The 143,614-nt window shown below is 39.2% G+C and overlaps 7 protein-coding genes and 1 long non-coding RNA gene across 8 annotated transcripts in view; 5 read left to right on the forward strand and 3 right to left on the reverse strand.

Moving 5' to 3' along the window:
* Window positions 1-391: 391 nt before the first annotated feature.
* SLC7A13 (solute carrier family 7 member 13) lies at window positions 392-7,000 on the reverse strand. The gene is made up of 4 exons (XM_008506403.1): window positions 6,277-7,000; window positions 3,423-3,554; window positions 1,359-1,723; window positions 392-637 (listed from the first exon to the last, which is right to left on the reverse strand). Exons 1-4 carry the CDS (start codon window positions 6,998-7,000, stop codon window positions 392-394), a joined length of 1,467 nt encoding a protein of 488 aa, XP_008504625.1.
* A 5,357-nt stretch (window positions 7,001-12,357) lies between these two features.
* On the forward strand, window positions 12,358-31,635 carry LRRCC1 (leucine rich repeat and coiled-coil centrosomal protein 1). Its single transcript, XM_008506404.2, has 19 exons — window positions 12,358-12,454; window positions 12,596-12,801; window positions 13,129-13,194; window positions 13,872-14,039; window positions 15,636-15,805; window positions 15,906-16,115; window positions 16,909-17,108; window positions 18,060-18,246; window positions 18,566-18,714; window positions 19,851-20,055; window positions 22,616-22,755; window positions 24,067-24,268; window positions 25,248-25,433; window positions 26,344-26,518; window positions 27,305-27,468; window positions 28,335-28,543; window positions 28,729-28,866; window positions 30,707-30,842; window positions 31,430-31,635. The coding sequence occupies exons 1-19, from the start codon at window positions 12,396-12,398 to the stop codon at window positions 31,550-31,552; spliced, it is 3,093 nt and encodes a 1,030-aa protein (XP_008504626.2). The 5' UTR covers window positions 12,358-12,395; the 3' UTR covers window positions 31,553-31,635.
* Window positions 31,636-34,458: 2,823 nt separating this feature from the next.
* Window positions 34,459-49,212, forward strand: E2F5 (E2F transcription factor 5). Its single transcript, XM_030445181.1, has 9 exons — window positions 34,459-34,710; window positions 39,834-39,943; window positions 40,600-40,761; window positions 42,638-42,681; window positions 44,039-44,103; window positions 45,545-45,812; window positions 46,518-46,718; window positions 47,112-47,156; window positions 48,471-49,212. The coding sequence occupies exons 1-9, from the start codon at window positions 34,558-34,560 to the stop codon at window positions 48,578-48,580; spliced, it is 1,158 nt and encodes a 385-aa protein (XP_030301041.1). The 5' UTR covers window positions 34,459-34,557; the 3' UTR covers window positions 48,581-49,212.
* Window positions 49,169-53,954, reverse strand: RBIS (ribosomal biogenesis factor). Its single transcript, XM_030445182.1, has 3 exons — window positions 53,769-53,954; window positions 50,592-50,707; window positions 49,169-49,335 (listed from the first exon to the last, which is right to left on the reverse strand). Exons 1-3 carry the CDS (start codon window positions 53,890-53,892, stop codon window positions 49,267-49,269), a joined length of 309 nt encoding a protein of 102 aa, XP_030301042.1. The 5' UTR covers window positions 53,893-53,954; the 3' UTR covers window positions 49,169-49,266.
* Window positions 53,955-54,848: 894 nt separating this feature from the next.
* On the forward strand, window positions 54,849-71,562 carry LOC115597781 (carbonic anhydrase 13-like). Its single transcript, XM_030445067.1, has 7 exons — window positions 54,849-54,989; window positions 59,928-60,125; window positions 63,511-63,629; window positions 66,964-67,059; window positions 68,135-68,197; window positions 69,066-69,221; window positions 71,422-71,562. Exons 1-7 carry the CDS (start codon window positions 54,959-54,961, stop codon window positions 71,533-71,535), a joined length of 777 nt encoding a protein of 258 aa, XP_030300927.1. The 5' UTR covers window positions 54,849-54,958; the 3' UTR covers window positions 71,536-71,562.
* Window positions 66,968-71,474, reverse strand: LOC115597854. The gene is made up of 3 exons (XR_003987197.1): window positions 71,400-71,474; window positions 71,214-71,309; window positions 66,968-67,053 (listed from the first exon to the last, which is right to left on the reverse strand). It is a non-coding gene; the product is annotated as an uncharacterized LOC115597854 (long non-coding RNA).
* A 43,058-nt stretch (window positions 71,563-114,620) lies between the features above and the next one.
* Window positions 114,621-124,943, forward strand: LOC103539866 (carbonic anhydrase 3). The gene is made up of 7 exons (XM_030445528.1): window positions 114,621-114,657; window positions 114,733-114,930; window positions 116,895-117,013; window positions 118,960-119,052; window positions 120,998-121,063; window positions 123,447-123,602; window positions 124,824-124,943. Exons 1-7 carry the CDS (start codon window positions 114,621-114,623, stop codon window positions 124,941-124,943), a joined length of 789 nt encoding a protein of 262 aa, XP_030301388.1.
* Window positions 124,944-141,855: 16,912 nt separating this feature from the next.
* LOC103539875 (carbonic anhydrase 3) overlaps window positions 141,856-143,614 on the forward strand; it is a 13,093-nt gene continuing 11,334 nt past the window's right edge. The window contains exons 1-2 of the mRNA XM_030445576.1: window positions 141,856-141,901; window positions 142,370-142,567. Of these exons, the coding sequence (XP_030301436.1) occupies window positions 141,856-141,901; window positions 142,370-142,567 (244 nt within the window). The remainder of the gene's footprint in view (window positions 141,902-142,369; window positions 142,568-143,614) is intronic.

Genomic DNA, 143,614 nt, shown 5'->3' on the forward strand with positions numbered 1-143,614 from the left:
GTTAGTTTTATTTCCATTATTTCAAGTGTATATGCAACTTCGTGTCCTCAGGAGCAAGAGGGATCATTTTAGAGATTTTATCAGTTTAAGAGAGATTCTTTGAACTATTAAATATGCATACATATACATCTAACTATATGTACACACTGACCCAGGCAAACAAAAATATATACATTAACCCATGAAGCTACTGTCCATACATACATACATGCACACATGTATATATGCAATATATGTATATTCACCTATATCTGTATATACATTATGCACACACACATGCACATGCAGGCATGCTTGTACATCCCACCTAACATCTAACTCCTGCCTTCAATAACCTCAGTTAAAGAAAATCCTGTTGACTGTCAGTAGTACTGGGATTAAGCATTTGACATTATTCACATTTGCTCTCAGCAGATCCATCAGCAGGGGAAACTTCCAACAGGAGCTGTAAGTGGCAAGTAATTTTATCAAGAAAGGCAAAATGCAATTTAAAATGTACAAAAGGCAGGTAAACAATAAGACTTCCCAGCATAAAGAGGAAACCATAAACATAATGCAGGTTTGTAGACCAGACTATAGGAGCTAAAACTAGGTAGGAAGACATTGCCACCATCACAAATGGAATTGGTAAAAACACCTGCAAGAGAACGAAAAAAATTTTAGGAGATAAACTTACCAACTGTGATTTCATGATCATTTTTAAAATAAATAATGTATTCTTTGCCACACTAGAGTACCAGTTCTCATGTTGCTTCAATCTAACCCAGGATGAGATTCACCTGACCTCAAATTCCCTATAAGACAGGCAACTTTTCTAAAATATTTTCTCAGACCCCTTCAGACCCTTTCTAAAGAAAAAAGGCAGGCCCTGAAAACTATGCATCCACATATGATATTACGGGGTCCTAAAAGAAACTCAAGATTGGATGCCTACAAGTCTTGACAATAAGCATACTCTTCCAATTTATGCTTCTGACTGCTCGACTGAGAATAAATTAAACCTTTCCTTAATATCTGCGGTTGTTCCAGGAAAGATGAGAATAGATCAAGGTCTAATTAAATGTGAATGGCCAGTTCACTGTTCTGGTTACTGTTCCTCCCCAGTATGGTTTCCCATTTCATTTGCACATCTCACCCATTTTGCATATATCTATCCCTTGTTTTGAAGAGCAAGCTCTCTGTTAGAGACCATCTGAGGTCTACAGTGTGAAGTTGTTGAATAAGGCTCTAAACATTGTGACTACAATTTCTTTTTGTAGTGACTATCCACTTCTGTCTTTCACTTGTTACATAACTTTTGCATGTTGCTAAAAAAGAATAAAAACCTGAGAATATATTTACAATTTATTTCCATTTACCTTGTAGGGTCGATGTAGGTGAGGTTCCCGATATCGAAGTACAATCAGGCTTGCACAAGTCATTCCAATCATAAGCCAGGCAGAAAATCCAAAGTAATTTGTCAACATAATAAGGTCAGAGGGGATTATAAAAATGGATGCAATGATAGTTGAAAAAATCATGGCTGGTGCTGGAGTACAGGAGTGGACATTAAGCATGGATATTAAAACAGGTAAATGTCCTGACTGACTTCCAGCATAGCTTAATCGACCCAGTGTGAACATGCTGCTGTTGAGGGCACCAAATATTGAGACAGCAACAGAGAAAGGAATGATCCAGGCAACAGAGGGGATCACTCGATCAGCCCAAGTGACTGCCACAGCAACTGCAAGAAAGCAAAGCATTAGCGTGGTGTAGGTACCATGTTCTGACTTAGATTGAACAGAAATGAAACTTTAAAAACATGACATCTCCCTTATTCACCAGCAATGTCTGCTTTTTGTTGCAGTAGTCAAACATGACTGATCTAATCCTGGAGTTATTTAATTCAGGAGCTAAAAAGCCAAAAATTTCATGGGGGGAGGGGGGATGTTGGGAAGGGGGTAGTGATGACAGCAAGAAGTAGTGCTGCCTGCCAGAGCAAGCTGAGTAAACCTGCTGGGGCCAATAGCAGGGTAATGGACTGCCCAGCAGGACTGGGCTGCATCTCCCTGCCATGAATCACACACATTCCTGCACAGGGGAGGCCATGCAGGGAAAGAAAATGAATGCATTTGTTCCCAGCGTGACCACAGTGGTGACATGAGCTACTGCTATGAGAAAAGTGCCAACTTGAGAGCATGTGCAAGCAGAGGTAGGTCAGCAAGTGTGTTATTAATGAGGGTTTGCTTTGGGTGGAATGGGGAAGTGAGAAAGATTCTTTCTGAACAAGAGATATTCAATATTTCTTGGAAATTCCAGCCCACGTTGCAGTGAGGACTATTTCCTCAACTGCCATGAGGAATATGGGTCTTGCAGTGATCTGCACAGCACAGAAGTTACCAGAGTAGGGGAAAACAGTCCCCAAAAAACATAGCGAACTAACAAGAACTGCAGCAAATGCACAGCGAAGTTTGAAACAAGAGCTATAATTTTAAGGCTGTCTCCTCTGCTGACACAGATGAGCACAGCTCTGTTGGTATGTTTGGAGGTGCCCATGCCAGCTGGGCAGCTGCCATTCAGGGACACTCTGGTATTTGCTGCCCCTTTCTCTGTCAGACGGATCTGCAAATGTATGTCTCTCTCCCAGCTGACTGCCTGATAATGGCTGAGCAATAACACCAGGATACTGAGTGACAGCTACATCACTCCCATTTATGTTATGTTTTCACAAAAAAAAAAAAAAAAAAGATTCATCCAAATCAGGTATGTATTCTATCACTCCTGGAGTCAAGGTCTGACTGCTCGGTCTCATTAGGGTGGTATTTAAAAGGTGCTGTCTGGACAGTAAAGGAGAAATACAGCTCCTCTTGGACCTCTTTATGGATAGCTTATTGCTGCAGGATCTGAAAGAGGCTTCACATACACTTGACCTTCGTACCTTTCTTCTAAGGAATCACAATATTTATCATGAGTATCACACACAGACACATACAAAATGGCTCCATTTTTCTGTCCACAGTTTTTTCTATAATACTTAGGGTGGACTTGACCACCTCCTAAACAATAATGGCTTTAGCCTGAGAGACCAAATTTCCATGAAGTATGGAAGGAAGGAGGAGATATTAAATCTACAGGAAAACACAGATCTTCTCTATACTCAACAGAGATCTGATGTTCACTTGCTTTTTCAGGTTTTAATACAGTTCTGATCTCTTAGACAGTGCAGGTATAAGCCAACATTTTCAAGTCCTAGTAACATCTGTCTGCATTCTCTCCAATTTGTGTCATACAGAAAAATTAAGCAAGAATTCTCTGTTTACACTTAGAATTAAATCCAAATCTCCTGACTGTAAAGTTAGATGAACAGCAAATTGCCATCAGATGTGTATGCTAATGAACACAGTTTTTTTATAAAATAAAATTAAAAAAACACAAATGCATACCTGAAGAGACAATTTCCTTTGGTGTAAGGACAGTCAGATATGAGATGTTCACCAGCAAATAAAAAACAATTACTGCAGGAACAGCAGTCATCACAGTTAAGGGGATATTTCTGCTAGGGTTTTTCATCTCCTCTGGAAAATACAATTAAAAAATCAAATAAAACAAGCAACAAAGTTTCTGCAAGTGTGTTCCAATAGCAAACCTGTGTAGAGCTTGACAAGACTGGCACCAAAGCTCTACCCTGACTCTGAATCATGGCTCCTAAACTACATTGCTTGGGAGGTCCTGCAGTTATTCTCACATCATTATCAAAGAAGACTAAACAAAATAGTTTTCATTTTTTCAAATATTTTACTTCCGTAGCTATTTTTTACTATCTTGGCCAGGAGGGACAGCAAGTGGCCTGGTAGACTAATTTTAAAAAATGACAAGAGGGATGATTATTAGTTATTAGGAAGAAATTCTTTATTGTGAGGGTGGTGAGACACTGAAACAGTTTACACATATAAGTTGGATGCCCAATCCCTGGAAGTGTTCAAGGCCAGGTTGGATAGGGCTTTGAGCAACTTAGTCTAGTGGGAGGTATCCCTGCCCATGCAGGGGATTAGGAACTTGATGATCTTTAGGATCCCTTCCAACCCAAACCACTCTATGAGACCTTTTTTTCTGATTTAATAAATGTTTGAATTAGAAAAAATTTTTGACAAGGACTTTTCAAGTAGCCATACTTTTAAATAACAAAATTGAATGCCAGACTCTAAGGTCAGCTTACTTATTCTTACAGCACCTCATGAGTCCTGATCTGACACTTTGTGAGTGTACTTCCCTATTCCTGCACAAAACCTTCCTTTTCACTTTTATATCAAGTACAGAAAATGTAGGCAAAAGAGATTGAAGGTGTTGACAGTAATGTAGTGGCTTTAAAATGGGGCCTGGATGGATTCTGCTGTTGATTACCATTTCCAGGGCAAAGCTCCTGGAGGAAAACCATTTAATGCTAAGCCTGGTTCTTGGCTTAAAACTAATCTTAACAAACAAGACTCCAAACTTTGCAGATGAACAACCAAGTCACTGGCAAACATTCCCAATCACAAGATAGTTGCAGTAAAATATTGAGATGTTTTCCAGAATCCAAACAATTTATCCTCATCTCAATCAAAAAGGGTCTTTCTCCTCTCTTTCCTCCATCCCTTTGCTCTCACTCCCTCTCCCCTCCTCATTTCTCTCAGCATAAACAAAAGACCTCCTGAGTATTACCAACCAATAAATCACATGGGGAAGAAGTGAAACATCAAATGTGCTCTTTTTAGGACACAGAAATACCTTTCCTCCCTCAAATATAATTTGTCTCCTGCTCAGAACATCAGCTTCGACCTTGCCACAGCACCAGCTGTAGTGCACAGAGCCAGAGGAACTAAATGAGAACAGTGAAATTCAGATACAGAATACCAAAGAATTTGGGATTTATTTCAAATATAGGAGATACACTTGGTAATTTTGAGCCCAGAAGGGGACAATCACCAAAAGTGCCAATTTAAATTTGTCTTTCCATTTGTTTTGTTGCTCATTACAATCCTGCTGTCCAGCTGGCACCTGATGCTTTAGCTGAAGCTCATGGGAATGAAGTTACTGCTGAAGAACAGGCAATTCCATTCAGAAGAGGACTATTGCATAGGTTGCATCTGTCTAAACAGCTGTGCTGCCCAATGCATGGTACTTACTGCTCCTGCTAACTGATCAGAAAATAAATTAGCATTTTAAAAACAATTTTGCATTTTCTCAGGCTTACAAAGCTAAATGTTTGCTTTTAAGGAAATCCCAAAATTTTAAAGTTATACTTGGCTAATTCACATCACCTTTTTTATTGGAGCATATTGTTAACACTGGAATAGCTGAATAATACCGGTGATTTTTTTAAATATTAACCCAATTTTCACACTGCTCTCACCACTGAACTTTGTTTTATCCATTTTGACACATTCAGTTTATTTAACATTTTACATGTGATAGATGTCAATGGATAAACAGTTAGACATGTAAAAGCAACATCCATTTACATTAATTCTGATGACATCAAAACCCATTATTCACTTAGCTTGCAATGTACTGAACTAACATTATAAACATTATGAACTTTATCTCCGCAGCTTTCATGAAAAACTGGTATATTTATTATTACCACAGGTGTCATCAGATACTGAATAGGATAATTAAATGGATAATAAATAAGGTTTTGAATGTTTAAAATTGAATACTAGTTTTATGAAAGAATTTATGCCGCTTTCCTTAGATTCTTCCTCAGCTTCTGTGCAAAACTGTTTTCCCAAGGAAATGGCTACTGACCATCCTGTATATCCCATAAATTTACTACACTGTAATGCAAATCAGATCTAATTAGTCCATCTACAAACCAGCTGCATAACCTCAGGGAAAGTACAGATATTCAAATAGAAATTAATCAGTTGTTGTTTTCTTTTTTTTTTAATTTGATCCTTACTATGCACTTAGTTTAGCATGAATATCTAAGAAGTCCTTTTCTGAATATTCACTGACACTGAAAAAATGCAATTTTTTAAGTTATGAAAAAATCTGTTTCTGCATGAGATTTTAAATTAACTATTTTTATTCCTTTTGTACTCCTTCAGAAATGTCAGGCTAATTCTGGAGACTACACAAGAAGCAAGATATCTCCCCAGAGAGGAACAGCACCTCTTCTACCAGCCCCAACAAACACAGGACTTGAAGAAAAAGTGAGAGACCCTATGATCCTGGAGAAAAGTTCTACCAAGATAAGTGGAAGAATGCTAAGAAGGGTGACTGCAGAACAAAATCTAAAGAAAAGGAGTGAGATACCTGCCAAATAATTGAGGGACCACCAACCACCATATGCATACAGTCCTTGGAAGAAAGCTTCAGCCACCTGTGAGGCATTGGGGATCTCTGAGCTGAACACATCCTCAAACCTGGCCAGAGTCTCCTTTCTCCCACCAACAAGGAGAACTATGCCACCAACAGCGATCACAGACAAGGCCACCACCTTCAGCAGAGTGAAAACCGTCTGCACCCAGGCAGCCATTTTGACACTGCGGCCATTGAGAATCCCCAGGGACCAGAGAACAGCCAAGGCCAAGCATTTCTTCAGCACTTCTGGGGCAGGGCAAATGCCGTAGAAGGGTTGGGCGGCGTATTCAGCAAACAGCAGGGCTCGAGCAGCGTTTGATGCTGGCTTGGTAAATGTTGACGTCCAGATAAAGACAAAGGCAGGGAGGGATCCAAGGCCTCTTTTAATGTGGTCGTATTCTCCTCCGGAGAAGGGCAGAGCAGCTCCCAGCTCTGCGTAGCAGAGGGAACCCATAAGAGAAACCAGTCCAGACGCAGTCCAGATCACTAGTGCAATGCCAACGTTGAGCAAGGAATGCTTCAGCACCCCTGTGGGAGACACAAAGATCCCTGCCCCAACAATTGATCCTATAATAAAACTTACCCCATCAAAATAACCTATATTTCTTTTGAGTTCAATCTTGGTGTGTTCTTTTCTTTTCAGGTCTCTGGGATCATTGCTCTTTCCTTTTCCCATTTTTTTCAGGGATTTTTGTTTGGTTTTTTTTTTTTCCCCCACGGCAGACTATATAACTTCAGAGGCTGGACTACATGTGTTTCCCTCTTGTTTTTTTGTTGGAAGACTGTCAAAGCCCTACTTGCCAGTGAAATGTTATGGGGAGTTTGGCTTAATAATTCAGAAAGAAGAGCATACTTTGGGTTTCAATGTCTTGTGTGTGAAGATTATTAACCAGCTACTTTGAGAAACACTAGCAAATCATGTACATGTTGGTTTAATATGTACCTTTGCAATTATTAAGGTCTGGGGATATATTTAAAGAAAACAGAGTAACAAATAATGGGCAATAAATTCTTGTTTCTCAGCTGATTTTCATCAACTAACTTCAGGTTTTTTACACCTATCTTCAGAGACAAGAGAATGGGGTAGCTAGATGTGACCTCTGCATCAGACCTGAGGAAAGAGGGAAGGTAAAAGGTATGGCAGCATGAAAAAAGAAATCAGCTATTATATTACTGACAGTCACACAGGCATTAGACAAACAGCCTGATACTAGATACTGTTTTTCTGCCACCAGTACAAAAAATGGACAGGAATCACCAGTGAACAGAAGCACATTTTGCCAAATCCCCACAAGTAACTGGATATAGCGAAGCTTGTTTATCCTTCACTCATTAAACACTGACCTAGAAAGAAAATTATCAGTTTATTGCTGTTTTCCCAAATACTTATGTTCTACATTAGTACCCAAACACTTCCTAAGCAGTTATTTATCTTCAGATACTGCTGCAAGGGGAAGGGGATGTATCATAGTTTCTATTGTCTGCATGGGAGGCTGTGGAACACAGAGACAGCTGAAAGTTCTCACCAGTTTGGTGTGTGCCCTTTAAGTTGCAATCACTGATTCCTCTACTTATTTGACAATATACCTACTGTATGTTCTCTTCAATCAGATATTGATATACCATATCAATGTGGTGGATATACCATAGCCACAGACATCTGGCCCAAGAAAAATGTATTATTTCTTTTTAAGAGATGTAAAAGAAATGGGCAGAAAGCATGAAACTAAAAAAGGAGATCAGCATATAACTCAAGGGTTGTTAAGCACCTAAAGCAGCAGCTGTAAAGTTCTTCCTTTTTGCAGAATCAGGTCTGTCCCAAAGGTCAAAGCTCAGTAATGCAGCAAACAAAACTGAAGGGTTTTTACAGCACTCACTGCCCTGAAAGATACAGTGGTTCAAAAACATCTGAACAGCTGGTGTTTCACTCCAGAAAAAAATGAATCTTTAAAACTAGGTTTATGCAATGTGCTATCATGTAAAAGACCTGTAGTAAAGCTAGACATGTGCAGAGACCACCATTTTTCCACTTTTTCAATGACTTGATTAAATGGGGTGTCCATCACTACACAGAAACTATGCAGCACAGTGAGTGACAAAACCCACAGCTCCAGGAGAGCACTGAATCATAAAACAATTCTTCCATCTTTGGCAAATCACTGTAGCACTCACTGTATGTCTTTGCCTCCAAAAAAACATCAAGTCCTACAGACTACAAAAATTTTATACACAAAACACACCTCTATTTATAAATTTTTGTATGCATTTTAAATTGCATTTATTCGCTTTAGAAATTGGAATATGTATTTAAATTCTAGTGTGCACTTACCATTTATTATGAATAATGCATAATAATTCAAAATATTTATTCACCAGTATTCGTGAATTGGAAATTAAGTGTGACAAATGTTCTAAATGGCAAAATATGTAATTTGCTGTAGTATTTCAGGGCTTTTTCTGTGTGTCCTTCTCTGTGAATGCATACACATTTTTTTGATACATAGCAATCTTCCAATCTTTTGGATATTCTGCCATGCGCAGCTGGATTTGGATTATTATTTTAAAAGCAAATAAATAGTACATGAAACAGAAGCTTTAAGTACAGATGCAACTGATTCTGTTTCACTATTCATCCTAAAGAATGTTAATTTCTAGTATGAGGCATTTCCAAAATCTCCCAAGCAGCAGATTATTAAGGATTTTTTACTTCTCACAAAACCACCAGAATTCAGAAAACCCTACTGAGATTATTGCTTTCTTGCATGTGCTTTCTGCCTACCTCAGATAAATGTTTCGACTTCCAGTGAATTGCTTGGGAGATCCATGCAAAGTATGCTTTTCATTTTGGCATGCTGTTGCCAGAGTAGGAGGAGGTAAACAAGAGCAGACAATAACAATATTCCCACAAATCCAACCAAAACTGTCATTTTGAAAACAGTAGGCTAGCATGAGCATTACCAGGGCAGAGATCAGTAAAATACCACTGGGTACACAGCAGCAGGTAGTTTTCAGTCAAGCTGCTTTCTTTTTCAACACTTAAGGGCACGGTCTTCTGAAGCACATAATAAATATTCACTTCTCAGGTTTACTGTAAGATGCCCAAATCCTCCCTCTGGCTAAGAGGATAAATTGCCAGTTTATATGATTATCTCAAGGTCTCACCTGTCAGTGTCCCCTGCCTTAAACCCAACTTTGTACTCAATACCTCATCACATTCCCTTTGCTGACATTATCCAGAGACTCAAGTGCTGAATATAGGGCAAAGATAAATGAATAAAATAACTTAAGACACATTTGTAAGGCAAGCCTAAGATTGCCCTGATATGAGCTGTAGACTGAAAGGTCATATAGTCATGAAAATAAAATGCCAAAGTGCTGCAATTTTTATAGTCAACGGTGAAAGGCGACATTTCTTTTGAATGTCAACCGAGTTCTCTTTGACAGTAAAATGAGGTCAGGAGAGTGCTCTGGCAGAGCAGTAATTGCAAGCTGAAACTTCACTTGATCATTTCTAGTGCTCCTAGTGTTTAGGATTTTCCTTTTAATTTTCTTTCAAAATTTCTTTAGCCTGTAAAATCAGGTTTCTCATTATCAACTATCTAATGCTTATCATGACTGATACGATCAGCCACTGCAGTTTCTCTAGATTTGAGAAACCAATACAGAAAAGTAATAGAAGAATGTTTGTTTCCTAAAATAGACATTTATTATATTTTAATTGTAATAAACTGAATTTCAGTGTACTTAGAGAAGAAATCTTCATTGCAGTCTTGTGAAGAATTTTCTGTGTGTAGTCAATAGGTCTTTCCTAAGATCTAATCACTGTTTTGTTGGACCAGAAAGAAGCCCATCTGCCTAAAAAAAAAATGAGATTTTTAAAATAACTACTTAGTTCCTTTCTAATTAGCTACATAGTGCTTTAAGCATGGTTTTGACTTCTCCCTGCATCAGCCCAAATCCTTTGGGGGGAGAATATGTAGCAAAAATTAGAGCCTTGCAAAGTTTCAATGAAGTCTTCTGTGTGGCCTCTAAAGGAACTTGTGGCTACTGACATTCAGCAAGGATAAAAAAGCAGAGGAGCAAAGGAAGAACCTGAAGAGACTTTCTAGGAAAAAAATAGTCATAGTTAATCTTCCCAGGCATACTGTATTTGACTGGCAAATTTTTATTTTTTTTTCTCTCCTTTTTCTGTCTTGTGCACTGTGTTCTTGTGCTCACTGTGTTCTCTCTGTCTTGTCTTCTGAAAGGAGCTCAATAGATATTCAGGGATTTCTGTTAAGTCCCATTAGATAGAAACAGTTTGCCACCTGTCTCACTGGACCCTGTTATGCATTCACAGACTTCTAAAGAGCCTGCAGATAGAGGCATGTGAAAATCTACTGCTTTGGCAATATCCTTTTCCCTGCTATTCCACCAAACTTGTTATACATCTCCATTTTACTGGTTTTAAGGATCTATTTGTTTTCCTGGCAGACACATCATTCTACTTTTACTACTGATAAGAAAGCAGCCCCACACAATATTAACAATAATGACAAACACACAAACAAACAAAAAAAACCATGAGGAAAGCCACTGTTTTGTGACACACTGTGATGTTTGTATTTGCATCCCATACAGCTGTTCATACTAGCTATAGATTTTGCTTAAATATTTCTCTTTGATAAATACTGATGTGTTTGCATGAGCTGCTGCATGCACTCTCTGGTGGGCTGTAAAGTGTAAAGAAAGGCAGGATGGGTCTTCTGCAGTAACATATTAAGAACAGCACCTGGTGAGCACAGCTACTGATAGCACTCATCTGTGTCAATACAGACACTTAAAATTTAGGTGTCTGCTACATTAGGTTTCCCCTGTAGTAAACAGGAAGAGATGGGCTGAGATACATCAAATCCCAGTGCTGGCTGTTAACAGCTGCCCACTGAAAATTATCCCCACTCTAGTTTTAAATGAGTAAATGAAATCTAACCCACCCCACACCACGTGGGGACAGGTTTGCATTTTCTGCAAGGGATACTCAGGATTGTACTTCAAGCTTATGTAGTGGCACTGTAATGCCCTGAAGAATAAAAACATTCCTGAAGTCAGTAATGTTAAGAGCTATTACAGTAGTACTTATATTAAAGTACAGTGCCTAGACCAAATAGGAATTCTATTAGAATATTCACTCCAGCTTCACTGATCTTTAACCAAAATTTACCTTCAACACTGTTCTCTCTGAACTCCTCCTCTACTATACAGTGCCTTGTCACTGCCTCTGGTGACTCAAGAGGTTCACCCTGCTGTGCTGGCAGGCCATGGTGAGGAATATCACTGAATCACGGAATTGTCATGGATGAAAAAGACCTCAAAGATCACCACGTCCAACTGTCAGCATCTCCCCCAATAAAGTAAGTAAAATGTATTTATCTATCTATAGCAGCATGCCCATTAGAGCATGTCCTGAAGAGCCTCATTTAGTTTTCAAATACTTCCAGGGATGGTGATTCCACCACCTCCATAGGCAGTCTATTCCAGTGCCTAACTCAATAAAGAGACTCTTCCTAGTATCTAGCCTAAACCTCCTCGTTTTAAACTTGGATTTACCATTTTTCACTTGAGAAAAGAGGCAAATAATGAGGCCACAAAGATCCCCCAGCTGCAGCTGGCAGAAACTCCTCAGCAGCCATGCAGAGTTCTGGGGTCTCTGTGCTCATGGGGATCTGTCTGAGGGTCACACAAGGGGTGGGAGCCTCAGATTTCAGCATCATGGCCATGAATAGACAGGTACATGAGCAAGTACAGCTGAAGCCCAACTTGCCAGGCTTTCAGTGCACCAGAAAACCCCTCTTTCTACAAAGCGAAAATTAAAAATAAGTCCCAAAGCACGTCCCTGAGCAGAACTCAAGCCAGCCCATGAGCCCAAGCCCCGTCCCCGCGCTAGCTCCCAGACGGAGAGGGGCGGGAAGGAAAGCGCAGAAGCGGCGCTGTGCGACACTGCGTTGCGTCTCTGCCGTAAAGCGCGGAGCGTCGCCGTTGGGCGGCGAGGGAAGTTTGAAGTGAGGCGGTGAGCGGGACCGGGGCCCAGCGGGATGGCGGGGGGCTGCGATGTCCCCCGGGAGCTCAGCCTCATGGATAAAGGCGTTAAGAGGTGAAGAGGGGCAGGCGGCTTTGGGTTTGCGGGGAGGCCGTGGCGGGGCCGGGGACGCACTGGGTAGAGCGGCCCGGGCATGAAGGCACCCGGGGGCTGAAGGTGCCGTGCTGATGGCGGGTGCCTTTCCTTCCTTCTCAGCTTGTTGGAGGTGTCCCTGAGCTCGGACCTGCACACTCTCAACCTGCACTGTAACCGCATCGCCAGAATCGAAGGGCTCAGCCACCTCCGGAGACTGCAGCACCTGGATCTGTCATCGAACCAAATCCGCCGGATCGAGGGGCTGAGTTCCCTGGCTAATCTGCGCAGCCTAAGCTTGTCCTGTAACCTCATCACGAAAGTAGAGGGTCTGCAGGATTTCTCTTCATGTAGTGACTTAGGAAGCTTTCCTAAGATGGGTTTTAAAGCTTGCTTCTGGAAGCTATGCATGTAATCAAGACTATACAAAGTTAATATGAGATACTAGCCACATTATAATGGAAATTTTTAAAAGAGCATGTGGCCTCTAAGCTTTATCATAGTAAAATGATAATTTAGAACTGGTTTTATATTACAGCTTTTGTCATAATTTTAGGTTCTGATTTTGAATTACTTACTTTTCAAGCTTTGATTTGATGAAAGCAGATCAGTCTTCTGAAAATCTTAGTGTTTCCTTTGTTTCTTTTTTTTTTTAGGACTGGAGAAGCTCTTTAATTTAACAATACTGAATTTGTCATATAATCGAATACATGATCTTTCTGGTAAGTGACTTTGGCACATACAGTGCAATAAAAATCCTTTGCCTCACTTTACCTTTGAAAAACGTGGCCAAATGTATTTTTAGAAGTTTCTGGTAGTTCAGCCAACTCACTGAGTAATGCTGCTAGAAGTGGTAATTGCTGCTGCTCTCAGCTTTCAGTTTGTTCTGGTGTTGTTCTGAACTGGAATTTATTCTCATATGTTTTTCAAGGCTGAGCTGGTTCACAGAGCACTACCATGAATATTTCAAAGTTATTCCCCAAGTGGAAACTGCAGTAGTCTCAGAAGGTATTTCTACAGAAATACATTCTACAGAACCAAACTAGAGAATCAAGATAGTTTGTAATAGGAAATAAATAAGATAGGTAAGAATTTTTTTAATGAGCTGAATTTAAAAAGGGAACTTTAAGTAGAATGTTTATTTTTACATACTTCTTTAAATAAATGTTAGGTTTTAACTGTTGCCTCTTGTAACTAGCTTAAGTATTGTACAGAGTGGTAGTGTACAACAGATAATAATATACATAGACAAGGATATAGACCAGAAGTTGCTACATAATTTCCAGCTATGACGTATGATTTACTGAATATTTTTCAGCAAGATGCCATTTCATCTAAACCTGATAGTCTAAGATCATAGCAAAAATTAGTTTGCTTTTTTTTTTCCTCAAACTTTCAGGACTGCAATGCCTTCATGGAACCAGACATAAGATCAGCCACATTGACCTTCACAGCAATTGTGTAAATGATATTAATCATTTACTTAAGTGCACAAAGGGGCTGCACTGCTTAACAAGTCTGACACTGGAAAAAAATGGAAAAGCCAATCCAGTTTGTCACACAGCAGGTATGGAGCTCTTGTTGGGTAGACACTTAGTGCTTTGTAGGTCAGAGGTTTCCCTTAAGCTGTCAGACAGGGAAAATAATGCTTGCAAAATGCTTGTAGGGTCAGTCATAAACTGACCAGCCTGCAAAAGTCTAAATTCTGTCAAAATTATTTTTTTTCCATCACCCCCTCACCCACCACCCCCAGCATATGCTCAAAATTGTAACTCCTATGTTTTCATAAGGCTCAAGTTTTCACATGCTATTTTAGGCTAAGGCAGGGAGATGGACCAGTAGTGATAAGAAAGCATTTCAGAAATGGGGGTAAGGAAGTGTTACTATTAGAAGGTTGGAGATTTTGAAGAATGTACATGAAGATCCTGTGCATGAAGATCCTGTACATGAAGACCAGTGGAGATCTTCCACTGGTAGGGACCATAGGAAGATAAGTAATAAGCACTATTAGCCCTTGCTCCTTTTCCCACAGCTTCAGATACCAGTGGCAGACTGCAAGATGGTCTTCAGTGTTTTCCTCAAAATAGTAGTCAGAGTCTTCATTAGGCAGCATGCAGACAAGTTGGAGGAATGTGTGTGGGTAAATCACTTTCAGTTGTGTTGCCCTGAGCTTCTGGCTTGGGGGTAGATTTTTTTGTGTGTGATTTAAACCTTACAACCTGTGTTTAAACTTTTGGTGCAGATATTGTTTTATTTGTTTGTAAGAAGGGAAATCTCTTACAGGAATGTAGATGTGGAAGATTGATACACTTGGGACAACTCAAAGATAATTTTGGGAGTCTTTAAATGTCAGTCTGTGACTCCTTATGCTTCCTAAAACACTTAAAATTTCATTTCCAGCCACAAAGAGTAGAGCAGTAGGAATTACATTAATAAAAAATATCAACTATATCATAAGGCTGTAACTGGTACAGGTGTAATACATGTGGAGTTCATGGAAATAAACTCTGAAATAATAGAGGGAAGTCGATTAATGCCTTAGGTAATGTTAGCAGAAGTACCTGTGAACAAGTTTTACAAATGCATGAGGCAACACAAAAGCAGGAACAGGACCAGTAAAGCTATCTGGTAACTGAGAAAATTCCACTGGTGTTTTTCTCCATGTGTTTACATACCTCATCAGATCTACTATGGTGGCACTTCTAAAACTAACTGCAGTGTTTAGGAGCTCAAATTCTATTAATTCAAATAAGTCTATTGTCAGGACCTTACAGTTTCAAATGCCTTATTTCACTCTCTTTTCCAACTGTGACAACTCTGTGAGTCACTATAAAAGAATGAAGCTATCTAAGTCTCTCAGAACTTGCTTTTCCATTATGTTTCCCTACCCTTACACTCGATACAACTGTTTGGCTGCAGTGGGCTGATGCTAAAAGGTTGTGCAACAGCAATGAGCTGATGATGGTTGGAAAACCTGTGTAGACCAGCAAGCAGCTTCTCTGTTTATTTGCCATATTGTCTGTTGAAAACCTTATGCGTGGGGACAGGTGAGACACTTGAACTTGCCAAAAATGCATTTCAAATGAAATGACAGGGTATGTAAAATACACTAGATATGTCTTTCAAATATTGATTTCAGTTAAAATGTGTTCTTTTTCCCAAGGTTACAGGGAAACTCTTCTTCAGGCCTTGCCCCAGCTAACAGCTCTAGATGGAAGAAATACTACTGGTGAACCAGTGGAACTGGCAGAAAAAAACAGTTCAGATTTACAGTGTTTAGAAGACATTCTGGGCTGTTTGGTTTCATCCAGGTGTCCCTCATCCAGAGATCAGGTGCACTAGTTTTTGTGTACTGATTTTTAAACCCAACACTTTTTTTTTTATATTGCAAACAGCTCATTAATGTTTAAAAGTTTGTCTTTCCTATTAATAGAACTGTGCTACCTTACCAGTGGTGACACCACATATTGACCAGGTGTTAGCCCATTTTCATCAGCGTACAAGAATGCCAGCTCAGAGTGCCATCAGCTCCTCTACAGAGCTTGTGTCATCCTCAGAAACAGAGAAGCCTGAACTTGATAAAATATTCAGTGAAATAAGAATTAAAAAAATAGAAGATCAAATTTCACAGATACTGCAAAAGGTATTTTTTTTCCCCCTGTGATTGTGCAGCAAGTTTTGTTTGTAAAATGAGGTGTCCCTCTTGATAATGCAAGAGTTTGCTGGGAGGCACTGGGTTATTTCTACTGGTATGAATGTGCTGGCTTCATACTAATGCATATTTAAGCATTTTGAGAAACTGGGAATAAAATAAAAGTGAGTCTTTAAATCAGAAGATTGCACTTTGAATCACAAAAACTCTTGTACTATATAAAAAACATAGTCCTAGTTTCTTATATTATTATCTGACCATATTATATTTGATAGAAAATTTTTTTGATTTGTACCCTGAAGTCATCAATATATGTAACTGTACCTGAGTAAAATATGGAAAGGAGTAAAAAATCTGGATTACGGAGTTGGTGAAAATTAATTTTTCTAGTTGATAGTTTCTAGTGGTTGATCTGTTTGTTGTGTGTGGTTTTGTAACAGTTTGTGGTGTATCTTGCATGTTTGTAGGGCTTTTTTGGTTTTAAGTGCTGTATTTGTTTTACATTTTGCACCAAGCTTCCATGCCTAAGGAGTTTAACCAAACTTCAGATATTTCAGAAACACACCACTATGTGTTCTCAATCATACTGTTACATTTGGTTCATTTTTTCTTTAAAATAACAAAATGTTTTAGCAGGGAGGGAAGGAGTAGATTGGAAGCAATCATTTACTTCTCTAAGTTGATTTTAAGCATTATCTTTTTAAAAATAACACCTGAATAAGTGTTGGAAAGTAGCTAACTAGAAATTGTAAAATGTTTATGTAAAAATTCTATGTGTTCTTAGGTATCTGATACCTCAAGACAGGAAGCTCCTCCAAATGTTCTTAAAGCTAAGAGGGACATAGATCCAACTTCTGAGAGTGAAAATGACAGTGGGAAAGAGAACAGAAAGGTGGTGAAAAGAAGCAAGATCCCTACTTACCGCAGAACTACCTTATCTACAAGGTGTCAGGCAACTCATCTTAAGAACAAAATAACTGACAGGTATCCCAAGGTTTGCCATATGAAACCAAAATGAATTCAGCTGAATATTGTGAGAGTGACCATAGTTTGACTTGAAACATTTTGCTGAAAGGAATAGGTTGGGTAAATTTGCTCTGTTAGTAATGCTCTAAAAATTATTATCACTGAGGCTTCATAACAAATCTATTGATTAGAAAAACAATTTTCTTAAATTTTAGAGATGTTCCTTCCCAGAACAGAGGTATTTGTCATTTGGATCTGCTTATTAGTGTTTAATATACAGGTCCTTTTTTTCTTAATATAACTTGTATATATTATGTATATATGTGTATATAACCTTTCTGCACTCTAGTTTTTCTATATTTGTCTTTTATGTAGTTAGATATTATTTGAAACATTTTGAAGCTCACACTTCACTCAGTCGTTCCCCTGTACGAGCATTTTCTGTCTTCAGGTGAAAAGCAAATTGAACTTAAGTTTCAAAAATAAACGTATCCATATTTCTGATAACTTGAATATTCATTTTTCTTTTAAATTGTGGAGACAGGAGAATTCTCCACAAGCAAGAGATCTCAGTAAAATTACAAAATAAAAGATTCATGGTGTCAGAACAGTGATCAACAATAGAACTGTCCGTAGCTTGTGATGAAACTGAGGGTGCCATACTAATCTGTTTTATATAGTAAATAGATTTGTAGATTATTCCAATTTGAATATATTAGTTTCTTCAGTCACTGCAGCTCTACAGCTACTCTGCTTTTCTAAATTTTTTCGTATCTGTGTGATCAAAATATGTTCTTCATATAGCATCTACATTTTATTGAACTCTGTACAATTTAGCTTCTCAACAGAACTGTAAACTTTTGTCTAAAATTTTACGGTTTTGTAAAAACCTGTAGAAGTATTTGAATCCCCTGTTACTGATTAGACACTGCATATTCTCAAATATACCATGGTGACTTGCTTTTGTAGGGAACAGAAGAAGAGTCCATCAAAGTGTCCACAGTCCAGACAGAAAGACTCTCATCTTGATTCATCAGCAGATTCTCAAGACTTGGACATAGTAGGAAAAAAAATTGAAATAGTGACTGGAAGACAGAGCAATGCAGAAAAAGTAGAAGAAATTACTTCAGGTGCTACAGAGGAATCAACATACCGAGTATGTTTTATATCATCTCAAATTAAATATGAATATCTTCACCTGAATATGTCTCCTGCTGATACTTTAAAATTGAAGGTGCAAAACAGTTGTGTGTAGGTAGTGTAAAAAAATAGTGGAGTTCTGGTAGTGTCAGCTGGAACAGTTTTTATTTTATTCCACTGTTATGGGAGGTTTTGGCCTGATTGCTTGCACTTTCCTGTGTCATCCATGAATTTCAGAAAGAAAAAAAAGGTTCTATAATTATGAATGCCATTTGTAATATTTTACTACATTTGAATGTTTCCTAATAAGTTCATGCTTACACATTCTTGCTAAGGCACTGATTCAGGAGCTGGATCAGGAGAAGGAGAGGAGGTGGAAAGCAGAGCAAGCAGAGAAGAAATTAGTAGAGCAAGTACAAGAGCTACAGAGACATGCAAAAGAAGAAAAGAATATTCAGACTATGGCTGTATACACCACAAGCAGGTAGGAACACAGTGCTAGTGTAAGAGTTTTGGTTTTTCTACATTTAAGACAAGTCAATTTGTAGTCTTCAAAAGGTGAGAACAGCTTTAAACAATGTATTTGGAAAATAATGCATCAAGAAGTATTGATAGTTTCTCTAGTATTACCTAATACCTTTCTGCAGCTCTAGTTTTCTTCCTATTCTTACCTCAGAGCAGTATCAGTATGTCACTTACCTCAATTTCTAGCCATGACTTTTCAAGCAATCTGTATCATAATTGTATTTTCTCTTTCAGCACAAGCTCTACTTGCTGTCTCATACTGTACTTTAAGTTTCCAAGTCCAATCTCCCTTTCCACCTATACAGACAGGTGTCTTTTTGTTCTGGTTTTTTCCTAGGCAGTGCACTTGAACAAGGATGTTTCTGACAGGCCAGAGTTGGTCAGTAGACAATATGTTGTGCAGGTCAGGTCTAGCATGTCTTCATCTAGACCCTCGTCCTTCTGAGTGCTGAAATTTTTAAAAAGTTGTCACTTCTAACAAAGCATTGTTTGTCGTCTGTGACTGATGATGTCTGCTCTGCTTGCTTTTTCTTCATTGTATTTCTCAAAGATGTATTTTCTTTCTTGTAAGGAAGAAACAAGCCACGTGCTTCCTAAGTTACCATCCATGACTGATAATATCCCTTCTCCCCTTTTTTTTTTCCTTTGTTTGTTTGCTTTTGTTTTAGGTTCACTTCCCACCTTTATTTGTCACCACATTGAATAAAATGCTTACCGTGTTTCTCTCGTTTGAGATAGACTCTATATAAAAAAAAAATTCTGAAGAAAATTATTAAATTACAAATTGATACTGTGTTTTTTACTTTTATATAAAGCAAAATTATACAGAAATATAATTTCCTCAAGGACCTATCTATGAGGCCGTCTTCAGATTAGTTTCTCGTAAAATGAACCTCCATATAGTAATGCTACAGATGACTTCAGTAATATTTTACATATTTTTAAAACAATTTTACGTGACAGTGGTGTAAATACTAAAACTCAGGAAATAACAAGATGTGGTGCTACAACACTTACTAACTTTTTTGCAATGTCTTTGGCATAAAACTCAACACTAAAATGTTTGTAGTACAACTTTATTGCATTTTTTCTCAGGTTAAAAGAACTGATACTGAAGGAGAGAGATGCTAAAGCAAGACTGCAAGCAGATGTCCACCAGTTGAAAAGTGAAACTGAAAGACTGACTAATGAGTTAAATCAGGCAAAAAATAAAGAGGCAGAACATCAGAAGGCCATGCAAACTTTAGAAGAAACACTGTCCAAGATGGAGACACAGAGGTTGCAGCAAAGAACAATAGAGGTAAATATTTTTCAAAAGTAAATAATGTGATGACAACAGAATGGCTACTGTAGTCCTATACACTAAGAAACACTAGATTTTACAAGCCATAAGTGTTGAGTTTTCCACAATAGAAGCTGGTGCTTTTTTCTTATATGTCAGTAGTTAATAAGAAGTATGCATGTCAATTGTCAATTAATGTTTTTTTATAAATGAGAGTATGTCTTGTGATGTAGTCTCAAGATAAAGGAAAACAAGTCCTATGTAATTAACACTGAGAGTTAATATGTTCTGAAAACATAAAGTAACAAAGACATTTTTTTTAATTGTTGCTGGAATCAACAAAGATCTGATTAACTGGATAGAAATCTGGTGGTTGTTTTACTACCTAAAAAATTAGATGCTTTTAATTGCAACCAGAGCAAAACAGTAATTGCTGAAAGCTTATTTTAAAGATCCTGGTTGTTTGGGGATTTTTCATTTGTTTGTCTGGCATTTCTTTGTTTTGTTTTTAGAACTGGAGATGTTCTTGGTTTTAGAGGTACTTTATACTGAGCAAAGATACATAAGAGCAAAATGCTGGGCCAGATACTGTCACTCTTTCTGACTTAATTAATTGGTGAATTTTTTAATGGCTGTCCTCCAGTATCTACTCCTACTGTTTGATTATATTCCAGTATCAGCCCATTCTTGTGTCACTAAATACACCTACTTAGAGAAACTGAATCCTAATAGATCTACCCTAAAAAGTTTGTGTTGCTAGTGTGGTGCTCTTGGACATGCTGTGGCTTAGATACCCTGAAAGAAAACTGAATGGGGGAGTGTGCTGACAGCGCAACTGGAAGTGCTATTCAAGCTATAGATCAGCTCCCTTCCACTTCAGGTTCCTGTTCCTACCTGAGTGGGTCTTCCATTTTTTTCCTTACCTGCAAATAGCCTGGAGCTATTATGGATCAGTTTAGATCACTTACACACTTGTCTCTGAAACATATTAAGTGATTTACAGAAGAGAACACTGGTATTTTTTTTTCCTTTTTCCTGTAAAAAATAAAATACCTTCCTGGTGTATAAGATTTTTATTTTTCCTTTGAGTTAGTGGAAATAAATAATCTCTTCTGTTAGTAGTAGCATTTACTATTAGTAGCATTAACTGTTAAACTTGAAGGGGGAGTCTTTGTTCCTGTCTTTAAGATTCTTTGGCAAAATCCTCATTAATAATCATGCTTCAAAAAATAGTCATGATGCTCTAGAAAGTAGGTTCTCTCTTTTGAACGTTGATATTTAATATATCTTTGGCCTATTTTATCAACTGTGAGATTAATGAATTCTAGAATATTTTCCTGAGCTTCCTCATAGTACACATTGGCAGAAAACTTCAGTGGTAAATTAGGGTTACACTACATAGTTACTATTTAAGGATTTCAGTCAACATTACTAGGTTTTTTCTTTAAGGGATTCAAGGTAAATAAGATACTATGCATCTAAATGTGAACTCTCTTTTCTAGCAGTCTCTAAATGTGCATGTGTTTCACTTGAAACTTTTAAGTCCTTTAATTTAGGAGAGAATTGTGTCACTTTATCTACAAAACAGGAGTACAGTGAGGTGTGTCTAAATGTTATCCATGAAGAGGCTTAACATGTAAAATATGAAGACTTGGCTTCACACTCAAGCCTCACAATTTTCATACTACTGAAGTTACTGTATGAACTTTAGGTACCTCTGGAATTCTCAATTTGGAACTTGTAACATGGAGCACCACCTAGGAATCTTAAGGGATGTTATAGGACAAGATAAACATTGCAAACAGTGTTTTACTTGTCAGTGCAGGATATTCCATGCAGCTGTTCCTTTAATTTTTTATTTTTCATTTTTATTGATCAAAAAGTTAGAAAAGACAGCTTTGTATGTAAAAAAACTTCACATTATAAAATAAACAGTTTGCATCAAGTGGAAAAATTGACTTATGACACTGTTTATACTGATTCTCTGTTTTTCTTAAAATTATTAGAAAACAGCTCTGTTCAACAACTTTACACTGTAAAACTTAAAGATACAGATTTTTGTAACTGGAGTACTTAAAAAAAATTATGTTGAAGTAATCTGAAAAATTATTGCTTGAAACTAATGCACATATTACAATGCAAGAGTCTGCAACTGTGGAAATAATTCTTTCAATATGCCTGACCCAACTCTGATCGATGCAAGTTCTTTATTAAGTATTTTTGTTTCTTTATGAAAGTTGCATTTTTTCTTGTTATAAGTTAAGCTGAGACTTAATGTAAAACATCCAGTCTTACATTTCTGCAAGTGTGGCAAAATATATTAAGTTTAAAGAAAAATAAAAAATTAACCAAAAAAACCCAAACTAAAACAAAAAAACACCACCACAATGTCCTTCACTTGGGCTGGCTAACATAACAAAATTCAGTAAAATATTGTGAATATATTGTGAAAAATACTGACAGTTGTGGAGCATTGTAATAAAATAATGACCAGAAATATGTAAAACTATAATAAAATATAAGACATGAAGATTACACTCTTAAGAGAATCTTGTTGCTCTCTCTGAATTCTACTCAGATGAAGCAGGTGCAGGAAGCAGAGCTTAAAGCATCAGCAAATGAAAGAGAAGTGCAGTTACTTCGTATATCCTTTCGACAACAGAAGGAGAAGGTAAAACAACTACATGAGCTTCTTGTATTAAGAGAGCAAGAGCAAAGGTATGGGGTCTTCTGTTTTCTTTTCACCAGTTAATAGAGATGCTAGTGCTGAATATGTGCATTCTGCCAAGTGTGGCTGTGGCTTTTTTTGAGGGTTTTTTAATGAGAGAGGTGGTATCTTTAAAAACGTAGATGTCTTCCTGCCATGGTCCTGCTCATTTAAGAATGTCTTCATATCTAGTAATATGTGTCTTCTAGTGTCTTCTGACTCACAAGTCCATGTAGGCAGCACATTTCATATGTGTTAGGTTCTTGTCTTATGTTGCTGAACTTTTTTATTTTAAATACTAGATCTTTAATCCAGGAAATAATCAGATAAAATAAAGTCTCATTCAAATTATTCACTGAAGTTCTACATATATTATAGTAACACAATGTTCAAAAAAAAGTCAGCTTCTACAATATTGTGCTTTAGATTGGGTGAATGGCTTTGTTGGCTATTTTACTATTTTCTCTCAAAATTTACTTTTTTTGTGTGGTGAATGCTCACATTGAAGTTACATGTGAATGCTCACATGTAAGTCTCTGCTGTTTACCTAATACAATCAAATATGCCTATAAACTAAAGCAAGGAGTAGTGTGTATTGTACTAGCATATGAGGGAGGTTATAAATAAAATATGCTGATTTCACTTGCTGAATTTTATAACGATAAATGTATTCAAATACCAAGATAACTGCACGTTTAGATGGGAAAAATCTGGTAGCTATGTTTTGAAAGCTTCATTTATTATCTCCTAAATCCCCAAAAGATGTATTTGAAGGACAGTACATATGTTTTGTGTTTGTGCTTTAAAGCAGGTGAACAGAATAGACTTCAAGTACAGGGTAATTCTGTTTCAACATTCTCATCCAGGGATATTCCCAGACAGGAAGGAGTTTTGTCCTGGAACCCTTTAGATACCCATTGCTGCTGCTTTTAATGTTTTGAGTCTTAAGAAGCAACAGTTGTTTGGTGAGGGTGAAAAGAATGACTGTAAAAAAGGCTATCTGGCTGCACTTTTCCCAGTTCCTGTATCTTCCAGATCTTTAACAGCAAATCAAACAAAAGCTCCCTAATAGGCAAAAAGCAACTAAACATTTTTTACCAATTCAAAACATTTTTTACCAATTCAAAAGTAAGGTTATTGCTTTGGATGTGTTAACCATAGTCAATACTCTTCCATCCCAGGGCCATTGTCACAGAAGAAAATCTGTTTATGAAACTAAGAAATGTATCCCCATTTATTTTAAGAAATACTGAGGTAATCAGTTGAAATAGCACTGTGAGATACTGCAGCTTTTGTTTCAAAGATATGTTTGGCAACTTTAGGAAAGAACGTGAAAACCGAGTTGCTTTAAATGGACCTGAATTTCAAGATGCCTTGTCAAAAGAAGTGGCTAAAGAGCAACAGAGGCATGAACAGCATGTTAGAGAATTTCAGGAGAAAATTAAGATGTTAAAGCAGAAGTATACAGAGTTAGAAGATGAATTTCATTTAGCTTTAACTATTGAAGCAAAAAGATTTAAAGAGGTAAGAGACCACTTCATTGCAGACTAGGTGGAGGTGTAGTTCTTATGAATGTTTTGGGGGAGGGAGGTTGATCATTTCTGTTGTTTGTGGGTTGGTGGCTTTTCATGATACTTGAGGTTTCTGTTGCAAGGATTCATCTGCAAATATTGGTAGTAAGATCTGAAATGTCAATTTTACAAAAAAACTAAATGCCAAGTCACCACTCAAAAAACCCGGCGTTTTAGTTCATAACTAAAAGCTTATTAAAATAAATTAGAAAAGTTTCTATCTGGTGGTATCTATTTCTCTTAAAAGATGTTGACCTTCTATGAGAAAATATTCAGTTACTGTAAAAACTTGAGATGTTTTGATAAGGTGTCACAGTTGTGGCTACATATGCAGGAGTGTATTTAGTAATGAAGTTCCCTGTCATTTAACTTCTCAATGTTGAATTTTGGATATGCACTTCAAATAGAAATTCAGAACTTGCTTACTAAATTCCCTAGATAACCTATAATGCCATAGAATTAAAGTGAAATAAAATTTTAAATGCTTCTCTTTCACTTAACCTTTTTTTTTCTTCATCTTAAAGCACTTCTATACCTGGGAGAAGAGGGCAAAGAAAAGACTGGGTTTTCTCATGCTTCAGATCTTTTGCTTGCAAGGAAAAAAAAATTATGTTCTTCTTTTCAGATTTTAAAGTTAATCTTAACAGTGAGATTAAAAGAAGGTATTGTTTTCATGTACTAAGCTATAGTTTTTCCTGTTTGCCATGAAAACAAATATCTACTAATTTGTAGCTGAGAAGAACCAGTTTATTGGTTGAAGTATTAGCAACAGACTGGTAGAAAAATAGTTGCAGATGTTTGCTAATTACACATACTTTTGATTAACTTTAATTTATTCCTTTAGTTGAAATTTAAATGTCACTTGTGTGTATGTAGACACTTTTTCCAAATATTAGCAATTTTTCAAGTCATCTTGTCTTACAAAACTTCAGGTAAAAGAGGATTTTGAAAATGTTGCAGCTGATCTAGCTGAACATAAACAAGCTCTGCATGAGTTTGAACAAAGGGAAAAAGAGATGACAAGCCTGATCCAAGACCTGACAAGCATAGTGGAAGAACAGAAAGCAAAGATTGCAGAATTAACAAAATCAAATGAAGAAGCAACAGCAAACCTGAAGGTACCTGTTTCAAAACATTTCAACTACATACGATATATATGGCATGAAGAAAAAAGGAATTTGCACAAATAATCAAGTGTACAGTTATTGGCAGCTTAGAGTTGCATAAAATTAGTAATATTAGTCATTCTCTACTGATTGTCTAGTTTTATGTGGGCACAGTTGCTTTATCTTCCACTAATGAATACTGTATTCATTAGTGGAAGATACTAATATGGAATATACCATATTACTATGTTGTCCATTAATAACTTCTAAAAATCCTAGGAATATAACTCGTTTGTGGTGTGATACAATCAATGTATATATATATATATATAGTCCATTACTATGTTAAGACTTCTGTGCAGCACAAGCCCTGCACAGCTCATTCTAACCTCTTCCCTACATGTTGCTGTTTGGGTGTCCAAACACTGTGTTACTGTACAGACCAGGATTCTGCCAGTGATGTTGCTAAAAACAAAATTTTAAAATGGCTGTAGTAAACAGCTGTAACCTGTAAAACAAAAAGACAACTGAAGATAGCCTTTTATCATGGGTAGTGGAAGTTCATTCTAGCTTTTGTATGTTTGATTTGGTTTTAATCTCTCAACTTGACTTTGGTTTTTTGTGGGTTTTTTTTACTTGTGATTTATAATCCTAAACAAGTTTTTACAGTGGCATTGATCATTTAAGGTGAAATCAGTTTATAGTTTTCTGGGACTGAAGTATGTCTATTTGAAGCAAAAAATTGCGTTTCATTACTGGGAAGAGATGCAGATAAAAGCTCTGTATGCAAACAGAATATTTCTCAGTTAACTTAATTCACTGTTTATCAGTATTATATTCCTAGCTGCTTAGTATTGATTTGATATCCTGAATACTTGTTTTAAAGGATCTCACTGTCTTTTTCCAATGTTCTTTCATGCAGTGTAAAACAGAGGAACTTGAAACTGTGACTGAGGAGGACAAGAAGAAGGCTGTTCAACTTGAACTTCTGAAAAAGGAAAATGCAAAACTCATTTCTCAGTTGACAGCCCAGGAGTCTGTGATTGATGGGTTAAAAATGGAAAGAAAAATATGGGGGCAAGAGTTGGCACAACAAGGTAATCTTTTTTTCTTTTGCAGAAAAAAACATGGAGTTCAAAGTCCTATCTTTCAAATAAACACTCCAATATAGTTGTAATCATGGCAGGGTCTCTGGGTACTTTGTTGATTTTAGCTAGTTGTAAAGATAGTGTGCAAAAATAAAGCCAGGATGTGAAGGCCGTTATAGGAACTTCAGCAGTTGTGGGAGTTAGTACAGTTTTGTCTCTTTTAGCAAAATGTCAAAATACTATAATGTTAAACAAAGACATTTTAAATCTGAAACTAGCAAAACAAGGATTTGTAAGTAGTGTTACATAGTGCTGCTTCTCTGTCAGTTATGTCTAATATGAAAATTTCAGTATGTATCTTAAAAAAAAAAAAAAAAAGAAAAAGTTGTGCAAAATACCTGGTGGTATAAGCTTAGGCTTTTTTAATTTTCCCCTGATTCATTTGACTTGGCACCACCTTGTGGGCTCTTTGAGACTGATTCAGTCTGTAAGAATTACTATTGACGTTTATCAGAGAAGTTTGTAAGGAATTTTTATTCAGAAATATATATAAATATTTTTATATATATATACACACACACATATATATACACAGAAATACCAACCTTAAGTCCTACATTTCCTGTTAAGTGTTACTTACCTGCAGAGGAAACCCTTACAGCGTTTCTGGAGGGTGAAACAGTCATGTTTGTTTTTTAAGGTGGTTCTTCCCTCCCACTCCCCAACCCCCTGGCGTTATACATCTTGAAGTCATCTGTAAAATATGCTGTATTCTGAATATCCTGTTTTATCTAGGAGCTCATCTTGCTCAAGATCGGGGAAAACTGGAGGCAAAAATTGAAGTTTTAACAAATGAGATTGAGATGTTAAAAAAGCAAAAGGAGCAGGACAGTGATACTATAAAAATTAAAAACAAAATAGTGGACGATCAGACAGAAACAATTAGGAGATTAAAAGAAGTAAGTGCCATGTCTGAAAATTTTTGTCCTTAGCTAAAATGTAAGACTTGCAATGAAAGTTATTGTAAAAGCAGAAATGAAAGCTGGCTTTGCACTCCCTAGTTTTACCAACTCAGAAAACACAATCTGTATGTTAGTGGAAATACATTTTCTTGAGAGGAAGAGTGCCTTGTGGTAATCTGATGTGCACAGATACTACTTTGAATCTGTCATTGAACTATATTTATGTGAAGACTTTCTTCTCTTTGCTTTGTTTCAAGTTATCCTTGATAATGATTTTCAGAGAGGAAAAAATATGCTATAAGCATAATTCCTCCTGTGTGATCAAAAGAAAAGGAAAAAAAAATAGTTTGTTTCAAGTTCATTTTACAATATAGTCTGTTGTTCCTGTACATCAATATTTTATTTTAATAGAGTTACTATGTTTTGTTCTATTAATTTCATTCATCTCATTCAGAGACCTAAGACTTTAGCTTATTAATCAGAGCAAAATTTTATGGTATATTAAGTCAGTCAGGGTTAGATACATTACTTGTTAAACTACGTAGCCACTTAAAAACATGAGTTCAGTGATTTCTGTAGGTAGAGTATGTTGTTGTATTAGAGTTCCAAATAAGGTCTTTATTGTTTTCTATTTCAGATTTGTTTTGATTGTTTATTTTACTTAATTCTAACTTCAGGTAAAAGTCATCTAACTGCTTGTCACCTTACAAGTATCTTTCATAAAATAATGCATTTAGAAGAGTAAACTTGCACATGTTCTGTTCTACTTTATTCCATCATAGACTAAACAAATACTCTTTAAGAGTAACAATAATGTTAAAATGAAGGGAGTCTCTGTGTTCTAAAATATTTATCTTCTAAAGGGCTTACAAGAAAAAGATAAACAAATGAGAAAACAGCAGGAAGAAAATCTGGAAGCTCAGAAATTTTGTCAAGTACAATTGGATGAAAAAGCTGCTGAATTTGAAGAGCTAATGGAAAAATTAGAAAGGGAAAACAAAAGAAAAAGGGAATTAAAACAGCTGTTAGAAGAGAAAGAAGTAGAACTTGATGACATTAAGAATGCACACAGGTAATACAAAGGGGCAATAATTCTTTGGGGTAACCATAGTATGCCACACTGCTATAAAGTTGTTTTGTGTTTAGAGAGTACTTGCCTGCCATCAGAACCCAGGGAAACCTGGAAAAATTGAAACTTTTTCTGCCCTCCTAAGGAGTGATATTGACTATGTTGATTGTAAATATGTGTGTTTTCAGTGCACTAAAAAAGAAGTGGCAAGGTAAAGGAGAGCTGTTAAGCCAGCTGGAGGTGCAAGTTAAACGAATGAAGGAGAACTTTGATATGAAAGAGAAGAAGCTGATTGAAGATAGAAATAAAAGTCTTCAAACTCAGAGGTGAAAACCTTAATAGTTTATATTGTGGCTGCTCAGTTACTATAGAGTTTCACTGTAAATAGGTATACAAAAATGTTTGATTATATAGTGAAAGATTGTGTAATACTTTTTTAAGTACTTGGTGAGGCTGGTTGCTGCAAACTCTGTGTGCAAAGAAGTAATTCTTGCTATATGAGTGACTTCTTGGAACTAGCATTCAGATATAGCATTTATCTTTTAAACTTCTTAGCTTTAGTTGCCATTTTCTTTGAAAATAACTGGAGCCTACGTTCATTCAGCCCTAGTAAGCCCATTTCCCCAGAGTGCTTTTGGTGTCCCTCTGTGAGAAGCCTACACATAACCCTGATGTGATAGGGACACTGGATACAGTGACTTCATGTGCTGGCTGGACTCATCCAGTGAAGAGCTTTGTGTACTGAGGCACAGTCTTGTAGGATATGGCAGTTTCCTTGAGCATGAACCTGTAAACCTTCTAGCTTGTGACCAGGACAAATTGGTTGCAAATCACAGGTCAGGCCAAGCAATGATGGCTCACGTTTGGGCTTATTGGAGTGGTCACAGTGCTTCACTAAGGTCTGTTCAGGATGATGAAAATAGCTTGTGTGCAACATAGGAAGTTGAGGTCCTCAGTAGTTATCACAACCTAGGACCAAACATTAATAGTAATAAATATTTCATTGTGTGACAGACAAGACTGTTCATGAGTTATCTGTCATTCTCTTCCCATATAAGTAGCAATAGCTTTCTAATTTCTTTTTATTGTTCCTCCTGTACTGTCAGTAGTTTTAGCAGTTAATAGTAACTATCAGATAATACAGAAACAAATACTTATAAAACCAGGAAGTGGTCAGGGACTTAAATGATCCCCAGTTATTTCATATGCATCTGGCATTGTGTAGAAGTATGGTGGAGCTTAGATTGTTACTATGATTTTTACTTTATGCTTTGGCCTCTTTACTTGCTTCCTCCCAATTATTCTTAAGAAAACATTACCTAGTTAATAAGATTGCATATTTATCTAGGAGGGATAACCACATTTACTGAAAGAATAAGCTAGTGTGACTAAGGGTTTTCTTACATTTTAAATTAAGTGCTTTGATTAATTATACTGGCACTATACTTTTGAAGAAGCTCATCTGATTAATAAAATACCTTGATGGTTATGGCTGGTATAAGGAAATAAAAACTCAAACAAGCAAAAATCCCAAACAAACAAACCAACCCAACCCCCTCAAACAATAAGTAGTGCTAGGTTTTGGAACTGTTGGAAGAACAGTAATGAAATTGAAATTCTGTCCCAAATAGTTCTTTTGTTTGAAAATTTTGGTGTGATTTAATTGTATAGTGAAATAAATTGCCTTGCTTTATGTTGCTACATACTTTAGAATTATCCCCTACAAGTAAAAGGTGCTTGGAGTCAAGAAAATACTTCACTGCTGTGACACAGACACTGTTCTGTTTGTGTGACACAGGCTTATACAGGATATTCACAGGATCTTACAGTTCAGTCATTGACTTTTCAGAAAGCAAAAGCATGATAAGTAGATGGTTGAAAACAGGTGGAGTTCTTACCCATGTTGACAGCGGCAAGCCCTAATCTTCATATTCTTTGCTAGTGATTAAATGCTTCTGCTAAGTGGAATGTCAGAGCTCTAAACACAGTGCATGAAACTAGAACACGTAGTTGAGAAAACAGAACATTTTCCAAAGCTAGATATTGAAATCACTGTCTTTGTGTCTGTTGTTAAAAACTTATCAAAGGCAGAACTGGGCAAAGCAAAATGTCTCTGTTGTTTGCAGGAGTGTGATTTTTTTTTTCCTTGTATTTGTAATTTTTTAGAATTGCAGTGGAAAAGCTTAATGAAATGGAAGATGCTTTTAGAAAACAACTGGATTCAATGTTAGCAGCTCATCAGGATGAACTATTGCAGCTGGCAAGTGAAAAGGAAAAACAAATTGAAGCAGCAAATGAAAAGGTAATTTTAATACTAAATTTATATTTTAATTGTATTTGCATTTCTACTCTACAGCAACTACAGCAACTACAGCAGTAGTGCTTAGCATACACTATTTATATCTAGCTGGCCCATCTCTGCATAGAAGCAACCCTGGTTTAGTACTCAGTCTTTGCACAGCAAGAAAATCTCTAGAACTATACTATCATGAGGTTCTGTATGCAAACAAAGTAAAGTTCCATGCTACGTAGCTGTTACAAGTTGATAACTAAACATCCCTTACCTATACAGCCAAGAATAATTATTATTTTGGCAGATAATCCATTGAACTCACTTGTGCCAATGTTAAAAGTTACTGTCATCCACTGCATGCTGCCTTGGTGTGTTTTTCTGCTTTGTAGGGATTTTGGTTCTGATACACTACCTGTTATCTCCTAGCAAATCAATGCCTTTTTTAAAAGAAAATTCTTATCTTGTCAGGGGCTTATTTAAGCATAAATATATAGCATGTGCATTGCTTATCAGCATTAAGAATTGCCAGAATTATATGGGTTTAGGCATGCTGAGGAAAAGGAAAAATTCTGTTTGATCTCTTTGTGCTCTTTCAGGTTTACTATGTTGAGGAGGAAATGCGGCAGCTTTTGGAAGAAACAGCACACAGCAAAAAGGCCCTGGAAAATAAAATAAGGAGACTTACACATGCACTGAATGATATTCAGCAAGATCTTTGATTACTGTCTACAGTGATAAGTGTATCATACACACTTAAGCAAATACACTACAGTGCACTTTTTGTTTTCTAGAAAATTTTGTGATATCCTTTTATGGTTCAGGAATCAGATGTAAATATTTATACAATGATTTCATAATAAAGTTATTTATAATTCCTGGGTTTTTTTAACCGTTTTGTCAAAATGGGACGAAACACATCTGTAGATGCAAAGAGTGATAAGAGTGCTTAATAGGAGGGAAGAGTTTGAAGCTTTCCTTCACAGGGGTAAAGATTATTGTAATGAAAGGTCCAAGAATTAACCTGAACATAGAATCATAGAATGCCAGGTAGGAAAGGGACCTCAATGATTATCTGATCCAATCTTTCTAGGCTTGAACATGGTTTAGGTAAGACACTGCTGTTAACTTGAGTCTTACAGATGTCCAGTGTTGAGGAGTCTACTTCCCTGGGGATATTATTCAAGTGTCTGACTGTTGTCATAGTGAAAAATTGTCTTCTGGTTTCCAAAAGGTATCTCCCCAGAAGTAATTTGCACCCATTACCCCTCATCTTTTCCGTGTGACTCCTTGTAAAAAGGACATGCCCGTTTTCTTGGCAGCCACCCTGTAGGTACTGGAACATGGTAATAATATCTCCCCTGAGCTTTCTTCAAGCCCAGTTTTCTCAGCCTTTCCTCAATGGCTTCCCAGTACTTAGAGCATGATTAAGTAAGAGCTTCTTATGGAAACTAATAGTAAACCTTTTGTCAATATCCTTGTTCCACCAGAAGATCCTAAACTCTTATTGTGCTACAGCATACTCTGAAGTGTTCAATGCTGCAGTTTTCCTAAGTGGTGAGATCAGTTATGTGTTGGTACTCCAGGTGGAGCTATTGCCTTGCACCTCGCAGGAGCTGAAGCAGAGCCCGGTTGCTCCAATGAGGATAGAAGCCACGGAGCTTGTTCAGATTGATTTGTTCTGACTGGGTTTGCAAAGGCTTTTGGGCCTTTGGCTAACGGTGCTAGGCTTGTTATCATCTTAAGAAAACTTGGTGTGAAGTGGAGCTTGATAAGAGCTCCTTCTTGTTATAAAGTGCACCTTCAGTGTGGTAAGTAACACAGACCTTGAAAACACAGGCACAAGCTGAAAGTCAGTGACTGCTCTTTGAAAGAAAGCAACCTCGGAAGCTGGGAACAGACTGGTTTTTGCTTAGGAAGCAGCAGAGAAAAAAATAATAAAACCAAACGCACATACACACACACAAAAAAAAAATCGAAAATAACCCCAAACCAGCCCAACAACTTAAAAAAAGGCACCTGCAGAAGCCTAGGAAAACAATACCTCCACCCTGCTTCACAAACTAAGGTTGCTACACCTTCAGGTGAAGTAAATGCATACTTGGAATGCACCAGGAAGGTAAGAGGAACAACTTAAACTTACTTGAATTCAATTTATTAATATTGGCTCAGAGTTTTTTGTTTAAAATTTCACTTTGGAAACTATTTTCTGATTTCATCATAGGGAGTTATTACTATTTTTAACTGAATTTCTTCTCTGCTCTTGGTTCAGAATATTGTACTACAGTACTTGGGTACATACATGTGTTAGCTATGTTTGGATTGTTTCTCATGCTGCTAATTCTTTGGCTTCATTTCCCTCTTTATGCTTGTATGACTTCCTTAGAACTTCTAGATACATAAATGATTTCTACCTTGGGCAAGGGCCTTATGATAAAACAGTGGAAAAAATGGTGTATGTCAAGGCAACACCTCTTTAGACAGGGATAAATTTCAGCCTAAGATTACTGAAAAGTATAAAATGAATAAAATTGAAATAGAAATTGTGAACTCTGACCGTGTCAGATGAAAGGCATGTTCTCCTGCATTAATCATGAGAATTCAAAGTTCATTCAATTATGAGATTTTGCTTTTATTTCCAGGAAAGAGATCTATTTAAATCGGTACCAACTACGTAATCAGGAAAATCCGGTGTTACCTGAGAGCAGGAGGAATGTGATTCAAGTTCAGCGAGTGCACTCCTCCTTCTTATACAGACATATATGGACCTGAATCTGAAGGTACAGGTCCTTCGTAGCATGGAACACTGAGTGCAATGTCCCTCTATAACATGCTCCCTGGCCTGATGTGATGGGATGTCTGAGTCTTTTCCCCACCAGGTCTGTCTTTAAGTGCATGGCTTTAATTCTTCCCCTTTGTAGACTTTAAAGCTTCTCTACATTTATCTGATGCTAACTGAAAGGTAAAGAAGTACCTGAATAAAGGCTGAGGCCAAGTACATTTGGACACCAGTACAAGGGACTGGGTGAGCACCCAAACATGTCTCGGTACCTCCTATTAGGCCATCAGCGCGTTCTCTATCTTGCCGCGGGAGTTGCGCGAACCTCTGTTCCTTAACCTTTTTGTATCAAATGCAAACGCTGAAACGCGCCCTTTGTACTACAGCGTAGCAGCCGGGCAGGCTGGCAGGGGTACGTCTGACACTGATCGGTGCCCGACTCCCTGGCCCTCGCCTCCTCAGGCCTGCGCCACCCACGGGCCACCTCGGGCCGGACCCGGGAGAGGGGCGACTCCCCGACCTTCACCGGGCCACCGGCACCGCAGCTGGGCCCGATCGTAGCCGTGCCCACCCCGCAGAAGCCAGAGCGAAAGCCCGGCTCGGCCCGTGTCAGCCAAGCGTGATTCTTTTCCCGCATGCCGCAGGGCTTCCCCGTCCCGCTCCCGGACGGGGCGGCAGGGAGACGAGCACCGTTCCGACAGCCTCCTCCGGGAGGGCCCCGGACCACCTGTCCCCCGCCAGACACCCGCGGGGCGGGCCCGGCCCGTTCCCCCCGGCAGCCCCTCGCCCCCCGCGGCTGAAACATGCCGGTGTCCAGGCAACAGCGGCGGCGTCACTTCCTCTGGCACCGCCCCTCCCGCCGCAGCCTTCGGGCCGGGGCTCCGTTCCGGGCTCGGGCCGTTGCAGCGGTCTCGACACGTGGCGCGGCGGGGCGGCCCCGCTGGCGGCATGGCCGCGGCGGCCGAGGCGGCGGGCGGTGGTGGAGGAGGAGGCGGCGGTAGCAGCAGCAGCAGCCGCCACGAGAAGAGCCTGGGGCTGCTGACCACCAAGTTCGTGTCGCTGCTGCAGGAGGCCAAGGACGGCGTGCTGGACCTCAAAGCGGTGCGAGGGCGGGGCGGGGCGGCGGCGCCATGGTGGTGGCCTGCCCGCGGCGGGGGGAACGGCTCCCGCGGCACCGCTGGGCCTCGCCAGCGCGCACGGACCCGCAGCGCTGCTGGGAGGGCGGTGCAGATCGGGGCTGGGCAGGCCTGGCCGCCCGCTCCCTCCCTCCCTTCCTCCCTCCCTCTCTCCATGCCCGAAAGGCGGGGGGGGTGCCCCGGCCACTGACGGCTGCGGCTGCACGGTGATGGCTGACAGCCGCCGCGGCCGGCTGAAAGACGCGTTCCAGTTCTTTTGAAAAAGAGAGTAAAATGGTTACTGTGCATAAAAGGTAGCTCAGGAGGTTTGTTTGCTATTTATTTTTTGCTCTTCTGTGTAGATGTCTGCACTGACTTGGTGCACGGGCCGTTATTTAAACCTCTTCCTTGCCCGTCCTGAGTCCTTTTGGCAAGGCAAAACGATGTTGAAAAACAGACCATTGCCCTTTGAATACATATATAAAATCATTGCGGGGGCTTGCAGATTATATCAGAATCACAAGAATAATTCGGGTTGGAAGGGACCTCTAAAGGTCATCCAGTCCAACCCCCTGCAGTAAGCAGGGACACCCTCAGATCAGGTTGCTCAGAGCCTCCTCAAGCCTCACCTTGAATATCTCCAGGGATGAGACCTCAACTCCCTCCTTAGGCAACTTGTTTCATTTTTCCACTACCCTCATGATGAAGAACTTTTTCCTAAGATCCAGTATACTACTACTAAAAATACGTAATCTTCCCTCACTTCTGCCACCTCCGAAGTGTGAAGGTGTTGGATGGGGCCATGCAGGGACTTCCCTGTGAGCTTTTGAACAAACCCTCTTTACACCCTTGGTGCCATATCCCCCCTGCTGGTTCTCTGGACCGTGCAGCCGCCCACGTTGGCCCGGGAGCTGGATGGTTTTTCTTGTGTTTTTTCTTGTTGGTTAAAGTCTTTCTTGGGTGTTTTTTGTCTTGGGTGTTTTTTCTTGTTGGTTAAAGTCCTCAATGAACTTCTCTGAGAAGTTAAGCAGAGTGCATCAAGAAGCTAGCTTGGCACTTTGAATACTTGAGGACCTTTCTGACCTTGCTTGTTGGTTATTCTTGGAGGGCTACAGGAGGTGAGCATTTTTCTTGGACCTTTTTTTGTTTATCTCTGTTCAGAGATCAAGCACTTGAGTGTTCCAGCAGCTAGTGAAACTTCAGGGTGAACTAGGAAGGACACTGGATAGGTTTTTTACTTCTTTGATTATGTTCCTGTCTGTACACTTCTTTGTATTTAACTGCCTCTTTCTTTACTAAAACAGAACTAAGCTGTCCTCATCTCAGGGATTCTTGCACAGTTTACTTATTATCTGTTATGCAATGCAACATCTTCCAGATCAGTTTGAGAAGTAAAACATACTCAGTTTGTAAGACAACAAGCCAATAAGCTTGGATTAAAGAGCCAGAGGGAATGGATTTGAACAAGTTGGGCTGTGTAGAGAGATGGGACAGTGTTTCTTATTCCCTTTTGTGAGAAAGGTAACTACCCAGAGGGAATGGAGGGGTTGATAGCCAGGGAAAAATGGGCATTGCAGAAAGTTATAGACATTTCTGCTTAGGACCTTTATTGGACGCTGATCTCTGAATTCCTGGATACCATTTGTTGGAGGTAAATACTAACCAAAGTGAATAAATCATTGGTACTCTCATAAACAATGAGAAGGTACGTTTCTGTAACCCATTCCACAGAAGAGTATCTGATAAATTTTGCATTAGCTTAACCTTTATGCATACAGTGATAATCACATACAGGTTCCAAATGACACTGTTCAGTGTTAAACTCCCAGAGCTGTTGACAGTCCTCTTGGGGAGATGATGCTATATATCATCTGCTCCAGGGACAGGCTGGAAGATGCAGAACCTGTTTCATTTGACATATGTAGAGGCAATAGGCATTGCTGACCCTTCTGCTTTGTTGAGCTTTTCAGTTAGGATTCTTCTGTGGTGCCCTTATACATTTCTCTCTTCTTCAGTGCTAATGCAGCGAATGCACATCTGATAATACCCACTGCCTTTTGTCAGCTCCCAGGAAGCAAAGAAGTTGTGTGGGAATGCACCCAGCCTCTTGGTTATCCTTTCTCTCATGGATTTGTTGTTTGTTGGGTTTGTGTGGGTTTTTTTTATTTCTGGGCAGGAGTTCGTGTGTGCATGCCTGTGCTGAATGGCTTGTATTCTGTTTTCCAGAAGTTTGTGCAGTCTGAATGCACACAGAACCAAAGCACCGTGCTTAGGTGTTTTTCTTCCAGCTCAGAATCTGTCTGTGAGACACTAATATAGTGCTTATCATGAGTATATATGTACTTGAAGTATCAGGAGATACTAGAAGGAATGACTGGAGTGCAGCAGCTTTATATTAAAAAAAAAATCATGAAGGAACTCCAAATACAAATGACTGAGAAGAAGGAATGCAAACACTATATTCAACCATCTTAACAGGGTCATTGTGCAAGATGCCCCTTTCTTGTGCTGCCTGGATCTGCTTCAGCCATTTGACATAGGCTGAGAAATGCTGAGTTCTGAAAGTAGTTTTGACAACAGGGGTTTTGTTAAAAGTCTCAGGAGGCACTTTTAATTATTGAGATCATTAGTCCGTGGTTTGTGTGGAGGAACTGAATGCCTGAACATTGGTAACTGCTAGAGTGCTGGGGAGGAACTTTCAGATTAGATTTTAAAATATCTGTGAAACACCATAAAATTCTGAGAAGATAATCAGGTTGTAAGACTAGCACCAGAAATTTAGTGAATGCTTAAATTAAACTTTCCAGACTGGCCCCACTTTGATTTCATTGTTGAAATTCTTGTAAATAGTTTGACTTCATAGCTGTGATTGAATTGTAAATGCTGGTCAAGCCAAATACGTATGTAACTGTGTCCTTCATTTTTTCAGTCCCTAACCTGGGGTTCTGGACTTTGGTTTGCAGCAACAGTGAATTTCCTCTGATGGTGTTAATGGGAGCTCTGCTTTGCACATAAGAAATGAAAGAGTATTTAGGTACTGTGGCCACTTCAACTTTGGAACATCTGAAATTGGGCACTCAAAATTAGTGGTTTTTTAATATATTAAGATTAGTAAAGCATTTATATATTGGACAGATGGGAATTTTAGAAAATCTCATGAGATCATGAAATCTGCGTGCAGAGCAGTTTCTTCATCATTCAGACCATGAACACTCACATTGAGCAGCTGAAAAAAAAGCAGAATGTCATTAATGAGAACAGCAGCTGATTAAGTGTGTGCTGTCCATCCCTGGCACTGAATAATGTAGAGAGCTTGTGGAAATTGTGCTTCTGAAGGTTCTGAGATACACAGGGTGTTGATTAAATGTTGAGCAGCCTGCATCAGTTTTGCCACTTCTGAGATTTTGGTGGCTTCCCTTGCAGTCGTAAGTAATGTATATGCATCAGTGAAAGTAGCACATGAAGACAGTAAGAAAGCAGGTGCATACCTGATAATAGAAGTGGCAGAAGAGCCTGTTTCCTTTGGAGAGAGGTAGTCTGCTTTATTTATATGTATTTTGTTCTGTTACATAGAAAAAGATTTTAACACACCACTACGTAAGACCATACGAAAGATAAATGTTGATAGCAGCATCAGTAGAAATAGTGTTCAGTAGGTACATCACTGCCAAGAAAGAGCAGTGATGAGTATTTCATAGCTAAAAAGAGTATTTTTTTAAAATCACCATTTTTCTTCCATTTTTCCTTTAATTTTACTTGACTAGTTAAACATTCATCAGTATAAATTGAGCTAAGTCCTGCTACTTAACTTTCTAATAGAAAACTGATGTTTCTTTGGAAGATTAGTGAGTTTATTTATGGTTGAAGAAACACTGTGAAAGGAGTTACGTGGACTTTGCTATAAAATACATTTAGCTTTCCTTCCTATTTGTGATTGTCTCAGGTTGTATTCTTGATATAGACTACTTTGCCTGAAGTACTAATTTAATTGTTGGACAAACTGAAACAAATCATTGTGTGCCTGTAGTGGAAATTGCTTCGCTTACACATTAGTTGAGATTTGGGATGCAGAGGTACTTTCTAGCTATCCTTTTTGTTTCTCTTACTTTTTTTCTTCTAATCTGTTTAATCCCTTGTAATTATTGTATTTAAGTGTCCTGAGTAATGACAGAGCCAGATTCCTCTTTTCCTTCTCTCTTTTTGGTTAGTATTCTTTGAACTTGAGCTGCTTTACAGCATCAAATAAATGAGGCACTGGAAGGAACAACTAACTCAAGTTTGCTTATATTATGTTAAGTCTTTGTATGAGGCACATAAAACTCACCATGGAGAGAATTATGACATGAAGCAGACTGTTTCCTCTGCCTGACACTCTGCTTTACTCTGAGTGACAGGTCAGCTGTGACAGCACGCAGACACATGGCCTAGGTAGCTATGTCCCAGAAGCGACAGTGTGGCAGCAGTGAGCATCCCTGCAGGCAGTACCCGAGGGTTCTGTTGGCTGTGAAATGCCTTTTGGTACTCGATGTGACAGACAGAGCAAGCCCAGGTACACCAAGTGGTGGATTTGTGCAGTGAAATGTTATAGGACAGTGCTGGCTTGAAGTATTTTAGCTCTCCTTCAGCCACTTTCTGAAATTAAAGCCCTGTCACTTCATATCCTGGCACAGTTTCTACAGACAAGAACTGCAATACCTCAAGTGTCAGTGGAACGAATTATGAACTTAATACATCTTTGGCTTCAGAAGCTTGCTCCGCTGCAGGGAGTTGCTGTCTGGCTTTCCTGCTTTTTCCTGTCTTCCAGCATTGCATGCTGCTTCATGCAGTTAAGTAGCACATGCTCCAGTTACCAGAGGTGGTCTTTGCAATACTTGTGAACTCTCCTTTCTGATGAGGGTAGACGTGGTGGCCTCCAAAGAAAGGGCTCCTCTCAGCATGCTTTGTAGCACTACAGATAGGTGCTGAACAATTCATGATTGAGCATCTTTCAAAAAGGTGAGTCTTCTCCCTTCAGAATAACATTATTTGGCGTTTTTCCAAGGGGATGGCCTAGCTGCCTTTTGGCCTCAGCATGCAAGTTGCTGATACTCATTTTTCTTCTCCTGACAGGCTGCTGATACCCTTGCTGTAAGGCAGAAGAGAAGGATCTATGATATCACCAATGTTTTGGAGGGGATTGATCTCATTGAGAAGAAGTCTAAAAACAGCATTCAGTGGAAGTAAGCTCTGTCAATTTTGGGTATTTTCATGTGCTCAAAAAGCAACGCAAATTGCCACCTTCCCCTTCTCCTGACTACATATAACACCATAAAATTAATGTTACTCTTGTCACTGAGCAATATGACATTTTAGAATTGCAGTAAAATTTCAAATTAACTTTATTTGTCTTCTCTTTTAACTTGTGTCTTTGATGCATAACATCAAGTTTAAAGCATACAGTAGAGAAACTTTTAAAAAACTTGTAGTCCTGCATAATAACTAGCCCTTGTAAAATCTACTCTAGATGAATTTGGAAAGGGTATTGGGACACACTGTCTCCACCTACCTGCCCACTTGAAGTCTATGCCAATTTTCCCTTAGGTTGCTGAAGGTGAAAATTCAAGCTAGGAACTAGAGGGAAAGGATAAAGGATCTGCAAGCCATATCCAACACAGAAAAAGCTACATTGCAAAATAAAATAAATTTTGGGAGGGAGTAATTCTAAATTTGATCTGAATTTTAAGTATTTTTCAGGACTGCTGGAAGAGTGAACACTCATTTCCTTCATATTGAATATTAGTAGATTTTCAAAATGTTGGAAGTAGTCTTAAGAAATTATCTTTGCATGTTTACTTCAGACTTCTTATGGTTTCATGAACCCCTCTACCTTTTTAAGAGGAGTAGGTGCTGGCTGCAATACAAAAGAAGTTATAGACAGGCTGAGGTATCTGGAAGCTGAAATTGAAGATCTAGAGCTAAAAGAAAAAGAACTGGATCAGCAGAAATTGTGGCTTCAGCAAAGTATCAAGAATGTCATGGATGATTCTACAAACCATCAATATCCTTTTAAATTAATTGTGTGCATCTTGGAACTAGAAGTAAATCGACACTTTAAGTGTAGCTAATGGATAAAGCATAGTGTAGTCCATTTTATCCAGAAATCAGGAAAGGCAAATGTTTTTTAAGTTTCGGTTCAAAAAGAAGGAAAATATAAATCTTATTCATGTGTTTACATGACTTTTTAACTTCTTTGACTATATAATTGGTAATTATACATGCTGAAAATAATTCAGCATGCACACGCACAGAGTAATTTTTATGTCCATGTTATTGCTTTCCAGGACTTGAATTTATACTTTCTTAGCAGTTCTTTTACATTAATCTTGTTTTGTGTTGCTTCTCTTTCCTTGAAAAGATTAAAGTATCACCCAAAGATAAATTGACTTAACAAGGTTCTGAAGCTTGTCAGGCTTGGAATAGAAAAACTATCCTGTCTGTAAATACTTCTATGAGCAGATAATTCCTTCTACATTACTTCTAACCAGGTATTTACAGAATCATGCAGGTTGGAAAGTACCTCTGAGTCCAACCCTTAATCCACTACCACTGTGGTTACCAGACCATGGGGCCACATTCAGTCTCTTTTTAGAAATGTCCAGGGATGGAGAATCCACCAGCTCCCTGGCCAGCCCATTCCAAAGCCTGATCACCCTCTCTGTAAAGAACTTTTTCCTAATACGTAACCTAAACCTACCCTGGCAGAGCTTAAGTCCATGGGCTCTTGTCTTACTGAGAGATGCCTGGGAGAAGAGACTGTTCCTGATACAGGCCAGGATGCCATTGGCCGCCTTGGCCACCTGGGCACACTGCTGGCTCATATTCAGCTTCCTGTCAATCCAGACTCCCAGGTCCCTTTCTGCCTGGCTGCTCTCAGCCACTCTGTGCCAATCCTGGAGCTCCCCCTGGGGTTGTTGTGGCCAAAGTGCCGGACCCGGCACTTGGCCTTGTTGAACCTCATCCCGTTGGAATCAGCCCAACTCTCCAGTCTGCCCAGGTCCCTCTGCAGAGCCCTCCTGCCTTCCAGCTGATCCACACTCCCCCCCAACTTGGTGTCCTCTGTGAATTTGCTAATGGTGGACTCAGTCCCCTCATCTAAATCATTGGTGAAGATATTAAACAGAACTGGGCCCAGCACTGATCCCTGGGGACACCACTGGTGAGCAGCCACAAAAAAAAATTAGCTCTCTTGCGAGATACTGAGCAAAATAGATGCCTGTGATCTGGAGCAGAAAAGTGCCCTTCTTATCTATAGTGCCAGTGAAAAGCATTTAAAAAATTCTTGCAGTTTCTCTACAGAAACTGTTACTGTAAAAATGGATTTTGTAGAAAGGCAATTGAAGTTAGATATTAGGAGAAACTTGACTTTGGCAGAGCTAGTGCTGGAATTGAACCTCCAGGGAGACGTTGAATATCCATCACTGGAAGTTTTCCAGAGGAGTGGAGGAAAATGTCTGTCTGTAATGTCTTGACATTTCATACTACCTTGAGGCTGGGGAACAAGAATGCAGGTGAACTCTGAAATCCCCTCTGGCAGTTTTTTTGTTTGATTCTGGGAAGTCCTGATGTATACTTGAGTTCTGTAGTGTCAGGTTTGTGAGGTAAATGGTTTTCTTCAAAACAAGATTTTACATGTTCTCTTTTTTTAGAAGAATGTCTTCTTATTCAGGCTATACAGCTTTTTCCTTTTTGTGTTTTCTTCACAGATATTTTTTTTTCTTAGAACTCTACTATTTTTAACTAGCCATACTGAAAGCCAAAACCCATGCCTTGATTACAGCATTAAGTTTGCAGTTTAAACCAAATTTGGACAAACTTATTTCAAAGGGCAACAAATAGCATGATGCTCTAAGAAACTGTTCCTTGACTTAAATTACATTTTCATATGTAACCCATGAAGATATCTGTAACTGCTTCAATGGTAAGTTACTGCTAGGCTGCATTTCTTAAAGTGAGGGCTATCCTGATCTTCCTCTTGAAAACTAACTTACTAACTAACCTGCTTTTTTCCTGCATGTATTTTCAGTTGAGAGTATTCAGTAGTGATCTGTAGTACGTACCTGTCTCACATTATTGTTTATGACCAGGAAGTTCTGGCATTTTCTAGGTTTAGCCACAGGCAGTATGGAGTGGAAGCTCAGCTCATTTTAGAGTACTGTTTTCAGGTGCATTTTTCTATATACTTCATACTGCAGTTTGCCTTAGGTTGTTAATGCAACCAGGGACAGGAAATTTTGGTCCAACCCATCAGAAAGACCAGGCAAACCCAAGTTTCATAACGTTTTGTGGTAGCATCTGTGGCCAGAGGGGAGCTCCTTATGATGCTACGGAAGTGGAGCCAGCTGAAGGCTAAAGATGAGGCATTGCTACTAAATCAAAGAGATACCTTCTGTACAGGATTTTTACAGATGCTGGCAATAATTTCTGGCTGAAATTACTTACCTTGGGATTCTGTCCTGATCCTGCATTATTCAAGGGAAGATTGTGGTTCAGCCTCAAGCTAGGCGCAGAACCATCCCTTCTTTGCCACAAGGAATTCTGAGATTGGTAATGGACAAAACTGCAAGATTAAACAACTGTAGAGCTTAGCAAAATCAGCTGTTACTGAAACCAGTTAATCATTACAAAATGTGGAGGCACCTAGTATGCCAGTCACATAATATTTCATATAAAGGACTCTTAGGAAGCAGAAGAAGAAAAGCATTATTCCCAGTTATGGACAAAGGGGAATTGATGTCCAGGTACATGTGTGACCTGCTTGGGCACTGGGAAAAGCTGGCACTGATCATCATCATTTAAGACCTAAGGCATTCCATATAACCTAAGCTATTCTATGATTTTATGACCTTTTCTTTCTTCTCCTGTGAAACTTCTCTGTGCTACCACCGTTCTTCAAGCTCCCGCCATGAGCTGTACCAGAGAGCTATTCTAGGTGAAAAAGAAACTAGTTAAGTAAATACTTCATCTTGCAATACATTTCAAACTAGGGGGCCCAGGGAGAGTAACAGACAGGTAAAGGAAGTGCTGAATATTGCATTGCTACAAGAAAAGTTCTTGCAACTGGGGTCCAAGTATTGAGATTCTGTGATTTACATAATGCAATATACTTGGATCATACAAGGACTATGGAAGTCCCACCAGAAGTTTATTTGTGCTAGAATTCTGCAGTATTTTAAGTGACCTTAGTGAATTACTATGTCTCATTTGAGTGGGTGCCATGCAAAACTTAAGAAAAATATGCACATTTAACACTTTCTTAAAAACTGCTTTTTAACCAGGAGACACACTTCTAGCAATTCAAGCACCTTGTGGTACACAGTTAGAAGTACCTATACCCGAAATGGTATGTACTGCTTTCTTGCTTACCTAAGTATTCTAGAGGGCCAGTGGGAAAAAAGCATCTACTTTAAAGCAGAAGATTTATCTCTAGCTACATGTGAGGAGGGAAAAATTGGAAAATTGAGGTGGTGTCAGGCAAAAATGGATAGGACAGGTGGGAAAAAGTGTTGGGATCCCTTGACAGAGTCATGGTGAAAGCCTTCTATTTTTTTAAATAAGATGCAGTAGTGGGTTTGTTCTCTCCTCTCTTGCTTTTAAATGTTTCAGCTTTCTGGATTAAGTGCATTTGTCATTAATTCCCTTGAGAACATGCTAGCAGCAACTTTTATGTGTCAAATTTCTCTTTATTAAGAAGTTTAGAAGCTGTTTCTAGTGAGGCTAAGCATAGTCTTATTATCATAAGAGTGCACAAAACTAGAACCATAAAGCTGATTCCAGTGAAACTATCTTTGTCCCTGCTGAAATGAGTCGAGGCAATGGTAAGGTACTCTGTGGAACCAAAGTCAGCTGCTGTGCTGTTGAGTTTATTTTGATTCCCGTGGAGGACCTAAACAATTGATATTAGGCTTCATCACCAACTTCTAATTTGATGGAGGTTTTTTTTGTTCCGTTCCCCTAAGACTTTTCCCACTTTTCTCATACTCATTTTTTCTAAAACATACTTCCTGAAAACCTGTCTGCTGAATTGGCTGCTCAGGGTCCCTGAGACTGTAGTGTAGGAAGCTGGTCCCAGCTGTACTGCCTAAACAACTTGACAAAAGAAGGCCTGGCAAATCAGCTAAGATGTTTCTCCTGACTCATGACCCTGTGTTTACTCAGTCTTTGTGTGATATCCAGCTGGTTTAGGATGTTTGATCCCAACCAGGATCATTTAAAGGAATAAATTTAAATGTACAGAAATCATTACTTACCATTGCTGTTATTGATAAGATGTAGCCCTGCTGTGTTTCCTGTAGCTTGAATTCAACACATAGTTAAGCACTTCAAAGAACTGCAGATCTCTGTCTGCTGTAACTTTGTATTGGTCAGGTAAATATATTACAGCCATTGTAGCTTTGTAATCTCTTTGTGTTTTGGTTTGTATTTTGTTTGTGGTTTGGTTTTGTTTGGGGTTTTTTGTTTGGTTTTGTTTGGGGTTTGTTTTGTTTTGTTTTTTTTTTGGTTGGTTGGCTGGTTGGTTGGTTTTTTAATAATTAGATCACATGTATTAGTTTTAGGTACTATTTTTTTCCTGAGTATGATAAGTAAGTTTGTGCCAGTTTTCAGCTCTTCCTATTGATCTAACGAGAAGAACACTGTTACTTATCTTCTGCATCAGTTTGAGAATTTTCTTCAAATATCTTCATTACTTTCTGTGGGAAATAACTCCATGCAGTTATTGTTGTATTTTGTGAAGTTCCAAATTCTCAAGGAATGATAACTATCTTAATACACCACTTCTACAGGGACAGAATGGACAGAAGAAATACCAGATCAATCTTAAAAGTAGTTCAGGACCTATCCATGTGCTGCTTATAAATAAAGAATCAAGTTCCTCCAAGCCCATGGTGTTTCCAGTTCCTCCACCAGATGACCTTGCACAGCCCCCGTCTCAACCTGCAGCTCCAGTGACTCCCCTTAAACCTGCTACAGCTTCTCAAGATCCAGCAGAACAACAAGCTCCTAGCCAAGGACAAGACTTGACACAGACATCGGTTGCAGACACGCCACCGGGTGTGTTGAGAGTTTTTCCTACCTCAGATGGGTGGGGGAGGAAGGAGATGTTAAGGGAAGGAAGAAACTGTTAGAAAAGGTGATATATAAAGGGAAGATAAGAATTTGCATAGTCCAACAGTTGGTCTGTTAAGAGACTACCCCAAGGGTTTACTGACATATCTCAGGAGGTTACAGAGAAGCCTCTTTCTCTTTGTCTTGGGTCTGGTAAATCAGATTCTTCCCTTGTAGCTTATCGTCTTATACCAAACAGGTTTTGGATGTGATCTTGTTAATTATTCTGAGGTGCCTCTCCAGAATGGAGTATGGAAAGGAGTTGCCAACCTCTGATGGAGTGTACGATTTGAAAATGTGCCTTTTAATGAGACAGTTAATACAGGCACCAGTTCCAGCTTTTGTGCCGCAAGGTCATGTATCTTCTTCCACATAGCCACAGTGAAAGACTGCCTGAATATCAGGTATTTTTTTTATATATCATTAGTAGGATAATGCGAAAAGACTTAAGAAAATGGTATCAGTGTTACAGACTGCATTTTTAAAGTCTTGATCATATTGTGCTTGTGACTTTTGAAAGGGGAGGCTGCTGTCATCTCATCCCAGGCACTGAGCATGTTCTCCTCAAAAGAAAAGCTGACTGCGACTGCAGCTCTTTGGTTTTCCCTTTGTCTGTACCAGACTTTACAACGTGCCTTTCTGTCTTTGTAGCCGGCAGTGTGGAGCAGAGCAGTTCGACCGCAGCAGCTCCTTACTCCAGTCTCCCAGAGTCGGTGTTGTACCCCAGCCTTTCAGGAGATGGCGCCCAAGCTATAGCAAACTCGGGTGACTACCAGGGCTTGCTGCCCCTGGATGTTAACTGTATTCTCAAGCCAAACACATTCGACATGGCCAAGATGGAGGAGCCCGCAGGTAGGGAGAAGCAGTTACTATTTCAATTATTTTATTAGATCCCGGAGCCCTTCTTTGTGACCCAGTTACCAATGAGTTACACAGAGGAAACGACAGGCCTCTTGATCTAATGAAGCCACTGAGGCAGCTTTGAATAGCAAACTCATTGTAAGCAAAATACCTTTCTCTGCCACCAAATCAGCTTCATATTGTTCATGGCTGTAGGGTAAAAAATTCTGTGAAATAATCAGGAAAGACTGAGGGATACAAAGATGAGTATTTTTTATTGCGTACATGGCATGCTTCTCTCCACTGATCACACACTGCACATAAGCCATATTGCACTTGGCACTTCAGTGGTTTAATGCAGAGAATCTGCACTGACTGAAAAACACGTGCTCCTGTCTTTCACAGGAAATTTCAGTGGAGATATTATTGATGAACTCATGTCTTCTGATGGTAAGTAACTTTTCTAATAATCACAAGTAGCAGCATGGGTGTTTTGTGTGAACAGCAGTCTGGGAAGGTGGCTGTTAAATCTGGTGCCAAGAGTCAGTAGGAAACTCCTTTCCCCTGTACTGACTTCCTCTATCCTTGTCATTCCTGCCTTTACTCCCCTTTCCCTTCCCTGCACTAGTTTAACAATCAGAATTGGAAACCCTTAATCCAGCAAGCACTTGCATGCATGAGTAACCCACTAGTCCTTAATTCAGGAAAAAAAAACAGGCTGGTGACTTAAGAGTGTTGCCTTAAAAAAAATTAAAATCTGGTTTAATTGATTCTGTTCTGCCTCAGGCTTCCTGCAGGGGCTTTGAGTAAACATTTCAGAAAGTATTTACATGCCTGCATGCAGACTGATAGCATAGCCAGCTGTGGGACATGAACAGAACAGATAAATGTCACCTCCCTCTGCTCTTGCACCTCTTCTGGCCATGAGTGCAGAACCGAACCACAGCTGGTGAGCTCACACACTCCCTGCCTCACTGAGGTGCAAGGCAAAGAGGTGAACTCTGCTGGCATTGTTCCTCTTGCCTTGTAAACATGCTGCTGTGAGCAGCCTCTGCTAATATCTGCCCTTCAAACAGACAGCCTCAGGGCTTATCCAGAAAAAAACATATAATTATAAGATCCAAGGGGCAAGATGGGATTATGTGAATGTGCGGGTATCGTGGCTAAAAAGGAAATAGTCTCCACTTCTAGAGCACAACATACCCAGCTCATCTGCACTGTGTTAGTGTTCCTGAGGTAAGAGCATGTTGGCTGAGGCTTCTCTTGCATTCCCGCCCCAAAGATGGGATCAAGTCCATGCTTGAAATGCAGTGTGCAGAGAAACTGCTAGATTCCCTTTTTCATCTGGAGAATATGGAAAATGGTAACTTCCTTACTTAATATTAGAAATATTTGGAAACTGGTATATGCAATACTGTAACAAAACAAAGAAATACATACGATGGCTTTCCAGTTAAAAGTTTCAAAAGCTGCTCCTCTGCTGCAGAAAGACAAATTAAGCCCATATTCCACAGCTATTGCTCTATTCCAGCAAATTCACTTAAAAGACTAAGCAAAAAATGTAGACATATCACTGCCTTAGTTTGTAGGCAATACGGGTAGGTATTCACAGTATACATCCTAGCATGCTTCTCAGATTATCAAGACTATTTTAATTATTAAGACTAAGCCTGATTGTGGTGATGACAAACATACTGAATTATGAGATAGGGCTGATATTCCAGAAGTGTTTTAAATTTAAACTAAACTATTCCTGCTTTACAGTTTTTCCTCTCTTACGACTTTCTCCTACTCCCGGAGATGACTACAACTTTAACCTGGATGATAATGAAGGAGTCTGTGATCTCTTTGATGTGCAGATACTAAATTATTAGATACTGTGTCAACCAGACTACTTATCTACCTCTAACTGTAACATTCTAGACTTCTTCATAACCTAAGTATTTGAATAATGAAATGTATAACCTTAGGTTCACTGACTCTGGGAGTAATATTTCCTTTTGCTTCCTTTAAACTACTTCACAAAACAAATTCAACAACCAGAAAAAAGGGCTTCTGTTCAAAAATTCTGGCATGTTTTTTCAACCTGAATGTCCCTCTGTGTAATCCAATTATTTGGAGTTTTCCTTAGTAAGAAAAGTGAAAATGTTTTATAGCTTCTTTGATCAGTAAAAAAAAAAAAGCTTGGCCTTCTTGCTCACAGTTAACACCATATTATTAGAAGCTTTACTGCCAAGAAGCTTTTTTTTTTTTTAAACCTTTCAATCAATTTTGAAGCTTTCACTGCCAAACTGAAAAGTGAAGGATACCAACTTGAGTTATGCTAAATTGTTTCAGTGAACCAATTTTGTGAAGTGCCTTCTGTTTTAGCACTTTAAGTTTCTCACACTGACTTCTGACATTCCACTTTCCTAGATGACAGGAAAGGTCTGTTTGTAGTTTGTATTAAAGTGTGCCAATACTTGTATATTTAACAAGATTTTTTTAATAAAATTGTACAAACAAAGCCAATCAGAATTTTCTATCTGATTTTTGCAATCCCTTAATTGTCCATTATGCATTACAACTGGGATAATAAGCTTGTGGCAGCATCCACATTTGCTGGTTCCTCTTCCAGATGTGTGGAAACCTGTAAAAAATGAGTTACAGTTTAAAGTAGAAAGCAGTATCTTTTCACTCTGCTTGAAAAATAAAAGTTCACTAATAAATACCTGTTGTCTAGAAGACTAGTTTGTCTTTATATATTTCATTCAGGCTAATTTTTCAGTCATAATACAGCGATCTGGGGGATTACAGGATTCAATAAACTTGACATGGCCAAATGGAAATAATCTCAGCTTTTAGTTTAGGAAGCACTCTCAACAACATCATTTTGCAGCTTTGGAGAAATTACTGTTACAGCCCAAGTGATCAAATCCAACATTACACATGTACACCTATACCAGCATGTGAGCAGTGGTAAAAGTCAGAATTCCTGGCTGTGTGCAATAGCAAGCCAGCAGGGTCAGGGCCACTGGCACCAACTGCCTTGAAACCCTTGCTTAGCCTCATACTGTGCTGGACCTATCACCTGAGTTTCCCTTTTCTCTCAGCTTCTCCTTTAAGGTATTTGACACTTGTTCTGTTGCTCCCAGCTATACAGAAACTTGATCACCCCAGGCACAGTAAATAAAATTCATCTTATACCCACTTCTTCCAACTCCCTCTAATTATCCCAACAGCCACGATTGATTGATCTGTACTTAGTCTTAGCCCATGGCTTTCTCCCCCAAACCATGCCTAATACAGCAGAGAATCAGCACAGAGTTTATATGGAGCAGTTTGTGTGCAGTTTAAAGTTTGTGAACAGATTTCTTTGCTCAATGAACTGCACGTAGCCCATTTTAGTAAGAAAGACGTGTGAAGCACTTCCTTGAACCCTGAAGTTGCTAACAGTCAATAAGCTCTGTTACAGAAATGAAGGCTTAGGAACAGAAAGAGGCCAGAGCTCTTTGATTCCAAAGCACTGTTGTGTGCTTCAAGGCAGGAAACAGCAAGATTCATCCTTACTTTCTGCAACTATACCTGCTAAGGAGTAAGTCTCAAGCTAGAATTAACTTCAAAAACCATCAATTAAAGAACAGCTAGGACATAATTTTTAAATATGTTTTGGAAGCATGGGTCTGGCTTGGCTGACACCCCTCTTCTCTCTTGACTTCAGTAGTTACATAGCACTTGAATATGCTAACCACATTTCAAGCATTAACCACACAACTTGAAATGAATAAAGCTGGGTTTATAGCTTTAAAGCAACAGCATTAATTACCTGCAGTCTTCGAGCCAGAATATAATGCTTTGAACATACATTTTCCTCATTAACATCATATTTTTATAAAGGGAAATTACCTGATGACTCTTCTGAGATTCTGCTGCGGTGTCTTTTGATAGCTGCCGTACTTCTTTCTGAACTTCAGCAAATGCTTTGTTTATTGTGTGAACTTTCTCAGCATTTCTATATTTATCTGGGAGGGAAAAAAAAATACATGCATTGCTGTTTCTAACTGACATTCCACTGGCATGTGAAATTGCACCATTTCTGTAAAACTATTAAAATTATTCTGTAAAACTATTATACAGCCTGTGTTACATGAGTAATCTTCCAAAAACTGCATTTTAGTAAGTGTGTTTTCAAGCTTGAGTTTATCTGTTACTTCATTATGTCATCTAGCCATACTACTAATTTTCTAATAAATAAAAATAATGAAAGCAGTTACACTTGTTCTATTGGAAGGGGAGCCCATAGTGATCTAGAAACAGAACATAGACAAAAAAAAATGCCAGACTATAGACAGGCCATGCCAGACTCCCCTCAGCTCCTCTTAGCTGGAGTGGAGTTCCAGGAAGGGTTCCTTTTTTTCATTTTTTAAGTAATCTTACCATTTTTCAGTTTCTTCAGTATTTTGCCTTTCATCATCACACCTTCCATTTCTACTTGTTCATATTGTAAGTCTAGCCAGCAATGTCTATTGGATTTTGCTATGTTATTTCAAGAAGCTTCTATGGCTGTAGCAGACCAGGACACGGATCTGGTCCCTGGACACCTCACAGCCTTGCTTACTAGCCCAAGTCTGCCTTCCTAAGTTACTTCAGCAAAGATGTTTGCTTTTGAGGGGGAAAACCTAAGATATGGACACATGCTGTGCTCTGGGAACAATAATCTGGGCTAGAGCAGCCAGGTGGATGCATGGGGCCATCAACTCTTTCACCACTGCATCAAATTAAAATTCAGCTGATCTCAGCCCTAGCACCCATTGCTTCTGAAGCACCAAGTTTGGAACAAGACTGTTGCCAGATGTTGCCTATTACACTGCAGATAATCCACAAGCACACTCATACTTCTTCAGGCAACTCTTAAGATTTTAGAATACCTACTGCTGTTCCAAAGGCTACCCCTGTAATTCACCTCTCAGCAATTTACATAGACAGAAGCAAATCGTGATCTGCTACACGTATTCACTTTGCTTTCAAAGCTCCCCTAATCTCAGAGCATGTGTACATTAACAATAAATCTTTTCATTCTAAGTGCATGACCAAGAGAACAAGTAGTAAGAAAGCAGGAGCAAGAGGCTGATAAAACATGCCTCTCATTAGCAGTTGATTCACAATAATCTGGATGGAGACTCAGGAAATACAGACTTGGGTCCTTGCTCAAGTCAGAGTGGATGGGACTGCAGGCAGTGCACTTTACAAAGACCCTGGATTTCCTTCCCATTGGGGTTCTTCAGCTTCACAGGAATGCTGAAAAGCTCCAGTTTTACTACCTGATATATTCAGCTACTGGGGCAGGATTTCTCCGTAAAAGAAGCTCTATAGACAGCATGTATATCTATATAAAAATGGTTTGAATAATTATAATAGGCTTTTATCTATTGAAGAATGAACCTATTTTAACATTGTTTTTCTGATCATTTTCCTACACTGCTTAATGATAAGTAAATCCCTAAAGGCTTAATGTATTCTCTGATTCTATGAATTAAAGAATACAGCTTCAAACACAGAATAAAATTTTACTCCTAATAAGCTACTGACTTTCATGAGTATGTTTTTAAACCCGTTTCTCCCTTTATTATACAGAACCCTGTAGACTAAGTGGAGATGTGACGCCAGCAATAGGAAATTGTTTGGCGCTCCCTGTTTATTTCCTGAGCTTGTTATGCTCCTGTCTGGCTGGCAGATTAACTTGTCAAGTAGCTTTAGGTTCCAGGAGAAAATCTGAAAGGGCCTTATTTTAAGAGCTATATAAACCCTGTTTGCCCAGCAGAGGGCAACTAAATCTATTGGGAACAATAAACCCCTTTCTGCTTTTATTATCAGATGCCTCTCTACAAGGGCTGACTGAAGCAGATCACACAGGGCTAGAGGCAGGGTTTGAGATGAGACTGTGTAATGTCATGCTGCTACCAAGAGGAAAACTTTTGCTTAGAACACCCCATCCCTCTTCCCCTGCATTGCCTCCAGCCATACAACCCATTCTCTTCCTCCTCTGGGACATGATGCCCACCAGACAGGAAAATGGCAAAATACTATTTTTGGTTGTTTACTTCTCCATTGCTCTGGTGTGTCAAATCAGCACAGACCAGGGTTTGTGAAGCATCCCAGCCTTTCTAAAGTGTCAAAAGGTGGAAAAAAATAGCAAGACTAACACATGACAGTGTGTGCTCTTAGATCTGTTCACTTAGTCTCACCAACACAGTTTTACTTGACAACCAAGTCAAATAAACAGCTTCTGGATCAGAAAAGGTTCCATCCTTTCCAGTTTTTCCCCTCAAAAAAATGTTTTTCTCTACACTCATTCATAATTAGGTTTGTTCAACTCGCCAGCCCAGCAGACAAAAATACAAAATGTATTTTAATTGTTGTTGCTGCTGTTTGAGCAAGTTAAATCACTTAGTATGCAATGAGCTTCCAAGGTGGAATCAAGGCAAGCTGTTGGAACAGAGCCTGAAGCCTGGTAAGGGGGGCATGACAAAAAAGGAGGACTTCACCTTGCAACATCTGTGACTGGTACTTTGGGTCAAGCTATTTTGTTACACTGCTCCCAGCATTACACTCTCCGTGACGCTGCAAGTGTCCTACAGTAAACACAAGGCCATTAAACAACTGATGTTGTCTTTAGCATCACATTCCCCAGGACACATTCAGATCCTATCAGATCCTTTCTAAGCGACCCCTCTCAGGGACTGCTTCAAGTCTTACACAGCAGATGCATGCAAGAGATTAACCAAATAAACTTTGTGCTTTTCGAAAATTAAGACATCCACATATAAACCTAATTTTCAGGTGGAGATTCGTGTCCTTCGCAACACCGTCCGTACAACAGCTCTATTCCCTCTGCCCAGTCGAGGCCTATGAGGCGGCAAGGCGGCACCAGCCCGGTGCGGAGCGAAGGCCGCAGAAGCGACCGTGCCCTCCCGGCCCAAACGCCGCAGCGGAAGAGCTGCGGGCGAGGCGGCAGGACCGACGCTCTCTGGTGGGCCTCTCCCCTGGGAAGCCTCCCTCTCCCCTCCCTCCCGGCGGCGCCACACACCTGCTTTAGCCCGGAGGTGACGGGCCGCGCCTTGTTCTTGGCCTTGGCCTTGACGGCGCCGCTGCGGGCGATGTGGAAGACGCTGACGGCCTTGGCCGCCCGCGAGCGGCTCTTCCCCATGGCAGCGGCTCCGCGCCACGGCTGGCGGCGTGACGTCACACCCGCGCGCCCAGGGACCTGCCAATCCCCACTTAGCACGGGCACGGGCCGCAGGGGCCGGCAGGTGCCGGTAGGGGGCGCTGCGCCCCTCCTGTTCCTCCTCTTTCTCCGTCAGCCGCGGGGAGCGGGTGCCGGGCACGGGACCGGGCACCGGACCTCTCAGCGTCTACGTTTCCTACTCCCGTCTCTGTCCCTGTCCCAGCGCCGGCTCCCGCCTGCTCCCTCTCTTCCCAGACAGCTTCCAGCGCGGGAAAGCTTCGCTTTCCGTTCGTGTCACTGTTGGACGCCGCGTCGAGTGTTGCGGTGCCAGGGGAGGCTACGTGCTGGACAGCCCCTAAAACACTGGGTTTAAATGAAAAAAAACAAAACGAAAACACACACACAAAAAAACAACAAAGCAACAACAACAACCAAAACAAACAACAAAAAAAGCCCCAAAAAAGTCATTTCGATCGGGTTGTGGGAAACCCTTCTGCTTGACGGGCCCCGCCTGTAAAACGTGAATTTTTCTACGGGTGGTTTCACAAGGAATTGCCTCACTCACGTCGGACCAAGGCGGGAGTACAGAGCCCGGGACGCACTGCGCGCTCTGCTGCTTCGAGGGGAAGGTGGAGGAGTGGGGGAAGTAACCCCAGGAGCAGACGCTTATTTCCCCCGCTTTTCCTAGCCACACACCCCGTGGCACTGGCGGCAGGGTGGCTGTCGGAGGGGTAGCAGCTTCACTCCGTCGAGGCGATCCGCTGCGAGGTGACACGGCAGCTGCCAGCCGGCCGCTGCCCCCCCGGGACGCCCCAACGGCGCTGCGCTGCGAGAAGGCCGGGAGGCAGGGGGGGTAGGGGCGAGAACCGGCATAGAGGGGCCGGGGGGTCGGGCTGGGCGGGAGCGGAGCGCTGCAGGCTCCTTATCGGCGCCCCAGCATCGGGGCGTCTCCGCCCGTAGCCTTCAAAGAGGGCGGCGGTGACAGAGCGGCTGCCTCTCCCGTCCCGTCCAAGCCCGTCCCAGCCCGTCCCGGCAAAAGACCAGAGCCATGCTGCACTGGGGATACGATGAGCACAACGGTAGGGAGGCATCGAGGGGCGGCGGGCCGGGGGGCTGGCCGGGGGCTCCCGCTGGGGCTGTCGAGACTGCTAGAGGGGTATTTCCGAAGGGTGGTCCCGCAACTGTCTTGGGCAGCTCCTGGGCACACGAGAAAGGTGAATGAGTGGAAATGGTGTAGAAGCTTTGCGACGTGAGACCGAGCAGATTTTTGTCTCGGAATGATGCAAGGCTGGCCGCTGAGAGGTGTTCCATACGTGTGGCATCTCCTGCCAGCCTCGGGTCGGTGGTGGTTGAAAAATTAGTTTGTCTCGTTCCCCGTAAGGATTTAATTTGCTCGTCTAGTTGAGTAGTTGCATGCACATAGACGTTAGGAATTGCACATGCGGTTAGACTGCCAAAGTGATCAGAGCAGCTCTATCGGCCGTGCCTGTCTCTCTTTGGCTGCATTCTGCTTCTTCTACCCAGTGGGAAATACTAGGTCATAGAATCGCACTTGAGATGCTTTTGGATTTTAGTTGTTTCATGGTTTCCTTAATCTCACCGGCTTTTGAAGTCCCAAGATGTGCTCATCAGCTGGCTTAAAGATTTTCCTCTGTTTTGCATTGTAAGTCATGCAAACACTGCTCCTGCAGTGTTTCCTGCAGACTGGCTCACAAATCATGCAAGAAATTAAAGTGCTTTTGTAAATTGAAGACTCAGCTCTGATAAATATTATAGCTTACACTGTTTCTTGTTATACAGAGAAGTGAAACACCATGGTAGTATAAGGAGAAAGCTCTATGTTTGCATATACTAATGCCTATATGAGTATGTTGCATTTATATTGTGACTTGGAGTTTGGAACGCTGTTTGTGCAAGATACTATCCTTCCTTGTCCTTTTGTTCAATCTTTTCTGGATGGATACACTTTTCCTGAAAAACTGGGTGGTGGTGTATCACAGCAATGTTGTGATGTTGCAATGATTAGGTGTGTTATCTACTGTTGTGCAGTCTACTCTACCCCTCCCATAAAGACGTAAATGGGTCTTGTTTTTTCTTTTTTTTTTCCCTCAGTGTTTTTTCTAAGAGGCTGTGGACTTCACCTGCGCTGTCGAGATAACAAATCCACTTTCCCTCCCTTATGCCACCCCCTCCTCCTTTGCTATCCTCAACGTACACGAAGGGGAGGGCACCAGAATTTCTATCAGGATGGCCCTGGACCCTGTTTAAGGCCCTGTTTCTCCTATAAAACTCTGTTTACTGGCTGATGACTTTTGGGCTGGAGTTTGACTTTCTCACTCTCCTCCTCTCTTGGAACCCCCAGCAGCTAATTTCCATCCCTTTTCTCCCACCTCTCATAGGAGTCTGAAGAGAGGCATGAACAGCCAACAGTTCACTTCTCTTCCATACCATCAAGTTTTATTTCTCAGCTTTTTGTCTTTTTATGCATTTAATTTATTAGTTTTGCTTATTTCTTGTTATACTGAACAGCAAATGCAAGAGATTTTTCTGGTTCGTGAAAAAAAATTGTTATTGTGCATGGCCTCGAATAGTTTCTTTGAGACTAAGGTTAGCTTTTGCAACTAAGTAGGTAGCAACATAGTGAAATTAATTAAATTTTGCACAGTCATTTGGTAAAGTTGACTTCCTGAAGAGCTGAAGAACTATTTACATTCACTCTGAGTTCTGCCTTTGTTACATGCAGTGCTAAAAGAAAACAAGGGGAAAACTTATTTACCTCTTAGCAGTAATAACTACAACAAAAATCATGCTGTGTGTAAATTTGTCTTTGACATACTTACAGTCATACCATATTAGACATACCAGTCTGTATATATGGTGTATCTATGTAGAAGGACATTGTCTGTCTGGTATACACAGCACTAAATGATCTTCCTTGCTTTGATGAGCACATTTCTGAAATGCAAAGAGGCATTGTTTTATTTCTATGCAAACCTTGGCCTTTGCTTTCTTACCTCACAGTTTTGGTGGTACTTATTTATGGAGGTGTAATACTGAGATCTCAAAAAATGGCTTCAGTGTGGCATCATGCATACTTTCCTTAGCTGCTCAAGGCTCCTGCGAGGAGAGGAATGTTCTCACCCCTTCACAGAAATCTATCACTTAGTTAGTGGGGGAATTGCTTTAGTTAAAAGATAAATCACATTGAACCACAAGAATCAAATTGCCTTTAGTTTATTATTTGTTTAATAAAATATATGGAAAACATTTGGACATGTTTTAGTACAAAAAAATCTGTCTTGGCCTAGTTACTACAACACTGAGGTGTTTTATAAATAAAAAGAGTTATGAATTCCTTGTTACTTTTATTTTTTTTTTCCTGACAATAATCAGGTAATTTTGCTGTCTGCTTAAAAATACTTAATTTCACCCATGAGTTTCCAATTCTTTTCATTAGAGCTAGTCTTACTGTAACCTAATGTGCAACCAAATTACTCGCATAACTAACTTTATAAATGTAAGCATTTTGGATATGTTAAACTGCAGTGGATTCTCTTTGGGAATAAATGAGGATGTGATCCTGCCAAGAGCATACTCAATTGCATATAATAGCAAACTGTCCAAAAAAAGCTGATTGTTATGTGTGTACTCTGTTTATTCTAGCATAGAGGCTCACTGCAACTGAACCCTATTCTTGATGTCTCTGCAAGGCTTGTTAGAAGTTAGTCTTTTGGTGAAAATCATCACCTTTAACTCCAGCTGGGTAAAAAACCACCACTGCTGAGTCCTATAGTGAGTTGTATTTCCTGACAAGCTCATAATTGCCTTTCTTGTGAGTTTTCATTCTTTAGCTGAATGTGTGCAGTGCTGTATAGTACCTTAAGTGGCCATTGGCTAATCTAAAAGTGTCAGCCACATGTATTAGAACTCTGTGTCCAAAAATAGAGGCATGAAATCCTCAGGGCAGATGGTTCAGTTTCTTGTTCTAAACCTTGGCCACAATGGCTTTGATTGGTAAGAGCTACTAGGTAATTTCCACTAGGAGAGAAAAAAAAAAAAAAAACAACAACAAAAAAACCCAAACCCATCACATTTTCCCATCAACAGGAGGGAATTTGGTAAGTTCAAAAATCAATATCTTTGATTCAGTAAATTAAGAAATTAAAGGAGGTGAATCTCTGAGGTATACATTTCATGGTTATGTCTCAAAGCCCTCGTGGAAAATTAAACTTTACATTATGTTGAGACAGAGGCATACGATTTAGGTACAAATGAAGAAGAAATTTTCACCCTGGAGATTCCACTGACCTAAATCTGATTGTAAGGCATGCAGTTGAGCTTCATGTTCATATTCTTCCAACTGTAAGGTGTCATTTTCCAACATACTCAGTCATACTCAGTGTTTGCTTTGGGATGAGATCCATAGTGATGCGCTGGGCCACAGTTTTCCTAGACTGGCAAAAGAATGGTAACTGTATTAGACTGCCAGTAGATAATCCTATAAAGAATACCTCTTGACATAATCAAGTGGTAAAAACTTAGTTGAAATGCCTTCATATTTTTCTGTATATTTTGAAATGTCAGATTTCTGGCTGTCTCATGTTACTGACATGTGTTTAATCACCAAAGTAACAGATAAACATAGTTATATGAGATAAAGGACAATATCTTCAGAACTGAAGATTGTTATTGAGTAGTTAGCTAATGCCATAATCACTGCCTTGGGTCCTCTTTGTGGCACATTCATATTATTTATGAATGCAAATAATATTATTTCCTGTAAAATAACTATAGTTGTTGCTCAGATGGACCAATAGGACCGGGCAGTTTAGCACATAAATATATTATGCTTTTCCTCATCTTAGGAATATCCTAAGCATAAAAATTAAGGTTTTTCTAAGCATCTGAAATTTCAGCATTTTGATAGGTATAAATAATGGAGTACTGCTCCTTAAGTTAATGAAATTGTACATTACATCTCTATCTACAAGGTCCTAAGATCTTGACACAATTAAAATGATATCATGGTAAACTGTGTGTAATTAAAATATTTAGCATATTTATATACTAAATATACTTTATATATTTATATTTAGCTTTTGTGGCCACTTGTTAGGTGAGAAGAACTCAGTTTAAACAGCTTTGTATTTCAAACCTGTAGGATTTATATCTTCTTCCTTAGAAGTGGTTTGCTTGATGAGTTTTGTTAATGAAGTCATTAGCAAAAGGACTTTAAAAAAAATCAAAATGGAAGGCCCTTCCTTTTGTTCTACCTGAGGTTTAAGTCTTAGGCTGGCCTTTGCAAGCTGCTTCCTCCCCCTTCCATTTTTTGGTGCTGCTCAAAAGTAAGTGGAGCTCTGCCCAGGTGGCTGTGGAGGTGGATTCCCCACGGCACTGCAAGACACTTCCCTCCTTGATTTACTGCCAAGGTGCTTGGATTATTTTAGCACCTGGGAGTTTCTGAGCTTTGTTCACTTCTATTGAAGTCCAGGACAGAAAAATATCTGACAGCTTTTGATGCTAGGCTATTAATCACAGTGTAATACTTTTTAATCCTTTTTTGTTGTCGTGTTTATTTAAGTGCTAAGCCTTCTGGAAAGGCCCAAACCAGTAGGCTGATTTCTATATTTGAGAACAGTTACATTCAGTATAGGGAACTATGAGGATTTCCAATGATGCAGATTTTACAACAGCAGGTTCTGATGTTCATATTTAAGTTCCCCTTATATCTCTCTTAGTTGATTTATTACGCTTCTTACCCATAATAAGCCTGGAGGACAAACATGTACTATACTGTTTACAGTAATGAAAGATCATTGGCCCTGCAGACTTTTCCCTTACCTTGCCCTTTTTCCATCCTAAACCTTGTTTTCTATGTTTACCTTATAGAACATATTACCCAGGGAAATTACTTTCATGGATTTCTTTTTCTATGACCTCTTTCTGCATTATTTATTATTCAAATATGTCTCAGCAATGGCACTGCCATCAGTTTAAACTTCTCCAATGCATTGCAGGGCCTGCCCACTGGAAGGAGGTTTTTCCTGTCGCTAATGGAGACCGCCAGTCACCCATTGACATCAAAACTGAGGAAACCAAGTATGATCCCTCTCTCCGTCCTCTAAATCCAAATTATGATCCAGCTTCTGCTAAAATCATCCTTAACAACGGGCACTCCACCAGTGTTGAGTTTGATGACACTGTCAACAAATCAGGTTTGTTCCTTTTCTGTTGAACTGTGCCTTTTTCCTCTGTTTCCTGAATAGTGTACGTACAGCCCAGGCATTTCTGACTGCTAGGTATCAACTCCCCAAGCAGTAAGAATTTGCTCCTTCCTATGAGAGATTCCTTTTTTCCCTGTCTTTCAGCATGAAACAATGTGGGAACGTATTTGGACACAAGTTTGAGGCTGAGTTTCTCAGAAAGCACCAGGATTCCCTTTTCACAGGGATGATGTGGCTCACTGCAACCAGCTAGATAGTGCCAACCCCCCTGTTTTAACAGTGTTGTGTACAATTTTTCAAATGCTTCTCTCTCTCACTGCAGATGAATCCTTTGTGTCTCATTACAGGTTCATTCCAACCGAATCACTCAAGTCTCTTACCTGACTTTAGCTTCAGGTTTGGTTATATATTTTTTCCATTTTTGCAATCCACGTCTGGACTTCTTGTGTCAGGAAAGAGCCAATGCAGAACAAATGAAATATAACTCCAGAGATCCCTTTTCTTCTCTGAAAAATTTTATCATCCCAGTCTTTTCTAGGAGTATGTAGCTTCTGTTTTTGAAAGCAATAATACTTATTCAGGAGTTCTTTGGTTTAGCATAGTCTTTGTCATGCCTTCATCTTTAAAGTCATCTCTTGGACAGTTGGCAAGTTACCACACTATGCCTTGAAACTGAAGGAGTGCAGCTTCTACAAGCAATAAATTCATCTTTAGGTTGTGTGAAGCTTAGCTGAGGATCCCAGCCCTTGTGCATTCACAAGGATCAGAACCAGAGCTGGACTAATTTGTGATCACCCTGTCCATTAGTCCTGAGGAACTACTGACTCATAGTAGCAACAGGGAGAGTTCTAGATAGAGACAACATCATACTTTGCTTTTCCAGGCAGTCTTAGTTTAATTCTTCAATTTCCTGACAATACAAGCAACACTGGATGTTGCCTGAAAGCCATCAGCTGACCATCAGTGATCTGGTCTGACCTTGTGTGCATCAGATACCACGGGACTTCCCAGAATTAATCTCTGATTCAAGTCTAGTATGAATGGGTTAAGTAAAGCTCATCTCTTAGAAAATCATACATAGCTTGATTTCAAAATTTCCAACGATGATGAACATACCACAGCCTTTGGTAAGTTGTTCTAATTGTTCATTACCCTAACAGTTAAAAAAATCAAAATCACACTTTATTTCTGGTGTAAGTTATATTAACTCATTAAATAAAAAAAAGAATAAATATGAATATAAATATACCAAGAATTTTCTAACTCCATCCATGAAGAGACAGGCCCTGTACATACATTTTCAAAGCCCTACATATCTATAGGCTTGCAATGGTACCAAAGCAATGATAGTATAATCTTCTTCTTACTAATGTCCTCATATTGTATCTCCAAGGATATAGTTCATGTCATGGCAAAGCACTGACAGATATTGATCAGATAATGAACAAATATTGTCCCCAGTCACTTTCAGGAGACTCCATATCCTCTATGTATGGATAGATGCTTCAGCCCACATACACTTTGCATTTTGGCCACTGTAATGCATTGCTTATAAAATAATTCAAATATTACTGTATCAGGAAACTTGAGTTTTTCATTATTTTCCCTAATTTTTGTCACTGTAAATATTATCAGTAATGTTTTTGTTTTCTTTCAGGTCATTGATCAAAAATATTGAATTTTCTAGGGCCAATATTTGGCCTCTGGGGCACCCCTGTGAAGTAAGCACTTCTGCCAAATAGTGGTTTTATGAAAAAAAAAATTAAAAAATTAATTGGTACTAAATACATTAGCATCTTTGCTTATTAACTGACTTCCTTATGAACAGTTTCTTCACTTTGGCCAGCATTGGCTGTAATTGCTAGTGTAATTCTGTTTATCCTCTTGGCTGCCACATTAGCTCCATTGTCTGGACTTGATCTATTGATGTTTCAAAGGCCTCTTCTTTGAGCTTTTTTTCAAACTGAAATGCTGATATGTTCCTTAAATAGTTTCTGGCTGTCTCAATTACTTTGGGAATGGAACAGTTTTACTGTCACTATGCAGTCAATAAGGCACAAATACCTTTATTCATTAGACCATTTTCCACATTTTTCAGCAGAGGTATTTCATTGAATGCTGATGCATTTCAGTGTTATTTTCCCCCCAGCCAGTTAGAACACCAGTTTTACACTTTTCTGGGATCATTTGCCTTCAAGTTTTCAGTCACTGAAAGAAGAAATTTATTTTAGGAGTGCCACTTCCCCATCCCCTTTTTCACTGTGATTATAGGCCCTGTAAAAATGTGGGGTTGAGTTGAAGTTTTAAGGAGGTCAAATATTTTTCCTCACAGATGAGCAGTTCCAGTTTCTTTTCATTAGGTAGGATACTTGTTTTAGCAGATAGGAAATTTTAAAAATTCTTCTTTTTTTCCTTATTTGGTGACATTTTGTTCCTAACAAAGTCTAGGTTTTGGACTAAACCTAGAAGAGAGGAAATTACTATTGTCCTCCCCATTGCCCTTAATTTAAAAAACATGGTTAAATCTCCCATCCCTTTCAAATTTCTGTAATGAGCCAGTAAACAAGCCCAGAATAATCCTCAAACCCTCAAAGGAGATGCAAACCCAGGAGAGTAGGGCGGTTTGTTTTGTGGAGAATAAGGAATCTTTCTGAGTGTGATTCCCATTCTGGTCTCTGTGCAGAGATGGTTTGGTTCCAATTCTGAGTAGCAAAAGATGACCACTTGTGAAAACAAAACATTTTAAAGCCTACCTATATCTGTGCTAATTTGAAATAAATGGCTAATTAAGTGTTATTAATTGCATTTGTACAATGCATATGGAGTGCTGGCTTACTTTTATTTATGTTAGCATATGCTTCTTTTTGTCAAACTTCAACTAATGCAACTGGATTCAGTTGCCAGTGAAGGAAAAAGCCTTGAAAACGTTAAGCTCCACCTACTTTCCTCTAAATTCCAAAGAATATAAGAAATTCTGCTCTCATATTTTTCTAATCCTCCCCTTTATTCCTAAAACCTGGATTTTAAGCTTAATTTCTCAGTGATTTTTCTAAATGCAGTCAAAAGAGGAAACCGTGTGCAAACCAGAAATATTTTTCCATCTTCTGAGAAATATACAGCCCACAGCAAATCAAATCTGGTGATAATAACTTATCCTTTAGTAGGCCATAGCCCAATGATATACACCTAAACACATTTTTGCAAGTTGTATCCTGGACAACTGAGGATTCCTCCAGTACTTCAAGGAAATAGGATATCATCTGAGACAGCTTTGGAGGAGTAGGGGACTGTCTGAAGACTCTGGTGTGAGGTTAGAGGACATGGGCAGTGGCTCCTGTTCCTGCAGTGAATCCTTTTCTTCTGCTTGGGTTTGCAGTGCTGACTGGGGGGCCACTCAGTGGGACCTACAGGCTGCGCCAGATCCATTTCCACTGGGGGTCCAATGATGAAGCCGGCTCCGAGCACGCAGTGGATGGGATGAAATATGCTGCAGAGGTAAGGGTTACATGGAGCCATCAGTACCTTGGAGCTTGTGACTAGTTTTCCATGATAAGCATGATGGTGCCCCTCCTCTTCCCACTTTTCCTTCTCCCCCCACTTTTCTGAGAGACAAGTGGTCTTCCTGAAGTGTTGCACGTTTGGTCCTTTCTCAAAAGAGAACATATTTGAAAGCTTTGGAGAGGATTAGAAAAGGAGTACGGAAGACAAGAGCTCGATAAGACAAGAGCAAGACTTAATATTCAAGAGTGATTTTAAACTTTGTTTTTCACTATCTCTTCCTTGGAGAATATTTTCGAAGTCAGCTTCAGTTACAGACCAGAGAATTGGTTAATCTGGGGACCGTGCAATGTAAAAATTATGCAGGACTGAGGAGTGTTGTGTTTTGTGGTGCATTTGACAATGTGATGGTTCTGACTTGTGTTGAGAACTTAATATCCATGGGCTGCCTGCTGTCTGTGGAGGGACTGGAGGAGACAGCATCTCCCAGGGAGAAGTGCACCATCTGCCCTGGCATGAAGGGGTCACTCCTGCTCTGTCTCCTTCCATGTGTTTGTGTAGTCAACAGGAAAAAATATTCAGTCTCTGATTTCTCTTTGCAAATGGAAGTAGCATGGAGTGTTTTGACAAGACTGAGATCTTTATCAGTGTAACAGTGCAGACAGTAAAGGGCTTTCTGGGTTAAAAAGAAGTAAAAAAGTATTAAAATAAATGGTAATGGGCAAATTAAAGACATAATACTAAAGAAGAAAAACAATTAAATGTTTGCACAATTATGTGATTAGATTTTACTGGACATTCTGTAAGAACTAGTGATCAGAAAAAAAAATCAGTTTTTAACACTAATGGGGAAAAGTGATATTTGCAGTGTTTAAAGGCTTATGTTTTCCACAGGAACCAGGTGAGATGGAGTGTAAAGAATTAATAGAGGTGCTTTAAAACCATTAAGTACCAAAACCAAATTTCTAGCTGAGAAAATATATTTGTTTCCCATCTAAGAAACCAAATGGAAGGAGAAAATATCTCTGAATTTCTAGCCAGTCTAAAAACCTTTCCGCTACCTGTTGGTTGGGTAACACTCCACAAGAAGCTCTCTAAATGGCACTTTGGCTTTGGGATAAGAAACCCAGAATTAAAATGAAGGCTTCTGAGCACTGTTCACACAAAAAAAGAATACCTCAGGAAGAAACATGAAGATGGTTTCAGTGCTCACCTCCTTAAAGAAGATGTCTAAGATGTCAAGAAAAAACATCAACCAAACCAAAGGAAGAATTAGTAAACAGGTAAAGAAGACTGCAAGGTTCAGCCCCCTAATCCCAGAAGGAAGCAGAAGGAATCCGTGGCTCCATTCTTTGTGACAACCTATGGGCTGATCAAGGTCTCTTCACAAGCTGCGGTGACAGAGCGGTGGTAAGACGGGATATATTCCTTAAAGAGAAGTCTCAAGACGTTGAGAATGGGGCTGTACCCAAAAGTGTTTCACAGCTCTCTTTCGGGTTTTGGATTTTAGGGGGTTGGTTTGGGTTTTGGTTTCGTTTTGGGGTTTTTTGTTTTGTTTTTTGTTGGCTTTTTTTTTTTTTTTGTCAAAGCTACGAAGGAGTGGGCTTTATTTAGTTGCAGGAGTTTTTCTTTGTGTTTTGTGCTGTTTTTGCTTTTTTAAAAATCCACAATAAAAGTCAATTCAGACTGAGAGTATCTGTTTCCTTTTTCTACATCTAAAAATGTAATTGTTTAAAGTTGTTCAATGTAGCTTTTGTGAATTTCCAATAGTGAGTGGTACAGGCGTTATGAGCTCCAAGATTCTAATGCATCTGAGAATGGATTAGTGTACTGGGTTCTCCTCCTGGCTTAGTTTATAATATTTCTAGCAACTTTTCTTTAAGGATCTCTGTGAGTCAGCATGTGTTTCATTGTGAGCATGCATTTACTATTGATTGCAGAGGGATTCCTTACTTGCTGGAACTAATGCTTCAGCACTTCAGAGTACAAGTGCTTAAAAAACTTTAATTATACCATGTAACACCAAGTAATGGCTCTGTTTTACAGATATGGAAAATTAAAACTCATAGAGGTGAGACAAGAACTGAGATTTAGAGTCTGAGTCTTCACACCCCTAGATTCGTATATCATCCGCTCAGCTATGTTCCCCATAGAAAGCCTTTAAAGCAAGTTCCAGCTTTCCTAAATTTCTCTTCCCCTTAGAGGTCTTGAAGGGCTGTATTCCAAAAGCAAGCCTGTTTTGTTTTGGATTTTTTCAGGGGTTCATCCCATTTTAGGTCACTCAGTGTAGCTGTTTTTCAGCACTCCTGAAGTCTGAAAAGCAGATCAGCAGTTTTAGGAAAGCCAGTCCCATGCCCTGTTTCTGACCCTCTCTTTTCTTATCTTAAACCTACGGGTAGTAAGATTTACTAATCCACTGAGGACTTCTGAGAGTAATTAATGTTTGTGAAGTACTTAGTCTTAAGTGCTGTGTGAGTGTGTGTGCTCTCTCCAGTTTGACAGTCTGATCATTGCTCAAGGCTGGGATGTTTTGGCATTTCCCAGGAACCAGGATCTCCTGCTGCAGAACATGGCCAGGATGTAGGAACCCTGATTGAGCAGAAGCAACTGAGGTGGCATGGGGGTAGACATCATGGGCTTTTCCTTTTCCCACCTGGCTAGGTGGTTTCTTTTAGGTGCTTGAACTATTATCACAGGACAGTTCCAACATAAGGCATGTTGGAAATGTAAATGCTCAAGCCTGAGATTATCAAGATTGTAAGTGCCTAACTACTGGTAATCTTAGAAAATGGAAGGTGAAAAAAAAGGAATTTTGAACTTCAACTCAAACTAAACGAGGGAAAAGGGGTCAGTGCAAGTTTAGTGTATGTTGTTCTCCCTGTTTTCTAGCTATTTATGTGGCAGATTAATGTTCCTGAAAGCTTGATTAAGGAAAAAGAGGAGTAAAATACTAATGACATGCTCACGATTTTCAATCACTTTTTAAAATCAGCTGTACTAAAAATGGATTTAAAAGCTTTAGTTATATAACCGTGGGATATCTTGTCTTAGCTGCTTTGTTCAAATTCTGGGGACCCAAAATCAGTTTACCAGGCACTGTGTTGTGCTGATTGCTGCTAAATTTTGAATAATCTCAGCCACAGGAAATGCTTTTGCTCTTGGTGTAAACTATATATTTACTAATTTCATTAAGAATTTGCATTTAGAAAATCAAATGGCTCTCAGTACAGAAGAGTTAAGTGGACTATCAAAAGCAGTAAATTTGCAGTATTAATTTTTGATTATTTTAGTTCAGCTGGAGTTGATGCTGTCTGTGTCTCTTGCTTTCCAGCTTCATGTGGTCCACTGGAACGCAGAAAAATATTCCAGTTTTGTTGAGGCAGCTCGTCAGTCAGATGGATTAGCAGTCATGGCTGTATTTCTGAAGGTAAGAAAAAAATGCCTCTACTAATAAATCTGCATTATGAGCCCAATGGGATGATGTTGATGGTTAATATAATTAGTACTAAAGGCATAATTGTTTTATATGGGCATTAAACTATACTTTTACCTTCCTAATTAGAAAGCTGTGCTTCCCTGAACATTAAAAATGTCAATAGAATTTCAAAACAGTGAGACTCTTTATTTTTCCTAGTCTGCAATTCTGTACCACATAAGATGCAGAACCTAATTCAGATGCCTCTGTATAGATCTCAATACCTTATGCTTGACAAGCAGGTCTCTTTAGGAGAGCAGTCCTGGTTCAAACACTACTTTAACAGTTTATTTCTGAGCTGACAGTTACTTTTGAAAACTAAAAAAAAAACCTTCCACCTCTGAATCTGGAGAATTGCCCTGTAATTATTACTTTTACCTCTTTGTGTCCTGCACCTGTTGTAACATGAAATTCAAGCTTTGCAACAGCTTCACTGACTTCTGTATGAAGAAGCAGATGGAGAATTCACACATTCCATGACAAAGGATGGAGCTTTGGTCAAATCTGTAGTTTTTGTCCAGGTGCTGAAGCTTCCTGGCCACAGCTGATGCCAGTGCTGATGTGGGTGCAGTCAGTAAGCTATTACATACAACAGTTGTAAAAAACTGCTTCACTAATTCTCTTGCTAGCTTGCCTTGTAACAGTTCAGCAAAAGTTTCATTGGATTTCTTGGCCTGCGCTATGTAAGAATGATGCTTTTACTGTTTTAAGCAATTTAAATTTCGGCTCTACACCTCAAACTTTTAATATCCTGCATGCAAAACATGAAAAAGAAATTGCTTTTATTTCCCCATATTGTAAAGTTTGTAAGTCCTTTGTAGCTGAAATAATTACTATGAGTAGCCAGAGTAAAGGGAGTGGGTATTCTTACAGCCAGCTAGTCACAGGCCCATACTCAAAAATCATCAGATCTCACGGTCACATAGTTATATAAAATAATTTCATTATGTGTTTCCTTTTTGATGATTTATTCTTGCTATTTTTCTCTGTACCTGAAAGATTTGTTTTATTTCTCTGGTGTTAATAGATTGGTGAATGCAACCCTCAGCTGAAGAAGATTACAGACCGCTTGGACACCATCAGAATCAAGGTGAATGAATGCTTCTAAAAGAATATCTTCCTTTTGTTGTTTTGGTTTTTTAGGTAACCTGGCTGCTACTTCCTTCATCATTGTGTTAGGAACATTCTTGTTATGTAAAGTTGAAAATGAAGCAAAGAATACAACAAAGCAAAGAACACAAAGAATAATTTCCATACCAGAAGGGATCCGAGGAGAAAGCTGATGTCTCACAGAGACATCACCCTGGACAAATCTGAAGCTGTGAGAATACTAAAAGGAGAAAAATACAATTTATGGAAAGTTGCAAAAAAAAAAAAAAAAAAAAAAGGGAGAGGTTTCCTCCTCTGTTTTGTTGAGTTACAGGGTGAGAAATTAGCTATTGTTTGAGAGAGATCATCCAGACTTATGTTTCTTAAAGACACCTCTGGTCTAATACCAGAATAGGGAGAACCCGTGGGCCAGGGAGGAGTGAAAGGGGAGGGATGCAGGCAGCAGGACATGGGACCTGTTGGGTTACTCTACCATCAATTCTACCTTGAAAGTCTGGCTTCTTCTTACCTCTCCCTCCATCTCACAGCCATTTGTTACTGTAGGGAGCCTGTGCTATCACAATATCTTTGATGGTGTCCTTGCTGGCAGCAAACCTGTCAATAGAGGTAAGACCTCATCAGAGAGGCACTGGCACACTTGCTTTCGTCATCCAGGATGCTGCCAGACCATTTTCTAGTGGAACAAGCCCCACCTCTTTTGGTGTCATTTATTTTGGCCTCTTGCCTTTTTAATAATATTGCCCATTTTAAAATTATCTTTAACTTTGTGTAAGAATTACTTTCCTGAATATATTTAATCTAGAACAACCACAAGCTTGCCCTTTTTTTTCTTCTTTTTTTCTAATAAGGGTAAAAAAGCACTGTTCACGAACTTTGATCCCAGCTGTCTGCTTCCCAAGTCCCTGGACTACTGGACTTACTTTGGCTCTCTCACTGTTCCACCTCTTCTTGAGAGTGTCATCTGGATTGTCCTGAGAGAGCCCATAAGTGTTTGTTCTGAACAGGTACAGTACTTTTTGATATTTCACTGTTATAGAAATGTTGCTTCTGTAAGATTTGAAGTGTAAATGCCACCCAAAAATGAAAATTTTTGCAGCCCTTGTATTGCATACCTTACCAAATTTTCAAAGGACAGAAAATGTCTATCAAATTTATCCTGCATTTCTTTGTATAACGAAATAATATTGGTTATTCATGCATTAAAAAAAATCTTCATACTTAAAAAAAAAAAAAAAAAAAAAAAAAAAAAAAGAGGTAAAGAGGTTCTGGTGACACTTAGAATTCCTGGAATTTTACTCAATTACATTATTTGTGTATCCTGCCCAAACCTCTTCTCTGTCATTTTTATTTGTTGGTCACTAGTAAATTTCTTCTAATACTTCAGATGTAAAAACCTTAGTGAATTTACTGAATAATGAAAACCAAATGCAATTGTAGTAAGTTGGTTTATATGTCAGGCTATCTTAGGAAAAGTGTGAAATCACACGAAAGAGTCTACTGGTATTTCTTGTTACCTGAGGTGTCATGGCATATATTAATGCTGCAACAGTGACACCCAGTGGGCTGATCAGTCTAGGTAGAAAGTTTTGTCCACTGGAGAATTGAAATATGTCAAATTATAGCTTCTAATATTGGATGTTGATTATGTGCATCACCTGCAATATGTTATCAATACTCTGGACACACTGTACCCTTAAGGTTTTTGTGCCACAGTGTTCGTTTCATTCATGGTCAATATTACAAATACCTCAGAAAATTTTATACTCTAGGCCACATACTCAGCAAAATGGTTACTTCAGTCTCAGCACAAAAAAGACAGTTTACTGCATGGTATGCTTGTTAGTCAGGAGACCTCTAATTCTGTTTGTAACTGATGTGAAGTCATGTATTTATTCAGTGTGTTCATTTTTCTCATCTGTATCTCTTCCCCATTTCCCTCAGTCTGGCTTTGTAAGACCCACTGTAGTGTATATAGGTTTAGGATTAAAAATTAATGTTAGGCCATCAACTTCCCAAAGGCAAGTGAGGATAAAAATGTTTTGATTTGGGCTAATGTATAATTAATACATTCTAAAATGTGAAATACTGTATGCAAACACCCAAATGTAATAGGTTAAAAAAACCTGGTGTTGGAAACAGTGTCAAATACAGTGATTCTTTACCAGTCATTTTTCACATTCTGTAGTTTCGTCTTATGCACTCAAGTATAAATGTGCTACATTCTTATAAGTATACATGTAGCTAAAATCCAGTAAAGTCCACTCTTGTGACTGATCAGTTATCACCATGGCTGGTACTGTTTTGCCCTTTAATTTTATTTTGGATTTCATTGGGGCTTTCCAGTGTACTACATACTGCTTTTAAGTTTTTAGAAATACACAGGGAGCCTGAATTACAAATTATAGCTTCAGAAAGGGGTGAAATAAGATAGTATTGAATTTTTTGCACTTAAGATGCAATGTGCTACACAACTAAATGCTCTATTTTAATGGAATGATTTTGTTCTGTTCTGCCCTTGGTAACCTAGAATGGAAGTAAGTTGCTATATAGAAACAGTAAATATTGGAAATGTTAGAAATTAGACAAAATACTAAACTTCTGGTCAGAAATCATACTCAGATTTCCTGAGTTTTAGACATGGAGCTCTGATCTGGGCTTCTGCTTAAGCAGAGAAGCTTATGCTGAGTTATGAATAACTCCTTGTTCAAATGGGAAAAATCTGGAATCTCTCCTGGTATGAGTACATGCTTAATAAATAAAAAGTGCTACTTACAGAAGCTTTCTATAGCACCACACCTAGTATTCCAGGTTAACTGTGAATATACTCTTTGAACAAGAAGGTATACACAGGTGCACATAAGAAATACGATTTTTTAACACAACATTCCAGAATGTCCAAACTATAAAATCAAACTAAAAAGTATTAAGAAAAACCTTTGTAATCAGGTTATGTAAAGCAAAGTGTGAATAAAGGAATAAATTATCCTTCTGTGCACTTCTGTCACATATTTTGGGAGATTTCCTCAGTATTCATCATTTTCCATATGTAAGAAGTGGTGACATTGCTATAGAAAAATATAGTTCCATTCTTCCTGGAGGGGGAAAAAAAAAAAAAAAAGGTGGCAATTATTTTTAATCTTTACTACACATTTTTTAACTAGTATGAGGGGCTTCTGCTGAACCTTATGTCTCTCTTGATTGCAGCTCGCCAAATTCCGCAGCCTCCTGAGCACGGCTGAGGATGAGGTCGCCTGCTGCTTGCTGAGAAACTTCCGCCCTCCCCAGCCCTTAAAGGGAAGAGAAGTCAGAAGGAATTAAAGGAGTGAAGCCAGAGTAGTCACCCTATGAAATCAAAGGCTGAATTAATTTTAATAGTTAATACACTGTGTGATTTTTTGGTGTTGTTTTTTTGTTTTTTAAATTTTGTTTAATTATCATTATTACTTTATTGTTCTGTTTGTTGGGTTTTGTTGGTGAGTTGTTTTGAAATAAGTGGTTTTTTTATGCTGGTTACCCATGCAGCCATTTGTCACAGATAAGACTGTCCAAAATTGTTGCAGTTTCAATGCCAATAGGTCTGACTGTGTTTGAGTGTGTTGGTTTGGGGGCATCGACGCCTTAGCCTTGCGTGCAGAGAGGGCGATGCTAAGAAGGGTCAGATGTGGTGAAGGAGATGTCCAGAATTTGCCACCAAATTACTGAACAGGATCCCTGATATTAATGGCAGGAAAGGATTTTCTGGGATTGTTCTTCTGGTCTCTAACATAGCATTTAGCTTCTATATGAGACTTCACACTGTAATTTTCAAGAAGAAATATTTCAAGGTTGATACAATTTCATTGCTGACTTCTGCAATACGATGTTTACCTCCTGCAAAAAGCAGTAATGACAAGCAGTATTTAAGTAAAACAAATACATATAGCATCCTGTTATTCTGACTGCTTCGTAGCAGTAATGATGTCCTGATTGATTTTTTTTTTTTTTTTTAAAAAAGCAAATAGTAAGGACTGAGTATGTTGCAGGATCATATCATATGGATTGGGTATTCCTGAATTCTACCACCTATAGTGATGGAATCGCCCTGCAAACTACAATGTGGGAGGGCATATAGGGAACTGTTCTAAATCCAGTCTGTTGCATTTTGTAACACTATATCCATGTAGCATTATGCTCCTACCACTTAAAATCAGGAGCCAGGGATAGCTGTTGCCCCACAGTGTTTCATACTGGACACATTGCACTCTCCAGTGAGAAGCACATGCTGCATACATCACATTCTGCAGTGGAGCTCAGCACTACTCAGGTATGCAATGTTTCCTAGGTACTGGCTGTCATAGCTGAAATTGGGTGGTTGCATTTATATTCCAAGACCAAAGGTAGTTAGAGCAAGCCAAAGAAATCAGATTCAAGTCAATATCTAATAAGACATAAAATCTCAATAACAATATGTTGAAGTCTGTCTTTATAAATTGACTTGAGCCTGTGTCTCTCTCAGGAGTTTTCTTTAGCTGAATATAATTGTTTTATGTCAAATTTATTTTTCTTTTTAATCAATTTGCCATAGGATGTAGCTTAGTATGGGATTAGATTTACCCTCAGACTGTGAGAACTCTATAGTGAAAACCAGTGATACCTGAAAGGGGCAGCTAGAAGCTTCATGGGCAGCAGCTACCACCAGTCTCTGCAGTACTTCTGACCAACTCATCTTCCATGGCTGCTGTCCATGAATGTGTCTTTTTATAGGTTTAATAGGCTGTACCTTTTATCTCTACAAGTATTTTGATCTTAGATATTCAAACATGAGGGAAATCACAATCAGGATTGACTTTATTTACCTTCTTATAACAGAATAATTTAGACATAGAGATATTGATATTTTATCTTAGTTTAAGATAGGTGGATTTTTTTTTTTTAGGTTTTATCATCCCCAGAATATAGCTACTATTACTGCAAGATCTCTCAATACCTTCTGAATGTTTTCTGAAGGAAAGAATACAAATAGACCATGTGAGAAACTGAAAAGCATTTGGCAACTTCAGCAGGTACAGGTATTAGAGGAAAAAACTACAGGTAGCTTTTTTTTTCTTTTTCTTTTTTTTTTTTTTTAATAGGAAGAACTATGCAGCTGAAAAGACCTCAGGTTCATTCTTTCTGAATGAGAATGTCTGGGAAGTGTGCATGGAGAGAGTGGGAGTGTGTTGGGTGTTTTTACACCCTCTTTTAGACTTAGTGTTGGATCTGATCTGTTTCCCTGTCATGTGAGTAGCTGCAGAACATGAACAAAATGTTTACAGGTTGCACGAATGTTATAAAGTATGTCTGTCTCAGAAGAGAAAATAGTAAAGTTACTGATTCATATCGGAAACAAAAGTTTTACATGTTTTTTTACATACTGAAAACAGTGGAGTTGATCAGTATTTTGATATTTGTAAGTATTTTATCATAATAAAGAAAAGGATTTTATGAATGTGTCTTGTATTTTCTATTGAAGATATCAAAGTTTTAGAGAGAAGGCTGTAGTTTTATAACTAGCACTGGTTTTGTAAAAAAATTGTCCCCCCTCATTTGAAGTCTTTTTTATGTTCCAAGTAAAATCTTTTTAGCAGAGGTAAGACATGCAATCAATTGTACGTAGTCTCTGATAGCACATTTTTGAACTATTGACTAATTTTGTAGACTCAAGCAAGTAAGTTTTAGAAGAAGGCATCATTCACAGTAATCTTTCCAACAGGAAGATGCAGAGTTCACATTAGAATGACATGGCATGGTACGGCATCAGGCTATAAGCTGGTGCTGATATCTGAAGAAGACTAGAAATGTTCAATTTCCTGAAATCCCTTGGAAATAGCTTCCCAGGTTATCCATCTGCTGCAACAGTAAGATGAGAGTATGGACTCAGTCTCAGCACTGAGCACTTGGTTGCATCCTCTAATTTAATCTATACCCAAATTGTCCTGAATCTCAACCAGATTACATGGCATGCTCCCAGGGAATTACATCTCAGGTCTGGGCTCTCTGCTGCACTACAGTGATAAGAGCAAACAAGGCTGAAATATATAATCTCCTACCCCCTGAGGCTGCAGGTCTCTGATCAACTTTTTACCCTCTGACACACTTGGGGCCTTTATACTAAAAGGAACAAAATGCTCATTCACCTAAAAAACATACAGAGTATCCACTGAAAGTAGTAGCTGTCAGGAACTGTGCACAGTTGGGTGGTTGATCACCCATAAACTTATCCTCAGAATTAAATAAACTGCAGTAGGGCATTGGAGTCGGCTCTGCTGGTTTTGGCACAGGAGAGAAGCAGTGCCCTCTCCTGTGTTAATAGCCTTTGCCAGTGTCCTGGTTTGGGCCAGGATAAAGGTAATTTTCTGTCTTGTACTTCTGCTTTCAGCTAAGTGTCTTTTAAGTAGCTGCACTTGCTGAAATTAACAGCAAGTTTCTCAGACAGTGTCTGCTTCTGGGGCTGATAATGCTCGATGTTTATAGTTACAGCCAGAGACTGGTGTGCAGAACCAAGGGCACTGCTCAGTTCTGAGGAACATTTCACCCTCCAGAAGGAGAAAAGGAGTAAAAAGGTCCCACCTGCAGCCCTCCTTTGGGGAGGAATGGACAAGATAGATGCCAAAATTGACCAGAGTATTCCATCCCAAACACATCATACTCAGTATAAATTTGAGGGATCACGAGGGTCAAACCCTTATCCTGCTTCTTCTTCACCTGTCCCTGTTTACTCCTGGAAGGATCCCGTCCGTTCCTCTGCCTGCGGTTCTGATCCATGCCAGCCCATATCTGTGTGTTCCTGCCTCGAGCTCCCGACTGCTGCCGACTCCAGGAGTCCAGCCTGGACTTTCCCAGGGCTGCCCTGCAGCCTCGGTGGTGATGTGAGAGTTATTGGGGGAAAAGGGGGAGGAACGTGGTATCCATTTTCCTGTATATTTGTATATATTTTGTAATTTTTCCTTTTTATCATTACTGTTTCATTAAAGCTCTGTAGTTTAGTTTCCAACCCGTAAGTCTCTGTCCCTTATTCTCTCTCCTTCCTTTATCTGGGAGGGGAAGGGGATTAATAGAGAGTACCTGTTATTTGGTTTAATTGCCGGGCCAGAGTTAAACCATGACAGCAGTCATACTCATGTAGTCTTCCATGTTGCAAAGACTGAGTTTCATATTATCATTCATATCATCTGGGAATTTTCTTTTATGTTGAAGAAAAAGCTCAGGAAGTAGCTGTTTTTCCTTACTGAGGATGGGCTGTAGATCAGGCAGGCATCTCTTTGCTGCCATGCACCCACTTGCTATGTACCTGTGCTTTCTCTGCCCTTTCAGAGATTTCTCTCCCTGTTGCTGCAGCAAACAGGACTTTTCTAGCCTTCCAGACATGAGCTGTGATGTAAAAGAACACAGTGAATCAACTCCAGGAAAAAAAAAACAAACCTTCCAAATGATCTATTTCAAAATAACTTTACTGAAAAAAGTGGAATATGGCATGTGGATAAACATGATAGTAAGAAATACTTAGTAATTTTTTTATAAACTTAATGAAAAGGAAATTTGAGATCTGGATTCTTGTAGTTTTAAGTAGGCAAGGAGCAGATTGCTAGAGATGTATCTTGCTTAGCCTTCAGATTTTAAAAAGTTCTGAATAATTTGAGACTTAGAGCACCTTCAGGATGCAGCCTCAGCACAAAGGAACAAATGCCAGAGGATTGCTTCTCTAGAGATGTTTTTTTCTTTTATTACCTATTAAGTAGTATAAAAAAGCATTGTGACAATCTCCTTTATCACTCTGCTGCTAGACAGACTCAATCTAACTTCTGACCTAATTGTTATATTTTGTTGTTCTCCCCAGTCTTATCTTGCTTTGTATTTTTAGTGTGGAGTAAAATTTGTTCTGTTTGTTTAGGGTTTATTTTGTTTTGGTTTGGGTTTTTTGGTGGTCTGATGGGTTTTCTTTTTTGCTTTTTTTTTTTTTTTTTTTTTTTTTTTTTTTTTAACTTACCATTGCTTGCCTATGGTCATTTTTCTTTGATTCTTCTGGTTTTTGAGGACCTAGGATAAAAACATTAATTTTTAAAGCATCCTATAAAGCTTTAATACAGTGTTATATTTCCATCTATGTGCTGCACATACATATAGCCTGCTTATTTTTTGTATTAAGTCTTACAATTGTTTGTACAGAACTACCCTAACAGAGATTTGGCCCATGACTTAATTTCTTAGATACTGTTATTTCCATACCTTTTATTTGTTCAGTGGACAGATGACCTTTTCCAGGTGTCTGCTGTCTTCATGAGACTGGAGATAATGCTGAAGTACTTAAGCAAGAATGTTTCTGAATCAATGTTTTCTTTCCTATTTCTGTCAAACTCTCCAACATTCATGCCAAGTGCAAGTTTTCACTGTGGTAAAACATTTGCATATGTCATCCAAATCTGCTTGTGCAGCAGAATTTGAGGACACAGAATGTCTCTGACAGGAGAATTCTGGATTGTCATGTGAAAACAAAGATTTTCCTCCATTTAACAGAACTGATGTGCTACACAGTCGATTTCTGCATCACTTCTGTTTTATCAAATGTCACCCACATACTTGGGTACATAAATTTAAATAATTTGCAGATGCTCATGACAGTTTTGTTTTTCAGATGTAAATCATAGAGTTTGCATGCATCATAAGGATGAAGTGCATTTTTTTTAAGATCTGGTTTTATATTTTTCCTGTCTCTCATTTGAAAATATTTTGAACACAGCATCAGCTGTTTAAATGCCATCATTTTGCTTCAAATTCATCTCTTTTCTACAGTTTTATGAACCAGATAAAAATTTGCTCTCAATTAAAAATAAAATAAAATAAAAAAAACCCTAGCACTTTGGCTATTTTGTGGAAAATATCAGTCACCCTTGATATTTTTCAATTTAGTCTTGATTCCTGCTTTCCTTTTGTCCTGTTAAAAACTCAGTTTCCAATGTAGTTTGTGATTTCATGAATAAACAGTTTATCTGGAAACCACTAAGGACCCCAGCATCCAAACTTATATTCCAAAATGGTTTTAAAATGCCTATGGTTATATAGAAAGCACCTGTGTATGAACAGCTGAAAGAATTCTGTGTCCCAGGTCTGCAGATGGCAGCAGCAATCAAAAAATGGATGAAGATTATTTAAATACTATTTTCTACCTATTCTGTTCTAATTAAGAGCAAACACTGTTTTAAATAAGAACACTACCTTATTATGATGTCAAACAAAAGAAGAGTCATAATACCACGCTACTCAACAACAGATTAATTTTGAAGTCTATTAAAAATGTCTGCAGAAACTAATCAAGAAAACTTCCAGCCTGCACTAAAAAAATTTTGAATCTCTCCAAATAATTTAACTTCATGACTGGTCTAGGGAGCCTTCATCAGAAAACCAAAGCAGAAGCAAAGCCCAAATGAAAAGTCTGCAGCAGTATTTGAACTGTCTCAGACAGAGCAGTCACTATATATGTTAAAATCAAAGAAAAAAATAGTTATAATTGAGCATTATTTGAGTTGCTTTAACAGAGTGTGTAGCATTTTCAGCAGATATCCTGGGCAAACCCTTGAAATATTCACCTCTGTACTCACAGTCTGATGGTGTTAATGTAATTACTGTTCCTTCATGTAGTTTCTAGAATGTTTAGCAACTATACTAAATTATCCATATATATTCTCTCTGTGTTTATGTTATCAATACATACACAACGTGTGTGTATATATGTATCATATGTAAATATATATACACTTATGCAATGCAGAATATAAAGGAAAACCAGGAGGATGACTCCAGTGTGCAACAGCTTCTTTTAAGTACTATGGAACTGAGCTGACACTGGACTCCGCCAGCTTGCTGAAACCTGCAGATAAGGTCTTGTGCCCAGAGAGGCTTCTGTTCAGGTGTGTGGATGGTGTTAGTGAAAGTTGTAGTCAGTAGGTAGGTATGTGGGAATGCTAAATACATGATGTTAAGGTGATGCTCTACCTCAGCAGAAGCTGTGTCTTGTGGGTGTTGGAGATGCTTAGCACTCTTGCAGGTGCTGAAAATGGTGCTAATGATATAAAATCTTGTTCTGTTTTGACATATAATCTGGAGAGTGGTGGGTGATTGATTGAGTACAGGGATATTTGGTTTGAAAAGATTATAACTGCCTAAACTATATTCAATAATCTAATCTGTTGAACTGTGAAAAACTGAGCAGTGAAATGCAAAGAAAATGAAGAAAAATGACAAAGAAAGGAGGATGGATACACAAAAAAAGCTTCTAATATCAAAAGAGGCCTTTTGCAGATTGTTTTTTTTGTAGGTGTCACATTAAATAAGGCAATGGTCTGGTTGTCACCTTTACGCTGACATCACAGGCTGAGTGACACTCACAGTGTCCTGAAGTCTCAGCCTGGGAAAGATGAGTATCTAATATAATTCATGGGTCACTATGTTCTCTTGATTGTGACTTACTCCCTTTCTTAAAAGTGAAACAAGGATAATGAGGAAAAAAAAAAGAATTTCAGAATAGACTTTCAGACTTTCAGAAAGACTGGCACAGGTTGCCCAGGGAACCTGTGGATGCTGCCCCCCAAAAAGTGGTCATGGCCGGCTTGGATGGGGATACCTGGTGTAATAAAAGGTATCCCTGCCCACACAGAGGGGTTGGAACTAGATGATCTTTAAAATCCCTCCCAATCCAAACTATTCTATTATTCTGTGATCAGAGCAAATCCAGTTTTTCTAGTTTATTGCATCTGGAAGTTTTCCCAAGCATTCATAAAAAACATTTAAGTTATTGTTTAGAGAGAGCCTGGGCCAAGCACAGCCACATCAGTGCCACCAAGCAGGCTTTCTGTTTTCCAACATGTTTTGGCAGAGCACAGGTAGCAGGTCAGACTGTGCCAGCACCCAAAGTTCTGGGAGCAAACTCCCTGCAAGGACAAATTCAGACACGCAGTAGTAAGTACAATTGAGTGTAGGTGCTCATCTCTGAGCAGGTTTTTTGCAAAGGGAATAGTAAATAATTATACAGAAAATTGGACCAGCTATTTGAATCAGTTTCTGCTTCAGTTTCCAGACTGATTCAGGTGGCATATTAGCTGTGGCACTGCTCTCACCTCACTTCCTATGTGAGACTCCAGAAATCATGTTCAAGCCTGTTTCTCAGGCATGAGATAAAGAATTATCAATGTTAGAACTCGAAGCAGGAGTTATAATTACAGACAGGAAAGTGCTTTACCAAAATTTTATTTTCTGTCTTGCTGTATATATGTATATATATATATTTATTTGTTTATTTTTCATTTTATTGTATAATTGTCATCTTTACTGATCTGGATTTCACCTTCTGAATCAGTCTACAGGGGGTATATAAAAACTACACTGCCCCCTCCTCTGAATTATTGCAATCAGGGAGTAATCTGGAAATGTAGCTCTGCAACATGGCCATCTAATATTAGAGTGGGAACACCCAGGATATCAGAGCTGAGCAGCACTCGGGTATGGACACTGAGTAGGTGTGATAATGCTGAAATAATACAGGAGTCTCCTGATTGTGCTTCACAATGGCTGGTGTGGGTGTGTTGCATCATGACAAGGTGTTCAGGGGTGTTTGTGGAGTCACTTGCACTAAGATCATGCTAAAAAGGATTGAGATTTTAAAAAAGATTAAGCCAAAGAATTTTCTCTTGCATCCAGTAATTCATGCAAGAGGAAAAGGCTCCATTTCCCTTTCTGTAAAGTGTGTGTTGCTGTTTTGTTGTGCTTTACATTCTCTTTCTTATATGTCCCTTCTGGACTTCCTTTCTAGTATAGCTTAAGGCCCTTCAGAGTCAGTAGCCATCCCAGTCTGGGCACTGGATCCATTATTCAGCATTCAGGGCTTCCCATGCTCAGATGTGCTTCACTTCTAGTACTTGGCACTCTTGCGCCTGTAGGCACTCTACAAACATGAGTTAATGCTGCTTACTGGCACGAAGAGTTACCTTTCTCATTTGGCAGGAAAAAGCTCCCCAGATAAGATATAAAATCACTAACAAAATGAATAGTGAGATACTTAAATAACTCCCCAGTTAGAGCAGTGAAGAGTCCATCCTGAACACCAGTGCAGCTGCCTTAAAGCCTACCCATCAGGACACTTGCAGAGGCATCAGGGATGCCCAGGCTGAGCAGGAAAAAATTGGCTATTTTATGAATGACAGTGTTAACTACCAACACCTTCTGCTTCTCCAGAGTCAAATCAAGAGAAGATGTGCTGTGCCTTGCAGTGAACTTCATAGCTGTGTGTATCCTGGTAAATAAAATAAGCAAAGGCTCACCTTCTGTACCTGAAACAAAGGCCATAAATGTTCTGAGTCTGTATAGCCGGACTTTCCTGGGTACTTTCATCCATATGGTCTATTGGGAACCAGAATTTCACCTGGTTGGGCCCTCTTGCCAAAACCATACTGGGGAGATTCCATTTGACCACGACCAAATCCTGGCCCTCTCCAGCTGCTAATATGGGCACAGATGACATTTGTGTGATGTGTGTTGGGAGTGCCATAAGCAGCAATGTGTTTCTGCTTACTGAATCACACTGGACCAGTTGTGACACCTTGTCCCCACTCGTTCTGCACACTTTAATCTCCATAAGCTGGCTGCTGTATGGGCACCATTGCCTGCAGCATTCCTGCATGACAGTGGTATTTAGGTGTCTTGTAAATAAGAGGCAGCCTGGCATCCACTTTCTGTAGTTCTCTACTTGATTTAGCCACTGGCATTCATCTAAAGTTTCATTATAGGTGCCAAAATTTCTGTATTCGATTGTAAGTCTTTCTTGTGCTTCTCCTGATTTGCAAAATGGGTGCAATAATGCTTATTCCAATCATTAGTCTGTTGTCTTTCAGCACAAATTGTAGATTTTTGTCACTCTTGTGTCACAGAAGCCAGCACATCAGTGAATGCTGATTTAACTATGGAAACAGCCAACATCTTTGTCATGTAGATGATCAAGCTAGAACCTGACATTGGTATTTGTTTGGGGAAATCTTGTGGTGTTCTGATGCTGGAAATCTGTGGTCAAAACCAGGGTCATGTGGGTAACATCAAGAAGGATAGGAGCAAGTGGAAATTGAGGTCTCTCTACTTCATGAGGAAAAATGGGCCTTCTGGTTTGCAGCATGGAAAACCAGATGTGTTGGAGGAGCTGACTCCAGGCTAGAGGCAGATCAGGTCTCAAGGACATCAATGGAGAGTGGTTTTGGAAAGCTATGTTTTAATGGTAGGACTGCTCAAGGGACTGAGTCACGTTTAGCATGGGAGCTGGAGAAAAATCTGTTCTGTTCTTAACATTGCACCACTTTTCTTTGTGGCTTTGCAGTAGTCACATCATGTCAGCATTTTTAAATTGGTACTTAAGTCCTTGTTTAGCCCTTTAAAAAGGAGCTTTTAATTTCCTTGAGGTACCACCCCAGATATCTCCTAGTTAATGGAATCTCCAGCTCTGTGGCGAGCTTTGGCCACTTCTGTTGTAAAGTATAGGTATCAAAGCATCACCTTTGGGGACCAGGGCTCAGGACTGGCTGCTGCACCTTAATCATCAGTCTAAACATCCCACTGGACTAACTATATCCCTTTACGCTTGCAGATCTCCAGGAGAACATGAATATGAACACTGTGTATGTCACAGCCTTTAACACAACTAGGTTACACTTTGTACTTACAATATTGTTCTTTTGAAACATTTCTTTGAATTCAGGCTGTGCTCCTTTCACAAGTGGCCCAACACGCTGTAATATCATAGAAATGAGATTTCACAAACTAAGATCAATCTAGAGCTTGATCTCCTGTACCTAAGTGTTTGGTCTTGCAGTTGTTTGAGCCAAATACCTATTCTCCACTTTCTTCTCATCAATCAGATAAACTCAAATGACTTAAACCATCACTTGAAGAAAGAAATATTCACACAAGAAATCCTTGGAAGGAGGACTAAAGGATCACAAGATAGCTCAGCAATATTCATATCAGGGAAACCTTGGAGGCCAGAAGTAGGGTGGAATGAGTCAAATGGGAAACAATTCTGTATGTGTCTTGGAAGAGTTTTTCCCTTGCAATTATTACCTAAAGCTGTCTGGAAGCTTTCCCTTGAACCTTTATTTCCCTTGACTCAATAACAAAATAATCCACATTACAAGCTTCACTCTGGGTATGTAATGGAAATGCAAAATGCAACAACTTTTATCAGCAGCATTGTAAGGTCCTGCCTAATGTCAATCATACAGGACTTGTTCAAGGGCTGTAAGCACTCTGAATAGTTGCTGTGTGACCAGTCCAGGCATTCCTTTTGCATATGTGCATTTTCACAGGCAGAAGACACTGTGAGGCTCCATTGGACTGAGCCTCCAAAGTATGTTGCCATTGCAGTAAGTATGCCATGGCCTGTATGGCTTCATGCAGATAACTAAGAAATAAGTTTCTGTGGAAGGATGTTAGACCACAGCATAAGTCAATGGAAGAGGACCCAGTCTGGTGAGGGAAAGAGGGAGACGTGCAGATCTGGCTCCTCCAGAGGAAAGAGAAGCCCAATCACTTGCACAGAAGTGGCTGTGGACGTCCCCTCCTTGCTCTTCCTCATGGGGAGCCTCCAGATAAGACAGGGGGGGTCCTATTGCGTCAGCTGCTGACATCTTCTTGTGCCACTGCTACCAAATCTGTCCTAACACCTTTTTCGAGGGTAAATCTAAACGTTTCCTGACAGCAAGTTGTTGTCACGCCAAGGGTTAGTGTCTCCTTATCGTGAGGAAGCACTTTGGTTTCAAGGGGCCACCAAGATGACCAGATTGCCTTGGCCCTCAGCTCTCTCCCTGCTAACAGTCCTCCAGCTGAAGAAGCAAGTTTACAGCAGGGGAGAAGAGTTTATGTTCAGAGGTATCATTTATAAAAGTAGCAGTGCACGATTTGTCTTTTATATTAATTCATGTTATTTTATTGCTCTAGTAGCCAAATGTTCCAGATAAGGGATTTTGTCATGTCAGATACCATTTTTTTTCCAGTCTTTTGGCCTCATTCTTTACCCAGTTCAACTTCATTCAAAAGGGCAACATGCTAAAGATTTCAGTGAGAATAAGAGCAAGCCAAATCATTACCACAAATCAAATTTGTGGTGTCTCACTTCCTCCTGTCACCAGGATTCCTACACATATCTGATGTTCTTGTGACCAGAAAGTCAAAACCACTGCTTAGGAAACTGCCTTACCCAAGGATGACAAAGTCAGAGCTTGCCTGCAAGGGGGTGAGCCCTGTGGCCTCCCCTGGGGCTGCATTCAGTGGCATGGCTGCAGCCAGGTCCTGGCCCTGCAGAGCCTCCACTATGTCTGGCCGTGCTCTACAGCAGTGTTGTGATGGACACATGATGTCCCCTGCCCTGCTGTGCCTGGTTACTGAGCTGTCACCCCGGCAGCCATCTTCTCACCAAGCAACCCTTGCTGAGATCCATCGGGTGGATGGGTGACATGCTCGGTCCTCCAGTAACCATCCTTGGGCTTCTCTTGCTTGGGTGGAATGGATTTAAGTTCACAGCTGTTCTGAGGAGGGGAAAATGCTGTTCAAAGGGTACATGAGGAATGAAGCTGATTCCTCCCTGGGGTGGAAAGAGAAAGGGAAGCTTGGGGCTTTCCCCAGCTCGATCTTAAAATTTCTACACTGGAATGCATGTATTTATGAGAAATTAAGCAATGGTTACACACTGTCCCATACAGTGAATATCAGAGGTAAGATGTTCCAGCCTTTCAGTTTCACAGATTTAACTAATTGCTTGCAGTGGTTCTTGACAGACAAAATAGGAAATGAATGTAATGAATATCTAAAAGGGGATCAGCAGGTGGTGACAGCTTGGCTGTGAGGCAAGTGCTCATTTCAGGCTTCAGGAACAGAAAATGATGCTGCTGGCCCTTCTCTCCAAGTGGCACAAGTTGGTCCTGCATCCCCTTGGTCTCTGCAGATCCCCCCAGGCCAGCACACCCATGGAGCACCACCCTTTGCTTGTGCTGGAAGCCACTGGGATGCCTTGGGGATGAAGACCACTTGGTTCCTCAGGGAATCAAGTGCCTCACTGTCACCAAGGCATCTTTAGCACCCTTCCCAGAGGAACTGTACACCTTTGGCTGACATAGTACCCCAATAGATAGCCCTTAAAAATATCAGTCAGAGTACACTCTACTGGTGTGAACGTAATCCATTAGGTGTATTTTTCCATATGCTATTTAAGCTGACTTGGCTCTAGCTACACTGCAGTGAACTCTGTGGCACGATTTAGTTTGTTGATTTAAAGGTTTTTATGATGTGACCTCTCTGTTACCTTAGAGCACTGCGAAAGTCCTAATGACTTCAGCACTCAAAAAATAAATGCATTTTATTTGAGCTTTGTGCTAATGCTGAAAAAACTGAATAAGGCATGAAAGGAAGTTATAATGAACAATCATGATATAGGCAGAAGTACATCATTAATCCTGGTGGGATTTTTTTCAGCATTTTTTTTTCTTTGATAAATAATGCAATTTGGAAATTCATAAGAGCTAGCAAATGTGTTGATTTTTGACAAGCATTTTGCCTGAAAAGCAACTTTTAAAGTTTCAAGATGTAGTATTACATCTTGACATTTTCAGAATGGGTTAGGGCAACTGATTTCAATTTCAAGGGATTTCTTCCACTGTCCAGCATTGCTGCAAGCTGCTTCCAAGCCCTGTTTCCTATCCTCTTGTGCTATGCTTGCTCAGCCCTGCAGCCCTGCATTGCTGCACCTGTTATAGAAGGGATTAGAGACGCAGAGGATTCACAGAAAGTCTTATGAAAGAAATGAGACCTCTTGTACAAGGTCTTTCCCAAAAGATCTACAGATCCTACAGTAAAATCCCTAAGTGGTATCAGGAACTACTAACTAAGCCTCCTAGGGCCATCTCATCTACAAGGTTTTATCTAGGCATTCTCAAAATATGCTGATCACTTGACACCTATGTGGTTATAAGAGCACATGTCAACATGATGAGACATTGAATTAGGAAGCATTTTCTAAAGAAAGAATGAGTATGGAAGAGGCCACTTTGGATAGGGCTTTGAGCAACCTGGTCTAGTGAGTAGTGCCCATTACCATCCAACCCAAACCATTCTAAGATTCTATGATTAACAAACCAAATTTTGTCTTAATCCCAAGAAAGAAGTATGAGTTAATGTGCCCAGCAGAGATCAAGATGAAAGGGAGTGCTGGAGCCTGACCTGAAGATGATCAGATGCTAACTACTTTTTCACAGCTGTGGATCTACACAAGGAAATTTTATTTTAGCAGAGTTACTGTATTTTGAAAATCTTTTCAAGATAAGGAGAAGCTTAGCAGTTCTCTGAGTTGCATCTGTGGTACTTTGCATTTTTGTTTGGGACTGAAGGTGATCTACTGTGGGTTTTGGCTACTGATGCACAGCACATGCACCAAAATTTTTATGTATGGGTAAAATATCGAGCAGAAAATGAAAAAATTATTAATTTTGGTGAAAGGCAGAAATGGTTTTATTAAATAAGACTTAAAATAGTTATGCTTTTCTGTATAATTTCCTCAAGCCTTTGGCACTTCAAACTACTGCATTGGATTATTTCCTTATCCCTTTTATACCACCAGCAAATACCATTAGATGTCAATATAGTAATAATTTTATGTACTAAAATAAAATTCTGTTTGTATTTTGTTCTCTTTCTTAGATATAAAGATAAGAGATCTCTTTCACTGGCAGTCAAAGTCCACAGGCACTATGAAGAAAAGCTTGGTTTTCCTTGATCAAATCAGGGACATTTCGTTTTCCTTATTGTTTCCCAGACTATTAAGTGCTTCTTCATTTTTCTAGTTGTCATAATCAGATCCATTCAGTTTTCACAGTTGTTCCCACTTGATGTTTTCACTTTTATCTTACCACAGTAATTTTCTGGAGGACTCACACAAGAAGAAGCAGGGTGAAGTAGTTTATGATGGAGATGAACTTTTGACAAACCAGTAAATCCAGCTCCCTACTTCCTCTCACCAACAGATTGAACCCATGGCTCTGCATCTCAGGCCCACACTACATCTGAGAAATTATAGGACACTAGTTAGTTCTTTAAAGACACTCTGAATGAAACAGCTCCTTATAGGAAGTTACTACTCTGCCTAACACATTGGTTTCTATTTCTCAAATTTGTGCTTGTTGTAATCCCTTTATGAAGGTTATTTTTTTGCCATCACAAGGAAGATGTCTCCTCTGGAGCCAATCAAACTGATATACCTGTGTCTGTGTTCTCATTTTTTCCACAAGCCCACCAGATTTTTTTCTGGAGGACGGACAGGAGTGTAAATTATCATCTTTCTGCTCATGGCAGTGAAAGGGATGATGAAGTTGCACAAAGGCAGAGACAAGTAGTGGGATTTCAGGACTGCTCATTAAGAAGGTGTCAGTTACCTGAGAGTTGGCCTCTTTGTAATTACTTCTGTAAGCTTATGAACAAAAATAGACATTTTACTAGCTTTCCTTAAAAAGGTAATAGGAATAGCTATTACTTATGAGGATGGCAGGAATATCTGACTGAATGTCAGTTTGTCTGCCTTTTAGTTGCCACAGGAGTGGAGACTGCTCTTGAATACTGAGCTCCTCATTCCCATGTTCATGGTGAGCTCCAATTTTGTTCAATTTTGTTCTTGTTTGATGATTCTGCATCAGGGAATGGAATTATTAGGAAAAGAAGATTTTCTGAGAAAAGGGAGACATTTTCTTTCAAAGCTGCAGTTCCAAGACCAAGCTGAAGTATTACACTCTAACAGCCACGTGCTTGTCTGTGGTTTGTGCTCACTCTTCTGCACTTTCAATTAACAATTTTTCCTTTAGCTCCAAGTTAGGAAAATAAGACAAAATTGCCTCTCTTTATTTTCAGGTGTAAATTGCTTGTGATATATCAAGAACTATTTCATATGGAAAGTTAGCCATAAATGTAGAACCTGTTTTGGCATGGAATAAAGAAGGGTCTTGGTATGAATTTATCCTCCTTACAAATGGATTGCATTAAATTAAGCTGGAGCCTTGACTGCTGTCATGCTTACCAGGGTAATGGCACACCAGGCAACCAGGTACAGGATAATTTGAATGAGGCAAGGAGTTAGTTATTCATTTCACTTCTTGGTGTTTGATAATTGTTACCCCTACCCCCTGATGGTGAGTTACAGCCTTATTAATCCAGTTGCTGGATACACACACTGGCTCAGCTGAAAAGGTGGGCTAAGTATGTTCCACTGAATGCAGCTGGCTGCAGCAGAGATGCTGTTCTGCATTTTAAAAATTCTGCTTTTGAATATGTTAGGAACACGGACTTGGAAATTTTTCCTATGCTATGGGGGAAGCATGAGGAACTGTAAATGTTTATAGCACTGCTTTTACTGGATGGTCAAATCTTAAAGCAGAAACTGTAGCAGCATGTACTGCAAAGCTCCAACAGGCAATAGTCATGTAATTTAGTGAAGGTGTTTCATCCTTTCAGTCAAATGACATTTAAATTACATAATGGGGTCAACTGGAAACCTAGGTTCTGTTCTAATGCTTTGTGTTGTTCCTTACAGAGTCTGACCTTCTCTTCTTTAGATCTTGCCCCTGATGGCTATTATATAGTTCAGTTGCCACTGTTGGAACCATTTAAAACAGTGAACCTGGTGCCATAAGTGTGTGTCTTAAGTCTACAGACAGGTGCATTATTTTTCTTATGAACTTAAGTCTAATAATTTTTATTAGATACTGCAGGCAAAGTAGAACAGCAATTATTATGACACAATTCTTTGAAAACACTGAGAGCATAGCACTGCTACAATACTGTTTGATTTCAAGGTGTTCTATTAATTTCATTTCAATCAAGCATCATCTAAATTAGAAAAAATAATGCTTTTTATTTTAATACCTTATTAATAATTTCCATAGACAGTAAGAATTTATACACTTGAATGTATAAAGGTTCAGCTGTGTGTTGAGCCTTAAGGGGAGTTTCACATATGTGCTAATCTTTGCACGATCAGTTCCTTTTTAAAACCCTATGGGAGACTTTTTATTGCATTTTTAACATGCTTCACTAAAATTCAGATATTCTGATTCTATCTCTGCTTATTTAGTGACTTCATGAGAGGCTTAGTGGGAGTAGTCACAGCTTCACAAGCCAGCTTAAGAAAAGAGCATTCTGGTGTTATTTATTCTTCCTTTTCTGTTTGTTTCCCTCCAAGTAAGCAAAGCTTCAGTTTGGTTACTGTGAGGCTGTGCTGATGACGGACACCAGGGCTGATTTTTAAATAGACAAGCAGATGGATAGAATCATAGGATTAGGTAGGAATCAGGAACTGTGTACTCTTACCCAAGGAGCCAATAACTGTCAACAGGGTGGAGCCCCAACACAACAAAATATCTTACCAGATCCTATAAACTCTTGTCCAGGATCATTCTCTCAGCTCCCACATCTTAACAGCCTACTTCAGCTGAACCCCTGTGTTATTAAAAAGTCTTCAAAAAGGCAGATGGGAGACTGCATAGACTTCAGTTTAACTCCTCTGTACATTATCATGATCAGGCTGTGACGGTGTTCACCCTCGTTCTTACTGAATCCAGAAGCTTAAAGACACACTTCAGGTTTTCATTGCATAAGCTGATCTGTAAATAAAAACTTTTAACATCCTAAATATGTAACAGTACTTTTATTCTAACAGAATCAAGAATCAGACTGTGATTTATAAATTTTCAGCAGTTTAGCTTTGCAAACCCATTATGACCAAGACAAGATTTAGAACTTTTGAGGAAATAACATGAAATTTTGCTTCTGCTGCACAGTCATGCAAGCAGTACTGCAAAAATAACCAGTTCAGAGATATATGATTGCTTTGATCATATATGCTTATCCTTGGAATTCACAACAAAAGCAAAATTCACAATAAAATCAGCAGAGATGGTTTTGCTGATTGTTTTTTTCCATATGAACTATGAATAATTTTAGCAGTATATAATGCAATGTTATGATATTTTCTTAATATAACAAAGTCCTTATCAATAACTAAAACTTTTTCCTGCCTGCCTCAGTTGGTTTTGAAAGGCTATATAAGTCATGTGCATTGATTCAAGATTTCTTGGAGTTCTGGTTTAGAATTTTTTTTTCTGACAGACAGTGATAACACACCTGACTCAAACTGTCCTTCTGTGAAAGTTCACATCACTGTAAATGGAGTGGAAAACAGTCACAAAAGGTGCCTGTTGCAAAGGTGGACAAAAGACCACAAGGTCACAAGGAGCCATGACTTTAAAGCATGATAAAAGATTGATACAAAAAGGGAAGAGACACATGAATAGGTTTGGTATTCCAGCAAAGTAGTGACAATTACCAATCCATCTGTCTTGTTGAAAGCCTCAGCCACATGTGAATACTTCTCTGCATTCCAGTGAATTGAGATGAAGTTAAAAAGCAATTGACAGGATCAAGTTTGCTCATTCTACTATAAATAAATGCTCCAATTTGAGTAAAATATTTAGAAACACCACTCTGCACTCTGTGAAATTGAGAACACGCTTTTGAACACCTGATTTATGGTGTTCTGCTGAATTGCCGCAGCACTGTCAGGACTCAGACCCAGGTTTGATCTTGGGGTAGGCAGGACTGCACATATTCCTGAAAGAAATTTAGGGGTAAGTACACAGAGAGTAGAAAACAACATCTTACCAGGGTCATACATTTTTCTAACTCTATTGCTATCAGTCTCCTGTGCATGCCTCTATTCCCATGTCTCAAGGTAACATACTACACACCATTTTGAAGAGTTTAACCACTTTGTTACATATGGTGCCATAAAATGGTGCCATATTTGTTCACAATATTTATTCACATTAACTGTAGAAGATGGATGGTATGGCCCTGAACGTCATGGCTATGAATGGTTCATATTCAACATAGCTCTTTCAGCAAGTGTTAGACAGTATTTGCTTTAACAGTTTTAGGGAATTTTTGTTCAGGTTATTGTGTTGCACATTATAGGTTGAACTCCTTGTTGTGAAATATAAATTTCAAGAACTTACAGAACTTGGAAATCATAAGAATTTCTTGAAATACCTTCTCACCTATGAATATATTTATCAGTTCTTAAGCAACTATGTAACTCAGTGGCAATAGTCTAATCTTGGATTAGTTGTGAAACGTTTAAGCAACAGTCACAAAGAATATCACATTTCTTAAAATACAAGAAGACTCTAAAATACAGAAACATAATCTGGAAATTATCATAAAATGTACATAATATTAAAATTCTGATCTAAATCAGTTTGGGATTTTTAAATTTCTGATATTTTTTAAAGCTGAATGGCAGTCTTTTCAATCTAACTACTCTTTCAATACATTTTAACTCTTGACTCAAAGCAAACTAATAAACACTTAATCATGTGCTGCTTAAACACAGCTTAAGTGTTTTATCTCTTTATGGCAGAAAGCAATTCTAAAGGGACACCCCTTGCTTATCATGGCTGTATCAAATGAGATAGCATTAGCAGTCTCAAGATCAGAAAATTTCCTATTAGGACCACACTTCTGCCTGCGTGCTCCTAATGCCTAAAATAAAAATAAATAATCCAACTCATTAGTTTGTCATGTAGTTATGTTCCTAAAATCTAAAAAGCTGCCAAAGACAGCATTACATGGATTGAACATGGATCATTTGTTGGTGTGTTGAGTGAGGACTGTTAGCAAGACACTAAGGCACTAAAAAGCAATTAAAATTCCTTACTTTACAGGTGGTTTTTGATTTCATAAAACAGACTTTTTGCTTCAATATCTGAAGATTTTTGACAGCTGCTTGGGCCCTTACTACATGGGTTTTTTACCTCTTTCTATTCATTAATTTCTTCTGGGTTTCTTTCTTATTTACTGTTCTTGAAAAGCCATGAAAAAAACCCCAACTTTATTATGATTAGCATGCTTGTAGCTTTGAGGAGCTCCAGGTACAATTGTAGTGGGGCATTTAATGATCACGTTCTCTAAAAAGCAGCTAATTTAGTTTTAAACTGAATATACTGTACAACTTTTAAACAAGTTTTTAGTGGATGTTACTAACTTTTGTACCTGCACATTTCAACCCTCCATTATTTAAATATGGATTTAGATTACTCAAATTTAGCTTAAGTACTGACCAAAAACCCCAACTTTCTCATGCAAAGTTAACTTTGCACACACAGAAAGAGTATTGCTTTTGAAAAATAAATTAACAATCAAAGCTATCTACATATATTTTTTTTTCTCCTAAGGATGATGTATGTGACTGGACTTCGAAAACTTGACTCCCTTTTTTTTTCATTGACTTTACCTCTGAGGTATATTTCCTTTTATCAGCTGTGTGCTTTAAGCCTTGCTCCTTGGTTTGACTCCATTAGAAATCAAACTGCTGCAGTCTATATGTTATAGAGAGAGGTCTGCCAGTCAGCATTGCAAATGCATAACAATGTTAAAAACATCCATCAATAAATTCTTCCTGAAAGGCAAGTTAGAGATTGCAAAAATTTTATAACATGAAAGCAATTTTCCCCATGTTAGCATGTTTTGATATTAGATTATTTTTAAATATCTGGAGAAAATAAAAATAATTTTTAAAAAGCAACCAGGAGTTTATGAAGTTAAGACAAAGCTATTGAATTTTTTAGCTCAAGGTATGCATGTATTTCTTATAGTAAATCTACAAGTCTCAATATAGTTCCAAATTTCAGGTGAAGTATATGTGAATACATCTTCTATTCCAGAGAGAGAGCAAAAGGAAAAATAATGCAGAACAGCAGCAGTTTGTGAGAAACTAATTGAATTTTAATAGCTGCAGAACAAACCATGATACCTTCTGGAATTCACTTCTTACTAAAATTTGCATTATTCATGACAATATTCTAAAGGTTTCACAGAAGTAACAGCAATAAGCACTTGATGCTTTTCTGAATTTAAATTGTGAGGTGTCACAGCTGCACCTGGATATTATTGACACTCTTCAGTGGTCATTATCATGACGTTCTTGCTAACAAGCACATAAATGTATATTGATTCTCTCTGTAATTGTGCATGATGCTTAGAAATATGTACCTCGGGTTCTTTCAGCACTTAAAACACTATACATCAGCACAAAGAAATCTCCTTTGTTATCAAGGTAGACTGTTTGATGAAAAAAAGCCTAGTCCAGAGAGATTCCATGTGGAGTTATACTGTGACTTTTACATATGTATAAATCTCCCACCTCATGTTGATTTAAAAAAATATAACTGAGTACCCTCCTTCTAGCTTTCCTTTCCCAAATCAGTGATTATCCTGGATTTTTTATATTGGGAAATGAGAGTCTTTTTGTTACTAACACAGGAGCACTTGACAACAGGTCCTAATTTTAAAAAACATAATTTGGATCTTCTGTGTTGATAACTAAGGTAACAAAATTATATAAATACACTTGAAAGGCAATCAGTCTTGTTTTCAATAGAAAAAGAGAATGACAAAAAAAAATTATTCACATTCCCTTCTCCAGATCCCCTTTTTACTAGCTTGAGTGGTTGTCCTTATCCCCAGAATTCAAGTGGAATGCATGTCCAACATTGACACCCTCTTTGCACGTGAAAATGTTCCAAGTGATCCAGAAAAGCCCCAAATATGCAATTTTTTAATTCCTTGCTTTTTATATCAGTAAGAGATTGGCAGTGTCTATTGGCAAAAATGTATAACTTGTTTCAGTGGTCAGGTCCTAGTTAAAATAAATAAATAATTGAGGTTTGCTACTTCTGATTCTGTATCAATACCAAATTCATAACACTTGGAACCAATAGTATATATAATTCAGATACTTGATATGTTAATAATCCAGGCAGTTCTGAAGAATTTTTATAAGAAAAATAAATAAATACTCAAGTTATTATAAATAAATCTGATTATCTATTAAATATAGCTTTTACCATTGTTGCCTTGATAACTTCAGTTCAAATCTGCCATTTCTTTTCCTTGCAGGGTACTTTCTTCTTTGAAAAGAAGCTATTCGTGCGGATGAAAGCTGTTAAGACAAGACCTCTTTTTTCATTTTCTTCTGAATTTCTAGCTTATGCCTGAGCTTTTATATGCCTGTTTCAACAGTAAAGACAGTACTTTTTTTCCTATCAAATCTTTATATATTTCATATTATTTCAGAATGGCATGAGAAACTGTGATAAAAAAAGGATTGTAATAAGGAAACAGTGTGGCTTGCTATCTGTTTATTTTTTTATTCAGTACATGTATTAAGACAGAGATTAGTTACATGCCAAATTAAAATATACATCATTCAAATGTTCAAATGTTGTCCAAAGACCTTTACACTAATTCCTCACAATCCAAAGTATAATTATGGTATAAGGTGCTCTACACAGAAGGCAATAGATGCTCAGGCTTCTTGAGTATCATGTCAATAATTTAACACATTTCTATGTGGATTTTAGAACAGAATTGACAATCACTAAAAAACAGTCAATCTCAGTAGTATTTACTGGTGGAAAACAAATAACAAAATCAGTGTGCAACAAAATGGCCATTTTCATACAGCTAGGAACATTCAAAGCAATCTTCTGATGAACTGCTACCTGATTAAGTACATGATCCAAGTCCAACATCCGAAGGTTTCTCCTGAAGAAGTCCTACTTTGTAGTTAAAAAATATGCACAGGCAATCACCTATTTCTTCAGTAATAAACACCATGCCCTGATTCTCTGTTTTAAAGCCATTCCACTAATACATATGGGATTTTGCTTGGCTTAAACTGTGCCTTATATTTGCTTAAAAGCAGAATTTTATTTTTAGGACCACATGCTTGACAAGTACTTCAGCGTAGTTAAACAGTTGCGGTATTATCTATATCTGTATCCATTTGAACTGATTATATGGAGTAATTATTTCTATATAAAATAAGGTTTATCATGGATTATGTAAGCTTTGCCTTGTCATCCTGAGTTGCAAAAATGGAACCTGTTGACATTTTCCTGTTTTTCTGACGGACTATTCTCAGTAATAGGAAACTGCTGATATCTGCCTTTGCAGATGTCCACAGCTGACGTCAGGAATTTCAGATACCATTGTGCAAGTAATGTTATAACCTGTAAAACTTGTGACATTGATATGGAATATGTCAACTTCTAGGTGTGTCTCAGCTATAGGTGCACTGCAATTTCTTATTAATTTTTTGTTGTTTTTCAGAAAATATTTATTATCAGAATAGAAATTGTTCTAAGGAAAATTACCACCACAAACTTCTGCTGAAAGAGACACAGCTTCAGCTGCTTAGTACCTGGCCAATTTCCTAGTCTGATTACTAAGATGATATCAATGTTTCATTATATCATGAAACTTCTGCTTGAAGTGAAGGGTGCACAATTTAAGGTCCTTGGGCAATACTGTTATGTAAACTATGTGAGAAATGAAGATAGCAAAACTCGGAGATTGGCTGGAAATACCTGGCCAGTTACTAAATTGTAGGTCTCCAGACTGAAGACCTCAGTAACTGGGCTTGCACTAAGCCTTCAGCATCCTGTTGGGACAAGGGGTACTGGGGCTCCTGCTGCTGTCTTAGATGCTACAGTCTGACATGGCTGTAATAAATTACTGCCACGTTTAACACTGAAACAGACTCAGGCTGGTGTTGGTGACATAAGTTTTGAGGCTTCAGAAACCAAACCTTTCACCAGAAACTAGAAAGATTCAGCAGACTGCTCTGGATAATAAAGCTCTAAGGCAGGCAGCCCAGGAACACCAGAAAAGCCACCTTCATCCCAGGAACTCAGGTTTTCTAATGTCTTCCCCTCTGCAAGCAAGGATTTAGGGTCTGAGTCCAGGTTACAAGTTTATTAGTGACATGGAAGCATCCCATCTTCCTGCCTGATGGTTAGGTGGCCTGGAGGGACAGATAAACCTGGTACACTGAGGCAAAAATGCTCACGGCTAAATAGTTTTTCACCTTGAGAATCAGAACTCTTTTGAATGTGTTTGTGGGGAGATATAGCAGCCATCAGCAAAATATATACATTCTTCAAAGAACTATTTTGAAACAGAATGTGTTTTTTGTAGAACAAACACCCTGACTTTTGACCAGATCTGATACCACTTAATATTGTTCCTTTAGGATAATTGAGGAAAGGTTTCTTCACTCCTTTGTGAGCCATAACAGCAAATCAGCTGCAGTTGGGCATATTCACAGCAGGGTGAAAGAAGCAGAGATGCCTCAATTCCTTGTCTGCTATAGTAGACAGTGTTGGTCACTCTGAGTTAGTTATATAGGTATCATCAAATCTCCATCAGTGGTCAAGAACTACTGGCTGGACCACTGAAAACACAAAGTTTGTCATGTGAGTGAAACAGATGATGCATTCCATGATGATATGGGGACAATATAGGATAAAGAAAGTCAGTGAAAATAATACAGAAGAGTGGGGCAATATTTATTTGGTCTTTTCTAACAGAGAAAGGAATGAAGTTTTACAAATAATAGCCAGAGGAAATATAAATTTTGTCTTGTTAGATGCAATGGGAATATGATGTGGAAAAATTGCCATGTAGCAAGACGAACCTCTCTTAGGGAACGGCACTTCAAAGTCCAACCAGGTGTTCCAGCAGAGACTCACGAGCAATGATCTAAGCCTATGGCTCTCAGAATTGACTAGCCCAGATCAGTACTGTTGCTCCAAGAGCAACTGGCCTCTCTACTGGCTTGCTCAGGACTGAGCTGAGCCTGTGTCTTAGGCCTCACCTTTTATTGGCCCCCTGGTCCTGCTCATGCGCAGTGGGGGCCCTCCCTAATTAGGCACAGGTGGGCTTGACACAAGCTCATGCTCACTCCCTGGCAATTAGTGGCACCTGGTTGCCTCATTTCACTACATGCCATATTATGTTTTGCTTGATCAGATAATCAATGTCAATTTTCTGACTATGAAAAAGATTCTTTCTGTGCAAGGTGAGCATGGCACAGATTCAGTAAAATGATCTCTTGGAAGAGAAGCCAAGATTTCAGAATTGTGACCTTTTTACTGTCTCATCAGCCAGGCTCTGAAGTAATGTGACTGACACAACAACTGGTTTGCTTCTTGAAACCCAACACAACGGGCTTATGATTCCTCCCATTACACTCTTTTATACATAAGTGCACTTCAGCTTCTGTCTATCACCCTATCACTGTAGTTAAATTTTTAATACTAGCACTTCTTCATTAAAGTCTATCTTATGACGTTTAATCAAAACCTGTCAAAAACATAATTTCTTCCTGCATGAAAATAGAGAATAAAGTTACTGAGGAGCTCTTGAGCTCATGAAGAGCTCATGAACAAAAATTCAAAGGAAAATAATCCAGTATTTCTTTGAATAATTTACCAGTGTTTTTAGTTTCTGAAGTTACAATGTGGCAGTACGAGCAGCCTTTCTCCATATTACAAAGAAATTAATTTTTATTTTAAACAAAGTCCCAGGAACTAAGGTGATGCAATTTAGTAATGGTGATAATTACTACTTGTTGCACAGCACTTGCCATTTGGGAAACTTCTTTCCATTCCCTCCTATACCTGATGAAAAAAATTTCAAGGCTTTTTACAACTTCATGCTAGGATAAAAGACTTCTGTATTCAAAAACACAGAACATTTTTTTTCCAAAATAAGAGCTGTTTACAAATTGCGATAGGGAGTGAAGTGAATGATCTATAAACATAATTTAAAATAAAATTACTTAAAGCATTTTACAATTATTTTTGTGGCTCTCGTGCATTTGTCCAGAGTACTTGTAGTCCAGACTTTGTCATGTTTTATTCATGCATTAGAATTATGAGACTAAACTGTCAGACAGGAACCACAAAAACCATGCCAGCAGTGTAGGGCATAAGGTGGCTGATGATCATGAACAGTAATAAGCTTCTTGAAACACAAGCCTCTATTCCATCAACCACTGATTATTCCCTCCACATTTTAGGCTATCCACACTCTGCAGGGAAAGTGTTAGCACCTTTCCAGGAAACTGGGATTAAAGAAATGTGATAGCCTGGGCAAAAGCTTCACAGTATAAATAGAAGTGGATCCCTGGCTTTCCAGCTGAGCGTTGACAAAGTTTTAACACCTAAAGCTCTGAACCTGCAAACCACTGTGTCTAAATTTCTGCAAAGCAGGACACCTATTGACCTTATTTGAGAGTATGACATTTTAAATGAACATGTAAAATAGTCTTATTTATGGCCACTGGCCAGCAAAAAAAACCAAAAAACCAAAAAAACAAGAAACAAACAAACCACCAAAAACAAAAAAAAAAAGAAATAAACAAAAAAACCCACATAAAACCCTTCTAAAATACTAAATTACAAGAATGTTCAAAAGAAGTTTTTCATTTTTTAAGTGCCAAATGCTACATATCTTGATGCTGTATTGCTTGTGAGAAAAATCCTACAAAAACTTCAAAAATATTTCACTGTCTCTCATAGTAATCCTTTTTAGTTAATATTAATAGAGAATCAAGCTCTGGTCAAAATTAAATAAGCTGTATTAGATGGCCTTCTGTTAAAACTATTGGAAATAAACTAGTGGGAGGAAAGTTGCAAAGCTACAAAAGTTCAGGAGTGAACTATAAGGAAGGCACATCCAAGCCAATAAAGAACTGTGTGGAAGTTCTGGTCATCCTTGTGCAAAGTACTGCATGGAGTGCATCAATTAAGAAATAAAATAAAATAAGAATAAGAATAAGAATAAATAAAATAAGAATAATATTGGCCTGTGGCAGGAAGGAGGGAGATAACAGGACCCCAGTGGCTGTGAAAGAGTTATAGCCTCATATTGCTTTATGCCTGCTTCCTGCACTGGGCTTTGCTAATGGGAGAGAGACAGCACAGCTTGTCTGTGTATGGCTGGGTAGGATCAAACGTCTCTCTGAGAGAAAAAGTGTCAGCTTAATGGAAGAGTTTTATCTGCTATCAGCTAGCTTTATGCTTGAGGGTATGAAATATAAAGATTTAGGTATGCAATATAAACATTTATTGCAAAAATAAATGCTTGATATTAACACCAAATGTTTATTTTAAGTGGTGAAACATAATACATCTGTTTTCATTTGCAGACAGGTCTATAAAATGTAAACCAAACTGTCCTATAACTCCCTTACCCCAGCCTTTATGGTTATCACTATGCACCTCATCTTCAGGAAATATATTGAATTGCAACTAATACATTTAGATACCACAGCCTACTTGTAGGTGGACTTGGAATGGTAATAAATACAACTTTAATTATTTTCAGTTATCCTCATGCAACATTAAACAACCAGTATCAGAAGTAACGGGGTCGTTCTATGGAGTTTTTTTCCTTTTAACTCTACCTTAACATGAAAGAAGCATATATAGAAATAGATGTTTTCCATTTTTGGAGTTCTGTACAAAACACTATGTAAATAGTTATTTTGGTGGTTTGTGATACCTATAAGTGGGATTTTACACAAGGCACACAATTTTGTACAGAACTGACTGTTGAAAAAATAGCAGAAGACCAATGCCTTTTTTCAAAGGTATTATTAACTGTATTAAAACTGCCTTGTTTTAATCCAAATATGACTCCTGGTAGAAAGAAACCTTTTGAAGGAGAATGAGGCATAGTCACCCAGCCTCCTGCTTGCAATGTTTTCAGCAGGGAGCTGTGCCCTCTGCTGCCTGCTTGAGCACAGTGAAGAAACAGCAGCAGGAAAGAGCCATTCTGACTCTGAGCTGAAACCTGGGTGGAATTAGACATTCAAACACATCTTCTAACACAACTGCTTGTATAGGGTAAGGTTGTTGTCCAAAAGCAATTTCTGATGTAAATATTTTTGTCAAAATGCTACAGAAAGATTTTTAATATTTGTTTTATTGTAAGCTGCATTGGATGGCTGAGAATGTGTTTTTTCCAGACTCCTGAGAGACTAAGCAGTGAAAAACAGGAGCAGCAGACATTCTGAATCTTTTTTTTTTTTTTCTTTTTGCCACTGAAAAAGCATTAAAATCTGTGCACTATTCAGAAAGAGTAAGAAAGTACCAACTTTTCTATCAAAACAGCAGTAGCAAAAAAACCCCAAACTATATAAACACTGAAAAGTTGTGTGTTTTTTTATTATTGCTGAAACTTTTCATCAAATACTGCTTAAAACTCGATTCAAGGCTTATTTGGCTATATTTCTGGCTTCCTATTCTGACTTTAATTTGCCATAACCTTTAATTGTACTGTCCACATTGGTGATAGCCACAAAGAATAATTTCTCTGATCCATTTAGAGATGCAGTGCTTCTGTCAGTTCCTCAAAAAGATTTCTGATTAATAAGGGGACAGGAAAAAAATCATACTTTGTCAGCTGTTCTGCAAAAGTATTTGTCTTTTTGAGCTACTGAGTAACACAAGTTTTGTTACAAATGTAAAATGAAGAAATGTACTTATGGGAATAAACATATTTATGTACCATAGATGTATTTTCACTCATTTCCATTCTAAAGATGATATGCTAGCAGTATTCTCTCCTTTTATGCTCCAGGTTAAACTTCTCAAGCATAATGCAAGCTGTAGAAGTATCCAAAGGTATCCAAAGGTGCTTGATGGAAAATAAGTAGCCTGGCTGGTTCACAGCACAATTTGTTGGCTTTCCTTTTTCACAGGGCCATGTTTGAAACCTATTATAACTAATAATCTAAGAACCGTATTTGTGAAGAAACAAAAGCAGTTTTAGGAATACCACGGAATTCATGAGTAACCTAAAACCATCAGACCAGCTCTGCCACCTACAGACACACTGTTTCTGTATTTGCACTAAAAAAAAAAAAAAAAATAAAGAAAAAAAGAAAAACAAAACAAACAAAAAAAACCCACAAAACAAAACAAGACTCAAAACAAAACAAAACACTGACTTAAGCCCTGTGTAGACTTAAAGAAGTGAAACCAGTAGAGTTTCAAATGGGACATCCCAGTGTGTAAACCAGAAGTACAGGAATATGATGAATGACCGAGATTTAATTCAAACTGTGCAGAAATAGAGCAAGGTTTTTGCAAGAAACCACACATATTCAGTCCTTAACCATCTGCACTACGGAACTCCCCTGAAATGTAACTGAGTTACATGATGTTGCACAAGATTAAGAGGAATTAGTTGTCTTAATAGATAAATTATGATATATTTTCTATTCTTAAATGAACAGCAGCTTTCCCAAATTTCTGCTAAAAGCCTTATGGGCCTCAATAGGATCTGCTTTACCTGTTTCTCCTAGTTTCTGTTGCAGTTTTGACTAACAATATGTTCCATGCTTCTTGTCACCATGAGATTGCACTGTGTAGTACCCAGTTATTCTACTCCTCTCACAGAGGCAATAAGAAAATAAACTCCAGTGTATTGGAGAGGGATCAGAGAGAATTGCATGAGTCCCAGGTCAAGTGAACAGACTGCAGGTCTCCTCTTAGTTTAAAATGTTTTCCAGTCCTTCCCCGTGCACAGGTGCCCTTGAAAACCTGAGACAGTGTAAACAGAGTGAGAAGGAGTAAAGGAGCCAGTGAATTCATCTCAGACTGACAACAGACAGAAAACCAAGAGTGTTACTGAAGTGAGAGAAGTAAAGAATAAATCCTAATAATAGGTCTCTACCCCTTGCCATATCCCTGGCCATGGCCCATCCCATTGGATGTTGACAGAGCAGGGATGTGGGAGAGGATGAAAGAGACTCCCAATTATTTCATTTCACCTCTGAAGAAGATATTTACCTGGCAGGATAGATAGTAGAATAACTGACATTACTTTTATGGAAAATTCATATTCTGTGTGGTTTTCTGCAGTTTCCCCCAATTTCACACTTCCAGTCACAGTGTCTTAAAATATGCCTGCTCTTGTTCAAAATTACTATAGCCTTGTGTTTCTTTAGTGAAAGATTGAAACCACTCAGTTGATCTCAATAAACAGCACTCTAACAGCTTTCTGAAGTGACAAGAAAACAGTTCTAAATAAAGTTATTTTAGGTTCCATGCTTTTAGAAACTGAACAGGAAACTGTAAAGAGTCTGGAGTGAGGCTGTAAGATGTCAAAGGAAATGGAGGGCCTGCCGAAGTACTAGAGATGCAGAAAAAAAAATCAGACCTGCAGAATCAAACCTGAACTGAGGGTGTGGGAGGATTGAAAGGAAATATATGTGCAGGAGAAAATGGTGGGATAGGGATTCTAGCCTGTGGCTCCATCACACACCCCCGAGTAATTCTGATGCACACACACAGAGCAAGGCTACCTTTGTGCTTGATGTTATCAACAAAACATATCTGTCCTTTATAATAAACATTTTGTACTTTGATAGCAATATAAATGTTAAGTGAATGCTCTTCCTTCTTTTTCACATCTGTATCTTGCTCTCTGCCACATACAGAAACCATAGAATCTGAGTTCACTATTTTTCTTACAGATGTAGTGCTCTGGATATATTCTTAATTGTTCATGTGATGCAGCTGTTGCCTTTGCACTAAAATATGCTGTCCTTGTAGGAAGGTTAACCTCACCTAATGGGAGACTTTGGACTTGGATATATTATTTTCTCTTCTTGTTTCACTATTACCTTTGAACCTCAGCATGTGGTGTATTTGGACTGTTCTTGTATGTTAACCCTACACATTTCTTTTTACATAGCCAACCAGGCTGGAAATATATTTATTTAATCCAGAGACTACTGGGACCACTATTTCTCCTACGTCTTTCAAAAACTTGTACCAGTAAGTGGAGTGAAGTTTTAGCAATCATTTTATGAATAAATTTGCAAGCAGGTCATATGCTAAGTGAAAGCATTGTATGTAATTTTAACATATGTTCTGAAACATATGTGAGATATTTTGGAGTTCCTCTTTGTGAAGGAGGCTGGGCTAGATGACTGCCTGAGGTCTCTTCCAACTTGAGGTTTTTTATGGTTCTATGACTGAAGTTTTGTCTGGAATGTTATAAAACATTTGCCCATCATTATAAAAAATACTGGAACTCTAGATCAGGATTATACTGAGTTTCAGCAAAGCTGAATTTATTTTCTGTGATCAGATATAGGAACCAAAGAATTCATTTTCTAGAGAATATGTTCAGAGTTAGAGATAAGAAGAATGAATCAGAGATGTGGGCAATGCCTGAGGAATTTTGAACACATTTGTGCAATAATTTTTATAACTCATTACATTTGGATTAAAACATACATAGATAATGTCTGTTCTCTAAATTTTTATCTATGGTGAAATCAATCATCTGAATAAAATAAAACAGCAGTAAGTCTAGAATATATTACTCTGCTAAGGTAAACTATTAGAATTGAGAGTTCAGAGATGTGTATTTGTAGGAAAACCAGACTACCTAGCAAGTGACTGTGGGTTTTGGCAAGATGGGGATGATCTCAGCTATTACAAACAAGAGGCTAGTCTTAAATGAAGTGGATTAGAAAAGCTATAACTAGGTAATGCTTCCTAAAAGCCTAACTAAACTGTTGGGTTTGTGCCATTCCAAAGTGCAATACCATAGTGAGATCAAGTGCCAAGTAGTAAGTGCAGACAAAGAAATCTTATAAACACAGTTTATTGTCTGCCATTATTTCAGGACAGTCTTGTCTGCTCTCTGAAACAGTTACTTTTCCTTTAATTGATTGTGTGTTGGATACACTGCAGCACCCTTTAAGTCCTAAAGGGATGAGTCAGGGGCTCCTGAGTTAATAGGAGCAACAGGGAAACACCAGAGGAATAACCTCAAAGGAATGCCAGCCACTCCAGCCAGTGTCAGCTTCACTGAGGCCTCAATTTAAATGTCTCTATACAAACACACAAAGCAGAGAAATAAGAGAAGCTGGAAATGTGTGTGTGCCTGCAGAGCTATAGAAACTGTGATCTTATTTGCATCATGGAGACATGGTGGGATGGCTCTGTGACTGGAGTGCTGGAATGGAAAGACACAGGCTCTTTAGGAAGGACAGGCAGGGAGAAAAGAAAGGTATATCAGTCTCTGCATCAATGAGCAGCTGCTGTGGATGGAGCTCTGTCTGGGGATGGATGAGGAGCTCTTATGGGTCAGGATTAAAGTCAGAGCAGGACAGGGGACATTATAGTGGGGGTCTGCTGTAGGCCATTCAACCAGGAAGACCAAGGTGACGAGGCCTTTTACAGATATATAGCAGTAGCCTCATGTTCACAAGGCCTGGTCCTCATGGGTGACCACCATGCTGTCTGTTGGAGAGACAACATGGCAGAGCATAAGCAATCTAGAAAGTTTCTGCAATGTGTTGGTAACTTTCTTTTCCAAGTGATAGAGGAGCCAACAAGGAGAGGTGTTATGCTAGACCCTGTTCTCATCAGCAAGGAGAGGCTGGTGGGGAATGGGAAGCTCAAGGGAAGCTTTGGCTGGAGTCACCATGAGATGGTGGAGTTCAAGATCCCCAGGTCAGAGAGGAGGGCACACAGCAGGCTTAGAATCATAGAATCATAGAATTGGCTGGGTTGAAAGGGACCTCAGAGATCATCGAGTCCAACCCTTGAACCACCGTTGCGGTTGCTAGACCATGGCACTGAGTGCCACATCCAGTCTCTTTTTAAATATCTCCAGGGATGGAGAATCCACCACTTCAGTGGGCAGCCCATTTCAATGCCGGATCACTCTCTCCGTAAAGAAATTCTTTCTAATATCTAACCTAAACTTCCCCTGACACAAGACCGTGCCCTCTTGTCTTGTTGAAAGTTGTTTGGCAAAAGAGCCCAACCCCCACCTGGCTACAACCTCCTTTCAGGGAGTTGTAGAGAGCGACGAGGTCTCCCCTGAGCCGCCTCTTCTTTAGGCTGAACAACCCCAGCTCTCTCAGCCTCTCCTCATAGGGTCTGTGCTCGAGTCCCTTCACCAGCCTGGTTGCCCTCCTTTGGACCTGCTCCAGGACTTCAATATCCTTCCTGAACTGGGCAGCGCAGAACTGGACACAGTACTCAAGGTGTGGCCTCACCAGGGCTGAGTACAGGGGCTTGCTACACTGGACTTCAGGAGAGTAGATTCTGGCCTCCTCAGGAGCCTGCTTGATAGACTACCATGGGATAAAGCCTTGGAAAAGAGCCCAAGAAAGCTAGTTAATATTCAAGGGTTACCTCCTCCAAGCTCAGGAATTATGAGTCCCATCAAAGAGGAACTCAGGCAAAAAAATGCAAGGAGGCCTGCATGGATGAACAAGGAGCTCCTGGACACACTCAGACATAAAAAGAAACAAGAGCAAGTGTTTTCTTGTGCATAATGAAACAAGACACTCAAGTAATCTTTTTTTTTTTTTTTTTTTTTTTTTAATTCGTATTAAAAAAACCCTGCTAGCTCATATAAAATGGCTTAAACTCTCACCTTTAGACATGCTGTTGGGTAAGGGTTACTTGACTTCATGGATTATGCATACAGTTATTTAAATAGTTCTTTGTAGTAATTTGTTTTGGGTAGTTTATCTGTTATTTTACCACGCCAAACACTTTTTTTTTTTTTTTACAATATTAAAATTTATTTTGCTATACTCAAAGATGTAGTTCAACACAGAACTTTATTAAATTCAGATTAGTAGATTTTAAAACTTCAGAACAGTGCATGTCCAAACTAATACTAGACACTCCAGGTGGGAGAGGGGAAAGCCATACCTTGCATGACTGTAATGTTCCTTTCCCATAATCTCTACATTTCATTTTACATAGTAGTAAGATGCAAGACATCTAGAAGACAAACAATGAGTGCAGTAGCATAATCTCCCACCAGAAATACCCTGTTTTATTACATTTTATTAGGTTTTAGTCTATAGTGTTTAAGTGGAAAGTAATCAATTAGATTAAACTGATTAAGAAAGGGCTTAATCATGTCATATATTCTCTCAGTCCTGATAGAAGTTCATAATCTACAGCATCTCTGAATTTATAGCTAAACAAATGCTACTGGTGCTGGAACACACAGATGAAAAATGTTGGTCTGTTGCCCAATGATGTGTGTAAGAACTATAATTGAAACACTGGGTTCATTGCCTCTGTCAAGAAAGGTATAGTGATGCAAGGTTAGAAAAATATTTTCCATGTCTACTGACTACAAACACTTTGCTCTAATTTCTGTAGAGAACTTGCAAAGGGCACATAGTTAAAGCTAAGGAAATGCCCAGTGAGGAACACATAGAAGATGACTGAATAATGAAATTAGTTTTACAAACTAATGTGTTTAAGGATGAATAAATACTAATATAACTTTCAGGTTGCTCTGAGTGTTCAAGCTACTCTTTTTTCCACCCAGCAGATTGTAACTCTGCATCAAAAGAAAAAACAGACAAGTGATGCGTGCACCAGGCAGACATCCAGAAGCAGTTAGATTTTCCCCCTTCAGTAGAGGTTTCCCTATAACAGGTAGAGGGTTAACATGTAACACTTGTGTGGCTGTTATAATGAATAAAAGGTTTTTCAGGAATCATATTATTCATATTTAAAACAGTCTTGTGAGATGGTGAGCAGCAGTGTGTTGTACTCTGCATAATTACAGTATTGTGAACACTGGCTGGGAAGTGACACCCGCAAGTCCTCAGAGGAAATCAGTGTTAGAGATTGGACTAGATTTAATGGCTTCTCATTTCTTATCACATGCCTATCACTACAGTTGTGCTTTTCTGGAGGAAATTGCTTTCTGAATAGCTGGGAAATCTTTGCTATGCTTGGTTATATAAACTGCTAGCATTGCCTGGCTTGACATTTATTATAGGCATTTCCTGATCTGTCATCATTCACTAGCATATATTTAATCCTCATTTCTCCATTTCAGCCCAGCACAATTCCTAAAACTAACCAATAATATCTACTAAGGATTAGATCAGTTACATTTTGTATGCAGGTTTTGCAGTAGTGAACTGGTGCCTCATTCATGTCCTCAGAGAACACACCTCAGTGTGCATCCTGAACAAGATGGTTTCATTGATTTAAACCCTGAGCAAACCAAAAAACATTTCCAAAGTCTAGAATGGCTTCTTGACTAAATAGAAAGGAAATTGTCTTTAAATCACTAGAGCTGAGGACAAGGCAGCAACCCAGTAAATGTGAAGAATCAAAGAGAATGATTTGTTTCTTCAACCACTTTTCACAATCAAAATTGTGTTCTGCAATGACAATGATTAGGATCTGTGCTTGTGACAATGTGGAGAGGATATAAAATCACTACTCTTAGGAGGGCCAAAGTCTGTAGTTCCAGGTCACACATGTGGCTACCATTTGCCAGTGTCTGGGTGCTCTGAGTCAGCAGCCCCATCCTAGGATAACAAAAGGTGCTCCAGTGCTCCATCTTCTTGGGCTCTTTTTTGTGTTGGTTGCAAGCAGTGATCATTGCTATAGTGGCAGAAGCAGCAAATACCAAAGGGCACTCACTGCTCGGTGTCGCTCCTTGCTATGATGCTGTTACAGCTTCTAAAAACCCACAAAGTGCAGTAGGGTGTAACCATAGTGATTGCCTTTATTGTAAGAATGAAGTAAATTTCCTGGCTAACCTCTAGTTTATCACATCAAGACCTTCACTGGTCTGCCTTGCAGACTATCTGGGAAGATGTAGAGTGTTTGTGACAGAAAATACCCTTCCTGTTTAGGAAGAACAGTTCCACATTGATATAAAGGGATTAAAAAAACCCCTCAATTGAAATATCCAAAAGGTAAGTATTATCTTGATACTTTTTACTGCTTTTTTAGGTATCAATGAAGCATCCTTAAAGTCAAGAATCAAGAACGTAGTACAGCAAAGGTTCTGAGTACTCCTCACTTCAAATATACCTGTGTACTTCAACACTATTGTGGGCATATAATGTCACTAAAATGACTTGAAGATTTGAATGGCAGAGTATGATGGATCTCAAGTATGTCTAGCACTGATCATCAAAACCATTCATGAAGTCTTGGCATCAATTCAGGAGAAAAAAGAATTGCTTTCTCAGAATAAATAATACAAAACCACACTGGGTAGCCAACACATTTGTAGAGAAAGTTAAAGAAATTTCAAGAAAGAGACAGGAACAGAAAGACACAGCAGGGTAGGAATGGAGGGAAAGAAACTAGAGAAATCTTTTGTGCTGGACAGACCTCTGTACTGAGTCATGACAAACTGTGAGAACAGCATTTCACAGGCAGTTGTACTGCCAGCTTTAAAGAACAGATGTCTTGCAGAATCCACAGCCCAAGCTTGTAAGTGATCATTGTAGAAGAAGCTGAATACTGCAGGAGCCCAGTATAAATTCATAGAAATGGGATCTATTATGAAGAGGAGAGAATCTGATGACTTTGTCCCTAAGATGTAACATACTATCAACTGCAAAATAATGTTCTTCTCTATTACTCTGTCTTCAGACAGATTTTTAAAGATTACATCTTCAGATCACTGCATATCATTCTTTAAGTCTGTTTCTGTGGGGTGTATTAAACAAAACAAAACAAAAAAACACAAAACAAAAATAAAACCCTAAAAAACCCAAAGCCCCACTTCTGATTCATCAATTTCTTAAACTGTTCTTCTGAGAAGGACATTAACATTTCCAGACAATATTGTTTCTCAGCTTTTTATTATATTTTCAGGCTTTTTATTACATAGTTTTTCCCTCTCTTCTGGTAATATCTGCTCTTTGATATATGTTGCTGAAATCTGTGTATTTGACAAGCATGGGGCTCCTTATACTAACCCCTTTTTAGGTTCATACTCCTTACACTTGCTGTAGCACATACAAATGTTTATACTTCCATACATCAAGTTTTGTTTTTATAACCCACAGATGATGCTTTCAAAGGTGTTTTGTAGTCTCAGAGAGAAATCTTGACTCTAATATTGAAGTGAAAAGAAACATAGCTGGTGAAAGAAATTGAATCATAGAATCATTAATGTTGGAAAACATCTTCAAGATCATCAAGTCCAACATAATCCAACAATCACAACTACTAGACCATATCCTGAAGTGCCACATCTAAATAATTCTTGAACACCTTGAGGGATGGTGACTCTACCACCTCCCTGGGCAGCCCATTCCAAAGCCTCACCACTCTTTCAGTATTTAAGTTTTTCTTAATATCTAACCTGAACCTCCCCTGGCACAACTTAAACCCATTTCCTCTTGTCCTATTGCTAGTTACCTCGGAGAAGAGACCGACACCAGCCTCTCTACACCCTCCCTTCAGGTACCTGTGGAAAGCAATAAGTTGATCCTTGAGCCTTCTCTTCTGATTAAATAACCCCAGACCCCTCAGTCACTCCTCGCAGGACATGCCCCCCAAGCCCCTTACCAGCCTTGTAGCTCTTCTCTGGACACACTCCAAGACCTCAATGTCTTTCTGATACTGTGGCATCTGGAACTGAACACAATACCCAAGCTGTGGTCTCACCAGGGCCGAGTACAGGGCACAGTCACTTCCCTGCTCCTGCTGGACACGCTGGTCCTAATACAGGCCAGGATGCCATTGGCTTTCTTGGCCACCTGGGCACACTGCTGGCTCATGCCCAGAAGTTATGCTATGTTCTGACCTTGCAAAGTGCTCAAATAGTACAGATTCATAAAGAGTGACTTTCCCAAGGCTTTGGGAGGCAGGCATCTCAAGAGACTTTTGGAAGATGATTGAGAGCAAAAATCTCCACAGCCTGTAGAGGGCATATTTCAAGGGCTGGAAACATATCCAGTGATTTTTCTTATAGTTAGTTTTTAGGAGGATGCGTCTCACTGGAAAATATGTATTAGGTATTTCTGATTTGCTGCATCACTAGCTATATGACATAAATCTCTTGTTGCTCTTATTAACTCCTCCAGCCTCATCTGGTCTTGTTAGGACTGTTTCCAGGTAGATGTTATTGCCAGAGTATGATGCAAGATGAAGGTCACACATAAAACTCTACCTAGTTGTAAAAGAGTTGCCAATCTGCTGGAATTTCCAAACAGGCACATCCAGAGCTTATAAAAGCAAACAGTATAGGTCAGATTCTCATACTTGGATTATATCAAGTTAGACTGTGCCAGTGTGTATAAAAGTAGATAGTCAGCTCAGATTTGGATTTCAGGATGATTGCCACACAGGCAAATCCCTATGGCAAAAAGAGAAGAGTCATATTGCAGCAGAGTTTATTAGTTTAGTTTTTCAGGTCTGGAAGATGTATCTTAAACAGGCAGTATATTTTTGTTGTATCAGAGCTGTATGTGATATGTAATAAATTAATTTTTTATCGATATTCTTTAAAGTCTATGCCCATTGTAATAGTTTTCCAGAAGAAAAACTTGTTTACTTTTCAGTTCCTTTTGCTATATCTGAAATCTGGCTTATTGTTTTCATGTTTACTGTGTCACATGGACTAAATATTAAGTCCTGCAAATAGGTTCTGAGCCACAACAGGAAAATGATTGGGATTTTGCAAGTAAGGTCCTGGAGTCTGAGCTGCAGACTGCTGAGTTATATGCTTTCTGAAACTGAAAGATGCATTGAAAATCTACCTAATGTTTGCCTAAATATGTGCTACATACTGCTTTTCATCAGATGAAGTAAATGAAGCTGAAGAACTCACTATGGATAAAAGCAACAAAATTGATCTAATATGCTTCTCCTTTTCCTTTGGCAGACTTACAGATCTGGCTGTCAGTGGGGGTTTCCAGTCATGCCTACAGTGTTTTCCATAGAATGACATCTTGGTGAACTGGCAGGCAGATGACAGTTTGGCTTTTTGGCTATGGCATGCCACCACAACAGCTTTCAATCAAAACAACTGAGTGACGTGCCTTTCTTACACTGTCTGGCAAGCAATGTGCAATATGTCAAAAAACATTGCTGTCCCTTTAGTACTGTGTATTATCAGATCCCTTTCTGTTGTGTTGTTTTCTTCCACAAGCTATTAACTATAGCGGAATATATTTTATATTTTATATTTAGACAGGCCACAAGCATTGAGTAAATGCTTCTGCTCATTTAACAGTGTGTTCTTTGTGGGCACGTTCTGTGCTCCTGTAAAGCCCTTTGCATGAAATCACCCATGGGATATAGCCCTGAGCATGGCAGAACCTGAAAGCTTAGCTTCAAGCAGGGGAATTCTTGAATTACACCCTGATGGCAAATCTACTTCTGTGTGTTCCCTTAGTCAGCCATTCCTACCTGTTACACTGGACCCTGGAGACGTCTGGAAATTGCCATGCTGAGGTGGAGCAACACTTTGGTTGTGCTACTTATGTCAAGGTAGTGACCAAGTCAGACATGGCTGGCTGACTCTAAAGCTTCTGGAGGTCACTTTTCCATGCATCATTCCATACACATACTTTTTGTGCCCTGGGTAGGGCCAGGGCTCTGAGCTAATTTCCAGACTCTGTTTATTCCTGTTTTCCATTCTCAAAAAAGTGACTGTGATTTCACATAAAGTATTTTGGTGAGATGAGCAGGTTTATGCATTTTGTTTGCATCTCAACTGGAAGCCCAACAGGCAGTGTCCCATAGCTATACCATGTTCATTAGTACTGGTTCTTCTACTTTGATCTTTCATCGGGGTGACAAATGTATTCATTTGGATAAATAGTACCTTGTTGGTTAGGTATCCAACAAGATAAATGTTTTATTTATTCTGATAACCTTTTGAAGTAAACTGCTATTACCAATTGCCCAGCTGTGATCCTGTGGCTGGGTATGATTTTCAGACAAGGGCATGTGTGCAACTATTGCACAGGCCCTTTTGGTCTCATTTCAACCCACTACATTTCTCTTCAGTTACAAACATGTGATGCATGCACTTGTCTGCTTTACATGAGTGGGTTTATTACCTTAAAAGAAAGGCCATTTAACATGAAGATTGCTGGTTTATATCCACTGGGATTGGATTATACTATTTAGTATTACATTTTTACATATATAGTAGTGATAGGAAGCTGTCTGGCAAACATCTTTCAAAGCTGAAACATCAGCTATATCACTTTCCATGCTATACCACTTGCTTTTTGCATAAGTCCCAACATTGCATGTGCTGTATTATTGGTTTATTCTAAAAAGGATGGTCTCAAAAAGGGCAGTCTGAGAGAAGCCAGAGTTAGTATTTATTCATCCTGCACCTCACCTGGCAATATCCACTTAATGCTCAGATCACTTTTACCTTTAAGGACAAAATCAGAACACTATGAGTAGATGCATAGCTTTCTCTCTGCAGCTAAAGTCACAGATGATGAGTTTAATAATATTTGTTAGCCCCAGACATTAATGACACTGATGCAATCTGCTATTTATTTGTTCCATTTGATTCAGTTCCCCAGTTTCCTTCCTGGATTTCTCAAACCTTATCACCCTGATGAAACAGATGTCAACTTGCTACAGCTTACAGTGCTACTGAGTATTACTGCATGCAGATATGTTCCTGAGTTAGTGTGACCAAATTAAAGCATAGAGTAAGGAAGATAGTCTTTCAATTCCTGCCATTTTGCCTGCTGTCTTCTCACCTACTCACCTGGCTAAACAGCCACGATTTTTAAAAGTATGTAAGAGATGTAGGACAACTTTTATGAATGGCATCCTTAAAAATATTGTACCTCAGTTCTCCAACTGCACAATGGGAATAATATAATTCCTTTTCAGAAGGTATTGCAAAGATGCTTTCATTAGTGAGACACTGTGGTACTGTGGGTGAAGGTACTACAGCTGGGTTAGCAGAAGTTTTTCGTGAAAGGTACAGGGATTTAGTTGCCCTCTCACCTTTGCTATTTCAGAAGGCTATTGGCTTTCTAAACATGTTGTAAGTTCAGAAAATAGAAAAAAAATCACTGCAATGCAATTGTGAATGCAGTAGGTAACACCACTCTTACGTGTTTAAAAATGAGGCCTTTTCACAGTTGAAATAGCTTTTTCATAACAGAAGTATTTACTTCCTAGAGAAAGAAATGTTGTGCAAGCTAGATGATGATGAATTTCTGAGCCAAAATCAGAAGGATAAAGGCAAAGGTAGGCCCCAAGGGATGCAAAAATATTTTTATTGTGATCGTCTCTTAATGAAGATAAAGTTACTACATATCCCTTTTGCTCTACCTTTGATGATGAAAGCAGCAGGAAAAGAAGGCCACCACCACAAATTCAGTGTGACACTGTGACATGGCTCAGTGCCTGGGGCTGAATCCAAGTACCTACACTGCTGATCCTATCATTTGTCACTTACATGTAAGTCAGTGCCTAGAAGCATCACTTTGCAGAAACTGGCAGAGAGATGCTCCTCTGGGTGCAACAGGAACAGCCCTCTGGAAAGCTGAAACACAAACACTTTCCCTGTAGGCATGAAGAGAAGATTGTGTAAGTGCTCATGCAGAGCAATGAATTGAAATACTAGGGAAAGAACTAACTTGCACCTTTTTCTGTGTAATACAAATCATGTCCCTTACCTCCATATACGGCTCCTATGAACATTCTTTCTATACATGAAGTTGATTAGAAGTCTCTCTGAGCCATCAATAAACAAGTTCTTTAAAGCTGTTTGTTTATACAGACAGAAAATGAACTGCTCCATTTAGAATTTCATGAGCTCACGAATGCTTCTCACTAGGATGATTAGGTGGAAACTACTTCAAAAGGATTAATGTCTAAGCTTTATGAAATAAAATTGTAACACGTGTAAATTTAACATGCTCACCCCTGCAAAAAATGCGATGTTATTGATTTGATTGATGAAGGAGTAAAAAAAAAAAAGGTTTTCTTTAGTTTCTTTTGGAAGTAAAAAGATGTAATTTTCCACAACATTGTACCTAAATCACCCCCCAGTATTTTCTTAGTCGAATTTTGCCTGCAGAAGATATGAGGAACTATGTTTTTTGAGGAACATTTTGATAATGAACACATTCTCATATCTTAAATGTCTACACAAATATTCTCAGATGTATATTGCTAAGTGAGAGATCTTGTCCTACCTTTTTCTCAAAGGCAGGAAGTTTATTTATGACCAAAGTCAGAGGAAGAAGAGTTACCAAGCAAGTTTAAATAAATCATTCTAGTTACCCTAAACAAAATTCAGTTAGTCATTTATTAGCCAGGAATATGGGTAAGCAAGAAAGGGAACCTTTATCTTGCATCTGGTTTTGAGACATCAAATACAATCAAACTAATCTTAGGATCTGTATATTGTAGCTTCTCAACCTTCTCCCAGTACCTCACCTATACAAAGGGTTTACAGTCTCTCAAAGCCACAGATTAATTTCCATGCTACTTTCCAGTGCTGACTGGTACAAGGAGCATTTAAGCAAGTTTGCTGCAACTATGCTGGAAATCTCCATGGTTTGAGATGCTTTTTGGCTGAATCCCAAACATTTAGCTTGGGGTATTATTTAACTCAAGGTACGTAGGTTGATGATATATTTAGCTTGAGGTAGATAGAGTTGCAGCACTGACAACATGGGATGACAAAGCCAAGGGAGACTGCAGCAGAGCTGGAATTGAAAGAAAAGCTTTGACTATTCAACACAGATGTAGACACAAAGGCAACTGACACAACCATACCTATCACTAATTCTCCATCATCTGAAAAGCAGCTGTTTTGCTGGCCCAAATATCGACTGCTAAGTTGCCTAACATGAAAAATGCATTTGGTTTAAAGCTCCCTGCGTGAAGGAGGATCAGCTGGACATCAAACCCGAATGTGACGGAATAGCCTGGAACAGCCCCATTTGGAGCTGGCAGAGGTTACTTTTACATAACTGCAGCGGTTTAGCAGGCTATGAGATGTCCTTTCAAACAGACACAGTTTCTTTCGGAGCTGTATAACGGGACTATTCGAAAGGGCAGTGAATGCGGAGCTCTGCAGCCGGCCTGCCCTGGGAGCTTGCCCGAAACCCCCCCGGGCATCCTTCACACTCCTGATGCTCCCCGCAGACAGGATAACGATGCCGGCTGGGCCAGGCCGGGCTCGTTCCTTGCCCTCTGTCCTGCTCCCCACGCGTGTGAGGCAAATGAACTCTCCACACAGCCGCTCCTCCACCCGAGCCGGGCTCCGCATGCCGCTCCCGCCATTCCCGTCGCAGGTTCAGCCCCGCTCCCGGAGGGTCCTCAGGCCGAGGCAGCTCTCCCACTGCCACTCCGGGAGCAGGGCGGGCTGAGGCGAGGAAGTGTCGAGCGGGACGAAAGATGCGGCTGAGTCCCGCGGGTATCCCCCTGCTTCTTCCCGGGGTCGGGGGAGAAAACAGCCTCAACCCGCCCCCTCGGCTCCTCATGGCTCCTCACCCCCTAGTCGCCCCGAGGTCTCCCCCGCCGCCCTTCCCCTCCCCGCCCCTCAGGGGAGGATGCGGAGCCGCGGCGGTCTATAAAAAGCCCCCCGGGGGAAGGAGGGAGGGTGGAGGAGGCTACCGAGGAGGGTTGGGGAGGGGTCGAGGCAGCATGGCCCGGGCCGTCTGGGGCTACGACAGCGACAACGGTGAGTGGGGGGGCTCTGGGCTGCCGGGACGAAAGGAACCGAGCCAGGGCGACATTTTCTTGCCTGTCCCCTCAGGACCCGAGCACTGGCATGAAAACTACCCCCTGGCCAAGGGAGACAATCAGTCGCCTATTGAGATCAACAGCAAAGAGGTGCAGCACGACTCTTCCCTCAGCTCTTGGCACGCCAGTTATGATCCCGATGCTGCAAAAACCATCCTGAACAACGGGCGCACCTGCCGGGTGGTCTTCGACGACTCTTTTGATCGATCAGGTCGGTTTTTGGTCTGGCTTTTGAGGTTTGTTGGGAATTGAGGCTTGCAAAGCACCGTGAATCAAAATGCATCTTGTGGCATCTGGTGTACGCAAGCTGGCAGAGAAAAGTCATTTAGGTATGTAGAGAAGGTGCTGCCAGAACTTACCCTGGTGGATCTGGCCATGTTTTGGTCCTCTGCAGCTGGGACAGGGAGGTTGTAGCTGCAAGGGCATCTCTGAATCAATCACAGAATCCTTTTGGTTGGAAAGGACCTTTAAGATTGTTAAGTCAAAGGTGGACTTCTCTTTCCACACAGACACCATCCTCAGGTTTTCTGTACAGTGTCATCCAGGGGGGTTAGTGTGTGCCCGGAGGCACTTCATAAACACAAAACTGTGTTTCCACCAACAGTGATACTGAATGCTTCTGTTTGTATGGGAAGTCTCACGAGCCCCCTTTTAGCCCCCTGAAAAAGCTTTGAAAACAGCATATATTTGAGCTCTGGTAATGGCCAACTCTAAGAAACAACTGCTGAATAAGTTCCCAACTTGGGTACACATTCAGCTCATAAATGTAGGTGGATCACTTATATGCAGCTCCTGAAAGTTCCTACCTCCTGTTGATTTGATTGTGAAATGGGAAGCAAATTACCTGTGAGGTGTTGGGCTTTAGAGTCCATGTCTTATTTTGCTACATTCAAATGTGAAACAATAAAATATAATAATAACAACAATAATAACAACTTACTATGTGATGTATTTTCCATTAAAGACTTCTACAGAAGGCTTACTCCATACTGTATTGAGTTAGTTATGGTTATTTATGTATGTAAGTTATTTATGTTATGTATGTATGTTTATGTTATGTATGTATGTTTATGTATGTATTTATGTTATTTAAGAGGAACTGCATGCATAAATCTCAGCAAAGTGCTTTGTTTCTGCCCTCGCAATGTCTGTGACATCTACCAACTGAAAAGAGAAACTGCAAAGTTAAGCATTTTACTCTCTGTAGGTATGCAAACATATATGATGTCAAGAATTAATTTGAAACCATTGGGCACAAGCGGATTGAAGTATTATTTCAGTGTTAACTTTGAACTTCAGAGCTATTGGTAGAAGTTCAAACTTGAATGCTATTTAAACAAGGTCTTCTGGCACTGATGTTGTGAACTGCATTATCAGCTTTCTGTGTAAGGAAACATGTCTCATTCCTGCCTTAGGTAATGAATGCAGCATGTATTTGAGAGCTTATCCTCTAAGCAGGGTCTGCTCAAAAGAATTCCCAAACTGAAAGAGCAAGTATGATGTTTTGAAAGAAATAGTTGATATAAACTGTCAGACTGATGCCTGGCCAACATTGGCTAAGAGCATCAGAAATAACAGCTTCTTAATTTGCTTTGTTGGTGACAATGTTAAATATGGATTATAGCTTTGCTTTCTCAAGAACACCTTTCTGTGTCATTTAACCTTCCCTCACTTTCAAGAAATAGATTCTTGTTTTATAAGCAGCAAACTATGCTGTAACCATTCTCTATCTGTCTGAACTGTAAAAGGTAGGCCAGGCATGGACTAGAGGTCTAGTTCAAAGTACCTTTGGGTTGCTTTCACAGTCCTATCGCCAGCTACTTCACAACAGAGCATTTCTTTGACAAGCACCAGCTGTGAATACCTTCCTTCTCTCTCCACATCAGGAACTATAGTGTCTCCACTTGCCAAGAGAAAAGGAGCTTGTTGAGCTCCTGGGATTTCATTCTGTTCTTGCCTCTCAGTGACTTCCACAGCTTTCACATCAAACAAGACTCTTCTTGAGTGGTAACAGAATTCAGCCCCAACCTTGTAAACTGGTGAGTGTTGCAGTGACCTCCACTGCAATCAGCTGAGTTTACAAGAGTTACTCCACTCATAAAGTATGGGTCCTGTTCAGTACATGTACATTTCAGCATTTTGTAGGCTGATGCTGATGCAGATTATCAATTGCAGTGCTGAGAGGAGGGCCACTTCTAGATGTCTACAGGCTGCGTCAGCTTCACTTGCATTGGGGTTCCTCCGATGACCATGGCTCTGAGCATGTTATAGATGGGGTGAAATATGCAGCAGAGGTAGGACTTATTTTTAATGGTAATATTCAATACTAACTGGAATTTGACTGTGGATCTGAAGAGATTAACCATTCTCCCTTGTGCAAGTATTTAGCTATGGATTATTTTCTTTAAATCTGTCTGTGAAACTTGTGAATATTCATCAGTATGCAGTGGGATAAGTTGCATCTGCCAAAAAATATATCCTTCCAATTATATATTAACATGGAATTCACTACTTCAAGCAAGAGTTTTTGCTAGTATTTTAGAATATTTTAAAAATATTTAAGGCAAAGCGATCTCTTATTTCCAAATAGAAACATCTGTTCTCTGCTGATGTATTTCAGCTTTTATCTGTTTCTGGTATAGCTTGAATTACACAGTTTCAGAGAGCATTACTAACAAACAGAAAAACTCACTAAAAGCATGTTTAATAACCTGACATTCTAAATTAGATCCACCTTAAAACTGATTCAGAGTGGTACAGAGTACCATTGAGTTTCTGAACCTCTGACCTGTAAAATATCTGTTTCTTTTCAGGAACTATGGAAAACAGATGTTTGGGGTTGTGGGTTGTTTTTTTTTTTAATGTAAACTATGGCACTATTGCTCAAATTTGCTAAAATTAATGGCTGCTTTAGGCTCTGAAAAATTCCTCAAACAATAAATATGAGTTCACTATTGATGCTGGTGGATTACTAGAAAAGGTTACCTCCATCCTCCATCTTTGAGAATAGGCACAAAATATATGCCTGTGCCCCCAAGAAGTGTGGAGAAGTGTTTCCCTGCCTTCACCTATACCTTCAGGGTGCAGAGATTACGGGGGCTTTGCCAGCCTATCATAGGAGGAAATCCTGGCAGGATCACTGTTCACAAACATTGCAGAGATGACTGTGGGTGATGATTCAGGTTTATTTTTTCCCCATTTCTTAGCCACAGCCAAACTTTGTTAGTGTTCTTCTTTTGCTAGCCAGTCAAACAGATAAATTGTGCTTCCTCAATCTATTTCTTGGTTAGTTCAAATACAGATTATACAGATTTTTTTACTTTGCTTTTTCTTGCAGTATTCAGATATTTGCCAAAGGAAGAAAGCCTGGGATGTATGAAATCATGCTAGAATGCATCCGGATGGCTGTTCCACCCTTATTCTTAGGAATTATACCTTTATCCTCAGGACAAAAGAAACAGATAACAATACCTTAATTCATATTCACAACAAAGTATTTTATTGTTATTTTAAAAAATTATTACTGTGCATTAGAAGAAAAAAGTTTAAAATTTGCTTTCGAAATATGCACCATACTTCTATGGTTTTATGTGGCACTGTGTTCCAAACACTACTTTTTTGAGATCCCACACTTCTGGTTGCAATATTTATTTCTAGCTATATACAGGAGCCAGATATTTTCTGGAAGGAGGTGTAAAACCTTGAAATATTTCCTGAAAATACAGTAGAAATGAGAAAGTAATTATATCCACTATATCCACTCCTTTCCCATACCATGTGCTGAGAGTAATAAAAGGTAACAGAACAATAAAATATGAGCTGCATACAACACAGTGCAAATCCCTGAGTTATCTGCTTCATATAAAGATCTAAAACTCTACCAGAGGTGAAGTGCAGGTCAAGAATGTTTTATGCAGTGCATGTTCACATATCGTGCTTGGTTTGAACTGTTCATAGTTGAATTACCTGATTAATTTTTAAAGGTATGGTATGGTAAACTCAAGTTTTCTTCTTTTATGCTTCAATTAAATGCAAATTGATGCTTGTAGAAAGTGTGAGTACATGGAAGCATGGGAACAGGAATAGGAAATAGGTTTCCTTTCCAGTACTAGTTTTCTTCTTCACATCCAATCATTTATTTTCTGTGCAGTGGAAACTTTTCTCATTTTAATGCAAAAGCTTTCTAATATTGCACTGTTAGCAATTTCTTGCTGTTCTGACTGGTATCATTGATTTTTAGTTACATATGGTGCACTGGAATCCAAAACATGGTAATTTTGCTGGAGCTTTGAGAGAACCTGATGGCGTGGCTGTTGTGGGCATTTTTCTGAAAGTAAGTGGCAAATACTCCTTTTATAATAGTCTGTATTTCTCAGCTGTGACAAGTGGTAAGGGAAAAATTCCTGTTGTTTTTCCCTGCACTGTGTCATGCATCCCTGTGTAACCTACACTGGGTGATCCTGCCCTAGCAGGGGGGTTGGTCTCCATGATTTCTTGAGGTCCCTTCCAGCCCTTAATACTTTAATTCTGTGTGATTCTGTGATTTTACAGGAAAACATTCAAAGCATTTCACAGATTGAAGTCACATCTGTCCTTGAGCCCTCCAGGTTCTATGCACTAACCTGTTCAGAGCCAACTTCTGACACTGTTTGTGACACCGCTGATACAGATCATGGGTAGTATTGAACAAAAGACACTCAGCTTCAAATCTGGGACACTTGCTAACTTTGTCCCTGATAGGTGACCAGCTCTTTAAGGACAGTCTGTGCAGGAAGAGTGTTTCCTCCTGCCCTTTGTCTGCTAGCAGGTATTGTATCTGCCTGTCAGCAAGATTATATTGATTTATATTCCCATCCTTTGCCTCTTACTGATCCCTGCATAAGATGGGAACTGAAAGTTCAACAAACCTGCTCCAAAAAGAAAGAATTGATGGTAAAAAAGGAACTTCACTGAACATTTTAACCTTGAGATACAACTGCTTCATAACAAAGTCATGCTATACCAATATTTTTCAATTGATTTTCAAATAAAGTTAATAAATAGAAAGCAATACTAGTATCAAATCTGCATATGGGCTAGGACACTGAGAAGCACAAATAGGCAGACAACCTGATAGTGATAAATTCTGCAAACTTCAGCTGCATAGCTGTCATTTTACGTGCAGGTGAGCATTTCAGCTTGAACACAGTGTCAGGAAATAGCTCTCCTTTTACGGTTTTATCCTTAGTAAGCTGCATTGCTATTGTACAAGCAATAGCAAGTGGATGTAATTAATTTTGCCACAGTATCCCTGCACAGGCCAGATCCAATGTCATTTTAATTCTGTTACACTGTGAGCCAGCCTGACCTTTTTTTATGTGATTAGCTTAAACTGAAAGTGACAGAAGGTCAGCACCTGTCAGGATTCTCCCCTAAGACTATGTCCTTTAGTTATTCTTGCTTTGTCATTTCATTTGGTCTATTTTAGGTTAAAGCTTTATCTTGTAAAACTCGGCTTATAAAGTACATCATGTTCCTATTAACCATGCTGAAGTCAGCTAAAGGTCTATAAAAGTAAGCAGTACCACTATCTTTTCTGGCCTTCTTTCCCTTTTTCCTTTTTGATCATCAGTGCAGGAGATGTTGTTTTGCTCTGGGTTTATCATATTTCATGACTGCATTCTTGAGTATTGCTGAAATAGAGACTGAATTATCTCCTGAAGAATTGTATTTAATCTGTATTGGAATAAGATACTGCAATAACAGCATGTCTTATGCATACTGTCCTTACTGTTAAGGGATGCAGAGCCATGGCAAAGCTTTTGGAGGTGCTGAATGTCATGGATTAAGCAATAAAGTGAACCCATAGCTTGTGGAGGTCAGGACATGAATTTCATCAAGTCTGATCTCACTGCATATGTGGTGTGGAATGCTTGAGGTGTCTGCAGGAACTGCAGCTCTTCAGATGATGAGCACTTTGCTGAGTGCTCATGAATCTCACAGTGGTTGTGGGTTGCTTACAAACCAGGAGCCAGGAGCTAAGGCTGGGGGATGACAGTGTCTGAGAGAACAGCTTGTTCCTCAAACAGTGGGAGATACCTTGTGGAGTCTTTCAATGCATTTTTAGTTACAAAGCCAGTTACTTGAGTCTGCTATTCCGGATGTTCTTCTAACACTCATAACTTTGTGGATGCTCTGAGAGTACTGCTGTCTAACTCGACAGGTGGGATGTACTGAGATTCTTTAGAATACTGTGGAACATGAAGAAAAAAAATAAGTACTTGTGCTTTACATTACAGGTTGGAAAAACTCCTAAACCAGAGATAAAGAGAATTCTTCAAGCAATTGATAACATTAAGACCAAGGTATCAAAACAATTTTTGTGATGTAATGAAAATATGCCAGTGTGCAAATATGAAGAAGAAGTGAAAAGCTTTTTAAATTTGAGGACAGCAGTGGCCAAAACAACAGGAGGGATGGAGAGAGACTTTTCATATGAGTGTCCAGCAATAGGACGAGGGGAAATGGATTTAAACTGAAGGAGAATAGGTTTAGACTGGATGTAAGTTCTTTAGTATGAGGATGGTGAGACTCTGGAACAGCTTGCCCAGAGAAGTTGTGGAAAGCTCCTCCCTGGAAGTGTTCAAGGCCAAGTTCGATAAGGCCTTGAGCAACTTTGTCTAGATGAGAGGCATCTCTGCCCATGGCAAGGAGGCTCAAGTAGATCATCTCTAAGGTCCCTTCCAACTTAACCCATTCTGTGATTCTATGATGATAGGAGTCAGAAATTTAGTTATCCTGAACTGAGACAAAAATAGTAGGAATGATGGAGCAAGCTCCCAGTCAATGTAAGAGAGATTAAAAACTTTGTGAGTTTTAAGATAGAACAGACTCAATTTATAAAAGGGATTACACAGTACAGTTTCTGCACCAATCCTGTGTTCTTTCTCCAATACTAGTACAAATAGCATTGTAAACCTGTTCTAAACTATTTTCCAGTTTAATTAATGATCTGAGAACCAATGTCCATACCTCTTGCATAAATACAAATTCAGAAGGGAGTCCTTTGCAGGGGATTGTGATACTGCATCTATTGTTATTTAACATAAATGTAACCTCTAGGTATACTTCAGGAATTCTACTTCACCATAAGCTTTATGTTTCTAATGATGCTAAAAGTCCCTTTTTTATTTGACATTGAACATACCACCAGAGAACCAGGACTGAATTTTACAAATTTATAATAATTTTCTTCCAAATTTAGCGGAATTTCTTGCCTTTAATTTATGTGTGTATGTACTGCCACTGTTGTGGATGTCTGAGCCTGAAGTCCTCACTCCTCAGAGTAATTTTAATTCTATTTTTTCAATATTTTTCTACCCATTTCTCCCCTTGCTGCATCAGTGACCTCTATCTTGATACAGATGGAGCTTTCTCCCACAGTCCCTGTCATTTTTTTGGCCATACACACACAGAAGAGCTTTGCCACAGTTAAAAAAGAGTTGATCAATCACCACATGAAACACTGTGTGATACAATGAGGATGCAATGGCAGTGATATCCACTCCATTACATTCTATTTTAGACTGTCTAACAGGAGATTTTATGACTTCTAAACACCACCAACAACAAAAAAGTCTGATTTCCTGCATACAGCTGTAGTGGTTTTGGAAAAAGCAACAATTGAAGAAAAATACAGAAAGATAGGTGCATATTCAAGCAACCACATCTTCTCTCTTACACTTTTTTTTTTTTCTTAACATCACATCTGCTTACCAAGATAGCTTATTATTCAGAAAAGATTAATGGGTGGTATATCTATTGCACGTGTAGTTTCAATTGCTATGTTACATTACAGACAGAGGAGTTTCTTGGACTCTGCACTGTGTTTACTGAAGCACAATTTTGTTTGTGAAGTTATTTACAAACCCATATTGAATTTACAGAGTAATTTTGTCAGGAAGTTGTATTTGGAGTCTTGGTGTTATTCTTTCAACCCATATTTTGTGCACGGATGTGTGGAAAAAATTTCACCTTCTAGTATTGCACCTTGCAGGGTAATGCCCTGTTCCCATCTAGAGAAGATTCCATGGTAGGAGAAGGAATTAGGAATAATAGATTTTGCTTTACAGAGGTGCATCCTAAATACCAGTAGAGAACTGAACTTTTTTGCTTAGTTCTTGTCTCTCTGAGAGGACAAGGACCTCTATTTACAGTCCTGTGGAGATACTGTCTTCAATATCCCATTCAATGGAAGATAAAAAATTTCAGGAAAAGTTTCTGGTGTTTGCTGTTCTCCCTTGCCTACTGTTAATCATTTTTAACTGTAAGAAATTCAGAATCCAATACTCTTTACACTTCACACTAAGTGAAATAGTGCCAACAGGAAGATTGAGAATGTCACCATGACAATGTAATTAGAGTGCAATTATGGGAGGAGATAGGCATGCAGATTGAAATTTCTTCAGATAGAAGAGAGGAATCTGGGATAAATGCCTGGCCACTGTTCTGTTGAATAAAAAGGGTACCTGTACCTGTAGTGCCACAGCCTTTACCTTTTGTTCCAAGGGATGCAAAATGAAACAAAATTATTTACAGGGCAAATGCTTGACAGGAAGAAAAGGAGATTGATCTCTTTCATGAATCTTTATATTTAATCACTCTATTTATAATAACATAGATACTGATGTCTTTTAAGATGCATGTCCCTAGAATTAGCTCAGAGAATTTTTTATTTTTTTCTCTAAGGGAAAAGAGGCTCCTTTTCCTCACTTTGATCCTTCAATTCTTTTCCCCAAATCTCGGGACTACTGGACTTACCATGGTTCATTCACTACACCCCCCTGTGAGGAGTGCATCACTTGGATTCTCCTTAGGGAGCCAATAGAAGTCAGCCCAGACCAGGTAAACTCAAGTTTTTCTTTTTGACCTTGACCAGGTCTCAGCAGTGTCTCAGTAAGTCAGTGTGATGATTTGAAATCCCTCTGCTACCTTTTCTTATTAAGAAAGCTTTAGCTGAAAATTCTGAGAAATCACCTGCAGAATAGACTCTTGAAATTCACTATAAAACTGACCTTGAGAATCAGGTTCTTTTCCTAGACACCTCCTGAACTAGCTTCATCTAGTTCACCTCTTCAACTAGCTTCCCAGGGGTGACCCTGGGATCCTGAATGCCTTTGTAGGCAGAAGTACCCCTGAGACACAAAATTCAGCCATCACAGTGGCCTCAGTTCATTCTCTGCTCTTCAACATTAAGTGCCAAGTGAAGCTAACATTTAGCTGGCTTCAAGGTTTAAGAAATTGCTGGTCCAGGTCTTGACTTCCTGAAAGCTCACAGGGAGCAGGATCAAACTAGCTAGAACCTGCAAAAATTAATTTATTCAAATTAATGTACTAATTATATTCATAAACCTCTACTGTGCATTTCCATGGGAAAAAGAATAGAGAGCCAGTCTGGGTAAGGTGACCTTCTTGGTGACCTTTAAGTTCTTGCATTAAAACTTTCGGTCATTTTTACAGTTCTTTGTTTCAGCAGTACAAGTCAGGCTATAGCCTTTTTACTGATTTGTCTGTTTTAACAAGAGATTTATTTTTGTATTCTAATGAAAATAATTAACCAAGCAACACTGAATTTAAGTTAATTCGGAGAACAAGAGCTAAGTGCTGAGTTAATGATTGAAATTACAATGCTCTTGGCATACATTTCTCTGACTTACAGAACAAAATACGAACTTCTGCAAACCAGTTCTGTCTATTAGACCACCTTTCATAGACTCAGATGTGCACCCCTGTTACAGACAGCCATATTTTTATGAGAGGTGTGGCTGCAGTCCTCCAGAACAGTCACAGAAGGCCCCTGCTCCCTGCTTTTTTTCCATATTGTGAGAGTGGATTAAGGAAAAATCTAAAAGAAGCCCAGGGAAGGGTGAGATGATGCACTGTTCTGTGGATGAAGAGTGTTAAGATCCACATTGCTAGCTGTCAGGCTGCAGTGATCTCTACCAAAAATCTCTACCACTATGCTTGTCATTTATGTTAGAAAACTCTGTCTCAGAGCTTGTTCTTGCCTATTTACACTGCTTCCAGGTGCATGCAGATGGACACTTTAATTTTTCTTCCTTGCAGATGGCAAAGCTCCGGAGCCTTTCTAAGAACGGCGAGAACGAACCTGAGAGCCCCTTGGTTGATAACTGGCGCCCACCTCAGCCTGTGAAGGGCAGGATTGTGAAAGCCTCCTTCAAGTGAAGCCTCAACTCTCACTCTGCTGAACCTGGATGAGAAAGTCCCTGTATCCCAAAGTGTAGTTAGTTTTTTCAGTCTATTTCTTTTTCTCTGGATCCAAATCCGTGTTTCTCAGCTTGAAATTCTTAGTGGTAAAACTGAATCTGTTTTTTAAAGCAGCAAAAATACTGTATGTAAATACTAGCCTTAATAAGATGATATATTACGTGATACTTGACCAAAAAATGCCTCAGCATTTGTGATAGTGTCACCGTTCTGCTATGTGGTCTTGGAAGAAAATGGGCTCAGTTTCAATATTTAAAAATCATTTCAGAGGAAATGTAGTAAAGGCAGAAGGATAGGGGAAGATGATTTGAAAGTTTGTCTGCCAGTCATTCCTTGCTCCAAACATCTGTGCAAACAGATGTGTCTTCCCAGAAAGTAACAGAACTAAACAGACTCCACTTAGAGCCTCTGATGACACAGAGTCACAGTAAACACTTGGGTGATTTTACCTGGATTAGGTGACTAAACCTGGATTTATCTGTAGTGGGGAAGACAAATGGCAAATATGAAACATGTACAAAGACCCTCTCCATATGCAACAAAATCCCTAATAAGTGAAAACATACGTAGACTAAGATGTCAAAAATAAATAAAAAAAGTCATGCAGAGCATCAGAACTAAAAACCCATCAGCCTGGGACGTAACATAGTTCAAGTAGGAGCAGAAATCACTTCCTCCTCAGCAATCCTAAAGCTGCTATACTAATTACAAGACAACATAATACCAGCAGTACTCTGTAGCTGGATGGATGAAGCAACAGCAGCAATGAAAGAACAAAAAATCAATGGGCAGGGGCAGGACATGGTAAAGACAACAAATACTGAAAAGACAGGAAGGAATCTTTCTTTCTTCATACACAGAAGCTGAGTATGCTTGATTGTATCTCCAGAATACTAATCGTGGGTAACAAACCATCACTGACTGCAGCATGCTTCCTAAACAGATAACACAAGTACCATTTAGGTTAAACCCACATGCAGACCTGGTGAGTAGAGATTTCCTGCACCATCAGGCTGATCAGTATTGTATGTAACAGGAGATTGAGTGGGCAAAGGTGGTGCCTAAAGCCTTCTGCAAATCAGCCTTCTGGATTCTGTGTATTCTGTTATTTAACCAGTAGGTAGCAGAGGGCATCCTTTTGGAGGTGCTGCCATAAACACATTCACAGCACCATTTCTAAGGGATATGCTGAAGTCTGGAAAAGGCAGGGTTCCAAATGGCTAGAATGGGCATTTCCCAGTTTTTCACTATTTCACTTTTCATCTTAAATAGAAAAACCCTGCTGCAAGTAATGAATGGCCAAGATGGGACAAATTCTGCTGTTACTATCAATCAAATGAAAATTCAGGGGTGAAGTTGAGGACAGAGTTTGATTTTTTTATTCATTTAGAAATGTTCAAAGAATGGATGAATTGTCATTAAGAATATTTCAGTTTATTAGATGTGTATATTGCTTAGTATAAAGCAGTTTCATTTTAAAAAAGAAGTTCATGTCAACAGAAATTCAAGTATTGATTGAATCCTGTTTACAGATGCTTTTGCATTGGCTTAATCTTATCAAAAGATCAGCTTTTGATATTATGAGTGAAGCACTTGCAGTGTTATTGATTTTAAGTCTCTTAATTCTTCTTTAAACTCACAAATCTATACAACTAATCACATAAAAATGTTTCTACAGACAGCTCATAACATTTTTTTCTACTGTACTATGTGTTACAAGTAAATTTTCTTCTCATACGCCTCTACAGTTCATCTTGGTGTTGAGAAAATTTCAGCACAAATAACAGAGACAAGAGCTTGAATCTACCTAAAACCCTTGGACTGCATTGTTCTAATCTCTTGTTATTGGGGCAATAAAACAAGATTAGTTCACTACTCTTGAAATAACAGCTTTAGTGTCTTCAATAAATTGACTTATGTAAAAAACAGGCATCTGGTTTAATTTCTAATGCTGGGTGATGGTTGAAAGTAACAAAAACTTACTAGAATATATTGCTACATTTTTCTTTGTTGCTTGTAATACAAGGGTGGAAAGACACTCTACTCTTAATCATTTTAACTGTTGGAGTTCAGTTTAATATCTCATCCTTGTTTCTGTGTATCCAATCAAACATCCTCAAAAATACAAGGCATCAGAGCAGTATCAATACTCTGTTTTCAGGTATGAAAACTTCTTTGTTTTCTACCTGGAAACAAGCACTGTCTTATCTCTTTTGAAAATTCATACATTCATGTCTCATCTTGAGTATTACCAACTTGGACATGAATTTTGGATTCTTGAAAGAAGCACATGGATCTGTTAGCTCAAGTGTTACATCGTTCCCAGTATACAACCAGATATGGTTGTGTATTTCTGCTACAAGATGAAAAGAAACTCTATCCCAAAGAAAGACTCTCCTGGACATACTTGCTTGAGTTTATCTACTGACTAATCAGAGTTAAAGAATGTTTATATTGTCAGTGAGTTTAGCAAAATAGAAAAAAACTCTCTTTTTGAGGCGTTTTGTCCCATGCATGTCCTCAGCAAAGGAAGCAGCTAAACGGTGTGTTTCACCTCATCTATCTGCCTTTCATCTCAATGAATTCTAGCATTTTTCTTTGTCAGTAATGTGGTACAGAACATATATTCAGGACTTATTTTATTTCCAAACCCAACATAGTGGAACATATAACATTTCCCCCTGAAAAAGAGTACAGCTAATGTACAGTTAATGATTGACTGGACTCATCTTTTCTTTAAGAACATATTTTTAAGAGTATCTTTAGTTTAGGGTTGTTGTACATGCTGATTTGCAAAAATGCAATGAAGTGAGATGCTTATTTGTGTGGGAGAGACAGGCTGTAAAGTGTTGTGTTCATTAAAACACAGAAACAGATTTGAATACAGATGCAGACCTTATGATATTACTAGGAAAGTAAACACCAACAGAGGATTGTTATCATAGAAAATTTTAACTTTCTGTATTTGTACTGGACATCAAAATACTTGCAAGTATGTGTAGAAGCCACTTAATTCTGCACGTAGCAAATGCCAGATTTCTTTATCAGTTAATCATAAATCCAACAGGAGACTATTATCAATGGTCTATGCAATTAATAGTTTAATTCCAGTGAACAAATCTGCTTGTCCTAAAAATGAATCTTGCATTAATTACTGCTCCCACTCAAATTAAAAGAACAGAAAAAACTGCATATTCAAAGCTTTTAGTTTCAAAAAGGCAAATATTCAGCATTTGTGTAAATACATGTTTAATGAACTGAAAAAGTCCATGCAGTTAAACGAGGGAAATGCTGTTCTTCAAAGCAAACCCATACAAAATCTCTGGAATTTATGTGGCAAACCACAGAAAAGGAATGCTGCACGTATTGATGAATAATGACTAAAAAGACTGTTGGAAATAAATGACAGTAAGAAATAAAAAGCAAACCATTAGCCAAGGACATCTTTGATGTTGAAGATCCTAAATAAAATGAACTTTGTAATAAATCAAACTCTTGACTTTTACTCTTGAAAAAAATGTATTGTAGATGGAAAATCAGTCTTGATAAGGAAGATGGAGAAGAAAGATATGCAGCTTCTATGCAACCAGGATGAGGCAAAGCTAATCTAAGTCCATGGTCTAAATACCTCACTTTCAGATGGATGACTGTGAAGAACTCAAGTGCAAATGAAGAAGGATTGATAGGACTATATATATAAATGAGACTGAAGATTATTATTAAGTGAGATGGTAAATTCAGTAGAACAGTAGAGCAAACTCCATCTAGTTGTCTCTGCTTCAGAAAACTGGAAAGACTGGCAAAATCCAACAGAAAGGTTGGAAGGTATGATGCCTTCAGATATGAAGATGTGGTTTCACTCCTGATCGATATGTGGACTTAGCATAAACAGGAGCTTTTACACAGGATGTTATCTGAACTGGAATTCTGAAACTCAGTCTTACTGACTGTGCAAATAATTCTCCCAGCCCGAGGTGTCTGTTAACTCGTGCTTTAGCAATTCTGTCATGCCATTGCTAAGTAGAACACGTTGTACCTGTTAGGGAAAATATGACTGCAGTGAATTTGAGTAGTACACTGTCACTATAGCTTGCAGAAGAGTGGTCAGAAAACTGCTGAGGAACTCAAAACTCCTTCCTGGACTTAACACCAGTTGCCTTGCTGGCCTAGCATGGTGAGACCATGGGCCAGTTCTCTCAGCCCTGAGACCACTATATGGTGGTAATTATAGAATCATAGAATCATAGAATTGGTTGGGTTGGAAGGGACCTCAGTGATCATCAAGTCCAACCCTTGAACCACCGTTGCAGTTGCTAGACTATGGCACTGAGTGCCACATCCAGTCTCTTTTTAAATATCTCCAGGGATGGAGAATCCACTACTTCACTGGGCAGCCCATTCCAATGTCTGATCACTCTCTCCATAAAGAAATTCTTTCTAATATCTAACCTAAACTTCCCCTGGCACAACTTAAGACCATGCCCTCTTGTTTTGTAGTCTTATAATTCTTCTGATTTTTTAATTTTTTTTTTACTGACATTCCAACAATTCATCCTACCTTTATCGCACAGACAATGGAAACATCCTCATGGAAAACTGAAGAGAAGGATGCTTCTTCTTGCTGGACTGGTAATACTCATTTTCCACAGCCCACATGGTGGAGCCAGTTCCTCAACATTCACATTTCTGACACCACTTGACAGAGGTGTGAGCTGCCACACAGTGGGCATTCCTCTAGTCCAGCAGGAGTAACTAAATAAACATGGAAACAAATGCAGTTTATCCAAGTTGTTCTTGAGTTACAAGATCCTGTGTTTAAATAAATGTTGATTGATAATGTATTAATTTCTATCCAAAGAACATTCATAGTTTGCCTTCATGGTTTTTTTTCATGCAAAGCCTATGTTTAGAAACACTTTTGCTTTCATAAACTGAGAAAAATCCCTCTGATTTAATTCCTAAGATCCCAAATAATCCTATTGTAAGGAAAGAGGAGCTACAGATGAAAGTCTCCCACTGATATGCATCAAATTGGTTGCTGATTTGAGTAATTATGAGACCAGGACTGCAGGACACGTTGCCCTGCATACTAGTAATATCCTGTCTGAACAGCTTTTTCAGTCCACATAGCCCTTTTCTCTCTGCATATGATGATCATCCTTCATGGTTATGATAATCTCTCCACTGAATGAAAAAATAAAAGCATTTCCATTAAGGTTCACTTCTTTTAGAGAACAGTGATTTTTATTTTTTTTCCTTATCACTGCAGTCTACCAGCCATTAAGCCCTAATTTAAGGGCTCCCACAGTGTTGTTCATTGTCTGGATAATAAATCTCTGCTGGAGAAAGAGTATAATCAAGGAATAATTTTTCTTTTCAGACACCACTGAGCAGTGGATGGCATCAGTGTCTGCAGCACAACTAAATTTATAGCTAAACAAATGCTATTGACCCTTGAATAAGCAGATGAAAGTTGATTTGTTGCCCAACAGTGTGTAAGACCTACAACTGAAACACTGATTTCATTGTCTCTGTTGGGAAAGTAGGGAATGCACATTTAGAAACAATACTTGCCATTACTAATTCCTCATAGTACTTTGCTACAACTCCCACCATTGGAAACTTTGTAGAAAGCATGGGGTCAGTATCATCTAAAGAAAGGTGAGGATATGGAACACATACCTTTGAAGTAATATTTGGGCTGGGACTTAAAGAGAATATGGTACAATGTTAATTAACAGTAAAAATAATTACATTCTTACACTGGTGCCCATTACCAGGCTACTTAGATGCCACTTTAAGAAATCCCATAAAATATTTCATACATTCCCAATATTCTTCCCATAGCCTTAAACCCCAAAAATCTTATTATATTTGCTGTATATACAGGTATCTCCTCCTCTTAGACATGATGAGGAGCAAAGGTCTAATGCAGAGACTCTTGCCTACCAGTTCTTTATGGAAGCAACTTGTTGCTGGACCCTGACTCAGATCTTTTTGCCCAGGGATATGATCTGAGTTACACTGAGATTTGCTTTCTTTTGTTCTATATTCCAATCAATTTGAACATTTAATGGTTAATATTTAATAGTAATAAATAATTAAAATAGTATTAGTTACATCTCATAAAAAGCGCCTATTGCAAATGTAGTAATTTTTAGGAAACCTGTCACAATCTGCTGCTCATGCTACTTTGCAGAGCTCAACTATCCCAGTTACTCTCTGTCATCTGTGCTGGAAGCATGGTGTTCATTTATTGCAGGATCTGACTGAAGGTTTAGCCATCATTAAAAAGGTTCCTGGAATTTGTTTGTTCTGCAGTTCTCTAAATGCTGAACAAAAAGCAACACTACATTAAATCGGGTTTTTTTTTCCCCTTTTTCTTGTTGCATTGAAATGTCTTTAATAAGGATATGTAGTCTCATGATTCAGAAAATATTTTCCTGGAACAGCTTCACAGTAGCATCTAAGCACCACTACACGTAGAAACATAAAACTTCCTGTTAAACAGTGGATCCATTTCTTAATACTTGCAGTTCTATCTCCATATTCTAAGACTGTAAGGTCCAGTTCATAATGCACCTGTTCAGCTGAGCAGCCTCTTGGCAATCTTTACTGTGACTGAGCTGTTGATTGAAAGACATTCTCTAAGAGTTATTGCCTGAATAGACCTCATGAATGTAAGTGCACATATGTCCATGTCAGCAAGGGAACTCAAGAAGTGCTATGTGGCAGGAAAAGGAGTAGATGAATTCCATTTATGCACAGAGAAAAAGTTGTCACCAGTAAATAAGCATCAGAGCAGCACATGGTTATTACCAGTCAGAAGCAGCCGAGCTGTTCCCCTTGCCACAGCTTCTGACTCACTGTCTGGTCTGCCTGAGGCACACCAAAAATATCTTGCTTTCCTAATTGAAACTGGTAGAGGAAATATGTGAGAATATTCACATAATCTTAAACTAAGATGTGGAGTTTTGCCAAACAGCCCAGATGGATAGGGCACAAGGCAGTGTTACCTGCAGAAAGCTTTCTCATCTGCTCCTTGTCATTGGGAAGCTCTGTGTAATTCATCTATCCTGTTAATGTTGACTGGAACTTATTATCTGATTCTATTTGTTCCATCATTATATGGGCATCTAGTTAAAGCACATAAATAACTTTGTTATTTACACTTACTCCATGTGGAATATGCCCCAGGTTGTACCTGGGGAAGGAAATGGCCTGGTCTTCACCAGAACAGAAGGGAAATCCAGCTCCATAGACATAATTACAATGGACACAACACAGAAATTCCTCTCACTTATGATTCCAAAATAATCTATATCTCAGTGTTATGAATCTGGAGTCAGGTCTTGCTGTAGACATGGTTCCTTTTCATGCTTCTCTATGTATACGTACTTGGTAAGATCTTTAGGGTATTTTGCCAGTCTGTCCCAGTAGCTATCAGTTTCACTGCTTAACTTGTGCTGGAGTTGTCTCCAGTAGCAGGTTCCATCCTACAGTTTGCTCCCCTGATTTAATTTTTTTTTCCTTTAAATTTTGACTGGATTTTAGGGGGCTCTTTGCATCATCAATCCTGCCGAAGATTTCTTGCTTACCTTTGTGTGGTCTGGAGAAGACTACTCTCTGTATAGTAGCTGGTCACTGCAGGCTGCAAACTGAACTGGTGTAGGAATTGTAGCTTGTTGAATGCTTTGTACAAGCAGGCTGACAAAGAGTTGCCAGATTTTTTGAGCTCCCTACACTAGGCACCAGCCTGGCTGACCCATCTCAGGAGCACCAGGTAGACTTTTGCACATGAGAGCTTTCTATAGAAATGCACATTTCTGGTCCATCTTGCATTATCATTGCCACTGCTGAAGTCACACGAGCTGTTACCCTGAACCTTGTGTGTCAACCTCGTGTGTCCCCCTGCCCATATAGTAATGTACTTCTTGATGGTTTGGTTGTTCTACCTTGCCCACTATACATTCAGTGAAGCAAACCTGCTGGCTCTGACAATGAAGCATAGGTGACTGGGTGTCTGTGTTTGTGTATGTCTGCATGCAGAAGCAAGTATTTTCCAGGGCTTCAAAAGGAATTCAAAGGTAGCAGGCAAAACAATGCAGTTGACAGATAGGGCTGCTTGGAGTTCAGAAAGTATCCAAATGAGCTCACAGCTATGTGTTGTAGCTGCATTGCATTGCAAAGTGGGTAGATGGGAACATACTCTGAAATACAGCAAGGGTTTTACCTAGTGCTCCAGCCAAGAATGCCAACACCTTTATAACATTCACTTAGATGTGTTTACTTGAGGTTTTTTTTCTAGTTAGTCCATGTCTAAAAACCTGTACCTAAGAATGTGACAAAATGACTGAATAAAAATCTCTATTTTTTCTTGTTTCAGTATAGGTTTTTGTTCATGTGGACTTTTAAATAATGTCTGTGGTGGAGCAGAGTATGCCATAGCAGCTCTGGGGTTTTGTAGATGAGTAGCAATAAAAATAGAATTAATCCCAGCAGAAAGAGGTTTTATAGAGCTATTTGCTCAGTCTGCAAGTATGAGATGCTGCTCTTTGATAATAGAAACTGTGGGAGAACATGGGGATTGTGGCATAACAGCAACATAATTTAAGTCAGTATGTTGTTCTTTTTATTTTGACACACAAAGATCAGGCTGTTGATAGGTTTCCATTCATGCCTACCATGTTTTCCATAGCCTGGCATGAATTTCAGTGAAGTGGAAGGCATATGACAAACTGGCTTCTTGGCTGTGACATGTCACACCAACTATGGCATGCTCAACAAAAAGCACCATGTGAATGTCTTTTGTACCCTGCCAAGAGTGCTATGAGCTGCAAACCAATATGGTGCTTTCTGCAGCTTCTTTGTTGCTGTATTGTTTTCCACTAATTCCTAATTAAAATAGAAGGTATGCTGTATTAATATTTGTGGTAGGCACAAAACTATCATTCCAAAACTGCTCTGTAATAGGGTACAATTGCTCTGCAGTCAAGTGCTGAGGTGAAACAGAAGTAAAGCAGCCAAATCTTTGCCTGCTCCACAGACTGAACAAATCCAGAGAGCTCAGCTTCTCCTGGACTGTCTTGTGCTCCAGCCCACTCTCGTGACAGCCCTCCACTGTACTCACAACCCTTACTCAATGCCTTTCTTGTACTATCAGGCTCAAGGCTGAACTCCAGAACCTATTGCACAAGTGTTGAAGACAGGGAAATTATCACTCCTGTCAACCTGCTGGCTATGGCCTTGTTAACACAGCTTAGTGTGTACCACAGCAAGGGCACATCATTGGACTTACGTTCCATTTGGGGTCCACCACCATCTCCATGGCCTTCAGGACAAAGATGCCTGCTGGCCAGCTGACCACAACAGTTCCTGGTGCATGGGATTCCTCCTCCCTAGGTGCAAGACTTTGCTCTGCCTTTGTGAAACTTCATGAGGCTTCTGCCAGCCTGTTACTCCAACCTGCCTGAGTTCCTCTAGATATCAGCCCTTGATTTCATCCTTGAACTTCCTGAGGGTGTATTTTGTGCCGCAGTTCAGGTCCTTAAGTTTTGTCACTTAAGAGGACAAATTAAAATTTGCTCCTAGACAACAATGGATAATCTCCTGGAACAAATCTTGTTCATAGAACTATCAAGAAAATAGCTATCTTAGTTTCCCTTGAATTACCACAATGTCTTTGACTTACCTCTTTCTTTTTGATCATAGAGGTAGAAATTTTCAGTGATGAGGACTCTGTATGCTAGAGGATTGTACTAATGCACTATTGCTTTTATAGGACATATTTATTGACCTTGCCATTGGTTCTTTTCACTTGCCCACTCACAGGCATTGTAAGATGCCTTTCTTTTCTCCTTTCTGATTTATAGACTCCTGGAAATCAGTGTATCTTCTATCATGCAAATCATTCTGGTGCCACAAATCTTTTTCCATCTTTTCTTCATTGCTGCACATTCCTATTCAGTCCCTTTTCTCTCTTCTGCTTGTGCCAGGAATTTGTATCAGTGTCTGTTATCCTTTTTCCATACTCAATTCCCATTCTCCTTATAGCAAGGGCTCCGTATGTCCCTTGCTCAGGCTATTCGCTCTATCCCACAATAGAGGCTTCATGTCCCTCTTCTTTCCTCTATTCCCCTTTTCTTTTCTTCCTGCTCAGCCAATAAATTACTTGGTGATTTATCAGTAAGTATGTCTTACTGGGAAGATGAATAGGGGAAAAAATCAGTTTATAGATGGGCAGTATGGTATTAGCTGGCTGTTTATTTGATCTGCAAAAAACTGCAGACGTATTTAAGCTGCTTGAGTGCTCTGGTAGTGCCCATTTCACAGTTATCACATTACTTCTAAGCAGATAGTGAAATGTCATCAAGTTGATGTCATAATACTTAGCCAACTGCCTTAGGTGATGCCAGTCCCTACAGCTTTGTGCAATATGCTGCAGTTCTGAGGCTGGGTCTTTCTAGGCTAACTTACATGTTTAAAGTGGCATGTTCTAAAATGCCTCCCTTTTGTCAGCAAGACACCTCTCTTGTATTTTATTGCATATGTGGGTTTTTCAGATTTACTAAATAACATGCTTACTGCACAAATACCTGTAGCACTGTAGCTGACCAGCAGTTCAGTAAGAGGGCTTTCAGAGTAGCTAAAAATACTGGGGTTTTATCCCCTTTGGACATTTTCATGTGTAGATACGAGGCTAGTATAACACTTTCTGACTGTATCATTTTGAAAAGCAGTGCTTCATTTACTACTTTAAAAGACCATTCTATTGCCAACAGCACTATTTTAAATTATTTTTGAAGATAAAATACAAAATCTTTATGATATTGTTTCTATACGCTTTTTGTCATCAACACATCACTATGCTGCACCAGATAATAAAATGATGAATAGGGAGATATTTTATACTTAATATTTCTTAAGCAAATAACTTTTTTAGGTATGACCACTGACTTTCAAGTTATACAGGGTTATATTCAATAAAAGTCAAGCAACTGAAATATTTGTGCACCTTCATTTCTTCAAGTAAAATGATAGGTAACTTTCCCAGCTTTATTCAGAAGCAGCTGATACCTGTTCTTGTGAAATATCACTCCTTTGCTCTCTTCTAGTGATCCACAAAATCTCTAGAGGACTCTCAGCTTTCATATTCTCTCTGTTTAAGCTGTTTTCTATACTTACCACCAAACTTCACTTTTGTGGGCTCTGGATCCAGTCTCTGAGATGATGGAAAACACCTGCTGGAGTCTCCTTGTTTACAATTTGGAAATCACAGATAGGTTGGATAACTTTTCTACAGCTCTCTTAACTGTTCCTTCTGCTCAGTATTCCATTTTGTAAATACTATATTAAAAATTTGAGAGTGAAACAGATGTACATGGATGCATTGCACTCAGTCTCTTGAAGAAGCAATTCAGTATTACAAGCACAGGTGGAACTCTAGAGAAGTAAGGCATAAGGCCTTAGTAAGCACAGTCTTTTGGCAATGGCTCAGCTCTTGAGAGTCTGATTTAACTCATAATGGGATAAGAAATTTTTCCATTTTAATAGTGGACTTAATCACTCATTAAATTTATTTCTTCAGTTATTTCTGAAAAGAAAACATGCAAGGAACAAGATCCTTTGGATGAGAATCCTGTAATAATCTAGTGCAGCAGGAGCTGATTTTTCCTAGACTTTATACCAAGAAGTACAAAAGTACCTCAGAAATTTCCCAAGCTTTACTCTTTTGTGATGAAAGAAGGACGCTGGCAATTACAGTAATTCATGTGGTTATACATGAGAAGTCTTTTCACTGACTATAATTTGACCCTCTGTGGCTGCCCACTGCCATAGCTTCAGAGCTTTTTTCTCACATTCTCAGCGAAATGCTAATATGGGAAATTTCTGTAGTTAAAGATTAAAGCCTCTTAGCTGCTGAGATTTCTGTGAAATATGTTAATAACTTGGAAGAATAAAGGTACCTTAATATTTATACTGAAAGCAAAATTTATACATTTTGATTTCAAGAGTTTTGGAAATGCATATCTCTAAATCCAGGAATGAAGACACAATTATGCTACAAAGAAATAGGGCAATTCTTAGATTGATACTTTGAATGTACACAGGCTTTTATTAGAACAATCTTGTGCATGCCCTGTACCTAAATTCAGATTAAGTTTCAAATAATTTCTTCATCCCTCCTGACAAAGCCCTAGTTTTAATGGTGATTAGTATTATGTGGAAAAATACCTAGCTGAAGTGCAAAGTGCATGCATATGTATGAGAAGTAAATATAACTGTCCAATCTAAATCTCTTGGCCAACTATGTGACTTTGCTTCTTTGAACAAGAATTTTTCTTGAAGTTCTTCAAAATGAGACCAGGCACTCTTGGGTTAATGATCTCTTATCCTACACATCTGAAATGAGAAGCAAAGAATCATGAGGGATGGAAACAATACATAGAGGTGATAGTTTGCTGATCAGTCAAGGACCTTGCACTAATTCCTGGTCCCTTGAGCAAAGCCTAAATAAAGGCATTTGGGAGGAATCACTGTGTCAGGATTGCTAGAAATAGCCACCTCCTCCACTCTCTGGAAATGAGTTATGAAACATGACCAAACACTATCTCTTACCTATTTCTGTGAGTAATTTTTGTATCTTTGTCCTCACCACCATCAATAGCGTCCAGGCTTTGGCTGATGGATCTTCAAAATTGCAGATCTACCCTCCCACTGTGTTCCTGAGAGTTTTTTTATTTATTGACACAGAATATGCTTTTGTTGAGCAAGTATCCATGACAGGTAAGGAATGTGGATTCATGCTGTGCTTTCTGTTGTAGAACTTCACCTCTCATTAGCAATACTGAAGAATTATTGTTCTGATATATTTCAGCCCTTGAAAAAAAGTAGTTAGGGGGTAGGATCTAGAAAATAATTCTAGAAGTGCTCAAGTCAGTCTTAACATCTAAACCATTTAATGGAATATTTAAAGGCATTTGAACCCTAAATGTCTTCTGATAAAGACATGCCACAGTGAACATGGTCAGAGAAAGAGGGAGAGCTGAGGCATTTTAGACTGGGAAGTAGAACTGCTGTTTAAATTTACAGAGAGTGTGAATTTCTCTTCCAGATTTTCTTTATGTGTGTCCAAGACTGAGGATTTTATCACATCAGTTAATACAAGGGATTGCAAATGAATGGTTTGTATAAGCTTAAAAAAATTATCCTGTTAATCAACTATTTAACATTTGACTAGTCCTTTTCACTTTAGACTTACTCTTTAAGGTCAATGTTTGTGCCATCTGGATAATAATGTGACACACTGGGTAGCAGTGTAATGGCTCTCTAACTAGAATGTTCACTGAATTCTGTGTGAGGAATTTGATTTTTTTTTTTTTTAATCTTTTGACGGGTGGATGTTATCTGCTGAATTTTAACCTCACTTTTTAACTGCTTTTGATCTCTGAACTTGACTGTAACTCTTACTATTGATTTATATTAGAGACCAAGTCTGTCATATTTTTTTGTTTGTAAACCTGACCTTACCAATATCTAAAGCAGCAGTAGATTTATTAGTGACAATGCATAGGTGGTACCCATCAAATTGTGACCTCTGGTCTGCCCTGAAATAAACTTCTGTATCTCATCAAGAAATTAGGACAACAAAACTTTTTTAAAAAATTAAATTTCTAGTGATTTTGTGCATAGGATGAATCATCAAGAATCCTGGAATCCTATTTCTAACTATCTGATTATAAGCTACTCTCAGTGTTCCGGGCTGCCTACCTCCTTTAGGTCCCTTAGGCCTCTGAAGAAGGCCTTATTAAATATTTGCACAATTCCTTTATGCACAAAACTCATTTATACCCTGCCAGCCTATGAAATTGTTTGACTTGTGATTGATGTGTCACTGCCATGATTCCTGTCTTGTTGTATGGCTGTGAAATTGTGATAAGCCTTCATTTTTTGGTGGGGAGAGTTTTAATGATTCTGTGATATATTTATAAAACTTTTTAAAAACAAGCAAACAAAACCCCAAACCCCAAACAAAAACAAAAAACCCACACACAAAAAAACCAAAACCAAAACCAAAAACAAAAAACCAAACCAAACCAAACCAAAAGCAAACAACAAAAAAAGCCCAGACATTCTGGAAGGAGCTCATCTAGAACAGCCCCTGCTTAAAGCACAGGGAATTTCAAGGTTGGATTAGATTGCTCAGGGCTTTGGCTTTTCTCCATCCTCCTTCTGGCTGGGCAAGGAAGTTCCTTTAGTGGATGCAGGGCACTTCTGGAAAAATGGAGGTAGGGAAACCCTCTGTGTGGCAGGCTAGACAATTTTATCAGGCTCAGTTTATGAGTAGAAGAGGCAGAAGAAGTCAATTTCTTACTTCTTTTCCTCTCCTCAGAGACATTTTCGCATTATGTTTTCCCTGACTGAACACTAATTTGGCTTTCAGGAGCAAAATAAAGCTGTTTTTACAACAATACACTGAGAAATTGAAAAAAGTGAAGACAGATGTTTGTTCTAGCTCAGCAAATGCTGCACCAGAAAAAGATGTGAAATTATACTAATTCAGACCTGGGGTACACCTCATAGTCCTGAAATGGGCTTTTGTTATATGTGCAGTGTAGACTTGCCAAGACCAGGGAGACCAGCAAGGGTACTATGAGTCACTGGAAGATGCTCTGGATCTGCGTATTAGTTTGTTGAGTCAAGGAATTGAGAAGATGGCAAGAACTGGAAGTAAAAAATGAAGAAGAGGTGGGAAATATTATGGGATATGTAAGGCAGAAATACATAGCTCCTATGTACCTTGTTCATGTCTCCCCTTTTACTATTGCAAAGTTACTGGAATACCTTGAGTGGTTCCAAACATTGATCTGTTATCTCACCTCAAATTGTTCATGGTACACACATATGTAATTAATTGTTCCTTGGCTGACATTGCTCTTTAACTTCATTAACTCTTCTCATTTCTTGGTGTTTACCTCTCTGATGATGTGCATATACAGCTGTCACTTCCCCACTTGTCATTTGTTCACTATGAAAAGCACCCTTTTATAGTCTCCTCTTGTAAAGTCTCCTCTTGTAAAGTCTCCTCTTTGGTTCCCTGGTCTTCCCTGCACCTGTTCCAATTCATTCTATCTCAGCTTCATGAAGATAACAAATCTGCTTCAGAGGAGGTCATACCAGGGTCTCTCAAGTGCATTGACATCCCCTGATTTGTACTTGGTTTCTTGTGAGCAGTTCCTGCCTGGTAATGCTTGTTGATATTTTAAGACCAACAAATCCCACTCTTTCTCCTTCTCTTTTACTTCCTCTTCAGACCAGAAAAAATGAATCATCCAAGATCAGGATTCAGGACCATTGTGTTGCATTTTCTGCTAATAAATTTCACTCATTGTAATTTAAACAATGTTTGAGGGTACTGGACTTTCCTGTATGACAATCCCACGCTTCCAACCTGTGCCATTTTCATTTTTCTTTAGCCAATTTGTACTTTTGTCCCCACTTCACTACTATAAAATAAGATGATCTCACTACTTCTTATTCAGAAAGTCTAATAAAGTTTAAATCACAGTGATTGACCTTTCAGTCCAATGTCTTCCTCTGTCCATTCAGGCCCTGGTGCTAACCTCTGTATTCCACAACTTGCCGGATGATTTCCTGTGTCAGAAGAACATATTTTAGGAGTCCCACTTTTGATTTCTGTGTGTCACATTCAAGTCCCATGAGGAACACGTGTTGGCTAATGAGTATGTCAACAATTTTAAGTGCAATTCGATGCATAACAACCTGCTAACTGAAAGGACAATTAGAGCTGAAGCAAAACAAACAGATCCTATTCTTAATTTGATAATAAAGATTTTATCTGGAGCTGCCAGGAACTGGATCTTCAGCTAGCTAAATGATTTTCAAGAATCCTCGCAGTAGGAAGCAACACCTTTTCAAAGACTAGGGGCAATGAGCATTAGTGAATTTTTGCCCCGAGGCTGTTTCGAGATGCCATGGAGGCAGCACAGCACGGAACAGTGCTGGAGCCCGAGCCTAGACGTGGGAATTTCATAGAGAAGGGTGAGAACCTCTGACAGCCCTTGCACACAGAAGCTGTTGGACTCATCCCCGGCTGCCCTCCAGCTCAGGGTTCTGCTGTCTGTCAAATGGGAAACAAATCGCCACTGCAGTGCTCTCAGGAGGGATGCAGCCCCTCCGAACCTGATGCAGTCTCATGCCAAACAGGCTTTCTGGAAACCACCGTAGCAAGCCCCAGCCCGCCTGCCTGTATCCTGGAAATTTAATTTCAGAAACCAACCAGCCGAAGCTTCCTGTGATATCTGCCTGTCTGTCTGCCTGCATTCATATCTTACTAGGAACTGGAAAATATTCCTAGAGTGTCGGTCCCCATTTCTGGACATTTGTGCTTGTCCCTATTCCCGTGTACTCGATGTGGAGGCAGCCGGCACCAACCCCTTTCCCCTCACCAGGCCTTCCCAGCCCAGTCCCGGGAGTGCTCTCTTCCCCGCAGCCCCCCAGGACCGGCACAGCTGTGGACCCACGCCAGATCCCTTGCGCTGCCCCACGCCGAGATCACCCTCTGCACCCCCCCTCTCTGATCCCCTCTGCCCCCGTCCCCTGGTGCAGGGCTGAGCCGCCGGCAGGTCGGAGGGGGCTGGGGGCGGCCGTCGGGTGCCGGGGGCTCCTGACAGCGGGCGGTGCGAGGCAGCGCGGATCCCCACGCCCCCGGCGGTCGGGGCCCCGCCGTCCCTCCCGTCCCGCCAGCGGCGGGGAAGGGCATGGAGTTGGCGGGAGTCTATAAAAAGCCGCCGTGGGACAAGGCCAGAGCCACCGGGAAAGGCTGAGGCGCGGCGCCGGCAGCGACATCATGATCAACCCCAACTACTACCCCTGGGGCTACGACAGCGACAACGGTGAGTGGGGGCAATGGGTCACGGCCCGGCCCGGCCCGGTTGCTCTGCTGATGCATCCTGGGTGCAAAACCCAGGAAGAACCGGAGCCCCCGCGTCCTGAGTGTGCGTGAGGAGGGGGAACACGGGGCCCAGGCGGGGCTGTGTGGTCGCCACTCGCAGGTGTGGCAGAGGTGAAGCTGGTGGAAGGAGAGGCCGTGGCAAAGGTCTCTAAGTTAAATAATGGCAGCCTTTCTGCTGGTGGTGTATTTTAAATTTTGAGATATCTTTAAAATCCAGCTTTAGGTTAGCCCTTGATGCCAGAGCAGTGCACGACTGTAGCACAGCCACCATCCCTCCTGTCTACTTATTACTATGTTCAGTTGATGTTCTGTAGCTAAGCAAAGCCAAGCTTTCATTTGTTGTGACACAAGTATAATTTATGCTTAGCTTGAAGAGATTTTCATTATATTTCACTGTATTTTTTTCTAGGACCAGATCAGTGGCACAAAAATTACCCATTTGCCAAAGGACGGCACCAGTCACCTATTGAAATCAATAATGACGATGTGCATTACGATAGCTCCCTACTACCATGGTTTGCTAGTTATGATCCTGGTGCAGCTAAGACCATCCTCAATAATGGGAAAACCTGCAGGGTTGTATTTGATGATTCTTTCGACAGATCAGGTTAGTTTTGGTTTTATCTTAAGGTGATACTATATACCAGTGACTGTTTCTCCAGTTGTTTGGAAGACAGTGTGCTCTGAATGCTAATGGCTGTTAGAAGGTCTCTGTGCAGTCTTTGCATGTGACATACAGGTTTCTGTGACAACTGGTAGGAAAGGCTTGGGACTACTTTAAAGTCCATAGATAAAATTCTAGGGAATGGGGAGAGCTGCAAAGAGGCTTGTTGCAGAATGAATTAAGCTGTAAGGTGAATTTCTGAGCTTGCAAAAGCCATTGCAGGTGTACTGCTTTCTAGGAACAAGGCATCCAGGCTTTATCTATGAGGAGCAAATTCCATTCAAGCTATTTGAGATGCCTAGTAGAACATCTTTAACTGTGTATATGGCTGAAGTTGGAATGTTTGAAAACTACCCCGATAAAACTGTACTTTTTATAAACGGAGTAATGAACCAGATCCTACCACAAAGTCACAGTATTTAATCCATCTGTCCCTTTGACATTCATGAAATTTTATCTTAATGAGGATTAGAGGTCTGAGAAATTCCAGTGTTTTGGTTTTGATTATATAACAGTAATGGGCTTGATTATAAGCTTGGGTAAGTTATAACAAAGCTGGGCTGCATCAAAAGAAGAGTAGCCAGCAGGTCAAGGGAAGTGATTTTCCCCCTCTAGTCTGCTCTTACGAGACCCCACCTGGAATAATGTGTCCAGTTCTGGAGTCCCTAACAGAGGAAGAACATGGAGTTGTTGCAGCAGGTCCAGAGGAGACCCACAAAGATGATCAGAGGTCTGGAGCACCTTTTCTATTTAGACGGGCTGAGAGAGCTGGGATTGTTCAGCCTGGAGAAGAGAGGGCTCTGGGGACACCCTATAGCAGCCTTCCAGTACCTGAAGGGGGCCTACAGGAAAGCTGGGCAGGTACTTTTTATAAGGGCATGTAGTGAAAGGACAAAAGTTTATGCTGAATGGGGGTAGATTTAGATTAGATACTTGGAAAATATTCTTTACTGTGAGGGTGGTGAGGCATTGGAACAGGCTGCCCAGGGA

This window comes from Calypte anna, chromosome 2 (genome assembly GCF_003957555.1).
Source record: "Calypte anna isolate BGI_N300 chromosome 2, bCalAnn1_v1.p, whole genome shotgun sequence".
NCBI classification, from domain to species: domain Eukaryota; kingdom Metazoa; phylum Chordata; class Aves; order Apodiformes; family Trochilidae; genus Calypte; species Calypte anna.

Bases quoted from the DNA above. Each gene is read 5' to 3' on its own strand.
- RBIS (XM_030445182.1), bottom strand. From the start codon at position 53,892: ATGGGGAAGAGCCGCTCGCGGGCGGCCAAGGCCGTCAGCGTCTTCCAC. The intron at 50,708-53,768 runs GTGGCGCCGCCG...TTTCCCTCCCAG, and splicing joins CTCCGGGCTAAAGCAGGTGT to ATAAATATAGAAATGCTGAG. The intron at 49,336-50,591 runs GTAATTTCCCTT...CATTTTTTACAG, and splicing joins AATCTCAGAAGAGTCATCAG to GTTTCCACACATCTGGAAGA.
- LRRCC1 (XM_008506404.2), top strand. From the start codon at position 12,396: ATGGCGGGGGGCTGCGATGTCCCCCGGGAGCTCAGCCTCATGGATAAA. The intron at 13,195-13,871 runs GTAAGTGACTTT...TCAAACTTTCAG, and splicing joins TCGAATACATGATCTTTCTG to GACTGCAATGCCTTCATGGA. The intron at 15,806-15,905 runs GTGCACTAGTTT...TCCTATTAATAG, and splicing joins GTCCCTCATCCAGAGATCAG to AACTGTGCTACCTTACCAGT.
- E2F5 (XM_030445181.1), top strand. From the start codon at position 34,558: ATGGCCGCGGCGGCCGAGGCGGCGGGCGGTGGTGGAGGAGGAGGCGGC. The intron at 44,104-45,544 runs GTATGTACTGCT...CCACTTCTACAG, and splicing joins AAGTACCTATACCCGAAATG to GGACAGAATGGACAGAAGAA. The intron at 45,813-46,517 runs GTGTGTTGAGAG...CTGTCTTTGTAG, and splicing joins GGTTGCAGACACGCCACCGG to CCGGCAGTGTGGAGCAGAGC.
- LOC115597781 (XM_030445067.1), top strand. From the start codon at position 54,959: ATGCTGCACTGGGGATACGATGAGCACAACG. The intron at 68,198-69,065 runs GTGAATGAATGC...TTTTCTAATAAG, and splicing joins TGGACACCATCAGAATCAAG to GGTAAAAAAGCACTGTTCAC. The intron at 69,222-71,421 runs GTACAGTACTTT...TCTTGATTGCAG, and splicing joins TAAGTGTTTGTTCTGAACAG to CTCGCCAAATTCCGCAGCCT.
- SLC7A13 (XM_008506403.1), bottom strand. From the start codon at position 7,000: ATGGGAAAAGGAAAGAGCAATGATCCCAGAGACCTGAAAAGAAAAGAA. The intron at 3,555-6,276 runs GTATCTCACTCC...TGTATTTTCCAG, and splicing joins GTCCCTCAATTATTTGGCAG to AGGAGATGAAAAACCCTAGC. The intron at 638-1,358 runs GTAAATGGAAAT...GTTCTCTTGCAG, and splicing joins ACCTACATCGACCCTACAAG to GTGTTTTTACCAATTCCATT.
- LOC103539866 (XM_030445528.1), top strand. From the start codon at position 114,621: ATGGCCCGGGCCGTCTGGGGCTACGACAGCGACAACG. The intron at 117,014-118,959 runs GTAGGACTTATT...ATTGATTTTTAG, and splicing joins GGGTGAAATATGCAGCAGAG to TTACATATGGTGCACTGGAA. The intron at 123,603-124,823 runs GTAAACTCAAGT...TCTTCCTTGCAG, and splicing joins TAGAAGTCAGCCCAGACCAG to ATGGCAAAGCTCCGGAGCCT.